Source organism: Trichechus manatus, unplaced genomic scaffold, assembly GCF_000243295.1.
Source record: "Trichechus manatus latirostris isolate Lorelei unplaced genomic scaffold, TriManLat1.0 scaffold00081, whole genome shotgun sequence".
In the NCBI taxonomy this organism is placed as follows: domain Eukaryota; kingdom Metazoa; phylum Chordata; class Mammalia; order Sirenia; family Trichechidae; genus Trichechus; species Trichechus manatus.
Genome location: NW_004444017.1, coordinates 1,826,497 through 1,970,675, shown reverse-complemented (window position 1 = coordinate 1,970,675; position 144,179 = coordinate 1,826,497). Strand labels below are relative to the sequence as shown.

Sequence of the window (144,179 nt, the reverse complement as noted above, 5' to 3'; positions counted from 1 at the left end):
AAAAAACATAAGTTTTATTTTTTCTTCAGTGACAGAAGACTACCTTAACAGAATGGAGGTACGAGAGATCATATTGAGAATAGAGGATGTCAAAATACAGTAATAGGCAATAGATAACCTAGACATGAACCAAAGCCTCAAGGTCCTTTCTAATACCCTAAATGGGCCATTATTATCATTCCATTTAGTTGAATATAATTTTGCATGTATATTTTATATTTTAATTATTAAGCATGTTATAGAAACAGCGGTAACTTGAATCATAAAACCAATGTAGAAAATTTAAGAAGTTTGAATCATGAGAAATTTAACCGTGGTCTTATTCAAAACAAAATATTGTGCTCACATTATTCATATATAGTGAATATATATGAATCAAACCAAAAATTCTGTCTTGGAACTAAAATCTTTTTTATTTTCTCCTAGATATAGTGGCAGGGTAGGGGGCGGTGGAAAAGAAGAAGGCTATTTTAACCCTGGTGGTGTAGTGGTTAAGAGCTGTGGTTGCCAACCAAAAGCGAGGCAGTTTGAATCCACCAGCTGCTCCTTGGAAACCCAATGGGGCAGTTCTACTCTGTGCTATAGGGTTGCTATCAGTCTGAATCAACTCAATGGTAATGGTTTTTATTATGTAAATATACTTTTTCAGCATATACACACACAGAGACACACACACAAAACAGTTTAATAACATCCTTTTAAGAAACTTTTGACTGTGTATCTGTACTCTAGATATTCCTAGAATGTATACATAACAGCTGAATGCTGTTTTTGATCAGGTATCTTTACAATTTCCCAAGAGAGGGAAAAATAGAGGCATAGAAACAAAAAATTAGAGGGAGCTGGCTTCAAATAAGTATGAAATGATCAACATAAGGCAATTATGTTCCTTCTGCAAGAAGAAAGTTTAGATGTAGAAAAACAGATTTTGGCTCATACCCTCAAAGGAGAGTGACAGTATAGCTGCTTAGACAATAGCTTGGGCCCTTGACAGTTTTATCCAGGCTGTATGAGAAAAAGCCACAATTTATTAATTCCTAAAGTAATGGAAACAAAGGAGGAGGGGTGTGTGTCTCCTACATGAAACAAAATGATCTCTCTTTTAGATAAGACCATCTATTAATGACGGTGTCTTCACTTTTTGCTACAGGGCTCCTCTCAAATGAACAATCTTGTTCATTACAAAAGTTCCTCCAAAGTGACACTTCCAAATGGCCTCTTATGAAATTGTGTCAGAGAAATAAGTGTATGAGTTACCACGATAGCAAGAAAATATGAAAGAAGCAGGTGTGTGGCCAGGAAGAATGCCGTTTTAGATATAGAAGGCCCATGAGAAATGCAACAGCCTGTAAGGAAATTTTGTGTCTCTGGAGCTTGGGCAAAGGCCAAAGGCCAATTGTCACCAATTAGGGGTCAGCCAAAAATCTTCTTGATTCCAGGCAGATGGAGCTAAAGAGAGCAGTTTCCAGGAACAACACAAAGATTGAGGAAGAAGCCCTTATATGGTTTTGAAATGGTGACCTGGGGTGGTTTGTCCCAAAGGACGTTGGTCTGAAGGTACCTTCTGAACTCCTTAGGCCTCATACCTATTCAAGGATGGACTTTTGGGCATATATCCATGCTCACCCTGTAGACTTTTCCACTTACAGACAAACAGCACTTAAGACATTAGACAAAGGAGCAGGCATTAGAAATCTAGAAAACAATTTCAGCAAGGGACAATACAAATTTGATCTGATAGCAAAGAAGTCCCAGAGGATCTCATCCCTAGGAAAACAAAATAAACTCAAAGCAGAAGGACCTAAAGGAAATATAGGAAATCAATTTAGCCTGAATTTACCTCCTAGCCATGGGCTAGGGCAGAGACACAAGTTTTCAGTTATGCACACCATAACTGGGTTGAGGGTCTCTTGGTTTAAGGAACTGAGGGCTTCAGCTGACTCTCAGTGAAGTTTCCATTCCTGCCAATGCTGTCCAGCTAAAGCTACCAAGAACCCATCTGTAGTTGAACAAAGTTGACTTTATTGACTCATTGCAACAAAGAAGAATGCACACCAGTAAAGAGGATGTTAGAAAGAACTCACTATAGAATTTGGGCTTGTGCTAGGTGATTTTGGGGAGGGTTTAGAAAGTGGGGGTGCTTCTTTGGGTTAGATATTATCAGTAAACAGGTGTAATACTATGATTGTTGTAGCTTTTCTTGTTAGGTGCCATCAAGTTGGTTCTAACTCATAGTGACCCTATGTACAACAGAACGAAACACTGCTTGGTCCTGTGCCATCCTCACAATCATTGCTATGTTTGAGCTCATGGTTGCAGTCACTGTGTCAATCCATCTCACTGAGGATCTTCCTCTCTTTCTCTGATCCTCTGCCAAGCATGATGTCCTTCTCTAGGGACTGGACCTTCTGGATGACACGTCCAAAGTAAGTGAGATGAAGTCTTGTCATTCTTGCTTCTAAGGAGCATTCTGGCTATACTTCTTCCAAGGCAGATTTGTTCCTTCTCCTGGCAGTCCATGGTATATTCCATATTCCTCGTTAACACCATAATTCAAAGGCATCAATTCTTCTTTGGTCTTCCTTATTCATTGTCCAGCTTTTGCACAGATTAAGAGCTGATTGAAAATACCAGCGCTTGGGTCAGGTGCATCTTAGTCCTCAAAGTGGCATCTTTGCTTTTGAACACTTTAAAGAGGTTTTTGCAACAGGTTTGCCCAATGCAATACATTGTTTGATTTCTTGACTGCTGCTTCCATGGGCATTGATTGTGGATCCGAGTAAAATGAAATCCTTGACAACGTCAATATTTTCTCTGTTTATCGTGATGTTGCTTATTCGTCCAGTTGTGAGGATTTTTGTTTTCTTTATGTTGAGGTGTAATCCATACAAATACTATGATTAGGCATCTTAATTCTTTTTTTTTTTTAAATTGTGCTTTAGGTGAAAGTTTTCAGAGCAAATTAGCTTCTTATTAAACAGTTAATACACAAGTTGTTTTGTGACATTGGTTGGCAACCCCTCAATGTGTCAATACCCTCCCCTTCTCCACCCCTAGATCCTTGTTTCCATTCATCCAGTTTCCCTGTCCCTTCCTGCCTTCTCATCTTTGCTTTGGGGTTAATGTGCCCATTAGTCTCATATACCTGATTGAACTATGAAGCAAGCTCTTAGAGGGTGTTATTGTTGGCCCTATAGGCCTGTCTAATCTTTGGCTGAAGGGTGAACCTTGGGAGTGACTTTAGTACTCAGTTAAAAGGGTGTCAGGGGGCCGTACTCTCAGGGTTTGTGCAGCTTCTGTCAGACTAGCAAGCCTGGTCTTTTTTTTGTAAATTTGAATTTTGTTCTACGTTTTTCTCCCACTTTGTCCAGAACCCTCTATTTTGTAGGCATCTTAATTCTTAACTAGAAGTTGAGAAGAATGGAGGAAGGCTAAACCTGTGATTGGTAAAGCAGCAACAGTCACTCACATTAGGCAGGATAGGAAAACGTTTGATTTTTTGTGATTTTCCATTGTGATCTTGTTGCCTGTGTTCAGATAAGATTATAAAGTAGTCTTGGGTTTTTTTTTTTTTTTTTTTTGCTTCACTTTGTGGTCACAGAGTGACCTTATCTGATATTGAGTTTCTGCAAGAATGTTTATACCCAACAGAACACCAGGGTCTGGTGCCCAAGTTAGCTCCTAACAACATTGAGGCCTAGCTTGTAGCATCACTTCCTGAATAATAGGGGCTGTTTTTCTTATATGTTCCAATTATTTCAGTACTCATGGGCGACTCCAAATAGAGAATAGTCATGAAAGAGTTTGGAACAATATGCAGTACAATGGAAAAGAAATGAATGATTCTTTTCTTATCTGGGAGTCACTTACCCAGAATCTTTGGCCACAGAGAAAATAGCCAAGAAACGGGAAGCAAGCAGGCAACATTCCTAAGCACCTGAAATAAAGTCTCCAAGTGCCCCACATTTTTGAACAAGAACTCGAGTATTACACAAAATCTGTCTACTCAGTTTTGTACACATTTCTAACAAGTTTTGTCATCATGCTCAAAGAAGATTAGAAATGCAAAGAAGATGGAGGGAGTGTTTAGAAGCAGGAGCAAAAGGAGAAGCAAGAAGTACTGACACATGCTACAACATGGATGAACTTTGGAAACATGCTAAGTGATAAAAGCCGGACACAAAGGGCCACGTATCAGATGATTCCATTTAGACAAATCCATAGAGATACAAAGTAGATTAATGGTTGCCGCGAAATAGAAGAGGAGAGTGGGGAGTTGCTGACAGTGGGTACGGGGTTTCTTTTTGGGGTGATGAAAATGTTCTGGAATTAGATAGTGATGTAGTTGTACAATTCTGTGAATACGCTCAAAATCACTTTAAAAGGGTGAATTTTATGATATGTCAATAAAGAGGTAAGAAAAAAAAAAAAAAAAGCAGCATGATCTGGTAACCTGGTAACCTTACAAGCAAGGGAGGAAACAGTTTCTAAGGGAAGTTTTCCTTACCAAGCAGAGCCATCTAGAGCAGCAAGTCCCCATTTTGCAACCTCTGTAGGCTTTCGTCAGTGCCATCCCACAAAGGTAGATAGCATCCCTGCTCTGCCACATGCTGGGCTAGGTGCTGAGTGTACAAAGATGACTAAGACATGACGTCTGCGCTCTGGGGGAATTATACTTCCACACAATAATGCGTGTTCATACTAATAACTTCAAGGAAGTCATCAAGAATAAGCTTTTTTCCAAATGCTTAGTTTAAGAAGGCAGAGGAGTGGGTCGTGGATATTAAATTTGTAAAAAAAAAAAAAAAATCTTTCAAAAATGGTTAACCTTTTTAAGGAAGTACTAAAGTCTGTGGTGTCAGATTTCAGTTATCTAGAAAGATAATGCTTGTGGAACGGCTCATTCCCTATGGAAGCCAGGGATGAGATGCTGCTGTATTTGTAGAAAGGTGACTATCCCTATATACCTTTAGTCCCAGAGAGTGGGTCCCAGAGTATTTGAAACCCTCCAGTCTCCCGGGCATCTGGGATCCCATGGAGACTGCACCAGTTGTACCTACTTTTGTTATTTTTCTGAACGACTTAATGTGCCTCTTACTTAGGGGGCTAAGAACAGTACTGAGCTAGGATGGAGGGCAAGGGGACTGGTGGGAGGGGCTGGGGCTGGGAACAGCTGAGAGGAGGCCTGTTTAAACCTGCCCTTTTTCACATGCACTCTACTGTTTCGTTTCCCCCCAAATGAGTAGGGGTGAAGGGTACATGTGTTTTCCCTATCACTATGGTATGGTTGTAGAATCTTTGCTGGCATGGATCTACTGGAGTTTTCTGGGCGGAGGAGATGGGGCAGGTGTGACGTGAGCAACCATTTTAGAATGATATCCCTCAGAATGTAGGGACTGTGACCATTACAAACCACTGCCTCCAGTGGACAGCTATGTCTCAGGGTTGCTTAAGAGGGAGCCTTGGGGATAGAGAAAGAGGAGCCACAAAACTCCTCTTTCATCTAAGCATGAACCTGGTGAATTTGGATAAGCTCCTTAGCTCTAAATCACCATTTCAATACTTATGCTATTTCAAGGGATCTTAGGTTCCCACTTGCGACAAGTTTTGGGACACAAGGCCCTGCTTTTAAAAAATAAACATCCAGGAGTTTTTAAAATCATAAATTCAGACCTGCTACCAGAATAGATACTTCTAAAGGGAAGACTTCCACTTTAATATAGTGGCTTTCCCTCTGAGCCAAGCTTGGTGGAACGCAGGGAGTGAAAATGAAGAGACAATGACCCATCATCTCTTGAGTTCTGGGAAACTGTAACCAAGCTGAATGAGAGCTGGGGGAGGAGAAGAAAGGCTGGTTTCTTCATGGAGAAGCAAGGTACCTGGGTCGTGTTTCTAGGACTGAACTTTAGAGATTGGATGGAGGATCAAGCCCGACCCAGTGCTCCCAGCTGGGCTGGAGCAGTCCGCTCTACTTTTGATAGGAACGAGAAGAGCAAGATGGAGTGGAAATGTGTTCCGAGTCTGAGTGGGAGGATGAGCCCCTCCCTTCAGTCCCCTCCAGGTTTAAAGAGCACTTGTATTAGTCAGGCTCTCTTAGAGGGACTGAGCCCTCTTGGGTTACCTTAGGTCATGGGGATTTATTGTAAGGATATTTGTGGAAATTGGGAGGCCACCGAGCCTCAGGGCTCCATAAACACTGAGGGCAGATTGGCTTCCCTGAGGCTGGAACAGGATTCTGGATCTAGTGCAGCTCCAGGGCTCTGGTTGTCTGACCAGCAAGGTGAAGCTCCTCCATTTTAAACCACCTCATTCTCAGCTCCTTTGTCTCTGCCTCTGCTGGTCCTACTGCTCTCTACCCTGTGTGGTTTCTGCTTATTCATGGCTTCTGCTTGCTTGTGGCCTCTCTCTTTGTGTCTTTTAGCTTCTAGTCACACTACCAGCTGCCTAGTCCCTCACATTCAAACTTCTTGAGAGAATTTAATTGGACTGATTGTCACCATGACCCATGTTAGCAGCCACTTCCATTCTCGGCCACCTCCCAGGCCTCTGAGTGGCCAGAAAAAGGCTGTGCCCATGAGTCAGGTGCCCATCCTTTGTTCCGTCAGCAATGGCTGGGGTGGCAGAATTGCAAATGACGGCCTCACTTCTATGTGGAAGGGACTGTTTATGGTGATAGTAGGGTATGTGTGTTAGGGGGGAAAAGGGGTGCTGAAGAGGGTTGAATGAAGCTATAGCTGGTCTCCCAGGACTTGGCCTGTCTGAAGTTTTGTCCCAGCAATAAAAATTATGAAGCACGAGGGAGTGCTTTGAAAAGGTTCCAAAGGCCTCTGCAGTGTGTGTTGGAGACATACCACTGCCCATAGTAGTGTTCGTCACATTTCCCCATTAAGCTGGAGAGTAGTAGGGTTGGAAGGTAGGCATCATTTCTAATCTCTCCTCTACTTTTTTTGGTTCTGTGGATAAGAATAAGAAAAGGTAACTGACAAAGCATGTGGAGCTATTTCTGGCTACAGAAGGTACTCCACAAATTGCCTCTCAAAATGAGTTGCACTCTGCTCCTGTTTGCCTGACACCTCATCTTTTTTTTTTAATGCTAAACTTAACATTTCTAAATTTCAGGGTAGGATTTGAAGCATGCCAGTTGCTGTCGAGCTGATTATGACCCTGCCCTGCATAGGGTATTCAATGGCTGATATTCCAGAAGTAGATTGCCAGGTTTTTTAGTGAGCTACCTCTGGGTGGACTTGAACTTCCAACCTTTTAGTTAGTGGCTGAACGCTTCACCCTTTACTTCACCCGGGAATTCAGAGCAGAGTAAATGCTTAAATATTTAATAAATGAGCGAATGCATGAACAAATGAAAATATGAATTTGCATCAGACCTTCGAGGAGGAAGAACAGTGATAGATTTGAGGTGCTTGATGTCGGTTAAGAAAGGCCTAGATTTGAATCCCAGCTCTGCCACTTGTAAGCTGTGTGACACTGGGACGAGTTACTTCTCTGAGCCTCCCTTTTTTCAACTGTAAGGGGAGGGTAATGCTGACTGCAAAGTTCTTTGGAAAGTCCAAGTGACTGTAAGTTTCCTAGCACAGGGCATGACCCAGAGTGCTTGAGTTTTGATGGCTATACTTATTATGCTAGCTCAAGGGGGCAGGAGGGTAGGAGCAACTCATTCCTCAAGTGTGGAAAGGTTGCACAGGCACATGGGAGCAGTAACTGCTTGACTGATTATGGAGGACGGGAAAGACCTAGCTAAGAGATAGAGTCTTCACCACCCAGAGAGTTAGAGAGGCTGCAGTGCCAAGACTGGAGTATCAATTCCAACCAGGGATGGGCTCAAAAGCCTGGCAAATGGGGGCTGTTTTGCAAAAGCTAGGTCCTGGGGAAGAGGTGGGAAAACCAGGATCCAATATGAGAGTAACACCACCAGTGGTGCCAAAATCTAGGTGGGGTAAATAAAGGATTAGAGTCAGAGTCCCAGCCTGTGGGTCAGTTTAGGGGCAAAAGCCAAAAGCCAAGAGCCAGCAGTAGCCAACAAGAAGCCCCATCCTACAGACTCTTCCTGGAAGCTTCTCCTCCCATAACAGTGGTAACTTACTTCTGAGTAAAGTTAATACTTCCCAGAGCTCTCTGGGTCCCATTCCCTTCTCCCCTTTTTGGGAACTTCTTCCATTTATGGTCTTTCATATCTTAATTTTTTCCTTTACTACCAGCTCTTTCCAATAAGCATTTAAACATTGTCTGGATTTGTTGTCTTTATGGCATCCCTTCCTGTTCACTTCTCAACTCTCACAGTCTGGCTTTCACAGTCCCCACCCCCAACCAGCATCCCCCCCACCAACATTCCTTGTAACCACTTCGGCCGAGATCACTGCTGACCTTTGGATCATAAAGCCCAATGGACACTACTTCTCAGCCTCATATACTTTGAAGACTCCTACTGGGATCCCATTAACTACTCCGCCCTGGAGATGCTCCTTTGCCTCTACTTCCCCAACAATGCAGTCTCCTGGTTTCCCTCTCTGGCTGGTCTTTTTCAGTCTTCTTCCTAAGATTCTCTTCCTCTATCCATCCTACTTAAATATTGGAGTTCTCTTATCCACTCTCTGCAATTCCCAATCCACATGTTCTCCTTGGGTGAGCTTATTCTCTTTAAAAATTCAATTACCCTCTCAATGTGGATTACTCCCAACTGGTGTCTATAGCCCAGGTCTCTTTCCGGAGGACAAGATCTGTATAGTCACTTGTCAATGGATCATCTCCTCTAGGCTGTCCCCAAAACTACATTCCTTCCCTTCCCCCCAAATTCACTTCTTCTCCTTTATTCCCTATTTTGGTAAATATTGTCTCCAACCGCCCAACTGACCAAACTAACTATCACATGAGCCCCAGCACTGACTCAATCCAACGGGGTGCTTTCTCTGCTCCTACTTATCATTGGTGGTTCATTCTCCTTTATGCCCATACCCAATCTGTCACCAAATCCATTTGATTCTACCTTCTTACTATCTGTAGAATTCATCCTTTTCCTCATTCCCACTGATACTCTTCTATTCCAGACTCCCATCATCTCTTGCCTGGATTTATGCAAGAGCATCCCGCCTGTTCTCTCTGCCTTGGTTTGTGGATTGTGCCAATCTATTCTGCACGTACTGCCGGAAAGAACTTCTAAAGCTGCAAACCCACTCATGCCATCCTCCTGCTTAAAATTCTCCAGGGCTTCCCCGATGCCTTCAGGGTAAAGTCCAAACTCCTTAGCAGGGTGTTCAAGGCCCTTACTATCACATGGCGAATATGAGCATGGAGAGTGGGACTCAGACAGACTTGTGTTCAAATCCTAGAAGCACTTTTTCTGTGTGAGTGACTTACTTAACCTCTGTGAGCCTCCATGTTCTTATGTATACAGTGAGGGTAATAATGCCTACTTCACGGGGTGCTGTGAGGATCAAACGAAATAATGTATGTGTATCTTTGTTTTTGTATTTGTCTTTTTTATCTCTCCCAAAGTGCTTCACTTGCGTTAGGCATGCAGAAAGTGGGACCCACTGTTTCCTCTTAAACCTACCCTCCTCCTCTGTGTCTTGCCTGCCTGCTTTTCCACCTGATGCTCTCTGCCCTGGCATCCTGAGTTGTTCCTTCCCCAGGGGAGGCCACACGCTCTTATCTCCACCCAGTTTACACTGTCTGCAGCCCCTGTGCTCACCCCAGCCCCTTCCTCCTCCGTGCTTGACTAACCCTCCATAAGTTTTTTTAGTGTTCACCTCAGGAAACACCTGGCTGGAAGTTTCTCTTGAGCACACCAAGACTAGTTGTTGCTCTTATATGTTTCCATAGCAGTCTTTTGAGTTCTGATCAAGGCACTCACTTCCTTTTCTTGTCATTGTCTTCTCTCTCAAGTGCTCTGTCCTGTGCCCATCAATCTCCTCAAGGGAAAGGACCATGTCTTATTTATCTTTATATCCCTAGTACCTAGCATAGTACCTCCGACATAGTAGGATGGCAACAATCATTTGTTAAATGAACAAACTAAAACCTAGGGTTCTATCCGGGAGACATTCAAACTCTCTTCTTATTATTGTTTCTTGTTTATTTTTCTGCTCCTCTGGGGAGTAGTGGCTGCCAGCCCCATCAGATTGTAAGCTTCCCAAGGGCAGGATCCCTGGCCGAGTGGTGCCCTGTGGAATTAGCACACAGGAGACTCTCATCACACATTACTGATGGCTGACCTCTGAGAGAAGAGAAAGCTAATGTGAAGAGACTTGCACAAATCAAACCTAATGGCCACGGAGGGTCTCAGGCTGACGCTGAGATACTGGGGCCGTAAGGGGTGGCATGTTGGAAGGAGGGCAGAAGGAAATTTGAGAGGGGAGGTTGAGAAGAAAGTCCTGGAGGGAATGCTGGGTTTCTTATTCTGGCCAGCTGGGAGAATTGTGGACATTTGCCCCAGGGACTGTCAGGTAAGAATTGGCTTTCACCACCAAACTGGTGTCAAACTTTGCTTTTAAATCAGTTTTCAGGCAGGTAAGAGCATCTCTGAATGTCTCTTCCCATCAATTCACATGTGAACCTGCTTGTTTTTAGTTAGAGGGATCCTTGGGGATTTCTTGTGCCTTGCAGTCTGGGCTGAGCTTGCTTGTGAGCCCTCTGGCCTGTCCTTACGTGTGCAGAACACCACCAGCTCCTGCATTGTTAGATAGTACTGGGGTATTAATTGCTTTTGTCTCGCTCCAGCAGAAGTGGAGATAAACTGCAAGCACTCTACCAATAGTGCCCCTCTCTTCCTTGCCCCACAAGAGTCCAAGCAGTGAACATTCCCTCTAGCCAGCCTGAAAAGGCAAGCCTCCCTCCCTCCCAGGTTCCAGCAGCTGAGGACTCAGGCTGTTGATTCTTGGGGAGCCAGGGGGCAGGCAGCTACTACTGCTCACCTCCCCAGAGAGCCCGGTGTCCCCAGTACACTCTTGTTTGTTATGCTCACTCTCTTCCACATCATCTAGATGTATGATGTTTGCAGAGGATATAGGGACTGAAGAGTGATGAATCCCATGCACCAACTTTTGCTTTTAGGCATCTCTTTCCATGTCAGAGTTTTTAAAGCTGACTTCTAATTTTCTAAAAAATGGGGATGGGCTGGGTCCTCCACAGAGCCTTTAGGAGTCATGTACTTTGTCTACGAAGAGTCCAGGCATTTTTGTAGAGGGAAACCCTCATTTGGATAACTGATCCTAAGACCTACTTTAGTAAAAATGACTTTCTTCTCCTTCCCAACTCAGTGAGTTTCCAGAGGGGAGATCCAAGCCTTTTCTAGCCCTGTTGGGAACCAAGCAATTTGAGGGGAGCTTCAGCTGCAAGTAGTGGTGATTTAGGCTAGACGCACATCAGTGCTTCTTGCTAGCAGTCGGGGTGTTTGGGAATGAGGGAGGTTGTAGGCGCTCCTCTGAGGTCTTTAAAAAGGAATGAGCTCTCACGTAGGTAGGATGACAGAAATATGGGCTTGGTGGGCCATGGGGAACTAAGTCAGCAGCTCTCAGGCAGACCATTTCTTTCAAGGAGTCCAATTCTCTGCCTGAATTAGATTTTGTTATTGGCAGATATACAAACAGTGAACCAAGGAAGGGCCTGTGAGTTGGTCTGTGAGTTGGTTTATATGGAAGGCCCCAGGTGCTCCAGGCTTTTAAACTAGAGCCTTGTCCCTTTCACATTAGTACACGTACGTTCTTTCTCTCCGTCACCCATCTCTCTCTCTTGAGACAGGAGTTTTACTAAATGCTGTGCAAGGAAGTCATGACACAAGGCAGATTGGATAAGTATGTGCAAAAAAAGCCTTCACAGGCAGAGTCCTTTATGGACTGGGTTAAATCAGAAGAGCCAGTTGAAGGATGCCTTCCCCTGGAGCACTGACAGCAACATCTTGCATTCTTTCCCCTTTCTGCCTGGCAAAGGGTCTGCAGCTATGTTTGTGGGTTTTGGATGTAAGCGTTCAAGCATGCAGCAGAGCTGTGAGCTAAATAGAGACTGGGCTTGGAGGCTGTCTGTTTGGTGTGTGGATGGTGGATGGAGGAGGGCCCCTTAAGAGCTGGGTGTTCAGGGCCCAGGTCTTGTAGACACAGGGCAGCATTTTCAAGATTCTGCCTTGTTTTCTGAGGTACTTGTATTTGTAGGGTCAGCCTGGAGTGTGATTGAATATAGGTGAGAACTAATTTTTCTTATAGTCATGGTAGAAGTGAGGAGAGGGCTAACAGATGAGTGGCAATGAGGATTTTGGGGCTGCAGACTGGCTGGTACTCTTAAAACTGTGGTTTATCTTACAAGTCTTCTTAATTGTTGAAAGAATATTTTTCAAAATCCATTTCCTAAACTTTCTCTAGAATAATTAAAAGTAGTGGGCCTAAAAATAAAAGTTAAGGGAAGTGGTCAGAACTGAGATGTGTTTTTCATCCGTTCTTTCATTCATTCATTCATTCATTTATTTAAATAGTATGTATAAGCACCTATGTGCTCAGCCCTGGGCAAGGCATTGAAACAGAAAAGAAATAGAAGGACTGGCTTTACCCTCTTGGAGCTTACAGTGGAGCCGATAATTTGAGGAGCATGCCCATGAAATGGCTAAGCACCTGGGGGGAGGGGGCGTGAGTCTTCTTTATTCATCTTGGTTTGGACATGGGCTGCCCCCAGGTACCTGGATTTTCCTGCAGTGGATACTCTTGCCTTTGGGTTCTGAAACATTTTATTTGAACACTTTTGATGGAGATCTTTAAAAGGATATACTCCTCTGCCTTAGAAAACAGAATATACAATTTCATCTCTTTTTTGTGGTTTGGCCCTAACTTGATCTTTCCTTGAATATTCCTCAACCTTTTCTAGTTGTTGGTGCTTCTTTCTTCTAAGCCACTGGCAGTCATTTCTCAATGCATCAAGTACTAGCTGCATCTATAACCATTAAGAATTGAAGACTGACATGGAGAAACAAGGGATTGGTTCTTGTTAAATAAGCAAGCTTAACTTCATATCCAAGTCAAGGTGAAGAAGTTTGGCTTGATGGTTGGGGTGTTGCACAGACAACATAACTATTCTCTTTACCTTTATGAGAGTCTTTCTTCCCTTCTCTTAAGTTGTGTTCTGTATAGTCGCAGTTGCTGGATCTATCCTTTGGCTAGATAAGGACAATGCTTTATAAGATAAGGTTTCAAAGCAAGTGGCAGGGTCTATAATGCTGTAAGAGTTTAAAGAAGAAAAAGATTCCTTATGGGTTGGGTGACCCTAAGAAAGGCTTTATGGAAATGAAACTTGATAGGAACTTGAGGACAGGACAGAGCTTGGGCGAGTTGAGAGGAAGCAGCCACATTAATGAGAAGGAGAAGACGGAACTTTCCAGTGGAATCAGTCTTCATGATGGTGATACCACGTCATCTACTCAGCCAGCCCACACAGGGATTTGTTCTATAGAACCTTGGCTTGGGCCCCTCAAAGTACTGCAGGAATCCATAGTGCATTTGCTGGCTCTGCCTTCTTCCTGGATTGTGAGGGTGAATTACACTTGGCTTTCACTTGTATGACATAAAATAAGACAGTGTCACTGATCTCTTACATGGTCTTCAAAAGCAGAGACAGAGAAGAAAAAAGATTGGTTTCATTTCCTTCTTGTGTTGGAAAGGCTCATTCTATTTCTAAGAATCTGAATTTCGCTAATACTTCAAAAGGGTCACAAAATTGAATTGAAATCAGGTGTCAGCAATGGGTATTGGCTCATGTGGACATCTATTATTAATGAAAAACATTTTTTCAGCTTACCAGTCTTTGAGAAATGAGGAACAGCATGGAGGAGACAAGGAAAATGGTCCAACTAGGACCTAAGATTATGCCATCTGATGCCAAGTTATGCATCCACTTGAGAAGTCATGATATCAGTCACTAAGTCAATGAATCAACAGTTATATTTCAAAAGTAGAAAATTTTAAAAGTTACAGGGAGGCCTTAGAATCCATTCATTCAGCAATTATTTGTTCAGAACTTATTATGTCTTTTAGTTCAAGATGGAGGACTAAGCAAAATTGGCAACTTCATCTTTCCATCCAAAAATCTCAGAAATGACAGAATATATACTTTAAAAAATATAAGCAGTACTAGAAAGTAAGAGTGTCCTCAGCATTGGACACTATGAGGAATCCCTGAAAGGTAGAAAGAAGCTGAGGTCAGATTAGTGAAGCCACAGCTTCAAATGCACCTGAAGAAGGACTGCTATAAAATGTTACAGATTTAGAAGTGGCAGATGCGGCCCAGAGTACGTGACAGGGCAATTAGTTGGGATTACCAAGGGGGATCAGGTAGTCAGGTGAATCCCTCCACATCTCTGCACTTGACCCCCTCAGGGAAGGCACTGGGGAATAGAGGTTGCTTGAATGCTTGGGTCAGAGAGGAAGAACAGTGTTCCAGGTGGCCAACAACACCCAGGAAAACTTTCGCCACTTCTACACTCCCTTCTGTCTCTCTCTACCAACAGCAGCTACCTTCCCTCACTTCCATTAGATAGGCTGCAGTGAAATGCCCTGTAGCACATTCCAGTCTTCTCTGTTGACCAGGTTAACAGGGACTTTCAGATGCAAGAATGAGCTCACAGCCAAGATTCACCAAAAACTGGTGGAAAACCAGTGCTGTGAAACAGAGGTACTGATTTCAGTACACAAAAATTCATACCCAAAGAAATGTTAATAGTGTAGGCAGGACAGAATTTTGCAATGAGTGGGGCTATTGCATCCATAAAGAATCAGCCAGGGACCTTGGAAATTAAAAACATTCATAACAAAATTTAAAAACCAACAGATGGGCTTGGCTAGTAGAGTGGGCATGACTGAAGAATAAATTAGTGAACTGGGAGATGAAACTGAGGAATTCTCTTAAATATGTGATCTAAAAGGATCACAGGATGGAAATAAGGAAACAAAATCTGAGATATGGAGAACATATCCAGATATTCCAGCATCCACCTACAAGGAGTTTCAGAAGGATAGAATGGATGAACTGAAAAGAAAAAAATACAAAAGAAACAATACAAGAAAATTTACAAAAAAACAGAAAAAAGACAATACAAGGCAAAATCCCAGATTAAACAGAATGACCAAGTGCCAAATAGTATGGATGAGAAAAGACCTATAACCAGACACATCACAATACTAAAGATAAAGGAAAACTACTAAAAGCTGAGGGAAGGAGGGAGGGAGGGAGAGAGAGGTTGTCTATAAGGAACAAGAATTAAAGTAACAACAGGCCACTCATAATATATGGTGCAAGAATGCAGTGGATCTGTATGCTCGAAACTCTGGGGGTGGGGAAATATTGAACCTGGAATTATGTATCTACTATAACTATCATTCAAGCATGTGGGTGAAAAAGTCATTTCAGACATCGTGGATTCAGAGAGTTTACCATCCACCAACTCCCTCTGAAAGAATCACTTGAGGTCATAAAAAAGCAGAATAAAACAAAAGCATAAGTGGGAGTCAAGAACCTACTTTCAGCTAACTGCAAACACTTCTGCCTTACAGAAAGCAAGGCAGTCTCTCTTGATTAGTTCACTCTCAGTTGAGGAAGCCTGAACTGATCTGCCATCTCCCCAAGACAAATCGCTAGACAGGAGCAGCTGCCCATACAGAAGACCTCTTAATCCTGAGCTGCCCCTGCCAGTGACTGTATTGATGTGTGAGATGGGCATAGTGTGTTGGTGATATTCTCTCAACCCTGATCCAAGCCCTTGCTTTTTTCTCTGGGGCCTAGAGAGATTCGGCTACCTGGCCAGGGTGGACAACATTCCACTAGATATTTGCTGTTCCTTAAGTTCTCAAATCCATTCCTTGAGTGATCAGGGTGGGGTGAGGCTGGGGGAGTTATCTCTCTTCCGGGCTAGTGGTCTGGATTGGAGTAAACACACCTATGTGTCTTTTTCTGATTGGAGGTAATACAATGGCAGATTTAGAGTCTTCAGAACATCAGGCATATGCCAGCGGAGGAGAGGGCAGCAGTGGCTGGGACCTCTGGGAACTCTGCCCAGTGGCCTGGCATCTTAGAACACTGCCAGCCCTGCTGGATGGAGGGGAAAGACAGGTCAGGAAGAGGCTCTGAACAGCCTTGGGGAGGAAGGAAAGAAAAAGTCTCATAGGAGGCTACAGGTACTGCAAGTCCAGAGGCAAATCTACCCAGTGTTGCTTTAGTTAGCCTGCTGGGCAGGTGTGACAAGAACCTCTGGGGTTGCCCCCAAGGTCACCAGACTCTGAGCCAGGGCCCAACAGGTCTGCTCTGAAGTTGCCTGAATCCCCTGGCCAGCCTTTCTGCAGAGGAAGGTTTGAAAGTGTTTTAAAAATTCATATGTGATTAAAGTAATTTCCCCCCCTCAAATTTCTATCCTCCCCATAAATGTTTGAGAAAACCAAGTGGGGCTAACGTTCCCACTAAGAGTTTGCGCTTCCCTGGTGGTTTCTCCAGTTCTTGGTCTGACCTGGTCCTCCATGGAACAAAGTCCTTCTCCATCTCCCTCCACCTGGATGGGCCTTTGTCCACTGGTGCTTGCTAGGTTCTCCAGATCAGAAGGAGGCTGAAAACCACACTTACTCAATTGTAGTTAGAAGAGCCCAATGAACTCAGCTAATATTTTTTTAGTCTTTTTATTATAACCATAGCTTGTGAAAGCTAGAAGGGGACCCTCAAAGCCATTATATCCTGCTGCTGGCTCTAGGTAGGCCTGAATCTAAACCCTTTTCTTCAGATAACTGTCCTCTCTGTTTGTTTGTTTTAAATACGCCAAAGAAGCAGCTACTGTAGCATCTCTTGGGAAGACTTTCCTGCATGTCACTTGATGTTGGCCAAGAAAGCTTAAGTCATTCCCGTGCAAGACCCACTATGGCTTGGGGAAAGAACCACCATGAGAATTACCCTCCCACTCCCAGAAGGGCATCAAATGCACATGGGCTCATGCTATCTTTGCTAGGAAAAAGAAGGCCTCTAGGTCTTTCAACCTACCCTGGGAAGTTTTTCTTTTCTTTTTTTAATGAGCTACTTAACTGTCATCTGTGGATGACTCTTTCTGGCAGATGGGCGAGACACTTGGTCAGTGATGTCAGTGGTGATGCCGACTGCCTGAAAGTACCTCTTTCTGCTCTCTTCTCCGCATGGAAGGTTCTGTAGGACCACGTTCCTCAGTGTTGCTTCGGCAAGACCACTTTGGATTGGCATGCCAGCTCTGTAGTTCTTCATTGTTGGTGTTGCCTCTGTTGCACGATAAAGAGTTTCTGACAGGAGCTTGGGGAAATCTGTTGGAGCGACTATCAGTGCTGTGAGATGCCTTAGGGCCTTAGCATAAGGAATCATTCACCTATCTTCTCTCTCAGCCACTCATATGCTCCCCAGAATCTTGGTATCTCATCAATGACCCTAGTTATAAGGATCAAGGTCAAGTCAAGTTCTCGTGGGAAAGTAACAATGACATTCAGGGCAGTCATCTGAAAATCACATGTGCAACCATGTGCACCTGGATCACCAGTTTTGCCACAGGGCAGATGAAGTTGGTGCTGGATATCAGGAAGGACTCTGTGGCATCACGGCTGGGCAGTAACAAAAGCCACATAAGCAGATGCTTCTCCGCTGGGATATGATGCATGGACTACAGCCATATAAATGGCGGCTTTGAATGCATTGAATCAGTCTTCTGCAGGTCAAGTGTGACTGTTGTCACGAGTCTCCTTGAGCAGGCCAGTCAAGGAATGTCAGTGCAGCATGGTACAGACCCAGTCGTGTCTGCAAATCATCAGGGATCTCAGGAATGCAGCATTGCTGTGTTGTATAGGCTCATGGCAATCAGGGAACGGGTTGCCCACTGGAATCCAAAAGATGTGTCCAGACTTCAATAAATAGCTCTCTGAAGACAGGACACATGCTGCACAGAACTGTCGTGCACACTGTAAGCATGATGTGTCTACTTCTGGCTATAGGGGAGTATAATACAGCCAGTGATGGGAGATGTCTCTGCAAACGGGTGGGGCAGCAGTCTCCTGGGTCTCATTTGGAAGCACCAAGGATGCCTGCAAAACAGATGATGAGGCCCTTGAACTCCCTGCCACCTGGGTAACAGTGTTCAGAGAGTAGGGGGGCTGTTCTTTGGGGAAGTTTTTGCACATTACATATTAGGGTTGAGTTTGGCCCTGAGGTTTTTTATTCACCCATTTAAAAGCATCTGAGCAGAACTGAAGGAAACTATGAAAGAGGAGGGGGTGGAGGGTGAGACGTGTGAAGGGGAGGATGGGAGAGGAACAGGCAATTGTTTATGGCTGCCTTACAAACAAATACCCAGAAGTACCAGCCCACAGATGCCTTTCACAGCATGCCCCTTCCTTGTGTACGGATAATGGAAGAACCCTAGTGGACATTATTTTCCCGTAAATTCCCAGTCAGAGAGATCTTCTTTGCATAACTGATTTGAATGTAACATTTTAAAACACATGGTTCCTACCAGGAGACCGTGCGCATTTATGCTCCTCAAGGAAACGAGGTGGTCTTTTTTCATTTTTTAACAACTTTGAAGATTGTTAGGGTTGGATGTTCTTGAGGCCCAAGAGCCTGAGCTCTTGGAGCACAAGCTTTCCCGATACTTTTCCTTATTCTTTCTTGTTTGGTTCAGAGAGCTAAGGACAGCATCTCTACTCTGAATGCCAGCCACAGGGTTAAAACTAAAAGGAGAGTCGAAAGTGACCCCAGAATTCAGCTTGTCCAAACTCCTTGCATTCTAGAGGTAGAAGTGAAAAGCAGGAATACAAAGGACTCTAAGGGCAGGAACTGATTTTAACTGCCTCCCTCCCCCATTTTTCTGACTTTCCACACTAGGCAATTTGTGGGAGAACTGGGACTAGAATTTGAACCTCATGATTCCAGTTCAGACTTTTTTCCCCCCTATAGTTCCATGCTATCTGTGCAGCCTGTGGGCCAGGACACAACCAGTGTAACATGATTTTAAAGGGTGTAGGGTAAACTTCCACCCTAAAATCATGTCCCCATCAGCCTGTAACTGATGCTTGACATTCCACCATTAGAGATTCATTCTTTTGTAACTTGGAGGTTAGGCAGGTGTCAGGAGTCTCCTTTTGAAATGCAAATACCTCTGGGAAGACCACCGAACAGATGGTAGCTAATGAAATGAAAGGTCTGTTTCTCCCAGAGACTTGATACCTAAGGGTAATGGCCGTATGGAGGGGGGTGCCAGAGCAGGGAGATTTTGGCACTCACAGAAACAGAAGGATAACTTTTGGACTGATGTGAGAATGGGCCCACTCCATTTTATACATCCTCTAAATGCTACTACCTGCCTGACTAAATATATAAGACAGAACATGCCTCAGATACATTGGTTGGAAATTCCTTTCACAAGGCATGAGCAAGTGTTTGGAAACCCAGAGGGAAGGACAGGGCTGCCCAGACCCAGATGCTATCAGAGGCCCAGTCCAAGACTTTCTGTGTCACAGACATAGAGACTCAGGTGGGGCTAGATCCCTTCCACCCCAAGGCTTTATTTGCATGAATTGATCTGCATGGGCACTCCTGCCTATGGCTAAAGAAGAGAAGAATTCATATTATTATTTTGTGAGTGAAAAATGGAGGAAGAAGTCTAGACAATAGAGGGGATAGTGTGTCATCTGTATTCTACTCTAAGACTGGATTTTATGCATTGCAAAGGAATGAAGCGTTAGGGCCAAAAACTGTGAAAGGGCTGTTTCTCCAGAGACTTAGATGGGACTCTGAACACAAGGAGCCCAGGGTTTGGAGGCTCATCTGATCTACCGCTACTTCTGCACAACATCCAACTTCGGCAGTGCTGGGAGACAACTCTTCTGACACAGCCATCAACATCCTCCTGAGGGACATTGTCAAAATGGGCAACAGCAAGTTTCCTGAAAGCAACTCCAAGGTTATAGGAGCTGAAGATAGAGAATAAGATGACTCAATGTGAGTACACGTGATGTGGTCCTACTGAGTCTCCTAGAAACACCTGGGAGGGTCTTTATGTGGAAGGGAGTCAGTGAAGGCTTCTCTGTGACAAGAGAGTTAATGAGAGGCACTTTGGGAAATTTCTGTTTAATGCGACACAGGCTGTGGTGGCCTGGTAGTACTAGAGTTCCTCTTATGTCATTAGAACCTCGTCTTGAGATGTTGATAGAGTAATATGGGCTCTGGTCCCAAGGCTAAGAATAAGAACACTTGACCTTGCTTGGAGAAAGTCCAGTGGTGCATTGGTGTAAACTCCCTCCTTTCTGCCCACGCAAACTTAGGTATGATTCTACAGGAATGGAAAATTTGCTTCAAATCCAGTCTGCGAAAGGGCGGCAATAAGAACAGTTTCAGGGACTCCATTTTTCAAGCAGGAGAAGGAAGAGAGAAGCCCAATCTTTGTCCTCTAGGGATAAAATGAGGCAGAAGGAAGAGGGCAAGTTTTGCTCAGAGCCAACCAGCCAGAAACCATGACTTGAACATTCCAGGACCTGGTTTAAGGGCCAGGAAGAAAAGATACAGCTATTCAGTTTGAATTTATCTCAGTGCAGCATGTACTATACTGCAAGGGATGACAATAGATCACTTAAAAAAAAGCCATCTTTGTAGACTGGAGAAGAGTCTGGGGTTATGTGCAAAGGTGTTCTGATATCATTCTATCCCCTTCTTCCTTTGCTATACCCCTGCCACAGTGCTAGGACTTTCCTTCCTTCCTGTGGTTAATCCCCACATTACTCAGATGCATTAACTAAGTTCCATGGTAGTTGTATGGGAGATCTGGCCACTGTATAAGCAGAGTTTTCCAGAAGTTAGAAAAAAATAAGTGTCTTCCCTACCTGCAAAGATGGGATGCAGCCCAGAGTGACACCACTTAACAGCAGTTACTAAGCAGATGTGACAGAAAGAGCTGCAGCAAGAATACAGGTTGATAGGTGCCATTTAGATGAAGTTGCCCTGTCTAGAGCCATTGCCAGGTTGACAGATTCTCTGGCCTCTGGGGGTGGGGTGTACTTTTTATACTTGTACTTGTGCCTGAGAGTCTAACAGCAGATGCAGCTTTGCTAAGTTGGTCACATTCTGCCATATGCCTCATGCCATCACTACCATTTCTTGAGTCTGCAGTGTGCCTGGTTCTGGGTTGGGTGCTTTACAGAAACCCCAGACAACAGGTTTTCCCAGCCTCATCTCATCTTACAGATGGGAAGATTGAGGCTCAGAGAAGTTAAGCGATGCGTCCGAGATCACATAGTTAAATATCAGAGTTTGGATATTTAAACCAGGTGTTTATAGCTCTAAGATCTATGTTTGTCCCATTGATGAAGTCAAGGAGATGTGGCTTTTAAGCCTGGTTCAATCTCTTGCTAGCTGTGTGACCTGGGCAAATTCTTTAACCTTTCTGAATTGTCCCTTCCTGATCTATAAATTGGGGATAAAAATGAAACAACTTCTGGGGTTGACTTAAGGATTCAGTGAGATAATGCTGGGGATGCACTTGGCACAGTGCCTGTCCCCGAGTGGGTACTTGGCATTTGGTTCGGTTGCTATTCTGATCACACCAGGCTCCCTTTCCCACCCATGAGGTCACAGGAGAGAAGAACCACACACACAGGAGACAGGTCTTAGCTCAGCCAGCAGTAATTCTATCCTAGGAGAAGGAAAGCCTTCCTTCTGGGAGCCACAGCTGCATTTGAAGTCCCAAGAAATAACCACTCTTTTCTTGCTATGCGATTTAAAAATGTCACCCAACCTTTATTTACTTTTTCTGATGGAGTAACTTGAACAAGCTTTGTCCCACTTTCTTTATACTTTGGCTTGAGAAGTGTGCTAGGATGATAATTGATGTTTGCTTCCCTGCAGGCGAATCAGCCATATGGCGGACTGCTCCTGGTAAGGTGAGGACTCCAGCCAGCTTCTCCAGCAACCCAGCTGGCTGCTTTGGAGACCCTTGACAGTGGCCATCATTGTGTACTGTGGGGCAACACAATACCTTTTGAAGCCAAGAATCATTTTACAGGTAAGAATTCTATTTGCATGTATATGGATACATGAAATGAGTCAAAGAGAGGTAGTTTTTTGGATAATCTGCTTATTTGTAGTATTCATGCATTGACATGGATCATTAGGAGCTGATGGGGTTATGTTGACTACAGTTCTGTAGCGAGTGTCATCAAGAAAGTCATTGGTTCTCCCATGGAGCTCTGCCTCCTAGCACCTGTTGGGGAAATCAAGTGATGATTGTTTATAATGGCTTCTTGGTCATAGTCTTTGAGGCTGCTAGAGTCAAACAGGCCTCTTCACAAAAAAAAAAAAGAAAGAAAAAAACAGAGAGAGGAATTTCTTTTGACCTCTGAAAAGCCCTAATTATAGCCCAGTGCAGGAGTGAACACTGTAATCAACTTTACATACAGGCCTCCTTTATAAATCTCTGACTTGACGGGAATATAACTTTCCATTCAATCATTCTTACAAGTGGGAGGGAGAGGGTGGTTTACTCTTCAGCCTTCGTTTTGGCCATCAGAGTTGAATTTTGGCTTGAGATGCATCTGACCAGCCTTTGCTGTGATTTGGGTGTTGTTAAGAGTCATAATTCACACCATGTATAAAATGACAAAGCAGAAAGGTTATGTAGGGCTTGTCTCATGCAAACCCCTTCCTGTACAGATGTGGTAATGAGCCCAGAGAGGTAGCATGACTTTTCCAAGACCACCCAGCTATTTAAAATGATGGAGCTGGGACTGCCGACTCCTGCGATGATGTTTTTTCTCCACATCTTGCTACATCTCTATCTCGTGTGGATAGATATGGTCTTCCATGAAGAGATGTTGGGAAGGAAACACACTTCTATTAGAACACTATGTCCCAAGACTCGTGCTAGATGCTTCATCTACATTAGCTCATTTTATCCTCACCACCCCTCTGACTGGCAGGGACCATCATTAAACCACTTTTATAAACATGGAGAGGTTAACTTACTGGTCTATAAGACTATAAAGCCCAAGCTCTTTCTCCCAGGCTGTGCCAAATGTCCCCTTCCTCTCACCTTCTTCCTCTTTGTGCCTCCCTCATACTTTGAAGTGCTCTTTGATAGACTCAGGTAGGAGGTTTTACATGGTAAGATTCTCAGGTTGAAGGGTAATGGCTGGGTTGAATCTTATGGGCAAGTCTAAATGCAGAAAATATTGCTTTAAAATAAGACTCTGCTGGGACTGAGGAGTGTAGTTTCCAAGGTGGTGGTTCTCCTCAGGCCGTGTGTACAAGAAGTGGTGGCATGCTGCTGTGAATGGAGGTGCTTCTTGGAGCACAGCCTTCCCTGAAGGAAAGGGAAATGAAGGTGGTCTCAGGCCTGAGTGCCCTTTGTGGCAGTGCCACCTCAGAAATAAGTAATCAATGCCAATGTTTCCTATTTTTCTTTTTCAGATCACAGAACCTCTTGGTAACATCAGGTTCATGCCCTGCTATCCAGCACTTGGAAGCTATCTGGTCTCCCTGTAAAGACAGACCTCCAGGGAAAAATATGCCATATTTCTCATGGATCTTTTCCAAGGCATTGTAATGTGTTTGGCATAGAGACATCTTCAAAACATGGGTTGTGACTTTGATTTCATGAATCTTCCTCCTTAAGTGCCTGACCCAGGGCTTTGAACGCAGTAGATGTTTTTCACTTGATGTTGGGGTAGGAAAGAAGAAGGAAGGTTGGATTTGTGCCTTCCAAGTAGTCAGGCTAAAGTCATAGAGATCGAAATTTGCGTAAGCATTTGTCAATATCTATTAAAATACTATCACTTTTGGGAGCTATCATCCAGAAATAAAAGCTCTTGTTCATAAAGATACATGTAAAAGAATGTTTATTGCAGTATTGTTTAGAGTGACAGGGAACTAGTAACAACCTAATCCTTCAATAGGGAGGTTGTTTAAAAAAAAGTGTGGTCTATCCCTGCAGCAAGACATTATAAAGTTATTAAAAATACTGTCATGACCTGTAATGTAGTGACCTGGAAAGACGTCTGTGATTTATTGTTTAATGAAGAGCAAGTTGCTGAGTAATGCATGTAACTCCACCTTTAAACAGCATAAACCAACAGCACACACTTAGAGGTGTGTTATGTATCTTTGGATGAACGAAACATAGAGAATACACAGCAAAATGTTAACACTACCCTAGAGGGGTGAAGTTTTAAATAAAAAAAAAAAAAAAAAAACTAACAAAGTTTAAATAAAAAAAAAACAAAAACAAAACAGCAAACCTGGGAATAGAAGAAAGAGATCAGGGTAGTTAAATGGTCCAGAAAGGAAACCGATGGAATCAAGCACAGCTTTGCTTTGTCCCCTCTGCTCATTGTTTGTTTTCAGGCAGGGCTACCCCCGAAACACCAGAAATCAGCCCTGCACTAGGGTAGATCACAGGGTATTATGACCCAAGTGACATCAGGACGCAGTGCATTTGGAGGGCCAAGGCTGCAAAACATCTCATCTACAAAAGTTTCAGAGGCAGACAAGAACTTTGTCATCTTGATTAAAAAAATGTGTCCCCAGTTTTACTGAATGGAGGCTACTATGCTTCTGGTGCGGGTCCTAAAACCTTTCCACATCAGCAGATACTTCTTGCAGGGCCTATCTCTCAATAAGCCATTGATTACACCTATATTTAACCTATAAGAACCAGCCCCTAAGATGCCTACTAGCACCTAGATCTATTATAGCACTTATAACACTGTATTAAACTTAGTCATTGAACCAACTCTTCCTGGAAGATGTGTCTTCGGGGCAGGAATATGTCTTTTCATCTTTTAGTGCAAAATGCTTAGCACAGTGCTTGGCCCGTTGTTGTTGTTAGGTGCCGTCGAGTCGGCTCTGACTCACAGTGACCCTGTAGGACAGAGCAGAACTGCCCCATAAGGTTTCCAAGGAGCAGCTGGTGGATTTGAACTGCTGACCTTTTGGTTAACAGCCACAGCTCACTGTAGCTGTTACGCCACCTGGGCTCCAGGTGTTATACAGCAGGCCCATAATAGGCACTATATAATAGCTGATAGAAAAAACTGTGTATTGAATTACTGCATTGCATATACTGAATTGATTTCAAGGTGGCTTTTGGGGATTCGAGAGAGATTCCTCCCCCACCTCTCCCCCCAAAAAGATGAGCTTTTATGAAACATTTGAAAAGGGGGAAAGGAGTGAGAATTTCTGTTGTGACAGCATTTTAAACAAAATATTTTAGGAGCTCATAGGCCATTGTGGAAATGTCTGGATGCCTTTTGGGTCTTTCTCACACTGAGTTAAATGTGGGTAACAACAGTATTCAACTTTTTTGGAACATAAAACACCAAGGATTAAGGTATTAATGCAGAACTACTAAGAGAATGCCTCCCAAATATTATTAGATGAAATAAATAAAACAAATCAAACAGTATTCAGCACAAAACCAAAATGAATTGATTACATCAATATCATCAGAGCAAGAAAGAAATAACATCCTGGTTTTAACAGGAGAAAAAAGAAAACCAAAGTACTTGCAGGCTGCTGGTGACACTCTTGCAAGTTGGTCTTTGGAACATAGTTTAAGAAATATTGGCTTTGGGGTTAGGAAGATACAGGACTGCAGAGGCTTCTCTGCAGAACTGCCCAGGTGTGGGGCCACCTGGAGGTTCAACCAGGTAGTTGGCTGCTGCAGCCTTGGCTTGGCTCCCATCTGGCCCAGAAAACAGTAAGAACACTGTCAGGCTAGCTGCTGCAGGGTGCTGATGGATAATGGCTGTGGCCTGATTCTTGAGGAAACATGAATTCACTGCAGTGTGCCTTGGCCATATGTGAGCCCTGGCCACGTGTGACGTTTCCCTGGGAGAGGAGGGTAGAAGCTACATGGCATGTCTTATAAAGTTCCTCTGATTGCAGCAACCACATTTGAACAAGCCAGAGCGTTGGCTTTCCCAGGCAATATGGTCTGCAGGTTAGAGAAACTGCATCTGGATTGCAGGGACACTGGATTTTGGGAGGCAGCAAAGGAAGCATTGGTTAGTCCCTGAAGTTGAGCTACTACACACAGTCTCCACCTTCTGGAAGACTCAGAGATGAAAGGAGACAGAATTATGAAGTCACAGCATGGGGCAGGTAAGAATCTTAGGGGCCTAGTTCATCTTCCTAGTGTTTGCAGCTCCTCTATAACAACTATGCCAAATAATCTAACTGAACCCTTCCAGTGAGAGGAACTCACTTCCTCTGTGGCATCTCATAAAGCTGGATAATTTTTCCAATTAAAATTCTCCCCAAGAGTCTCATTCCAACCTTTGCATGGTAGTTCAACTAGCAGCACCAGGTCACTCTACTCCATGGCTCTCAAGAATCTCTGGGTTAGGGACAGACCTTTCTATACGTGGGGGTTCTTGTAGTTCGGGGGGGGGGTCCTCTCTGTAACTTGGAGCCCTGGTGGCTCAGTAGTTAAGAGCTCAGCTGCTAACCAAAAGGTCAGCAGTTCAAATCCACCAGCAGCTCCTAGGAAACCCTGTGGGGCAGTTCTACTCTGTCCTATAGGGTTGCTATGAGTAGGCATCAACTCAATGGCAATGGGTTTTGTTTTTTTTTTCTGTAACTTAGGGATCTTCTTTCTCTGCAGACTTTTTTCTCTCCTCCAAATATCCTTATCCAATTGTTGTCAAACATGACTGCCCATTGGAATAACTCAGGGACTTAAAAAAAAATCGTGATGACCAGGCTTCATTAATCACACTCTCCAGGTGTGAAACCAAGGCATTGGTATTTTCAAAGCTCCCCAGATGATTCCACTGTGCAGCCAAAGTTGAGAACCACTGCCTAATTCTTTGGAGCTGGTTAACTTCTTGAGGATCGTGCTATGGAATTAGACATCTTACATTTGGATCCTGACTCTGCCGCTTGTACAATTCTGTTTTTCTTTTCTCATCTGTTATGTGAAGATAATAACAGTGCCTACCTGAAAGGGCTGCTTAAAAGATTAAATGAGAAAACATGTAAATCTACAAGAGTCTCTAGCATGTAATAAGCACTCTTATAAAGTTTAATCCAGAGCCTAGCACAGGGCTGAACAAATAGTCACACAAGATGTGTGCTCTTATAATGCACCAGGTTTTGTTCTGAGCACTTTACGTGTACTGTTTAATGTATTTTGTTGAGTTGAACATTTAGTCTAAGAAAAATGACATAAGAAAAGTGTATCTTCAGGACTTCTTTACCTGGTAGGACCTGCTGACCAAAACTACCCATTTAACTCACACCCTGGTGAACTCTTTGTACCCTTTGCCATTCCATATGTCTTCCTGACATCTATCAAACTCTCTTAAAAAGCACTTCTACAAAAGTTCTGTACATTTCAAAGTATCTAAGGTGACTAATTTAAGAACTTATCAACGGTCAATCTTTTGTTGCCCCTTGTCAAACCTAGTGCTTACTAATGAGCTAGGCATGTAAGAGACGCCCAGTAAATTCTTTGCACAATGACTGAACTAATCTGATAAGAGACTATGTTAATATACGTATGCAAAAGAGGTAGAGAAAAACTGAATTCCAGTGAATGGGGATGTTGAGATAATAGCACTACAAAATACCTACTATGTGCTAGGTACTTTTCACGAATCATGAATTTTCGCCACAACCCAATCAGGTGGGTATTCAGGTACATCTTTTTCTGTGTAACAAGTCACCACAAACCTTAGTCTCTTTAAGTTATTTTGCTTGTGAATCTGTAATTAGGTGGTGGCATAGCAAGGGCAGCTTCTTTCTTCTCTGAGATGGCTCAGTAGGGAACTGGGAGTACCCACTTACAAGACAGCTCGCTCAGGTCCATTATGGAACCACCCTGGTGGCCTAGGCTTCTCACTCCACTCTTGGATAGGTTGGAACAGAAAACTCTTGTCATGAGAATGCAGCTCTCCATCTCAGCCTCTCCACACTCCATTCCGAGGGGAGCTGTGTCTGTGCATGGGGAGAAGCCAAGCAAAGGAAAAGATTTCAACAGAGATCGGAGGAAACACACCCACTGAGGTTCTCATAGCAACATAATCACGCAGGCAGCAGCCTATTTTGGTGGGAGCTTCTTTCATCTCCCCTCCCCCCTGGTTAGTCACAGAATGGATGCACAAGCAGAAGCAGTGTGGGGCTGGGGGAGTATATTGGATGAAGAGCCGGGGAGCTGGTCTCAGATGCTTCATCAGCTTGCTTAGAGACCACAGACAAATGTCCTCTCTCTGACCTCAGGATCCTTACCTGGAAAATGTGAAGCTTGGGCTAAAGAACTTTGAGGGGCTAAGGAGCTGTGAACATCCTTTCTGCTCTGATTTTCTTTGATTGTACAAGAACTGAGATTTTTATTTGGGGATCAGATGTCTCCCAGAATCTTTTGTCTCCGAGAAAGACTCTTAGAGAAAATGGGGTTCAAGAGGGTGCAAGTCATTCTCTAGATTCACCTCATTTATCCTCCTCCCACTTTCCGCCTGTTGACAGGAGGTGAAGGGGAAAGACTAGATGTTGCCAAAGACTCTGCTCACTCCCCCCGCCCCCCATCCAGGTCTGTGATCTGAGGAAGGAAAAAGTTAAGGTTATTCTTTCACTTAAATTTACTCCTCCCTAACACACACACACACACACACACACACACACACTTTCATTAACTCAGTCACTCAAGACTCTTGTCCCATTCTATTTTCACTCGCCCCACCCCTCACTTCCCACCTCCACTCATTGCTAGGTGTCCTCTCTTTTCTCTAGGACCAGGTAATGGAGACATCTTTAGTAATGGGCATGATTCTGGTCCTTTTCTTCAATGGACTCTGGGGTTAGTTGAGGACAAGCAGGTTCACACTTCCTGGCTGTTAAAGGTGATGATCCAAACAAGTAAGACAGGTGGGACCCATTTCGCCAAATAAGTACAGGGATGAAGTGAGGAGAGCCAGGATACTCAAGGAGCATCTTTTAGGTCCTTGTCCTTGCCTTGTGGCCAGAAAGCTTGAAAGTGCAGCTGTCTGTTTTTGAAGGAGCCGGCCTCAGTGGCCACTTGTAATGGGAGAGGCAGAGCAGGGTCCTGCTCCCCCCCTTTGTTCTATCTCTCACCAGCCTGACAGATGGCCAGTAAGACAGAGAAAAAGAAACTCTCAAAGCGAAGACAGTAATGCATTGTATAAAAATTCACACCCCCTGCTGCCGCCCAAACTCCCTTAAAAAAGGATCAAGAGAATCCTAATGGGTACGTGACATCTTTCCTCTCTTCCCATAAAAGGAACTTCAAAATCTGGTGATAATGGGGGAGGGTGAGGAGGGAGAAGAAAACTGTGTGGGCAGGGGGCTGTCAGGACAGACTGGGGTCGGTCGGGGGAGCATCACTGAGGGTGTGGACTCAAGGTTGCTCCATTTACCTTTCTTCCACCTCAGCCTGAAAGGGGCTTGGAACCCCCTGTGCCTTGGACAGGGGAGAGTGGGAGAAAAGGAATGATAAAGCTCCCACACTTAGCCCTAGAGTTGAAGGAGTTAAGGACCCTCCCCCAGCCAGACACCCACCCCTTTGCACCCCAAACCGTAATTCGCCAAGGAAGGACACAGGAATTGGCAGAGAGGGAGAATTGGGGGTGGCGTGGGGTGGGGGCGAGGTAACCGTGGCCCGGCCTTGCCCAGAGCTCGCCCTCGGTGGGAGGACGCACGCCCGGGTGTAAGGACTTACAGTAAGAGCCCGGCCCGGTCCGGGCTCCTGCTTTCTTCCAGCCTCTCGAGTGGCCCTGCAGCGTCCGCGCAGTCCTGGCCCCCGCGCAAGTTTTCCATAGCGCCGCGGAGTGGAGGCGGCCAAGAGACCCCCGGAACCTGGGGGAGGGGGGCGGGCCTGGGGGCGCTGGGGCCCTCGGTCTGCGCCCAGCCACAGCCTGCTCTACCGAACCTCCTACCCCGCCCCCACTCACCCGGCTCAGCCCCTAGGAGAGACGCGCACGAAGCGTGTTGCTTCGCCCATCGGCTCGGCAGAAGTTGAGAGGAGTTGGTGGCTGCCTCCGGCCGGCCGGACTTCGAGAGCAGCCGAGAGAGGAGAAGCCGCCGCCGCCGCCGAACCTTCGGAGCCGCCTCACTCCTGCTTAGCCCGCAGCGAGGGAGGAGAGAGGGGCGGGGAGGGGGTCGGGGTGCGCGAGAAGAACTTGAAAGTGTGTGAAGGAATCCGAAGCAGATGAGAAGGGAGGAAAATAAAAGTGGAGACTGCGGAAAAGACTCAACCGCGGTTGATTGTACCGCCTGACGCTCCAGCAGAGGGGCTGGCTTGGGGTGTTTTTATTTTTTTTTTTCCCATTCTTTCTCTCTCTTTTTTAAAGCTACACCAGCTCTCTTTCTCTACTATCTCTGTATCACCAAACCCTTGCTGGCTCTTATGGGCATGAAACACTCCTCCCGCTGCCTGCTCCTAAGGAGGAAAATGGCGGAGAACGCTGCCGAGAACACGGAGGTAAGGAGGCGAGAGAGCCAGGGCTCTTGGCGACCCCGGCTGCCCACCCGGGACCACCATGCCGTCGTCGCTGTTGCTGCCGCCGCCGCCACCGCCGCCGCTGCTCAGCACCTAGTGCCAAACTTTCCACTAGCTCCATCCCGCTTGCCTCTGTTGGCCGTGTGTGTGAGTGTGTGTGTATGTGTGTGTGTGTTGAGGGGAGGCAGTGCATGTCTTAGGTCCCCTCCCTTTTGAAAATGCAAAAGAGTCACTCTCACCCCATCACCCTCTCCTGCCACCCGCTCCTCGCTTCTCCTTCCTCCAAGTCCCAAACCCTGGGCAGCTGCGCTCTCTGCCCTCTCCTCTGGGCTCCCTTAGGGCTCCCGGGTCCTGGCTGTGTGCAGAGCTGGGGTGAGTGATCCTGGGGCCAGGTCTGCTCCCAGCAGTACCGTGACCATATCCTGTCGCTGCCTCAGCTTTACCCTTCAAGCTCCAGTCAGTCCCCGAGGTTTCGGTCCCCGCAGCACCGCGGAGAGCTCCTGGTCGCGGGGGCCTAGCCGAGCCGGGGTAAGACTTGGGCACCACCAACAGATCCTTCCTGCCCAGATCTGGACCGGGGAGAAGTCTGCAATCCTTGGATGTTAGAGCCGCCTCGGGCGCACGGGCCGTTGCCACCTTCAGCACCAGGGACAGCACCCGTCCCCACCTCAGCAAAGCCCGCGCCTGGGGTGGGGGCTGCGCGCCGTCGGCTGCAGCAAGAAATGGGTCTGCAACCCCTCGTCCCGCAGCAGCTATTGAGCAGTTGGCTGCAGCTCCGCAGACTGCGCTCTTGCCCCTCGCCTTTGACAGCCCAATAGCTGCCCTTTCCCTGTTCTTGAGTTGGCCCCCAGCCGCAGAGCCCTGCTGGGCTTTGCGCCCCAAGAATCAGGGTCGTGTTCCTTCGCCTTGCGCTGACCCCGCTGTCATTACAACTGGACTAGTCCGTAGACTCTGGGCACCTGTAGTCATGAAGGGGATCAGCGTGGGCAGCCCCCTTACCTTCCTGGAGAAACGGTGCGCCGAGGTGGGGGCGGAGTGGGGCATGTGTGTGAAGATCATCCCTTACTCGGTGGCAGAAAAAAGACACAGAGAGCAAACTCCTTGGCTCTATTAATAGCCGGGTGTCTGGTGGGGCTGCCGTACATTTTACATATGGTTACCCACATGCAGCGTGGGGCGGGGATGGGGGTGTGGCGCGGGGATTGTCCTTCTGTCTTGCTGGAATGCAAAAAGGTGCACAGACCCTTCCCATCTTTCTTCTCTCGGGGTCTTAACCATGCAGCTAACCCCTACCGAACATCACAGGCAGCAAAGCTTAAAAAAACCCCATTCTCTGAGAGACTAGAAGCAGCATGCATCTGGCAACTGTCGATTTCGAAATAAACACGCTCTGGGGCTTGAAAGCAGTGGGGCACTCAGTAGCCAACGCCGTCTGCTTGAGTTAGAGCACAGCCGGCGTGCGTGCAGTTCCCTCGCCACATCCTCTTCCCCACCCCCACCTAAGAGCGGACAGAACGATGGTCAGTGCAAGGCGCCGACCTCACAACCGGGAGCCAACCTTAGCGATCCCCTAGCCTTCCCTCTGTAGCCCACCAGCTGAAGAGGTTTCTAAAAATAGCTCAGGGTCAAGGCCGCACTTCTGTAAAGTGTTGGGCAAGCGGGCACGTAGCAGTTCCTGCAGCCAGGTGGCTGGAGCCCTAGAAGCGAGAAAGAGATTTCGCCCTACCTCCCTCCCCACCCCACCCTGCGCTCTATTTCTAAAAAAAGGTTTTCGAGGGTCTCTAGTCTCGGCATCCACCGCATTTGCATGGGGTCTGTGTGCAGACCCCTGCCAGGTTCCGAAGTGTGCAGCGGCGGTCGCTTCGCTCGCCACCTGGGCGAGGGTTAAAGGCGTCGGGGGCAGGCAGAGCGGCTCGCGCCAGGATATTTTTACTTGCTTCCCCCGCCGCCCGGCGCTCCCCCTTTTCAGCTGTTGCACATGCCAGCACTAGCTCAAGGCATCAATGAAAACAGCAGTAGAGGCGACCGAGCTCCTGAGAGCAAAAAAACCACTCCGCAAACCTGGTACAAAGGCGGCGGAGGAAGGGACAGACCCAGCTTGGGCTCCTTGATGGGGACTGAGTCTGGGGCTTCAGTTCTTAGCAACTTCCCTTGAGAACCGTGCACAGCGGAAGCATCCAGGCAGCGTGACAATCACTTGGTTTCTCTCCAGGAACCGGCTGTTTTTGGAATAAAACAGGACTAGAGCAGTATTTCCAAATATGGGGGGTGTTGTGGGCTAGCCTGCATTTATGGTGTGAAAGAGAGCCAAGTGCGCCTGTGTGTGTGTGTGTGTGTTGGGGGGAGGGCTTTGGTGATGGCGACGGTGGTCCTTGTTCTTAATTCAACCCGCCTTTATTAAGCACCAACTCTGTACCAGGAACAATTAGGTACCAGGGATCCAAAGATGAGAACGACCCTGTCCCTGCCTTCAAGGAACTCACATAGTGTCGCATAATCCTGATAATCCACATTTTCCTGCCTTTTGGTGCTGTTATTTGCAAGCTCTTGATCACATTTCATCCTCAAAATAATCCTGTGAGATAAGCAAAGGTTAGTATTCACTTTTTTTTAATCCCCATTTTATAGGTGAGGACACTGAGGCTGAGAGGTCCAGCAATTTCTGAAAATCACCTGGTCTGTTAATGATTAAGTCAGGTTTGCAACACAGATGGCCCCACTTCAGATTTCTTGCTCTTTGCCCTACACTTGCTATTTCCAAAAAGATGCCATGTGTGAATGGGAGCAGGTGAGGAGTGGGAGTGGGGTTGGGGGTGGGGAGGTATACTTTGAAGGAGAGAGATGCAATGATACAGGTTTTGTAGGCAAGGAGGATGGGATGAGGGATTCTTTCACAAGGTAAACGTAGGGAAAGATATTGTTATGCAGGAAGAAGAAAGTGAGGAATAAAAATATATAATGACCAAAGCCTCCCTCGACAAAGAGAAGTAGGGAGCTACAGCAGTGAGGCATCAAGGGCCCAGGCTGTGCAGGCACTGTTGGCCCTGGGTGGCCCTTGGTGCATTATCTGACTGCTTTGACATCAATTCCCTTATCTGTTACCTTGAGCTGATTCTCCTTATGGTATGGAGTAGGTATAGGCTATAAGGAAATGCTGGGGCAGCCCCTGGCACGGGGTAAACACACAGCTATGTTTGTTCCATTTATGCTTTCCCTAACTCCCTCAGATGTGCTTCTCTGCCTCAAGTAAGGACATCGCCAACCCCCTGTCAGCCTCTTCTCTTTCTCTCTTGCTCCCCATGTCTCATCAAGGACCTTCTGATGTGGCCTTCTGAAATGTCTGCAAAGCTTTCAGTTCAAACCTCCGTTTCAGCTCCCCATCAGCATCTGAAGCAGTTCATCTCCTCTGTCCTAAGGCAGAAAGCCTCTGAACTGTCGATCTTTTCTAAGCCAGCTCATCGTCACTACTCAATTGTGTTTCGGAAGCATGAGCCTGCACATAACCAGATATCTCTTTAAAAATGTAGGATATGTCCCTATTGCCTACAAGATCAAGCCCAACTTCCTTAGTCTAGTGTACAAGACCCTTTAATACTTGCCCCGTGAAATTTTCTGGATAAGACCGCTGACTTCATCATGCCTGCATGTGTTGTGCATACTTTCCTCTGATGTGCCGCTCTCTTCCTCTTCTTCTCTCTGGAAAACATCTTCTTCGACCTGTGAGGCCCAACTCAAATGTCACTTTCTCTCAGAAGTCTTCCCAGATCTGCTTTTATTTCTCATTCCCAGGGAGAGTGATTGCTCCCTGTTATGTTCTTCTAGGAGCCCTGGTGGTGCAGTGGTTAAGAGCTCAGCCGCTCACCAAAAGGTCAGCAGTTTGAACTCACCAGCCGTTCCTTGGAAACCCTATGGGGCAGTTCTACTCACCCTACAGAGTTGCTATGAGTTGGAATTGACTCAACGGCAATGGGTTTGGTTGGTTTGATATGTGTTCCTAACACCTGTCTCTTACTTTTCCTTTCGCAAGGTAGTTGGTGATTTATATATCTGTTTCTCCAGTTAGATTACGAACTGTTTTTGATATACTCTGTGTTTAGCACTGTGCCTGACAGACAGTAAATGGTTAACAAATGTTGGCTGAATTGACTCATGTGATTATGACCAAGCTCATGAGCCTTCAGGCTTTAATCACTCATGGCTTTCTGAAAATTGGGGCTCTTATCTCCCACACTTGTGTTATTGTGGATCTTCAACACCCAAAATGAGCAGAGATTCTGAGAATCAAGATGCCGCAGCCACTCAAAGCATGGGTACCTTTTGGTTATTCATGTACCTATATTCAATATTCAGCAGTTACTGACTCTTACTATGAGGTGTGCGTCTGAATAGCAAATAAATGGATTAATCCCAATTCCCAGTTGTGAACCAAGGGGGATGATGGACTCTTCTGAGTTGCTCCTTGCTTTACTGATTCCTAGTGAAAGCCCAAGGCATTATTTATGGTGATGACTCCCTGACTGGGTTTTATCACCTCAAAGCAGAGCCCCCAAGAGTATGAAAGCAGTTTTAGCAAAGGATTCATTTTGGATACTTCTTTTTCTGTTGTTTTTTTTTTAGTGTTCTGTTGCCTTGTTGGCCCAGGGAGGGAGAATAATTTAGAAAAGATCCTACAGTGTGACAATGGAATTGAGGTACCAGTGATTTATAGGGAACTGAGCTGACTCTGGCATGGGGCACACTGGTGGGTTTGGTTTCTGGATCTCTCTTTTCCAGAAGTTAGTTTCAGCTCAAATGTGTGGTCCCATAGACAAAAGTCAGAGTTGAGGAAAAAGAGGGGTAAGAGGAGGCAGGACCCAGGCTCACTTCTCTGAGGATGGTCTGCATCCATGTTTCTTTCCAGAGTGTGAGGGCTAACCATGTAGGCTCTGGAGTCAGATGGCCTGGTTTTAAATCCAGCTCTGGACTTAGTAGCTGTGTTACTTCAAGCAAGTTGCTTAACCTCTCTGGTTCTCATAAGATTGTTGTGATGATTAAATTAATTGATTCATGCAAAGAACTTAGAACATTGCCTTGTACATGGTGAGCACGCAACAAGTGTTTATGGTTATTATCCTGCTGGCTTTTAGGAATCTTGCCAAAAAAAAAGTGCAAACTGGATGAACTCTTCCACTTCCTCATTTCTTCAGCTAAAATGATACATAAACCATAGTCCACATCAGTTTTTCCTCCCTCAGCAAGTACTGATTTAAAGTCCTTAAGGGAGCTTGGGAGGATTAAGGACATACTCACATTTTTTTTTTTCCTGGCAAATTTGGCTTTTCAGAGTCCTAAACTGGCTTTTGGCTGTCAAAGAGGGTGAAATGCAACACTCCAGTCTCCAATTCAGGAGAGGATTTCGTTTCCTCCTCTTTGCTCACTGCAATGTGAAGTGATTATCACATACCAGTGTGGAACGTGCAAAAATCTGTAAAAACAGTACTTACACCTTGGAGTTTACTATGCCAGCAGGGAAAACATGGGCAGCATGACAACATGTAAATTGCCAAGGTAACTGGAAGCAGCTATTGTGTTGTGTGAAAAGCAGGCGTGCTGTGCAGTTGTGAACTGGCTTGGTTAAAGGATAAAGAGAACACAGGTAAGAATGGATCTTCAAAAGGTCATTCTGTCCATGCCTCTGCCTCCGAGCACACATAACCCAGGATACATAAATGGCCACTTAGTCTCTTGTTTAAAAGCTTCACAGAAGGCAATTCCCCCAAATTGTGAATCTCAGTATTCAGGAAGTTCTTCTTTAAACCTGAGCTCAATCTCTTCCATTGTAATCTGAGACACCTTTCTTATGTTATTCTAAAGGAGATGGAATTGGCTATATTGGGGTTGTATTAGGCTGTCTTGCCCTCTTGACTACTTCTTTGTTCCAAGTGATTCTAATTCCTTTCTCTGATATTCTAGTATTAGCCTTTTAATAGGTATAGTTAAGAGAGGAGAATTTGAGATTTGCTTCCCCTCTATCATGTAGCCCATTGGATGTTTCACACATCAAACGGCTTTTCTACTTCACTAGTTACTAGAATTCCCTCAGGCATCACAGTTTCTCTCAGATTTGTGATGGGTGACCCATATGGAAAGATCTTTTTTTAATGCGTAATTTTATAAGAGCAAACAGCTTGATATGCACATTTTGATAAAGTCAAAGAATCTTAGAGTTGTATGGAAACTCAAAATCATTTAAACTAAGAGATGGGAAAACTTGCCCAACATCACAGAGCTCTTTAGTGTTGGTATTGAAAGCACATTGATTCTTAGGCCAATGCTATTTATACCTCCTTTAAACATACCATCTGATTTATAGTTTTTATTTTTTTGTGCTAGTTTTTTGCTACGTCTTCATCTGTAACATCTAAAACCAGTGTTTCCCTACATAAGGTATAGGAATTGTGCATAATGAAATCTTTTTCATGTAATACTTAAAATTCTTTGGCATACTTCATCTTACTTGATGTATGCCATCATATATAACACTATGAGTGACATATTATTATCCTCATTATATAGATTAAGAAAATGAATTTTAGTGTTAATTGTCCAAGATTACATAGCTAGGAGGTGATGGAGCTGGGGCTCTGGTTTTCTGGCCACTGAACCCCATGCTTCTTCCAATTCAGCAGACTGTGGAGGCACTAGAGAGACCAGAGTAGAAACTTAAAATATGGGGAGAAAGGATGGAGAAATTAACAAGCAGAAGTGTGGGATGGTGGGTTTGGAAGAAACTCAGGAGGGGACACTAGCCCCACCTTCCTTTTTCCAGGCCTTCTTTTTTTGCCACACTACCATCTTGCCATCCTCATTTTCACAGTCCTCAAACTACTGTGGATGACAATCATCACCCCACCCTCCCATATTCATCTAAGATATCCATATGCCTGAAGCCCTCACTGGTAGACCAGGAAAACAATTCCTGTCTAACAAAGCACACCTCTTCAGAAGCTAGACCAAAGCCATCCATGTTAAGGTTGGACTCTGATTCAGCTTCCTTCACGGGATGAAATAAATAGCAAAGATTTCAGGACAGGAACTTTGTTTTTCTTATTTGTCTTTGTAGTTTTATCACTCAACACAATGCCTAACTCATAGTAGATCTGAGTAGAAAATGACTGATGAATGACTGAGTGAACACATAGATGGGCCTCTGAGTAGCTGCAAAATCAATGAAGGCGGTCTCTCTCTTCTTTAAGTCTCTTTCCTGCTGCTAACTCACATGTTCACCTTGCCCACTGGCTTTCCAGGGCCTATATCACTCCTACTTTCCTTTAGCAGTAACAATAATTGTAACAAGAGCTACCATTTTAACACTCATATTATGTTGGGCACAGTGTTAAGTGCTTTGCAAGCATTGCCTCATTTAATTTACACAATACCTTTGCAAAGCAACTCATTATTTCCATTTTACACTTGAGAAAACAGAAACTTGCAGTGGTCAGTTATCTTGACCAAGATCATAGAGCCCGTAAGTAGCAGAGTTTGCAGCTACCACCCGTCTGTCGGTGGAGGCTTACATGTTGCTATGATGCTGAACAGGTTTCAGTTGAGCTTCCAGACTATGATGGATTAGGAAGAAAGGCCTGGCGATCTACTTCCAAAAACCAGCCATAGAAAACCCTATGGATCACAATGGTCCAATCTACAACGAATCATGTGAATGGCACAGGGTTTGACAGCATTTCATTCTGTTGTGTATGGGGACATCACAAGCTGTGGGAGATTAATGGCAGCTAACCATAACAACAAGAAGTAGCAGAGTTGAAATGATCCCAGGGCACTGTACTCTGCTGTTGACTTGGGTTTCTCTCCTCTCTTTTATCCCCATCCCCAGCCTTAAGTTTGTTCTCACCTTTGCCCATAGTAGCTCCCACTCACCCAGAGATTTGGGAAGGAGCTAATAAACTTCCATACTTTGGAAAGGGCCTGCAACCGATTGTGGCTCCAAGTGTTATTTCCCCTTGTCCTCCCAGGGGATTTTCTTTGTAGGGGCCAAAGGAATTATTTTAGTGGCAGAATTTTGAGCCTATTAACAGTTTACTTGAAAGCCTACTCTGAAGGGCAGGAGGGACAGTGGCTTTCTTGGCACCTTCCAAACAATTAAGCCATGTAGGCCACTGACTTCCAGGCCTGAGGCAGTTTTGTATGAAGGTTAAGTACGAAGGCTCTGGGGCAGGAATGTAGGGTTCATATCCCAGCTCTGCTGCTTACTAACTTGGATAAGTTACTTCATTTATCCGTGCCTTAGTTTCATCATCTATGAGACGGATAATAACACTTTATCCCACAAGGATTGAATGAGTTATTTCACGTAAATCTCACATCTGGCACATGGTAAATGCTCAGGAAAGATTAGCTATTACTAGTAATCTAGGCTTATCCAGTGGTGTCCCAAAGGGGGAGCGAAGGGCCTCCCTGGTGACATTGTGGAATCAGTGCTGGCACAGCAGTGGAGGAAGGGCCTCTGATTCAGGCAATTTATTCTCAGGTCAGCCAATGAGAGCCAAGGAGAGAGCTGGGGCAGGGCTCTTTAGGGGCTCACTCACAGTCCTCACGTGAAGTGCCCCAGTTACAGGAGTGGTTTTTGTAGGTTAGGCAGGGGTTCTCTGTGACCCACAAGCTGACCTATCCCACTTTGACTTTAAGCCCAGCTCTGGGATCTGGAACTAGTGGGTTTGACAAGCCTGTTGCTGTTGAGTTAATTCCAACTCATGGTGACCCCAAGTGTGCAGAGTAGAACAGCACTCCATAGGGTTTTCAAGGCTGTGACCTTTTGGATGTAGATCGCCAGGCCTTTCTTCTGGGAACTTCTGGGTGGGTTTGAACCACCAACCTTTTGGTTAGTGATCGAGTGCTTAACCATTTGTGCCACCCAGGGACTCTGGAGATTTGCCAGCATCTACAAAATAAAACTTAAATTTCATTAAGTCCCTACAAATGTGAGACAAATGGACAACAAGGGAGTATCGATCATGTTGGACTGTAGACTTGCGAAGAGAAGAGTCGATATCTCTGACTTCTCTGTGCCCCTCTCAAGCCTTGTTCCTAGAAAGAGCTCAGTTCTGACTTGTTGATTACTGGATTGATTGGTAGTTTTTTTCCCAAGTTACTGTTGAGAGAAACTGAGGCATGGAGGAAGGGTAGAGAGAGGAAAAAGAGATGCCCAGGCTTACATGGCAAATTGGATGTTTAATTACTAAGTTAAAGTCCCTGTCCTCTTGACCATAAATCCAGTAGAATATATTAACTGTGTATGTGGTCTGACGCGGAGATGGTCCAGCTACAGTTAAGACCAAGTTGGGCTAATGCCACCATAAAGGGAATGGCTATTAGCAAATTTCATCAATTAGGACTCCATTTGTAACTCTCTTGTAAAAGATGATCTCTTATTAGCTGAAGTAAATGGTGGCCTTTCAAGACTAGACCTGCCAGAAAATGAAAGACTGCAATTCCCACAGATGCGCTACATTCAAGGACTTATCTCTCCCTGACAAGCAGTTATGACAGCAATTTTCTAAGAAGGTTCAATCAGAGAATCCCACAGATTATAGCCCATCAGAAGTGCAGGTAGGATCCTAACTAAGGAACGTTCACTATTAACATGCATTAGCTCGACGTTTGCCTGCAGTTACCTAGGCTATTGATGAATATTGAATGAATAAAGGAAATAAACCTATATATCACATATACCACTCAACTTCCTTTTGCTAGAATCTCTTTCTACTCCTCTTTTCCCAAACTGAAAAATCTTGACATTGTGGACAGATGGCCTAGATACATTGTGCTGTCGTCCCAGTGTAACGTAGGGAGAGTTTTGTAGTCAGACCTGAGTTTGAATCTTGTTTCCATCACTGTGGGATTATAAAATTTGTTTTATAGGGTAGCCATGAGGATTCAATGTGCTAAGACATTAAGAAGCTTGACAAATGTTTTCTTCTGTGTAACTTTATTTGCCCAGCTTTTGCTTGTTTTTAGGGAAAATTTATAGTTGAAAGTGAGAACAATCACTTCTAACATTCAGCGAGAGTAGATATAAATGACCCAACCTAGACAGACTGCAGGGTGTGGGGTCTGGTTATGTGTATGGATGTTTACACACATCTGTGTCATAAGCACATGATGTAGAAAAACATGCTCAGACGTTTATATACTTGTAGGTTTACCATTCCTAACATATAGTACATAACGTGCAAGTTTAATTTCTGGCCTGGAGCTTCTGTGCTAGACATGGGGTACATGGGATGCATGTGAGGGAGAGGCCAGTGTGGGAGTAGTTGAGGGAGAGTCCTTAGAGATGAAACTGAGTTTCAGGTTATGCAGCCCTGGCTTTACAGCTAAAGGACATATTCATTATGTAGCTCTGGCTCCCTAGGTGGTACAAATGGTTAAGCACTTGGCTACCAACCGAAAGGCTGGAGGTTTGAATCCACCCAGAGATGCCTCAGAAGAATGGCCTGGTGATCTTCTGAAAAATCAGCCATTGAAAGCCCTATAGAGCACAGTTCTACTCTGACACACGTGGGTCGCCATGAATCAGAACTGACTCTATGGCAACTGGTGTGGTTTGTTGGTTTCTGGGTACTATGTTTTCCTTCAGAGCCCTGGTGGCACAGTGGTTAAGAGCTCAGCTGCTAACCAAAAGGTCAGGAGTTCGAATCTACCAGCCACTCCTTGGAAACCCTATGGGGCAGTTCTACTCTCTCCTATAGGGTTGCTATGAGTTGGAATCGACTTGGCCGTAAAGAGTTTGGTTTTGGGTTTTATTTTTATGATTTCCTTCAGTGCTGTGCTCTGTGCAACCTCCTCCTTTTATTCCACACACCCTCTTCAGCCATGTCATCCACTCTCTTGGCTTCATTCCTATTTCATATGCCGATATTCCTCAGACACAGAGCCGCAGTCCAGATCTCCCTTCAGAGTGTGAAAATGTACACTTGACTGCCTATAGGACAGCTCCACTCCAGTGTCTCACAGGCCCTGCAAACTCGGCAGGCCCCTCTGGACTCCCCATCTTCTCCTACCAATCTGCTCCTCCTCCTGGGATCCTTGTCTTGCTTAGTATTAAGTCACCAAAGTCACAAAGCTAGACCCTTCTCTCTCCTTTCTCCACAACAAAGCCTGATGATTCTACCTCTTAAAAATTTCCTTAGTTCCTCTTCTTCTTTCCGGTCCCACAGCTGCCATCCTGGTTCATGTGCCCCTCTTTCCTGGATCTCGGCAATAACCTTGTAACTGTTCTCCACGCCCCCTCTGTTTCCTTGCTTTGATCTGTTCTCATAGCAGCACAAAAGAGTGTTCCAAGATGGAAAGCTGATCGTGCTTCTCCCCAGCTTAAAGCCCTTCAGTGGCTTTTCCATTATTCTTAGGATAATGTCCCAACCCCTTACCATGGCTTATAAGGCTCTGAATGATCTGGCCTCTGAGCACTTTCCAACCCTCATTTCTTGGAAGTCTTCCTGTTCTGCTCCAGCCATACTCAACTGTTTCCCTTTCCTTATCACCTGGGTAACTCCTACTCTTCCTGCAGATCTCAGTTTAGATGTCACCTCTTCCAAGAAGCCTTCCCTGACATAGCCCCCTTGCCCAAGTCTGGCTTAGTTCTCCTTCCTACGTGATCCCATAACACCTGTGCATCCCCTGCCACAGCACATATCACACTGTACTTTATTTGCCCATTTACTTGTCTATGAGTCAACCATAAGCTTTGTGAGAGCAGAGACTCTGTCTGTGTTGTTCATCATTGAATCTTTAGCACCTACTACAGTGCCTGATACCTATTAGAGCCTTAAAATCATTTGTTCAATAAATGATCATTACTACATGTACCTTTTCTGCATGGAAAATGTCCTGTGGATGCTAGAGTTTAAATGAATATCTATTTATTGCTCCCATTCCCAATACACTGATGGAGGCCATGTCAGTCACATAGGATTCCACTATAGGAGGAAATCTTTGAAGTCATAGCAGTCATCCCCCTGAGCCAAAGCAAGGCTGTAGTTAAGCTTTCTTAGTGACAGACAAAGCCAGAACTGCAGAGAGAAGCTTTATAGTCAATGCAAACTGATAAGAGGAGATGATAAATAAGAGTGTGAGTTTAATATCTTCCTGAACTGGTAGGACATAAGTCACAGGAAGTGTTGGGGAATCAAGACTTTTCCTGAGGCAACTGAGGATTCCTTGCACTTTGGCAGTGGTAAGGAGCAGCAAAGAGACCATAAAGCCTCCCCTGAAAAACCTTGCGTAGTGCCAGGAGAATCTGAGGGGATAGGATCAGCCAATAGATTTCTTCCCACTTGATCCATCATCGCTGCATGATCTGATCAAGAGGCATGGTGGGAGACGTCCCCAGGCAAAAGATCAGGACTGCTCAGAGACTCTGACTCCTCACCACAGGCAATCAGGGGACCCCAGGCTCCTGCTCTGGGGTAGGACCTCTCTGGGGAGTGGATATGACTCCCTGCCCAGCTTTGCTCAAGCCTTCTTTACTGATGCTTCCTCTTGGTGCAGCACTGCCATTCACTCTTTTATTTATAAGGTTAAAAATAAGATGCTCCATATTCCATGATGTAACAGAAAATCAAATCAAAGGCTTGGCCTGCCAGGACAGCAGGGCCCTGGGGACTTTGTCAGCAAGGCCAGCTCTGTAGACTTTTCTTGGAGGCTTACTTAATTGAAGCTCTGCCAGGCCTGCTCCTACCTCCCTTTTCTCTTCCAGCTTTGCTTCAGCACCAGAGCTAAGAGTCTTGGAGCTTCTTAGGTCCACCTCTCCGTCTTTGGAGTATATTCCACATGATCGAGTCAAGACAGTGAGCATCTATCCCTTTCCTACAGACCCCCAGGGAGGAACTGCCTCAACTTACCTTGATTATTCACTCCAGTGATTCCAGGTAGCACAGAAAGAGTAGAGAACCAAGAGTCAGAATCCACAATCCTGACTGTTGCTGACTAGCTGAATGACCTCTGTAACTCTCAGTTCCCCATCTGAAAAATGGATGAAACGATTTTGATCTATCCCACTTTATGAGATTGCTCTTTAAATAAATGGAGACAATGGGCATAAGAACATTTTGAAACTGGAGGAAGTGCTGTGCCAGTCTTAAACTTTGTTGTTATTAACTTGCCATCTCCCATGCCTCCCAGTAGCAACTTTATGCCTATTTCCTCTTACTGAGTTGTCAGTGGAGTTGGAGACTAGCTTATAGCCATCTTCCATATGGCTTCCCTTTCCAGACAAGCCTATGTGGCTAAATTCATGCTGTTGAAAATGGTGAGATGCTTTCCTCCTAGCTGGCAAATGGCAGAGAAAGTGGAGGTTTGGTAAAAAGCAGGAAAGTGCTGTCGGTTTGGGCTTCCACCCAGTAGGAAGCTGAAATCTGGGGCCTTCAGTTGAACAAAGGACATAAGGGTAGACAGTCAGCAGGTATTTATTTGTCTAGAGAAGAACAAAGCTTTCTCCAGAACCCTCTGCCTTCACTTTTGGTCTCCACTTGCTGGCTCCACTTTCTCCTTTCTCTCTCACATTTGCAGACATGGGCATCTATGAGGCTCTCAAGTAACTGCAATAGCTCTTTCTTTTTCAGGCAGCAAGGGAGTGAAGGGCTCACTACCCAAGTGTCAGAGACAGGCAGCCACAGCTTCTTGGCACCGGGCTCTGTGGACCTGGATGTTGGGGGGAATCCAATCTCAGGCAGTTGCTCCTTTAGTTCTTGCTTGACAGGGCAATTGATGTATAACGTTACTCATGTGTCCAGGGTCTATCTAGCCTGTTCCAAATATGAGAAGGGGTAAAAGAAAAAACAAACAAACCTAGATTTGAGTTTCAAATCTGTTAAAACCATTCTGCTTTGCCTTTCTTGGTGTGCAGTGCTGGGCCATTATTTCCAAAGTGCTGGGACCTGACTTATCTCCCAGGATGCAGGCCTGAGCCAGGATGTTGTATTCCTTTGGGTACCATGGCTGGTGCCAGCAGCTGAGCTCCACATTGGGGCCCTGAGAGAATGGTGACGCTATGACCATCACTGCAACTACTCTCGTCTGACATGACTCTAGCCAACAGGCTTGGAGCCCTTTGTGACCCATTGCCTTGGGCTCCCCTCCGTCTCATCTCATCTGACCTCTCAGTGACACTACATACTATTGGTCACGACATTTTTCCTGGCACCCTCTCCTCTTTGGACTTTTCAGACCTGCTTTCTCCCACCCCTTCTACTTGTCTGTTATGTCTCAAGCCGTCATGTGGATTCTTCTTCCTTATCCAACTCTTAACGTTGCTTTGTCAGTTTTCTGTCCCTGGATCATCTCATCCTCTCATGTCTTGTAATATCCAGGCCTGCACTTCTAGTTGGATATTTCTTCCTCAGTGTTCTGTTGCTGTTGTTTCTGTGTGTTGTCCAACTCATAGCGACCCTATGGGACAGAGTAGAACTGCCTGATAGGGTTTCCAAGGAGAAGTTGGTGGATTCGAACTGCTGACCTTTTAGTTAGCGGCCTGAGCTCTTAACCACTTCACCACCAGAGCTCTGTAGACACTTCAAACTCAACATGACCCACACTGAGCTCCTTATCTTTCCTTGGAACTTGCTCATCTGCTCTTCCCATTGTATGCTGTCTCCATAAAGGGCACTGCCATTCTCCCTTTCTCCCTAATCAGAAACCAGGAATCCTACTAGAGGCTTCATTTACTCTCACTCCCGCATCCCAATCTCGGATAATTAACAACAAAATTCTCCCAGTTCTACATTCTTAACATTACTGATATCCATTTCCTTCTTTTAAACTCCATTGCCTTAGGTCAGACCCTCATTATCTCTTGCCTGGTTCCTTAGCTTCTGCTCTTGCTCCTGGCCAGTTTATTCTTCACACTGTAGCACAATGCTTGGACTACAGGAGGACTCAGTATATATTGGTTGAATGAATGAATGAGTGAGTTATGAGTAGAGAGGAGTAATGTGGGATGGTTGTTCTGCAGCTAGGTGGCATTGTGAGTTACTATCAAGGATCACCATTCTCCGTCTCATTTGGCCTTGTAAGTGGAGATGCTGGGATGATGCTTATAAGACTCAGGAGACCTGGTTACAGCCCAGGCACTGCAACTTGCTGACCATGTGACAGGTCTTTCCTGAGGCTGTCTTTGTCCCTGGGAATACACCAAAATCAAGAATCAATGAGTTTGAGGTTCTTGGTTGCTCTGTGTTTACCATGGAGCTTTCTCCTTGGGGAGGAAGAATGACAAATATGATAGAGAATGAATCTAGGGAAGTGGCTGGACCCATAGGAAAGTGTCTTGGTAGTTTCTTAAGTGAAACATTGTTCAACTCCCTCAGCATCACCCAATCCTCTTAGAGGGTTCTTACATGGGCTTCCATTGCCTTCTTTTCTTCTCTTTCCCTCATGACAGCATTAACCTGATCTTAGGGCTTCTGAAAGCCTCTTTGAAAAGAGTTAAAACTCCCAAACCAATTATAGTATTTGCCTGCTGAACAGATAATACACCTTCTCTTATATTTTAGGTTGAGTAGGGATTTTAACTGTAACTACATCATTAGCTGGCAGGGTAGTCCCCAATAAGTTCCTTGGACTCTTCGGGCCTGGTTAACAACATCTTATTTGAAGGCAGGGAACAGGACCACATGATTCACTGAGGTTCTTTTCAGATCTCCATGTGTTGATTCTACTCTTTCAATTTCAGTTTTTAGTGTTCTCTGTGATACTGTAGTCTTCTCTTTCCATGGTAAGCTTCCTGTCATATCTTCTGTCATATCATTCCCAGGATCTTTCTGGAAGCAGATGACTTGCTTCTTCCAAGTCGGTTTCCCCATCTGTGTCATGGAAGTGTATAACATCAGTCCCTTCAAGGATTCTGGAGATGGGAGCCAGTACATGAGTAAAGAGAGAATCCAAAGATACCAGTCTTGGAAATATGTTTAAATAGCAGCTATTTTAATTCAGTCCATTGCCTCAGCAGATCCATTCCCTGCAGTATATTATCTTGCAGTACTTTATCCTGTCCAATTTTAGATAATGAATAATAACAATTATATCAGGTATTGCTCCAGTGCTTTTCTCCAAGGAGCCTAATGTGACTTAGCACATCTTGAAACCCCTTTTCAGCCCCAAATCCTGATGGATGAGGAGGAAGAGGTAAAGGAAGGGGGGCAGGAATGATCATAACTTTCTTTTGGAGAGGGAAGCGCTGAGGGGAGGTGCTTTCTCAAGGTCAGAGAGTGGGTTTCAGGGTCAAAGCCAGGCCTGTGTATCAGGTTGCTGTGTTTATTTTCCAGTCTCTGTTGGATTCACCCTGCCTTCTCTACTTCCTGCAAAATGGTGTCTCGTCCCCTACCAAAAGCCAAAAAGTTCAGTTCCTCTGAGCTAGTGTCTGGTTGGCTCAGTGTCAGATCCCTGGCTGGGTCTGGCTTCAGGGCTCCTTGGCTCACCTTGCTGGAATTACTAGGGACCAGACTGGGATGTGGCTAGCATTTCAGACTGCAGGATGGGGTTTGGAGAGGGGTTGCTCACCGAAGCACTTGAAGCCTTTCTGAATCCATCAGCTGTTTCATTGGTGATCACCCTGCCTCAAGGTTAGGGTGTAGACCAGATGACCTCTAGAGGCCCTCTTGTAAGTGTGCTGATATCATACATTTGTTCTTCCAATGCACTCCCCATCCCTCTGCACCCTGCTCTGTGCCTTAGAAAGCTGAGCTATATGGACTTTATCAGCAGGCTCACTTTCCCCATCTCCTCCCAGGCTTCTTGGTGGTTGAGTTGGACCAGTGGCAAGCAGCAGCAGGAGATCAGAGGACGGAGGAATGAGGTCAGAGTATTTTTTCCTCTGTCTCCTTCCCTGTGAAGTTGCTACAGACTGGCTCTTTCCCTCAACTGAAGCTTTCACATGGCCCTTCCCACACAGCCCTCACTATCTCTGAGTTCCAGTAACCTATCTCCTCTTTCCCCCAACACCTAGGAGTAGTCATGGAGCTCTTGTGCTACCACTTTGGGATACTGCAACTCTATCTCCCTGAGCCCTGACTGGCACACTAAGCTACTTTTAGAAACAGGAATGATAGATGCCATTCACTGATCACTTACCATGTGCCCAGAACAGTTCAAAGCTCTTTACATGGATTATTTCATTTAATCCTCACAACAATCTTCTAAATAGGTACTAACGATGTCCTCAATTTATAGATGAGGAAACTGACTCAAAGAAAGGTTAAGTAAATTTCCCAAGGTCACAAAGCTAGTTAAGTAATGGAGCCTGGTTTTAAACATAACCTGTTGCCGTCAAGTCGATTCTGACTCATAATGATCCTATAGGACAGAGTAGAACCGCCCCGTATTTCCTAGGCTGTAAATCTTTATGGAAGCAGACTGTCACATTGCCACATCTCTCTCCCACAGAGTGGCTGGTGGATTCTAACCACTCAACTCCCAGTTAGCAGCCGAGTTCTTAACCACTGCACCACCAGGGCTCCTTGGTTTTAAATATAAGCAGTCATATTCCCAGGCCTTAACTTCCACTGGTTTCCAGTGTGGTCCCTGGACCAGCCACATCAGCATTACCTGGGAACTTGTTAGAAATGCAAATTCTCGGGCCCCATCCCAGACCTACTGAATCAGGATCTCTGGGGGTGGTCAGTCTTGGGAGCTCAGGAGTTCTCTTGTTTATGGTCTTACACAGTGCAGGACGACCAGAAGTTCAGGTTCTCTTCATGGTCAGTTTCTCAGGACTGTGTACTTATTTTCCCTGGCTTTGTCCTTTATTCCTCTTCTCTTTCTGGACCTCAGCTTGGCAGTTGTGAACACAATGGTGATAAATAATAGGAGGACATTGGCCAAACTTGCTCACAGATATGTTTTATTTGACTGCATAGTGGCCAACATTTAAACATAAAGAAATTTCTGATCAGAAGATAACAACTTGGGACACTGGCCACTTCTTAGAGGAGGTGCTCATTCTCCACGATGCCAGCATCCCCACTGCTTATGTCATCTATTTGGTCCTTTTAGACATGCTGCCATTTGACCCTTGGGCCTGAGAGTATCCAATCTAGTCCCTTATCTTTCTAAAGATGGGTATCCAAGACCAGAGTAGGTAAAGGTTGACTCAAGGACACACAGTGAGTTAGTGGCACAGCCAGGACTAGAAATAAGAGTCACTGGATGTGAGTGTGAGGCTTTTCTCATCATGTGGTACTCTCTTCAAGGCTGAGGGTCTCTGTGTGTCTGTCAGCCTTCCCAATCTGCCCAATTAGAAGCTCTCATCTTCAAGATCTCTTTACAAATCTAGATAACAGAAGACCATGGACCATCTCTAAAGTGGATTAGGCCCTCTCTGGAGGTTAGAAATGAGTTCCAGAGTGGGTCAATGATCAGGGCCAAATATCTGAGTCTACTTGGAAACATGATGAGGTACTTAAGGGAGATCCCAGAACTCTACACCCTGGGGCCTGAAAGGGATGACTTTGACCTGGAAAATGTGCTGGACAGGGGCTGTCATCGCTGGTCACTTAGACCTCTGGATGACTAATGTTAAGTCTCAATCTTAGAGTAGTGTTGCCTCCTCATGAGTCTGTGTTAACATATGAGAAGCTGTTTTCTCTAGGCTTAGCCCAGGTCACCCCAATTTCTAACTGTATGACCTTGAACAAGTTACTTATTTTCTATGCACCTCATTTTTCTTATCTGGAAAATGGGAACAATATGTTATTGCTTCAAAAGATTTGTATGAAGAGCAGATAAAACAATATTGAAAATGCACTTAGTGTAGGGCCTGGCTCCACAATTGGTGGCTGTTGTCCTGTTGGTCATAGTGACCGCTGAATAAAAAAACCGTCGCCGTTGGGTCGACTCTGACTCATGATGACCTCATGTGTGTCAGAGTAGAGCTGTGCTCCATAGGTTGTTTTTAAATATAATTTTATTTACTTTGTTGTTGTTGAGAATATACACAGCAAAACTTACATCAATTCAATTGTTTCTACATGTACCATTTAATGACATTGATTACATTCTTTGATTTGTACAACCATTCTCAGCCTCCTTTTCTGAGTTGTTCCCCCCTACCTTTGACATAAACTCACTGCCTCCTGAGGTTCCTATCTAATCTTTTGACTTACTGTTGTCGATTTGATCCTATATAGATAGTTCTTAAAAGAGCATAATGCTCAAGGCAGACCTTTTTTACTAGTTAAGATAAACTATTGCATGGTTTTCAGAGGACTTCAAGGGATATTTTAGTTTAAGGTTTAAAGATTATCTCGGGCAATAGTTTCAGAAGTTCATTCAACTTTCATGCCTCCAGGAAGTCTGGAGTCCATGAGAATTTGAAATTCTGTTCTGTATTTACCCCCTTTTGATCAAGATTCTTCTATAGAATCTTTGATCAAAATGTTCAATAATGGTAACCAGGCACCATCCAGTTCTTCTGGTCTCATAGCAGAAGAGGCAGTTGTTCATGGAGGCAATTAGCTACACATTCCATATCCTCCTCCTGTTCCTGACTCTCCTTCTTCCTCTGTTGTTCCAGGTGAATACATACCAATTGTTGTGTCTTGAATGGCCACTTGTAAGCTTTTAAGACCCCAGGCACTATGCATTGAACTAGAAGGTAGAACAGAAGCACTAAACATGTTATTAGGCCAATTGACTGGGATGTCCCATGAAACCATGACCCTAAACCTACAAACCAAAAAACCAAATCCTGTGAGGTTTTTGGTTGTACATAAGCAGGCTCAGCAGCTACTCTTTTTTAATTTTGTTGTTGTTGTTGTAAACGTATCTATCACACAACTTTTGCCAGTTCAGCCTTTTACAGGTGTACAACTTATTGACAGCAATTACAATAATCAGTTGTGCAACTCTACCGTTAATCAATGCAATATTTCCATTACTGTTAATTCCCCTTTTCCCCTACCTCCCACGCCTGGTAACCATTAATAAACTTTGTTCTCTGTATATTTACTTTTTCTTGTCTTTTTATATAACTGAGGCCATATAGTATTTGTCCTTTTGTGATTGACTTATTTCAGTCAGCATAACGTCTTCCAGCTCCATCCACACTGTAGTATGTATCAAGACCTCATTTCTCCTATTGGCTGAGTAGTATTCTATTGTATGTATGTACCACATTTTGTTTATCCGTTCATCTGCTGGTGGGCATCTATGTTGTTTCCACCTTTTGGCTATTGTGAACAGTGCTGCAATGAACGCTGGTGTACAAGCCTCTGTTTCAGTCTCTGCTTTCAAGTCTTTTGGGTATATACCTGGGTGGAATTGCTAGGTCATATGGTAGTTCTATTTTTAGTTTTTTTGAGGAACTACCACACTGTTTTCCACAATGGCTGTACCATTTTGCATTCCTACCAGCAATGGATAAGGGTTCCAATTTCCCCACGTCCTCGCCAACATTAGCTATTTTCTGCTTTTTTTTTTTTTTTTTTTTAAATCTTAACCATCCTAGTGGGAGTGAAATTGTATCTCATTATGGTTTTGATTTGCATCTCTCTGATGGCTAATGATGTTGAGCATCTTTTCATGTGTTTGATGGCCATTCGAATGTCCATTTTGGTGAAATGTCTATTCAAGTCCTTTGCCCATTTTATGATTGGGATATTTATCTTTTTGTTGTTAAGTTGTTGAAGTTTTGTATATATTTTGATTATTAGAGTCTTGTTGGATATATGGCTTCTGAAGATTTCTCCCAGTTTCTAGCTTGCTTTTTTTAACTTTTTTGGTAAAATCTTTTGATGAGCAAAGTTTTTAATTTTTAAATTTTTAAAAGGTCCTATTTGTTTATTTGTCTTTTGCTGTCTGTGTTTTTGTTATTTTATTAGATAATCAGTTGTTGAAAGCTAGGCCTGACAGTGTTGCCCCTGGTTTCTCTTCTAAGAAATCATAGGGTTTTTCATGTCTGATATTTCAGAAGAAGTTCACTGGGCCTTTCTTCCAAGGTGACTCTGGGTAGACTTGAACCTCTAACCTTTTGGTTAGCAACTGAGCACATTAACTGTTTGTACCATCCAGGGACTCCAACTGTAGATAAGATTGCTTAAATGTGCACATGTTTTGGATAAATTCAGAAAAACCAACTTGGTTTGTATGTTAAAGTTAGACCCAAAAAGAGCAACATATGGTCCCCAACTTCTGGGAAGTTGCCTGGGAAATGGAAGGGGAAATTGGACTCTGAAGAAACATTCTGAGTGCTCAGCAGTCCTGCTCAGGGCCAGCTCTGGCAGTATGGAAGTCATGAGTTCTGTCATTTTCTAACATCAGGGACCTGGGGAAAGCCATCAAACTCTCTGAGCCTTAGTCTGTTTGTCCATCCATCTATTAATCCATCCTTCAACAAATATTTGCTGAAAATGTGCTATGTGCCATCCGCATGCCATACTTTATGATAGGCCTTGGGGATACAACCAAGAGTACGAAACAGTCCTTCCCTTTGAGGAGCATATGCTTCATGGGGAAGTTGGACAAGGATACCAGCAGTTACAGAGAGATTGTCAAGATTGTGGGAGGGGTGACAAGGGAGGACCTATAGAAGGGAGCTGCTGGGAAAAAGACAAGACTTGAAATTTAAAATAAGACTTTACCATTTGCTAAGAACTGCATTGCAGGAATAAGGGAAGCAAAGGCATGCCCCCCTGAAGGCTACAATCTTCAATTCCCTCCATTCCTTATTTCTTAACACACCAAAACTACAGGCTTTCAGGCAGCTAACAGACACATGAAGAAATGATTGCAGTCTTTAGCCATTAGAAAAATGCAAAGCAAAACTACAGTGAAATACCGTCTCACCTGACAATATTGGTACTAATCTAAAAACAGAAAATAACAAATGTTGGAGAGGTTGTAGGGAGATTGGAACTCTTATGCACTGCTGGTGGAAATGTAAAATGGTACAACTACTGTGGAAAACGATATGGTGCCTCCTTAAAAAGCTAGAAATAGAAATACCATATTATCCAGCAACCCTACTCCTAGGAATATATCCTAGAGAAATAAGAGCTGTCACATGAATAGACATACGCACACCCATGTTCACTGCAGCGTTATTCAGAATAGCAAGAAGATGGAAACAACCTAAGTGCCCATCAACAGATGAATGAATTAACAAACTGGTACAAACACACAATGGAATACTATGCAATGATAAAGAACAATGATGGATCCTTGAAACATCTCACAACATGGATGAATCTGGAGGGCATTAGGCTGACAGAAATAAGTTAATCACAAAAGGACAAATATTGTATGAAACCACTACTATAAAAACCCAAAAAAAGTTTACACACAGGAAAAAATTTTGTTGGTTTTTTTCCAACAAAAAATCTTTGATGATTACAAAGGAGGGGAGGGCTGAGAAGGGGAAAACACTAGACGGTAGACAAGTGTTAACTTTGGTGAAGGGAAAGACAACACACAATATAGGAGAAGTCAGCACAAATAGACCAAAGAAAAGTCATAGAAGCTTCCTAGACACAGCCAAACACCTTGAGGGACTGAGTCACTGGGGCTGAAGCTGGGGACAAGGGCCTGGGATGAGGGCTGGGGACCACGGTCTCGGCGGACATCTAGGTCAATTGGCATAACATTTATAAAGAAAATGTTCTACAGCCCACTTTGGGAGTAGCATCTGGGGTCTTAAAAGCTTGCTAGTGGCCATCTAAGATACATCTATTGGTCCCATCATGTTTTGAGCAAAGGAGAATGAAGATAATCACAGACACAAGGAAGATAGTAGTCCAAAGGACTAATGGACCATGTGAACTGCAGCCTCCATCAGCCTGACCCCAGAAGAACTGGGTGGTGCCCAGCTATCACGACTGACCACTCTGACAGGGATCACAGTAGAGGCTCCTGGACAGAGAGGAGAAAAATGTAGAACAAAATTCCAATTCACAAAACAAGGCCAGACTTACTGGTCTGACAGAGACTGGAGGGACCCCTGAGACTCTGGCCCCCAGACACCTTGCTAACTCAGAACTGAAGCCACTCCCAAAGCCCACCTTTCAGCCAAAGATTAGACAGGACTATAAAACAAACAATAACACACATGAGGAATGTTCTTCTTAGTTCAATCAAGTATATGAGACGAAATGGGCAACACCTGCCCAAAAGCAAGATGGGAAGGCAGGAAGGGACAGGAAAACTGGACAAAGGGACATGGAGAACCCTGGATGGAAAGGGAAAGAAGGAGAGTGCTGACACATTGCAGGGATTGCAACCAATGTCATAAAACAATTTGTGTATAAATTTTTGAATGAAAAACTAATTTACACTGCGAACTTTCACCTAAAACACACACAAAATCTACAGGCTTTTTTTTAAATATACAGATAAAACTTAAGAATTCCTCTGAGAATTTCCTTCTAGTCAGCTGAGGAGATGAAATTTCATGATGCACAGGTGGAGAAGGGATCATGATGTGCATGGAAGGGGCAATCTCATGATACTCAGTACAGTAAGGGATCTTGGGACCTACTGGTTAGCAACTTCACAAAGCTGAACTTGAAAGAAGTCTGACAAAACACTGAGGATCTGTCATTATGTTGAGATTTAGCTTTTTCTATAGGGCAGATTATATGCTGATTGTTACAGGGACTGATTTCTTCATGAGGGCATTTAACTTGGTGAGGGGAAGGTGATCAAAGGAGACTTACTTTAGGAAATACATCTGAGCTCCCTGGAAGAATTATTGGAGTTGTCCATGTGTGAGTCTGGGCAGGTAGGTTGGCAATAGATGGAGAGGATCTGGCCATTCTAGGAAGAGGGAACAGCAGGTACAGAGTCCAGGAAGCCAAGAGCATAGCACATTCAGAGGACACAGAAAGGGCTGTAGGACTGGAACAGTATTTGAGGAGGGAAGAAGCCTGAGAAGGAGCCTGGGGTAGGCAGGGGTCAGATCGTGATGGAGGGTGGATTCTAAGCTTTGATAATGAATTTGGACTTAATCTGGAAGAAGAATTGGGAGCTATTGAAGATTCTTATGCAACACGAGCTGATAGTGTGTTTTCAGAAGAACATTCTGGCCCTAACATGGGGAATGGATTGGAGGAGGGCAAGACAAGAGGCAGGAGATCAGATAGGAGGCTGTTGCAGTAAAGCAGGAGAAAAAAACAGTTGCTGTTGAGTAGATTCTGACTCATGGCCACCCTACGTGTGTCTGAAAATAACTGTGCTCCATAAGAGTTTTCAATGGCTGATTCTTTGGAAGTAGATCACCAGGTCTTTCTACTGATGCTCCTCCGGGTGGACTCAAACTGCCAACCTTTTGGTTAGTAGCCAAGCCCATTAACTATTTGCACCACCTAGGGACTCTAAAGTAGGAGAAGACACCTTAATTGCAGTGGGAAAAGTGGAGAGAGAGCCTAGGCGAAGGGCTCAGGAGGATGAGGAACAAATACTACATATGACTGTGTGAACTGCCAAGCACTATGCAAATATTTTGCAATAAGTCATATTTTCAAGTATCCACTAAAAATGTGAGAAGTGAGTACCCTTCCCTGGGGACATAAAAGCTCTGATGGAAGCAAGGCTGATCTGAGTTCTCCACAAGGAAGATTTTCCTGCCTGTAGAAGTGGTTAGATGCCAAAACAGAAAGCGACATCTTAAGAACTAAATAGATCGTTTTTGCTCTTATCTAGGTGCAGTCTTACTCAGAGGCAGGGGAATGGCTTGAATGAAACCTAAAGCAGGCTTCTATCTTGAAGGTTCTCATTTTTTACTGCTTCCTTGAGAATTACTAGGGCGCTGTGCAGAATGGTATCTGCCAAATTGTTAAAGACTCTAGTAGGTCCAGCTTACACCGCTTACTAATTCAGCTTCCTTGGGCTTTGGAGGGCTCAGCTTCCTTCTGAGGTAGAGCAGGGCAGAGTGGGCGATTCATGTAGGGGGTTATCTTACAGCCAGGGCAGAGAGGGTCTAGAATCAAGCCTGGGAAGTTGAGGAAATACCCCTTTCCACCGTGTGCCCTAGGGCTCTCCGCTGCGTGGTATGGGACTGAGAGTGGGGCTCCAGTACTGATTCCCAGCTGCTCTGTCGCTGTAGTTTCCAGACCTTTTTTTTGCATAGTCTCTCTTGTAAATTTGTTAATGGATTAATTTATTCATTCATGCATTCAACAAATATTTATTGAATACCCACTCAGTGCCAGGCACAATTCTAGGAGCTGGGAATATAGTAGTGAAGACCCAGACACAGTGTCTGAATTTATGGAACTTTCATTTTATGGGGAACACAGACAATAGACAAATATGTGAAATATTATCAGGTAGTAACAAGAATTCTGAAAAATAACAAAGCAGGTAAGTGAATAGAATGTGATGGAGGTGGGGGTGTATTGTAGGTAGCATAGTCTGAAAATGTTACATTTGAATAAAAATATGAATTAAGTGAAAGAATGAAACATTTAAATATATGGAGGAACAGCTGGTGCAAAGTGTTGACTAGGGCAGCATATAGTTGTTTTATCTAATCTGATAATTTATGTTTTTTAATAGAGGTGTTTAAAACATTTACATTTAATGTGACTATTGATATTGCTGAGTTTAAACCTACCATCTGTAGGTTTATGATTTTCATTAAATCTGGATAATTTTCAGCCATCATTCTAACATTTCTTTAGATAATTTTTTCTGTCTCCTCTTCAATTACATGTATATTAGGTCACTTGAAGTTTTGTCACAGCTCACTGACGCTCTGTTCAATTTTTTTTGTCTTTTGTTCTTTCTGTGTTTTATTTTGGATAGTTTTTATTGCAATGTATTAAGCTTACTAGTTTTTCTTCTGCAATATCTTATCTGTTGTTAATCTCATCTAGTATATTTTCCACCCCAGACATTATAGTTTTTATCTCCAGAAGTTCAATTTTTAAGATAACTTCCATGTCTATTTAACATGCTCAATATTTCCCCTAGCTTCTTGATCATATGAAATACAATTATAATAATTATTTTAATTATTTTAAAGTCCTAATTCCATCATATGTCATTTCTGGGTTGATTTTATGTGATTGATTTTTTTCCCTCATTATTGCTAATTTTTTCCTGCTTCTTTGCAAGCCTGGTAATTTTTGACTGGATGACAGGCATTGTGAATTTTACTTTATTGGTGCTGGATACTTTTGGATATTTGGTATTCCTCAGCTTTATTCTGGGATGCAGGTAAATTACTTGAACAGTTTAATCCTTTCAGGTCTTGCTTTTAAGATTTGTTTGGTGTATCAGAGCAATCTTTAGGGATAATTTTCAACTATGGATGGGAAAAATATAAATTGCTCTTTTTGAGTACTCATGAATTATGAGATTTTCTACTCTAATGGGAGGTGGAGGAAAAAATTATTTCTGAGCCTATGTAAGCACCAGAGATTAGTCCCTCTATCCTTTCAGTAGTTCTTTTCTCAGTCTCAGCTAGTTTCTTCACATGCATGTTTTGATCAGTCTCAGCTGAAGACTTGAGGAGGACTCTCTATAAATTTCCAAAGCCCCCACTCTGTATAGTTTTCTTCTGTCTGGAACTCTGCCTTGCAAAATCTAGCTGTCTCCAGAGCCCCACCTTTATTTCTTCCACTAAGAGAGATTGCTGGTTTCTACCTGGGTTTCCCTCCTCACACTGTAGCCTCGGTATCTTTCCAGGTAATAAGCCAGGACAATCATAGGGTTTACCTTGTTTGTTGCCATCTCTCGTGGGTCATATTTTTTTATTGACTGATGTTCAATGGAGCCTTTGTGGTGCAGTGGTTAAAAGTGCAGCTACTAACAGAAAGGTAGGCAGTTTGAATCCACTAGCTGCTCCTTGGAAACCATATGGGGCAGTCCTACTCTGTCCCATGGGGTTGCCATGAGTTGGAGTAGACTTGACAGCAGTGGGTTTGGTTTTGGTTTGGTTGTTCAGTATCTTGAAAACTGTTATTTCATACAGCTTTTTAGTTGATCATTTGAATTGCCTGCAGGTGCTTAAGAAAATTCAGATTTCTGGAATCTATTATTGGCTAATTGAGGCCACCCTTGGAATACACCTAGATATTGCTAGATGGCTTACATTATTCCCTTGCTAGCTGAAATGCCAGTATTTTCAGTAAATGCTTGTATTAGGAGCTCTGATTGAAGGAGTCAGTCATTTCCACTAAGAGTCTGGATAGAAATTTATTTGGAGTAAATGGGTTTGTTGGAATTAGAAGAATAGTGTCTAGAGGAGTCCATGGAAATCAGATGAGAATCTAGACTAAGTTGGTGTGGCTATGGTCTTGACCACCAGTGACTCGTGATTCCTTTCTGATTTGAACATGACATTAGTCTTATTTCTCCAGCCACCAGCTTAGTGGACAAAAGATGGGGCCTGGGGCTCTGTGAGGGGTCATCTCTTGGCAGAATTAGTCATTTGGCCTCTCTGAATCACGGTGTTATTACCTGTAATGCTGCCCTTGCACTACTTGGGTGTCAAGAGATTGCTGGAAAAATGTTTAACACATTCACTTGAACCTGTACTTGAAGCCACTTCTATTCTATATGGATGGATTCGTGGGTGCTTAGTAAATGCATTCTATGTTTGCAAGATATTTTCTTCTCCTGGAAATCCAGGAGACAAGACATTCTCAGTAAAGACATTTGGAGGACTGTTGAACTCTGCGAAGGGTGTTGAGTATTATTAGGATCCTGATGATTACTCTTCTCAGTTTTGTCTTTCTTCCTGCCATCTCTCTGCTCTCTCAAGGGGAATGAAGGATCTCTGATTGTATGGTGGGAAGGAGTCTTCTTCATTCCACTTTCATAACGTATTTATGAAGGGCAGCATTGACACAGTAAAAGTATAAGGACACTGCAATCAACACGTCTTTATTGACTACCCAGCTCTGTGCCAAGTATTAAGGGGAAACAAAGACATATAAAATCTTATTACTAGCCTGAATGAATCTACATTTTGGTTATAGAAGTAACACCTACAAATGTTAACCAAACTAGATAGTGCTTTGGACCAGCATATGCCATAGGGGTTCGGAATAGGAGCAGGAGGGACCTAGGTGTCAGGGACTGGAGAAGATGACTGACTTTTAATGATGGCCACATTCCTGAAAACATCAATTCCACAATACTCAGACAGCTCAGAGTTAAGAGGTGGAAAAACTGAAGCCTAGAGAGCAGACAATGTGGAGGGTGAGGAGCTAGGGTCAAGCAGTCAGCAAAACAGAACTCTAAGCGCAGCCAAAGCCACTGTACCCAGTGCCAATGAAGGACACAGAGAGCATCCAAAAATAGCAGCATGGCATAGAGTCAGATTGTGAGAGCTGAAAGTCTCTTACTCCTGTAACACACTTTAGAATTTCCCCTGAATATTTACACACAAAGAACATTTCAATCATCACAATAGCCAGTAGGTAGGACAGATAATTATTGCCATTTGAAAGAAGAAGAAACCAAGGGTAGGAGAGGTTAAATGACTTGTGGTGGTATAAACGGTAAATATACTTGGCTGTGGTTCGAGTTCACCCAGAGGCACCTTGGAAGAAAGGCCTGGTGACCTACTGCTGAAAAATCAGCCATTGAAAACTCTGTGGAGCACAGCTCTACTATGACACTCACGGGTCGCCATGAGTTAGAATTGACTCAGCAGCAACTGGTTAAACTGGTTTATAGTGCCATGAACAAGGGAGGACAGAACCAAGACCAGAACTCACGGGTGCTCTACCTGTATGGCTATGAAGTGGAGATGGAAAGATTCCTCCACCTGACACTCTTTACCTCCACTGACAGACCCAAACTTGGGATAAAGAGAGCCATGAGCCCCTCTCAGATTACTTGATTCCAACCTTGGACCAAGACTTAGTCTAACTCAGGGCAAGGTGAGGGTGTGCGAAGAGATTGGCTGTGTCTTTCTGCACACTTGCTCATAAAGGAAAGTAGAGAGGAAAGCCAAGTGTTCAGTAACTTCCTTTAATCAAAGGAAAGAGGCTCCTGTTGCCTTGGGGTGGGGGAAGAGGGAGGAAGGGGAGGGGAACACGTGGGGAAGTCTGCTGTTTAAGCCCATTAAGGAGGAAGAGCCAGGAGCCAAGCATCCAATTAACCTGACATCTCTTGCAGCCAAAATATCTGAGGATATAAGAAGGGAATTTAATATGTGGAGGCTTGGGATAAAAGTGACTAATAGTTGGAAAACAGCCCCAGTTTATTTAAAAAATCGGTCAGACCCAACAAATCCAATAGATTCCTTCCCAGCAGTTAACTGATCCAGGAGACCGAGGGAATGCCGTATGGGTGCAATGCCATTTTGGTTTGAAGCCGGCATTACTGTTGTGCCACAAAGAGCCAGCCAGGGGCTGATAGAAAGTGCCAGGACACAGTGCACCTTGCTGAGGGCTGCCTTGGAGTTGAGCCACATGATGACCCTGATAGGAAAAGCAAGTTAGGGACTGGCCCAAGGTCACAGAGCCTGAAGTTGGCAGAGCCCATGCCCAATCCTGACTCTTCTGAGCTTTAGAGCTTAGGCTCTTTCTTTCCTTCTTTCTCTCTCTCTCTTTCTTTCCTTTCTTCTTTCCGTCCCTCCCTGTCTCTCTCCCTCCTTCCTTCCTTCCTTCTTTCTTTCTCTCTTTCATTGGGGTAAATATGTATGTATGTATGTATATGTGTGTGTGTGTATATATATATATATATATATGTAAAACATTTGCCATTTTCAACATTTCTACATATACAGGTCAGTGATATAAATCACATTTATCATGTTGTACAGCCATCACCACTATCCACTTCCAAATCTGTCCATCATCTTTAACAGAAACTCAATGTCCCCTAAGCAATAACTGCCCCTTTCCCCTCTCTCTCCCTCTTGGTAACCACTAATAAACTTTAGACTCTGCAGATCTGCCAGTTCTAGGTATTTCATATAAATGGGGTCATACAACATCTGTCCTTTTGTGTCTGAGTTATTTCACTCAGCATGATGTTTTCAAGCTTTATGTTGTAGCATGTATCAGGACTTCATTTTGCTTTATGGCTGAGTAGAGCTTAAGTGCTTTCTGTCACCTTTGGCTTCTTCTCTTCAAGCTGTCTTTGGTCCAGCTCTGACGTTATCTGGGAATCTCAGGAACACTGAGACAGAGCCAGGCTGGTATCCAAGGGCTTTGTCCAGAGCCTAGGGTGTCAGGGAAGAATGGAGAAAGCAGGTAGTCATCCTCAGCACTGTCTGGACCAGGGACTCATAGGCATCACCTGGGAAGCCTGTTAAACATGCAGATTGCCAAGTCTCACCCCCACACGCTCTGATTCCATTGGTCTGGAGTGGGGCCTGGGATCCTGCAGTTTTGAAACCACCCCAAGGTAGTTGACAGAGATTGTAATACAGAAACACTGTTCTAAATCAGAGTTTCCCAGATTTTTTTCCTCAGGACATTTATTTCCAGAAATGTTTATAGATCTCTCAGGAAAAAAGCGTGCCACAGTTATAAATTTGGTAGCATCAGCACCATGGTTTCCTCTTGGAGAGCCACAGTTCATTTTAGCAAATTAAAGGCTTAAAAATCTTGTAATTAAGAAATCTCTTTAATTTATTTGCCCATGCTTACCTGCCCTTGGAGCCCCTTTTCTAGGAGTACCTATTCTGTGGAATGTTGTTGTGTGCCGTCAAGTTGATTCCGACTCATAGTGACCCTATATGACAGAGTAGAGCTGCCACACAGGGTTTTCTAGGCTGTAATCTTTATGGGAGCAGATCGCCAGGTCTTTTCTCCCATGGAGCTGCTGGTGAGTTCAAACCACCGATCTTTGGGTTAGCAGCCAAGTACTTAACCATTATACTCTGTGGTAAATACAACTCTAGACCAGTGGTTTTCAAACTGTATGATGCATCAGAATCACCTGGAGGGCTTGTTAAAACACAGATTGCTGGGTCCCACCCCAGAGTTTCTGAGTCAGTGGCTTTGGGTGAATCTCAAGAATTTGCATTTCTAACAAGTTCCCAGAAGATGCTGATGCTGGTGGTCAAGGACCATGATTTGAGAACTACGGCCCCAGATCCTTCTGCAAGCCCTGGCTCAGCCAGTGATCCTGGGAGGCCTCTCTGGTGGCATCCTCTGTGCAGTGCACCAGGAAGAGCTGTTGTGGCGGGGGGAGCAGTGAGAGAAGGAGATCCAGGAAACAAGCCACGGAGGAGGCTTGAAACTCAGGTAATAAAACAGTATATGAGGATGGTCCTCCATGGACTTTTTCCGATGCTAGAGTTATAGTCACAGACCCTGTAAAACAGAAGGGTCCAAATAGGTGACAGCAGCTGATACTCAGTGGCATGCATCAGCGGCTGGCCTTGCCCTTACTCTTAGTGCTAGGAAAAGGGGATCTAGAGAGTATCTGAGACTGTGCCTTTAAGAAGCCAACTCTAGTGAGGGTCCTGAGGGTGACTATTAGGGAATGACTCAGAGCACACAGGGCAGTCCTGCAGGACCATGTGCAAGAATACAGCACCGTCTTGCAGGACCAGCAGGATTTACACCCTTTTCCCCGCTCCTGAGACTTCTGGGGTTTCTGACTCCTGGATAAGAAACAGTGGGCTAGGGCTGTCTGCACTAGCTCAGTACTTCCATTCTGAGGGAGGCTGACTTCAGGATTGCTTTGCTGGGACCCATCTTTCAGCCCAGATGATAGGAAACATGGATGCAGGAGAGTGATTATAAGGGTGGAACCAGGGCCCTCTTTGGCCAAAGGAAGAGTTATGGTGTGATCTTAGGAGACAGAAGAGGTCCCAGTACCCAACCAAGCTCTTCCTTGCTTTGCTGTTGCCCGACATTTCTTCAATAGAATGTTCTCCTTTTGTGTTAAGCCCTGGTACCCAACTAAAGGCAGACAGATGGGCCTGGAAGACCTCACTCTGTATGTGGTTGTCAGTCACATGGACCACAGTGTAAAGCACAATCTTATGAGTAAACAATGGGGATGAAGAAAGAGTTTAACGAGTGTCTGAGGGTGACATGGGGTGGGAGTAGGTGGGAAGATGGGAGTGGTGAAGGTAGCTGGGAAAAAAAGGTGTGAGGCCTGGGTTGGAAGTCCCCCTCTTCCCACCTCCTCCTCTCACCCCATCCTCTGCTTCCCTTGGTCCTGCCGCCTTCCCTGCAGGCCTCTTTGTCTCCCTCCATAGGACCTCCAGGCTGGGCAGGCTGCTGCTGAGGACAGACAACTCAGGTTAGGAAAAGCTCTTTGACATTTGGAGAGCAGAGCAGAATTTGGCTTCTTTACTAGAGCCTCTTGTTTTCAGGAGAATCATTTTTACAGCTTGGGCTGGTGCCAGGAAGAGCCATTTATAGCCCAGATGGGCTTGGGTTGGCTTCAGCTATTTGGTGCAGCAGCACCGACTTCTGTCTGCCCTAGGCCACCTATCTCCCCCCCCATTCCTACCCTGTTCCCTATATATCTCTATCACCTCCACTTTCCTTCCTTAAAGCCTCTTTCTCCTCTCCCTCACCACCCCTTCCCTATTTTCTTGGAGGTTCCAGTTCTAGTTCCATCTCTGACTTGCCCATGTAAACCTAGACAAATTCCTTTCCTTATATAGGCCTCAGTTTCTCCAACTGCAAACCAGAGCCTACTGTCTGCTCTCTTTTAAACTCACTCACCTTGGAGAAGTGCCAAGACAAGCCTACCTCCATTGAGGCACTTTCCTCTATTTAGTTGTTGCTGGTTGACCCTTTTTCTCCTCCAGGGCTGGTTTTCCTGCCTGGGCCAGCTTTGCCCTCCATTTCCAAGTGTAAGACCTGTACCTAGTTAAGCTTGTTTGGGCTGAACATTGTTGTTAAGAGCACAGGCTTTAAAGTCAAACAGGTATTGGTCTGCTTTCTGGCTCGGTCACTTCCTAGCTCTGGGCTCTGGAAAATGATAGCTTTTTTTTTTTTTTAATTGTGCTTTAAGTGAAAGTTTACAGTGCAAGTCAGTTTCTCATACAAAAATTTATACACACGTTGTTATGTGACCCTAGTTGCTTCTCCCTACAATGTGACAGCACACTCCTCCCTTCCACCCCAGATTTCCTGTGTCCATTCAACCAGCTCCTGTCCTTTTTTGCCTTCTCATCTCGCCTCTGGACAGAAGCCACAGATTTAGTCTCGTGTATCTACTTGAGATAAGGAGCACACTCTTACGAGTATCATTTTATGTCTTACAGTCCAGTCTAATCTTTGTCCGAAGAGTTGGCTTTGGGAGTGGTTTTAGTCTGGGGGCCATGTCTTCTGGGGTCCCTCCAGTCTCAGTCAGACTATTAAGTCTGGTCTTTTTACTAGAATTTGAGTTCTGCACCCCACTTTTCTCCTGCTCCCTCAGGGACTCTCTGTTGTGTTCCCTGTCAGGGCGGTCATTGGTGGTAGCTGGGCACCATCTAGTTCTTGTGGTCTCAGGCTGATGGAGTCTCTGGTTTGTGTGGCCCTTTCTGTCTCTTAGGCTAATATTTTCCTTGTGTCCTTGGTGTTCTTCATTCTCCAGGTGGATTGGGACCAATTGATGCATCTTAGATGGCCACTTACTAGCTTTTATGACCCCAGAAACCATTCACCAAAGTGAGATACAGAACACTTTCTTAATATACTTTGATATGCCAATTGACCTAGATGTCCCCTGAAAGCATGGTCCCCAGACCCCGCCTCTGCTACTCTGTCCCTCGAAGTGTTTGGTCATATTCAGGAAACTTCTTAGCTTTTGGTTTAGTCCAATTGTGCTGACTTCCCCTGTAGTGTGTGTTGTCCTTCCCTTCACCTAAGATAATTCTCGTCTACTATCTAGTTACTGAAAACCCCTCGCCCTCCCTCCCCACCCTCATAACCATCAAAGAATGTTTTCTTCCATTTAAACCTTTTCTTGAGTTCTTATAATAGTGGTCTCATACAATATTTGTCCTTTTGTGACTAATTTCACTCAGCATAAAGCTTTCCAGATTCATCCACGTTATGAGATGTTTTGCAGATTCATCATTGTTCTTTATAGTTGTGTAGTATTCCATTGTGAGAATATACCATAATTTGTTTATCCATTCGTCCATTGATGGGCACCTAGGTTGTTTCCATCTTTTTGCTATTCTGAGCAGTGCTGCAATGAACATGGGTGTGCATATATCTATTTGTGTGACGGCTCTTATTTCTCTTGGATATATTCCAAGGAGCGGGATTGCTGGATCGTGTGGTACTTCTATTTCTAGCTTTTTAAGGAAGTGCCAAATCGATTTCCAAAGTGGTTGTACCATTTTATATTCCCACTAGCAGTGTATAAGTGTTCCAGTCTCTCCACAACCTCTCTGACATATTTTGTGTTTTTTGGATAACTGCTAGCCTTGCTGGTGGGGTGAGATGGTATCTCTTCGTAGTTTTGATTTGCATTTCTCTAATGGCTAATGATTATGAGCATTTCCTCATGTATCTGTTAGCTGCCTGAATGTTTTCTTTGGTGAAGTGCCTGTTCATATCCTTTGCCCATTTTCTAATTGGGTTATTTGTCTTTCTGTTGTTGAGGTTTTGCAGTATCTTGTAGATTTTAGAGATTAGACGTTGATCGGATTTGTCATAGTCAAAAATTTTTTCCCAGTCTGTAGATTGTCTTTTCACTCTTTTGGTGTAGTCTTTTGATGAGTGTAAGTGTTTGATTTTTAGGAGCTCCCAGTTATCTAGTTTCTCTTCTGGTGTTTGTGCATTGTTACTTATGGTTTGTATTCTGTTTATGCCATGTATTAGGGCTCCTAGCATTGTCCCTATTTTTTTTTCCATGATCTTTATCGTTTTAGATTTTATATTTAGGTCTTTGATCCATTTTGAGTTAGTTTTTTTGCAAGGTGTGAGGTATGGGTCTTGTTTCAGTTTTTTGCAGATGGATATCCAGTTATGCCAGCACCATTTGTTAAAGAGACTGTCTTTTCCCCAGTTAATGGACTTTGGGCCTTTGTCAAATATCAGCTGCCCATAGGTGGATGAATTTATGTCTGGATTCTCAATTCTGTTCCATTGGTCTATGTATCTGTTGTTGTACCAGTACCAGGCTGTTTTGACTACCGTGGCGGTATAAAAGTTTCTAAAATCAGGTAGTGTGAGGCCTCCCACTTTGTTCTTCTTCTTGAGTCATGCTTTATTTTTCTGGGGCCTCTTCCCTTTCCATATGAAGTTGGTGATTTGTTTCTCCACCTCATTAAAAAATGCCGTTGGAATTTGGATTGGGATTACATTGTATCTGTAGATCGCTTTGGGTAGAACTGACATTTTCACAATGTTGAGTCTTCCTATCCATGAGTGAGGTATGTTTTTCCACTTATGTAGGTCTCTTTTAGTCTTCTTGCAGTAGTGTCTTGTAGTTTTCATTGTATAGGTCTTTTACACCTCAGGTTAGATTTATTCCTAAGTATTTTATCTTCTTAGGGGCTATTGTAAATGGTATTGATTTGATGATTTTCTCTTTGAAGTTCTCTTTGTTGGAGTAGAGGAATCCAACTGATTTTTGTATGTTTATCCTGTATTCTGACACTTTGCTGAAATCTTCTATTAGTTCCACTAATTTTCTTGTGGATTCTTTGGGGTTTTCTGTGTATAAGATCTTATCATCTGCAAATAGAGATACTTTGACTTCTTCCTTACCAATGTGGATGCCATTTATTTCTTTTTCTAGCCTAATTGCTCTGGCTAGGACCTCCAGCACAGTGTTGAATAAGAGCGGTGATAAAGGGCATCTTTGTCTGGTTCCCTTTCTCAAGGGGAATGCTTTCAAAGTCTCTCCATTTAGGATGATGTTGGCTGTTGGCTTTGTATAAATGCCCTTAATTATGTTGAGGAATTTCCCTTCTACCCCTATTTTGCTGAGAGTTGTTATCATGAATGGGTGTTGGACTTTGTCAAATGCCTTTTCTGTATCAATCGATAAGATCATGTGTTTCTTGTCTTTTGTTTTATTAACGTGATGGATTACATTGATTATTTTTTTAATGCTGAAGCATCCCTGCATACCTGGTATAAATCCCACTTGATCATGGTGAATTATTTTTTTGGTATGTTGTTGAATTCTATTGGCTAGAATTTTGTTGAGAATTTTTGCATCTATGTTCATGAGGGATATTCATCTGTAATTTTCTTTTTTTGTGGTATCTTTACCTGGTTTTGGTATCAGGGTTATGCTGGCTTCATAGAAAGAGTTTGGGATTATTCCATCCTTTTCTATGCTCTGAAATACCTTTAGTAGTAGTGGTGTTAACTCTTCTCTGAAAGTTTGGTAGAATTCTCCAGTGAAACCATTTGGGCCAGGGCTTTTTTTTTGTTGGGAGTTTTAAAATTACCTTTCCGATCTGTTCTTTTGTTATAGGTTTATTTAGTTGTTCTACCTCTGTTGTGTTAGTTTAAGTAGATAGTGAGTTTCTAGAAATTTGTCCATTTTCTCTAGGTTTTCAAATTTGTTAGAGTACAGTTTTTCATAGTATTCTGTTATGATTCTTTTAATTTCAGTTGGGTCTGTTGTGATATCATGCATTGCATTTCTTATACGGGTTAATTTGCTTCCTCTCCTGTTTTTCTTTTGTCAGTTTTGCCAATGGTTATCAATTTTGTTGATCTTTGCAAAGAACCAGATTTTGGTCTCGTTAACTCTTTCAATTGTTTTTCTATTTCATTTAATTCGCTGTAATTTTTATTATTTGCTTTCTTCTGCAGCCCGAGAGCTTCTTTTGCTGCTCTCTTTGTATTTGTTTGAGTTGAAGGGTTAATATTTTTATTTTGGCTCTTTCTTCTTTTTGAATATGTGCATTTATTGCTGTAAATTGACCTCTGAGCACTGCTTTTGCTGTTTCCCAAAGGTTCTGGTAGGATGTGTTTTCATTCTCATTTGATTCTATGAATTTCTTTATTCCATCGTCTATTGCTTCTATAACCCAGTAGTTTTCGGGAGAAGCATTGTTCAGTTTTCATGCATTTGATTTTTTTTCCTTGCTTTTTCTGTTATTGATTTCTACTTTTACGGCTTCAAGCTCAGAAAAGATGCTTTGTAATATTTCAATGCTTTGGATTCTGTTAAGACTTGCTTTATGGCCTAATATGTGGTCTATTCTGGAGAGTTTTCTATGTGCGTTGGAAAAGAAAGTATACTTGGCTGCTGTTGGGTGGTGTGTTCTGAATATGTCTGTGAGATCAAGTTGGTCGATTGTGGCATTTAGATCTTCTGTGTCTTTATTGAGCTTCTTTCTGTATGTTCTGTCCTTCACTGAAAGTAGTGTGTTAAAGTCACCTACTATTATTGTGGAGCTGTTTATCTCTGTTTTCAATGCTGTTAGAGTTTGTTTTATGTATTTTGGAGCCCTGTTGTTGCGTACGTAAATATTTATTATGATTATGTCCTCCTGGCATATTGACCCTTTAATCATTATATAGTGTCCTTCCTTATCCTTTGTGGTGGATTTTACTTTAAAGTCTATTTTGTCAGAGATTAATATTGCCACTCCTGCTCTTTTTTGAGTGTTGTTTACTTGATATATATTTTTCCATCCTTTGAGTTTTAGTTTGTTTGTGTCTTTAAGTGTAAGATGTATCTCTTGTAGGCAGCATATAGATGGATCATGTTTTTTTTTAATCCATTCTGCCACTCTCTGTTTCTTTATTGGTGCATTTAGTCCCTTTACATTCAGCCTAATTATTGACAGGTATGAGTTTAGTGTTGTCATTTTGATGTCTTTTTTTGTGTACTGTTGACAGTTTCCGTGTTCCATTTAATTTTCTGTGCTGAGTTGTTTCTCTTTATGTATTTTCTTTTGATCTTTTTCATTGTTGTTGATTTTGTATTTGCTGAGTCTCTATCTTTTTCTTGTTTTTTATTTTGATGTGTAAGATTGTTAGTTGCCTTTGTGGTTACCCTAATATTTACCCCTATTTTTTTAAGTTTAAACCAACCTCGTATTTCTTTATATCGCCTTGACTTCCTTTCCATATCAAAGATCGTTGACATTTTTTAGTCCCTCTTTTTTGTTTTGATGCTTTCATCTTTTATGTATTGATGTCTCTGTTTTCCTCTTTTCAGTATCTTAGCTTTGATTTATTTTTGTGACTTCCCTATCTGGGTTGAAATCTGGTTGCTCTGTCCTGTGTTCTACTCTTGAGTTGTTATCTGATGTTGTTGATTTTCTAACCGGAGGACTCCCTTTAGTATTTGTTGTAATTTTGATTTGTTTTTTGCAAATTCCCTAAACTTCTGTTTATCTGGAAATGCCCTAATTCACCATCATATTTGAGAGACAGTTTTGCTGAATGTATAATTCTTGGCTGGGAATTTTTTCCCCTCAAGGCTTTATATATGTCATCCCATTGCCTTCTTGCCTGCATGGTTTCTGCTGAGTAGTCCAAATTTAGTCTTATTGACTCTGCTTTGTATAATAATTTTTCATTTATCCCTAGCTGCTCTTAAAATTCTTTATCTTTGGTTTTGGCAAGTTTGATTATAATATGTCTTGGTGACTTTCTTTTGGGATCTACCTTGCATGAGGTTTGATGAGCATCTTGGATAGGTATCTTCTCATCTTTCACGGTATCAGGGAAATTTTCTGCCAACAAATCTTCAACAGTTCTCTCTGCATTTTCTATTATCCCCCTGTGTTCCGGTACTCCAACCTCTCATAGGTTATTCCTCTTGATATAGACCCACATAATTCATAGGGATTCTTCATTTTTTTAAATTCTTTTATCTGATTTTCCCTCAGATAGGTTGGTGTCAAGTGCTTTATCTTCAGTCTCACTATTTCTGACTTCCATTGCCTCAATTCTGCTCCTACGACTTTTTATTGCATTGTCTAATTCTGAAATTTTATCATTAATCTTCTGGATTTCTGTTTGCTGTCTGTCTATGGATTCTTGTAGCCTGTGAAATTTGTCACTATGCTCTTCTATAATCTTCTAAATTCCTCTATTGCTTTGTCTGTGTGTTCCTTGGCTTATTCTGTGTTGACAGCTTTTTTTGAGCTTCAGTGTCCTCATCAGTAAATTTTGGTGCCTCAGAGAGTTATTATGAGGATTTCATAGACGATGTTTGTAAAGTGCTTAGCACAGTGCCTGGCACACAGTGATCCCGCAATCGATATTGGGTATCATCATCATCATCATTTGGACTCATTGTCAAGGGGTAAATACTCTCTTCCTGAGTCTCCACCGCTGCCTGTGGAACTCCTACCTATCTGTCCTAGACTGCTCAAATGCCCGCTCCCGCAGGAAGCTGTCTTCCTCTCTGTCCATACCCTTTATCTTATCTTAACATTTAGTGGGGCCCAGGCCTGTTCGTCCCAATGGAATGGAGTAGGCTAGGAAGATTGCGGATTATTTATTAGGGAGACAAACTATACTGATGGTTCCCTGGAAACAGCCAGGCCTGGAGGCAGATTACAGTGTCTGAATGGTCTTTACCCACAGTTGGCATTAAGAGTAGAAGACATTCTTTAAACCTTAAACCAAAAATATCCCCTGAAGTCTTCTTAAAACCAAACAATAGTTTAGCGTAACTAGTAAAGAATGTCTGTCTTGAGCATCGTACTCCTTTAAGATCTACCTATATGGGATCAAATTGACAAGAGTAACTCAAAAGATTAGGTAGGAAACTTAGTGGGCAGTGAGTTTATGTTAAAGAGGGAGGAACAATTCAGAAAAGGGTGAGAATGGTTGCACAACTTGAAGAATGTAATCAATGTCACTGAATTGTACATGTAGAAATTACTGAATTGGTATATGTTCTGCTGCATATATTCTCAACAACAGCAAAATAAATAAAATTTAAAAAAAATAGAGAGAGAGAAGAAGACAGAGACACAAATCCTAATTGAAAGGTGATTCTCAGCAGACCAGGAAAGCAGACAACACTGGGAGACTTCAATGAATAGCAGCAGCCAGAGCTGGGGCCCTTGGGAGGAGGTGTGGCAAGAGCAGGGCAGGGCCCAATCAGTACAGTGAGGCACAAGGCCTCCTACCAGGACAAAGCTGGAGGCACTGGGGCAGAAATAGTTCTCAGAGCCAGGACCCCAGGACAGAGCAGGCAGGGCTGGAGCTCCCGGATGATTGGCCACAAGTCTCACACTGTAGGGCTAGAGGGACTGGTAATGGCCAGTGGGAAGGCACTTGGGCACAGGGAATAGTTGGAGCTGTGGTGGCCACAGCTGTGGGGAGACTATGGTGCTGAGATTGGGAATCCATCTGCTTCTCACCCCCAGTGTCATTCTGAATCCTTTTGCTGACTTCTCAGCCAAACTATGCAGATTTTTAATGTTTGAAGGCTGCCTTCACCCAGAGCCTCTGGGTGTCCAGTGAGGCCTGTGGAGGAGTAGGGGCTTCTGACTTTGTACATGAGACTACCACCATCCCCCATGTCCTGTCCCCCTATGTTCCTGAGTCTTTCTAGGGCCATAGGTACGGAGAGATGAGCCAGAGGCCAGGCTTTCAGAACGATTTTCAAGGTTATCAGCAATAGCTTCCAGATGCACATCTTTGTGCACAGCTTCTTCCTGGATAGATGAAGTCCTGAGGGCCCAGTCCAGGCTGGATGGGGATTAACTTTGCTTTGGAACCCTTGCTTGGACTGAGTGCAATGTTGGAGTTATTGCTGCTCAGAGGAGGGGCAGGCACAGAACTGAAGGAGTGAGGACATGTTCTTCCCACTTCATTGTCTCCCTGTCCCCAAGCCTCTCTCCCTGCGTTCCCTCATGCCTCCAAAGTGTGGTCCTCAGAGGAGGATGCCTTCAGCTTCTCTCCCTGGCCTACTCCTCACTCCCCTCTACATCCCTCCCCCTGGGGTCTCTCCACATGAACCCCTTTAGCCTCCCCTCCATGCAGATGGCTCCCAACTCTAGAAGTATGGGCTTATACTCCCTTTTCTTTTTCAGTATCATTATTTAAGTAGTACATGTTAATGGCATATGTTTTTAAAAATATAGATAAGCAAAAGAGAGAAAAGAATAATTGTTCACAACCCAACACCCTGTGACAATCACTGCCAATTCTAGTACCTTCCCTTGAGTCTCCCCTCTTCACATATGCAGGCAGGAATATGCTTCCATTTTTAAAAATGGGATTGCACTCTCTATTCTTCTCTTAATTGTCCTCCTCAACTAACAATTCAACATGATCATATTTCTGTGTTATAAACACTCTTACATAACATTAGTAATGGCTGCATAACATTCTTTTCTATGGATGGACTGTAGTTTATTTAGCCAATTTCGTTTTGTGGAGCACCTAGGTTGACTATGATTTTTTGCCATTATAAACAGCACTGTCATGCAACTCTACATATTTATGATTATCCATGATTCTTTCCTTATTGATAAATTCCAAAAAAATGGAAGTACAGGATTAAAGGATATTAACAGCTTCAGTGCATTTTTACCGAACTGCCTTCCAAAAGTTTCTACCTATTTACATTCCCACTAGAAGTGTATGAGGAGTCCCTAGGTGGTACAAACTGTTAAGCGTTTGGCTACTAACCAAAAGGTTAGAGGTTCGAATCTGTCCAGAGGTGCCTGGGAAGAAAGAAGGGCTGGCCCTCTACTTCTGAAAAATCAGACACTGAAAACCTTATGGAGCACAGTTCTGCTTTGAACACAGAGGACTCGTCATGAGTTGGAATTGACTTGACGGCAGCCTCTTTGGTTTTTGAGAAGTGTATGAAAGTACCTATTTTTCTGCAGCCCTTACTAATGCACAATTTTAGTAGTTTTTTGATGGGAGAATGGTTTACTTGATATTTATAAACAATAAGTTCTAGTTTTAATCTGAATTTATTTGATTTCTGGTGAGGTTAAATGTTCTTGCTGCATGCTAATTTGCCATTTATATTTATTCTCATGTGAATTGACTATAAGATCCTTTGCCCAGTGTTAAATTGGGGTGGTGTTCATCTTTTTCTTATTGGTTTGTAAGAGCTCTTTCTATATTAAGGACATTAACCTTTGTCTACCATATACATTAGAAATGTATTTCTCAGTTTATCTTTTGCCTTTCAATTTTGTTTGCCTTTGTTATTGATTGGGATTGCATATTGTCTGCTTGCCTGACATTTTTTCTTATATGACTCAATAACATTTAAAACCCAACACATCAAAATTGAAATTCATTATTTTCCTCCACCCCAACCTGTTCTTCCTGCTGACTTGCTTATTTTTGTTAATGCCACCACCATTTTCCTAGTCACCCAGACTTGAAACGTTGAAGTCATCTTTGATTCCAACTTCTCTATTTTCCCCTATGTTCCATTAGTTGCCAACTCCTATAGCTTCTATTTCATCCATTTCTCTGGCAGGCAGCCCCTCAAATACAGCAGTAGTTCAGGTTCTCATTATTTCTTGACTGGACTTTGAAAATAGCCTAAAAAATTCATAACATGTCTCCCCAGTGCCAGTCCCTCCATCCTTACTCCTCCTTGCCCCCTTCTGTCCACTGTTACCATATTAATCTTCCTAAAGTAGAGCTCAAACATAGAGCTCCCAGGTTAAAAGCCTGCAATAGCTCCCCATTATCTTTTGTATTTAATTACAACCTCTTGTTGTTAGGTGCACAACAGAACAAAACACTGCCTGGTCCTGCGCCATCCTCACAATCCTTGTTATGTTTGAGCCCATGGTTGCAGCCACTGTATCAATCCATCTCGTTGAGGGTCTTCCTCTTTTTCACTGACCCTCTACTTTACCAAGCATGACATCCTTCTCCAGGGACTGGTCCCTCCTGATAACATGTCTAAAGTACATGAGACAAAGTTTCACCATCCTCGCTTCTAAGGAGCATTCTGGTTGTACTTCTTCCAAGACAGATTTGTTCATTCTTCTGGCAGTCTATGATATATTCAACATTCTTTGCCAACACCATAATTCAAAGGCATCAGTTCCTCTTCAGTCCTCCTTACTCATAGTCCAGCTTTCGCATGCATATGATATGATTGAAAATACTGCGGTGTCATGGATTGAATTATGTCCCCACAAAAATGTGTGTATCAATTTGGCTGGGCCATGATTTCCAGTATTGTGTGGTTGTCCTCCATTTTGTGATTGTAATTTTATGTTAAAGAGGATCAGGGTGGGATTGTAACACCCTTACTAAGGTCACATCCTTGATCCAATGTAAAGGGAGTTTCCCTGGGGTGTGGCCTGCATCACCTTTTATCGTACAAGAGATAAAAGAAAGGGAAGCAAGCAGAGAACTGGGGACCTCTTACCACCAAGAAAGAAGCACTGGGAGCAGAGTGCGTCCTTTGGACTTCAGATTCCTGTGCAGAGAAACTCCTAGTCTGGAGGAACATTGATAAGAAGGCCAACAGAGAGAGAAAGACTTCCCCTGGAGCTGACACCCTGAATCTGGACTTCTGGCCTACTTTATGAGAGGAAATAAACTTCTCTTTGTTAAAGCCATCCACTTGTGGTATTTCTGTTATAGCAGCACTAGATACCTAAGACATGTGGCTTGGGTCAGGTGCACCTTAGTCCTCAAAGTGACATCTTTGCTTTTTAACACTTTCAAGGGGTCTTTTGCAGCAGATTTGCCAATGCAATATGTTGTTTGATTTCTTGACTATTGCTTCCATGGGCGTTGATTGTGAATCCAAGTAAAATGAAATCCTTGACAACTTCAAACTTTTCTCCATTTATCATAATGTTTCTTATTTGTCTAGTTGTGAGGATTTTTGCTTTCTTTATGTTGAGGTGTAATCCTTACTGAAGACTGTAGTCTATGATCGTCAGTGAAGATAGCCCTCATTCCACATCCTCTTCTGAATCTGACTTGAATTTCTGGCATTTTCCTGTTGATGTATTGCTGCAACTATTTTTGAATTATCTTCAGCAAAATTTTAATTGCATGTGATGTTAATGATATTGTTTGATGATTTCCACATTTTGTTGGATCATCTTTCTTTGGAATGGGCACAAATATGGATCTTTTCCACTCTGTTGCCAGGTAGCTGTCTTCCAAATGTCTTGGCATAGATGAATGAGCACCTCCAACTCTGCATCCATTTGTTGAAACATCTCAATTGGTATTCCTTCAATTCATGGGGTCTTGTTTTTTGCCTATGCCTTCAGTGCTGCTTGGATTTCTTCCTTCAATACCATTGGTTTTTGATCACATGCTTCTTCCTGAAATGGATGAACATTGACCAATTCTTTTTTGTACAGTGATTTTGTGTATTCCTTCCATCTTCTTTTGCATCATTCAATATTTTGCCCATAGAATCCATCAATAGTGCAACTTGAGGCTTGAATTTTTTCTTCAGTTCTTTCAGCTTGAGAAATGCTGAGCATGTTCTTCCTTTTTGGTTTTCTAACTCTAGGTCTTTGCATATTTCATTATAGTACTTTACTTTGTCTTCTCAAGCCACCCTTTGAAATAGTCTGTTCAGCTCTTTTACACCATCATTTCTTCCTTTTGCTTTAGCTGCTCTATGTTTAAGAGCAAATTTCAGAGTCTCTTCTGACATCCATTTTGGTCTTTTCTATCTTTCCTGTCTTTTTAATGACCTCTTGCTTTCTTCATGAATGATGTCCTTGATGTTATCCCATAACTCATCTGGTCTTCGGTCCTTAGTGTTCAATGCATCAAATCTATTCTTGAAATGGTTTCTAAATTCAGGTGGGATATACTGTAGGTTGTACTTTGGCTTTCGTGGACTTGTTCTAATTTTCTTCAGCTTCAACTTGAACTTGCTTATGAGCAATTGATGGTCTATTCTGCAGTTGGCCCATGGTCTTGTTCTGACTGATGGTATTGAGCTTGTCCATTGTCTCTTTCCATAGATGTAGTCAATTTGATTCCTCTGTATTCCATCTGGTGAGGTCTACATGTATAGTCACCATTTATGTTGTTGAAAAAAGGTATTTGCAATGAATAAGTCACTGGTCTTGCAAAATTCTATCATATGATCTCCAGTGTCATTTTTACCACCAAGGCCATATTTTCCAACTACTGATTCATCTTTGTTTCTAACTTTCGAATTCCAATCACCAGTAATTTTCAATGCAACTTGATTTCATGTTTGATCAATTTCAGACTGCAGAAGTTGGTCAAAATCTTCAATTTCTTTATCTTTGGCATTAGAGGTTGGTGCGTAAATTTGAATAATAGTTGTGTTAATTGGTCTTCCTTGTAGGTGTAGGGATATTATCCTATCACTGACAGCATGGTACTTCAGGATAGATCTTGAAATGTTCTTTTTGATGATGAATGTGATACCATTCCTCTTCATTTTGTCATTCCCGGCATAGTAGATCATGTGATTATCTGATTCACAATGGCCAACACAAGTCCATTTCAGCTCACTAATGCCTAGGATATTGATCTTCAAACATTCCATTTCATTTTTGGCAACTTCCATTTTTCCTAGATTCATAATTCATACATTCCACATTCCGATTATGAATGGATGTTTGCAGGTGTTTCTTCTCATTTTGAGTTGTGCCACATCAGCAAATGAAGGTACCAAAAGCTTTACTCTATCTACGTCATTAAGGTCGACTCTATTCAGAAAAGGCAGCTCTTCCACAGTTGTATTTTGACTGCTTCCAACCTGAGGGGCTCATCTTCCAGCACTATATCAGACAATGCTCTGCTGCTATTCATAAGATTTTCACTGGCTAATTTTTTTAGAAGTAGATTGCCAGGCCCTTCTTCCTAGTCTGTCTTAATCTGGAAGTTTTGCTGAAACCTGTCCACCATGGGTGACCCTGATGGTATTTGAAATACCTGTGGCATAGCTTCCAGCATCACAGCAATATGCAAGCCACCACAGTATGACAAACTGACAGTGGTGGTATAATCTCTTAGCCTGGCCATAATTTCCATTCAACTATATCTCCCACTATCTCAGCCAAGCTGTCCCCGAACAAGCTCACAGCTTTCCTGCTCCTTTAAGCTCCTTAAAACTGTCCCCTCCTACTGGAATTCCTTCTCAGCATCTCCACCTACCAAAGTCCATTCCAAAAAGCTCCCCACCTCACCCCAACTCCCAGCTATCCCAGGGTTTCCTGACTCCTAATTGAAGTGCATTCTCCTGTCCTTGAACTTCTCTTGCAGAGCAAGCCTCACTCCATTATATAGCAGACTGCTTAAGGGTCTTATTCTCCTACTAGGAGGCAGAGTTCTTGAGGGCAGGGTTCCTACACATCTTTGTTTCTTTTATAGGACACACACGGTGACTTGCTAGGGTAGTTGTGCAGTATTTGTGGAATTAAGAACAACATTCCAGGCAACTGAATGTCCAGGGATCATGGTCACTGCTGCTTCCTACCTTCTTCCAGCCTCCTGGGAGAGGGCACACTTGTAAGCCAATAAACCAAAACCAGGTACCATTGAGTCATTTCCGACTCATGGTGACCCCATGTGTGTCAGAGTAGAATTGTGCTCCATAGGGTTTTCAGTGGCTGATTTTTCAGAAGCAAATAGCTAGGCCTTTCTTCAGAGGTGGCTCTGGGTGGACTCGAACCTCCAACCTTTTGGATAGCAACTGAAGCTATTAACCGTTTGCACCACCAGTCCCCTCTGCAGGAGGCTTAGCTGGACGGAGAGCCCACTGGGACCAGGGATTGGGCCACAGTCATCTCTTTATTACCATTACCTGTGGTTATTGAAGCCAATGAGCCACCAAATCCATTCATCTGTTTATGCTCTTTGCCTCATGAATGCAGTGCCTGGCACATGGTAGACACTCTGTAAGATGGCTGTTGGGGAAAGACTCTCAGGGAGCCTCATGGAGAAGGGGGACTTGGAATCAGAGTTGAATGGCAACTAAGGGGTGCTGGTGGCTCCTGCCACCTTGACTGTGCGTGATGGCTAGACCAGCTTAATATATTTAAATAGAATCAATATTGGGGTCAGCTTCATCCACGGAGCATTCTTCAGGTTTAGAGGTGACTCTGCAGCCTGCACAGGAGTGTGCAATTGACACAGTCTATTTTTAGCCTCCTGGAGACCGTGACCAACATCCCAAGCCGAGGGTGGGCACACCCGCTGCATTCTAATGAGGCAGCCCTACTTGCCTCTGCCAGCCAGCCTGGGATCTAGCCGACCTGAAATCTGATGTTGCTAAACTGGGAAGTCTGTTTATTTCCCAGAGGCAGTAGCCTAGATATACCAGGGAAATGGGACCATCACACTCCCCCCAGCTCTCTCCCCTTCAGCCCCAGCCCCATGACAGCCTCGGGGGTGGGTGGGGTGGGGGGGCGTGCTCATAGGATGATGGAGGAGATGGAATCACTTGGTCTTCTTGATCTTGCTCTGTCCTAGGAGCCCCCTTGTTTTCCTTGCTGGAAAGGAGATAGTAAGTCTGAGCTGACCCAGCTCACAGATGAGAAAATTTAGGCATAGAACAGGAACACAATGTATGTAATCTAATAATAATAATAAGAAGAAAAATAGACAACTTACTATGTGTCACTCAGCGTTCTAAACTCTTTACATATACTAAGTCATCCAAGCCTCATGACAACTCTATCAGGTAGGTTTTATTATGATCTGTATCTTATAGAGGAGGGAAACGAGACACAATGATTTCCCAAGGTCACACAGCCAACAAGTGGCAGGGCTGGGTTTGAAGAATGGCCTCAGGGTTTGCACTCTTAATCACTTTGTCATCTGCCTCTCAATATATATTTTAATTTTACTAGAACCAAAATAGGGTCTAGGAGCCCTGATTCCCAGCCCCAGAGGACCTGCTCCTGGATTGCTGCTTCTCTCTTGCTCTTTTAAATTCTGCCCCATTTTGAGACTTTTCTGTGCCTTGTATGTCTGGATTTCCTACACTCCAGGGAGACGAGGCTCTGCTCCTGCAGAACTATGCTTCTGCAGCGGGATTTGAGCTTCTGGGCACAAGTTGCAGTTGTGCCCCTGATTTGCCTCATGATTTAGGGCAAGTGGCTTAACCTCTCTAAGCATCCCTCTCCTTCTCCCTTTCTCCCTTTAGCCTGTGGAGGAGGATGCCGGTTGGTGATGGGGAGTGACAGTGGGTTTTAGAGCTGGACTGGATGTCAGGACTGGGGAGCCCATAAACAGCAGTAATTGACAGTGCTCAGGCAGGAGGTCGGCCACCAGGCTGAGCATTCACAGTGCTAAAGTTCAGGGTAAAATGTGAATCAGAAACTGAGGGAGGTGGGAGGGCAAGAGAACAGATGTGGGACACCAGAACCAAAGAGACCCACACTAATTTAGCCAGATGCTGCCTGTTGGGCAGGAAGGAGCCCACAGGCCTGATCTTCGTAAGTATGCAGGTGTGACTTGTAATTTATTTTAGTTTAACAAACCCTTCCTATACACCAGTCTCTTTTCTAAGCATTTTACAAATACTAACTTGCCTAATCCTCAGGACAACTTCTAGGAGGTGAGGACTATTTTATTCCCATTTTAGAGGTGGGAAAACTGAGCCACCGAGAGGTGACTAACTTTGCCCAAGATCATGTAGCTAGTAAATGGCAGAGCTGGGATTCAAGCCTAGGCAGTTGGGCTCTGGAGTCTATACTCTTAGCCACTGTGTGTTATGCCATGCTTTGCTATGCATCTTTCCCTGTATAAAGTGTTCACCATTTGCCTCTGAAGAAAGGTATTATTATTCCCGTTTTATAGATCTAGAAACTGAGGTTTAGATCAGTTCAGTTCACACACCCAGTAGGAGATGAAAATGGGTTGAATGCAGGTCTGCGTGGGTCCTCAGTACCATGCTGCCTCTGCAAATCTCAGCCATCAGTCTGACTTGATGGGCTTGAAAGGGCTTCAGGAATAGCTGCTGTGGCTGATTGGAGCTGGGCTCAGGGAGGGGGAGGAAAGGGGAGTGAAATCTCAGAGGGCAGGATCTTGTTACCTCTGCTAACCTCGGCCCTCCTCTCTTCCCCTAGGTGAGCAGCCCCCCATCCCAGCCCCCACAGCCTGTTGTCCCACCCAAGCCTGTGCAATGTGTCCATCATGTGTCCACCCAACCCAGCTGCCCAGGACGGGGCAAGATGTCCAAGCTGCTGAACCCAGAAGAGATGACCTCAAGAGATTATTACTTCGACTCTTATGCCCACTTTGGGATCCACGAGGTAAAACTTCCTGAGCTGGCTGAATGGGGGCAAACTTGGCACTGCTATTACATCATGGTTTTCTGAGGCAGCATAATGTGGTCAACTCTTTATTACCATAAAGTGAGTTCTTCCAGCGACCTGAGGCCTCTGACCCTCTCTCCATCCCGTGGGCCCCTCTTGGAGGGGGTCAGGATGAGGCCTGGAGCAGGTGAGTAGGTGAAAGCATGTGTCTGTGCATTACACAGCCAGCGACCAAGGGGTGTTTAGGGTTTACTTGTTTTACATTCTAGCACCTGTGTCTCCTCCTGACCTTCCAGCACCTATGTCTCCTCCTGACCATAACCTCAGATAAACCAGTGTGGACTTGGTCATTGCTCTAGGAGTGCAAATGCTTTGCTGAGGCTGAAAGGACCTTCTGGAGGTCATGATGTCCACTGTCTATAGGCAAGGATGAACTCTTAGATGCATCTTAGACCAGTGAGTGCCTCCAGGGGAAGCAATGCAGCAAGCTTGCTTGGTAACCTGGCCCAGAGCTGACACCTTGATTGATTTTCAGGAAATTCTTATGTCTAAATGCTTGTCTTAGACCAAAGCAGGGAGGATTTATGTTAATGATGCAACAGAACAGAGCTTCCTAACAAGAGGCTTGCTGGCTATCCGGGGGCACAGGGGTACTTTCACCACCTTTATGGTCTCCAGCACTGTCTCAGGCTACCCCAGAGAAACAACTCAACATCTACTGAGTGCCTACTACATGCCAGACACTGTTCTAAGCACATTACACGTATCATTTCACTTAGTCCTCATAAGAACTCTATGAAGGAAACACTTCTAGTATAGATAACGCTTCACCTAGAATAATATGAGGAAAGTGTTTTTAAAAAAAGGAACAAAAGTTTGCTTGCTATGTAAATGCATTCTCAAGACAAGTCTCAAAGCTCCTCCTTCGTTAAACTCTTTCTGTATTGAAATGGTGATACTGCCATTACTGTTTCAAGCATTATATATATATAATTGTATTTTAAATGAATGTTTGTAGAGCAAATTAGTTTCTCATTAAACAATTAATGCACATATTGTTTTGTGACATTGGTTGCCACCCCCGTGACATTGCAACATTCTCCCCGTCTTGACCTTGGATTCCTTGTTACTGGCTTTCCTGTCCCCTCCTGCCTTCTCATCCTTGCCCCTGGGCTGGTGTGCCCATTTAGTCTTGTTTTGTTTTATGGGCCTGCCTAATCTTTGGATGAAGGATGAACCTCAGGAAAGACTTCAGTACTGAGTTAAAAGGGTGTCCGGAGAGCATTTGATATTCTTGACTCATTTATTCCTCAGGCCAACCCTATGAGGTTGGCATTATTACTGTTGCCATTTTACAGACGAGGATCTTTAACCTTAAGAATCAGATCCCTCATTTGTCCCTGCTGGTTCCTTCGAACAAGGTCACATAACTTATAAATGGCAGAGCTAGGAATTAACCTTCATATTTTGGTCCCGGCTTCACTCCTAACCACCATGCCATACGGCCTTTAAACACATCTTCCTTTCTTTCTTTCTGGAAACTTTATGAACCACATCGACTCACTTGTTTTTGCTGGTTCCTTTGCAGCCCCACATGGAGTTAGAGGGTGGAGGAAGGATCCCTCAGTTACTTCTAGACTCAGGGGCCCAGCCTCATTTACCCTAGGGAGGCCCAAGGTTTAGCTCCCTGAGAACTGCTCTCCACATAAAACCATTAGGCCTGGGGTCTGCAGGGAAGCATGTGGTACCTGTGTTCAGTCCTGAGGGTCCTGTCCCAGGAGGGTCTGGGCAGCTGAGTCTGCTACCCTTGGTGGATTGAATTCCATCTTGGGACTGGCAGGTGAGCTATTGTACCTTCCTTGATCTTGCTCCCCACTGGGGTAGGGGCTGGGGGAAGTGCACAGAGCCCTTTCCCTAGACTTCAGCCTAGGGCTCGTCATATTACCTGAGTGTACAGCTTTGCTGACAAGGCTGCTAATCTAGTCACTCAGGTGATCACTGGTCAACACCACGGCTGGGCACCCAGAGGGTATGATTTCCACTTGGGAGAGGACACCAAAGGTCACTGGGTAAATATTAGACCAGATTCCACAATTTGTGTATTTGATAGAAAAATCAAACTTGTATAGGCACACATATAAACAGTACAGACTGAGCAGAGGACTTAAAGGATTTACAGATCATAGAGACATTTCTTTCCTTAGTAACCTGTCCAAGAAGAGTCCTTTGCAACCCCTCTAAAGGGAAGTATCTCTGCATACCTAACTTAAATCCCTCCTGCTGCAGCTATAGGCCATTTCTAGACCCTGCCTTCTGGTGAAATGCATACACCCTTTAATATAGGAGTAGCTAGCTAGCCTTCCTCCACCCCTGAGATTTCCCTTCATCCTGTTTTCTTTCTCTGAGATCATCTGGCATGAAAGGAGGTGGCAGGGGACATGGATGGACTCTTATCATTGTTCTTTGCAGAGAGCAGGCCTGCTCATCTCTTATTATCAAGCCCAGGGATCTCCATTCCATGCCAGAATGTTCGTAATGTCTTTGCCTTCTCTGTCTGGGCAAGACCCGTATTTCACCACCCAGAGTGGAGCTGGCCATTTGGCAGTCTTCTCCCCATCATTAACAAGATGCCCACACCGGAGGGCAGTGCTGCCAGCTTGCTGATGAATAGTGATCAGTGAGTGTTTAGGAAACATGGTGCAGGATGGATTGAGTTTGGTTAGTCTGTAAATACAAACAGGAAGTGTGGTGCTGGGGGAGAGGCTGTTGCGGGCTGGAGAGCACAAAAGAAGGCAATGCTGGACACTTCTGCTCTTCCCATCCCACGGCTCCGTCCAGAAACGACTCCATACTCAACCCACAGAGGGCAAGGGCCTAAAGAGAGGAGGACCATGGCCTTCCATTGCAGAAGAATGGAATCTTGAGCAGGAGCAGAAGTGACAGAGGAGATGTGTGTTTACTGAGGCCTCAGAGCTGAGAAGAGAGATGGGCTCCGTGACCTCCCAGATCCCAGCTCTAAATTCTCAGCATCTCTGACAGTTGGCACTGGGCTTTGTGCCTCAGCTACGAGAAGAATCTTTGCCAATGTGGCTGCGCTCCCACCCTCCTAAGCCATGGGCTCTGGTCCCACTCCCGGCCAGCTCCCCTCTTTTGACAATCTTGCTGCAGGTTCTTTTGAAATAGATTCTTCAGGGCCTCATTTCCCAGCAATTAGTCAAAGTGCTGTCATGTGTTTAACAGGCAGGGAATCTGGGAGACAAAGTCATCCACAGCTGGGGGCTGGGAATTGTTTTCAACAAAGAGTGGCATGTTCTTGTCTGAATTTCTTTGGGCTATTCTCCCAGGGATGATTAAATGACGGATGGAGGAAGGGGAAAAAAGGTTGTTTTTTTTTTTTTTTTTGATAGGCTGTTTTGGGGAATAAGATGTCTGGAAGCCTTGCCAAGTCACAACTTCTGTTCTCTCAGAATTCGCACCATTAGCGCTAACTCCTGTGGTCTGAGATCTAAGGAAGGGAGGAAGGGGGTCACAGAAGTGATAAAAGGACAATGAACTAAAGGGGGGCATTTGGGGGGCTCCTTTTTAGTGCAAAAAAAAAAAAAAAGTCTCCAGAGGTGCCAGGCCAATCCATCTCGAAAGGCCCTAGAACTGCCCCTGTCTGCAAAAACTGTAAACCAAAAGCAATACTGTAACTATTGCCAGGATTGAGAAATTTCAGAAACTTTTGTCATTATTTTGTCTCTGTACCTTAACCCCCTCAACCCCCTCAACTAGTTCTTTGCATGGATGAAAAAGATCATAGTTATCACAAAATGCAAGAGCTAACACTTTTATAGCACTTACTATATTTATTTAATCACAACAATCACCCTTTGTAGCTCTTACTACCCCATTTTCTAGATAAGGAAACTGAGGCACAGAGATAAATGATGTTCTGGATTAGAAAGCTGAAAAGCAGTGGAACTATGATTTGAATGCAGGGGTGCTGGCTCCAGAATCTGTGCTATTAACCACTATACTGTACTGTCTTCCTATTGAAAACCAACTGTGCACCATGCCCTGTGCCTGGTGCTGGGTATACCTGTTTGCAGTCTTATGGTCTCATAATCTTGATGTCTTGCTGTTTTGCAGTCTAGCAGTCTTGTGGTGTTTGGTCCCAGGGATCTTCTGGAGGGCGAGGCTTGAGCTTGCCTTCAAAGTATTTGAATCTAGAAGTGAAATCAATGTAGCCAAACCCACATCTTAACTTCTAATAAGATCAAACACATCAGTTTCCGGCAGCACAGGAAATAGTAGCTGAACTGAACAGGAAATCCAAAATCTTTTCAGATTTGTAGTGCTTGTATTCCAATGCCCTGACAGAGGGATAAAGCTAAAACCCCTCTCCAAACCTGGTCAATTTCTGATTAGATTGAACTGACCAGTCCATTGCTCTAGCTGTTTAACAAGGGAAAGGGCATTCCCTCTTGGGGGAAAAAATCTACTTCAAACACTACCATTTCTTAGACACAGCGTGTTGCATAGAATAAAATATTACGAGACATGTGAAGAAACAGGAGAATGTGATCTATAGTCAAGAGAAAAATTAGTCAGTAGAAACAGATCCATAGACACCCAGATGTTGGAATTATCAAACAAAGACTTTAAAATAACTATGATAAATATTATTTTAAAAACTCTCCAGGAAAAAGATGTATATAGTAGGTGAAATTTTACAACTGAAAAATACAATATCTAAATCAAATATTCACTGGACAGGTTTAATAGCAGATGGTGTGCATAGAAGAAAAGATCTGTGAATTTAGGGAAAAGTCAATAGATATCCAAATTGAAATAGAGAAAAAAGATTGAAAATAATGAACAGAACTTCAATGACTTGTGGAACAGAATCAAGTGGTAAAAATATGAATAACTGTAGTTCTGAAAGGAGATGATAAAGAAAATGAAGCAAAACATTTTTTTGAAGAAATACAGGTTTAGGATTTTCTAAAATTTATAAGAAAAAGAAAAGCAACCCTCTGCGTTGATTTGCTCAAGCAATAAAACCACATCTGAAACAGCAGCTGCAATTGGAATCACCACCTCGTTAAGTTTACAATAATCCACTGTCGTTCTTCAAGATCCATCTGTCTTCTTTACAGGCCAAATAGGCAAGTTGGATGGGGATGTGGTAGAAATCATCACTCCTGCATCTTTCAAATCCTTAATGGGGGTCATAATCTTTCTAATTCTTTCAGAAATATAGTATTGCTTTTGGTTCACAATTTTTGCAGATAGAGACAGTTCTAGTGGCTTCTATTTTGTCTTTCCTAACCATAAAAGCCTTTACTCCATGACTCAGGGAACCAGTGTGGGAATTCTGCCTATTACTGAGTATGTCTATTCCAACTATACTTCCAAGAACTGGGGAAATAATGACACGGTGGGTTTGGGGACCCACAGGTCCCACTGTGAGACTGACTTGAGCTAAACTCCATTGATAACCTGACCTTCATAAGCCCCTACACAGACTAGCACACCACAGTGATGTTTTGATCTACAGGATAAATTAGTGTCAGTTCAGAGCCAGTGTCTATTAATCTTTGAAAAGTCTGATTATTCCCTTGACCCCCAGTGCAAAATCACTATGGTAAACGGCAGAAGGTCTTTTTGGGGGAGTTCGAGAGAAAGATTAACAGGGGCTCTAGGCCTGTAAACTGGCTCAAGTCTGAAAATTGATTGAGGTGCCATGACTGTTGTGGTAATTCAAGTCAGACTTCTGTTCACTTGACCTAGAACTCTTCTCCTTATACAGATCAAGTATGAATTTAGTAGACTGCCCATATATGTTTCTCCTAGAGACACCATGATCAACTAGCCAATGTCATAGGTCTTTTCTACAAGTCAGACTATTTTGGTTACTGTTTTGGCTCCACTGTCGATTATGATAACCATGTTCACCTTGTCTTTAGTGATTAAATGCTACCACTTGACCCCTGTCACCCTGGGATCCCATTATTCTCATTGCATTTAGGGATCCCAGCTTGATCATAGCAGTTCACATGGTAATTTCTGACCTGCAGAGAAGAGTGACCTCAGAGTTCTTCAAGGGTGTTGGGCTCGTCTCATAAATTTATTTCTCAGAGCTGTGGTAAAAGTTGTGTCCTCTGGACCCTCATAGGGTAGTGAGTAGCTCTTGCATGACAAATCCACTTGAACATTCCAATCTCCCTAAGTCTTTGGATGTCTTCCTCTCAGTATACCAAGAAAGTTCTGGTATTTCATTTCATATAGCATAGGTCACCTTTGGGTCTATGTTTTAGATAACCAACCAAGCAAACTGTTAGAGCCATTCCAAGCCCCTTGAGCTAAAACATTGAATCTGGAATCTCTGCTTCATGGGTCTATATCAATCAATTTGGCTTGATCCAAGTTTATATTTCATCCATCTTGACCTCACACCTTTAATATCCATCTCCACATAAATTTCTCAGGTTTCTGTCTACAAGAATTGGAAATATCATGCAGTTCTGTTGGTGCGTATTGCATCATCCCATGAGTCTCATGTTGTCCCTCATCCTTTGGGGGCTTTCTGAGATCTGAATCTAGTTACAGGGCTAGCAGCAAAGAGGGGGTAGTGATTCTAGGTACTAAGGAGAATTATCAGCACCTTGCAGGCAACTACCTCAAGGGATGCCAATATAGTTCTTCAGGCAAAGAAGGGCTGCTTCTACTGGCAAAGAAGACTTGGTGTAATTTAGAGGTTCAAAGTCCCCAGCTTCATCAGAATTTGTCCATATGTTCCCATGTCAATTTTCAGGCTCCCACTCCTTCCCAAGCAACACCCTAACTTTAACAAAAGAAACTCTGTGTAGATGGGAATTCAATTTGCGTTGTAATTTAGGTACTTGCAGGATTAAACTTTAGTTTTAGTTTTCAGAAATCTCAGCTGCAGCTACAAGAGATAAGGGTTTTTTACAGGGCAGCACAGAAACTTCCGGGTGCATTATGCAGACCATGAGCTGGGAATTTAAAGCCCTGAGACCATTATTTTTTTCCCCAAGTTTTCCAGCACAAGTAACCAATCAACCCCATTATACTCCTTATTTTGACTAAAGTGTTCTAAGGTAGCAAATACTGTCACCACTTTCTATAGGTACTCGATTACAGGTATCTAAAGGTGATAATTTGAGTAAGTTATTTATTTTTTTGCCATTTCATGTTATAGATTACCAGTACCTTCTTTATCACTAGAAAAACAGTCATTAGTGTCTTTAATTCTAAAAGTACCAATTCCAGAAAACCCAGAACCAATTCGGAGAACTGATCCTTATCTTCTCTTCCTCTGGAACCACTTTTGTTACCAAATTCTGTATTATTCAGGGAACAACCAGAGAAGCAGAACCAATAGTAGTTATATATATATGTGTGTGTGTGTGTGTATACATACACAAATATACATATATATACATATGGTCTCTATGAGTTGAAATCGACTCAATGACAATAGGTTTGTTTTTTTGTTGGTACACACACACACACACACACATATACATATCCAAACCCAAACCAAACCCATTGCCGTCAAGTTGATTCCGACTCATAGCAAGCCTATAGGACAGAGTAGAACTGCCCCATAAGGTTTCCAAGGCTGTAATCTCTATGGAAGCAGATTGCCACGTCTTTCTCCCGCAGAGGAGCAGCTGGTAGGTTAGAACTGCTGACCTTTCAGTTAGAGGCTGAACGCTTAACCACTGCACCATCAGGGCTCTTTATATACACATATACATATATGTAAAAGAATTTGTTACAGAGAATTGGCTTATGCAATTGCATAAGGCTGTTTTCTCTGTCTGGGGCTGGAGCTTGAAGTACACAGGGCTGGTAGTCACGAACGGAATATGGATACAAAATGGGAGATCAGGAGCAAGCTGGAACCAATACACCAATACAAGGAGAGACTAAAACCCTGTCCATTGTTATTGCCTTTGACCTTTGTGGTAAGGCTATCCTGCCGACCTGAGATGCCTCGCCATGGATTTAAACACGCAGACCTGGCCTAGGAGTCAGAGAAGCTGAAGGAGGATCCAGGGGCAGGTAGAGCAATTGCAGGCCCCGCTGCTGCTTCACACAAACAAGATGAATCAGCAGGTCAGCAACAATATGTGTGCTACAAAGTGGCTGCTGCCTCCCTATCACCTTCCAGATCTCTCAAGAATCTCCATTGTTATCCACCCTAACCGGAAACATGCAAAAAAAAGGGAATTCTGGAAAATGTAATTCAGCTTGGCCAAGTTGACACATTATGAAGTGATCACAACATGTGTGCAAAGAGCTTCAAAAAACATAAAGGAAAACCTACAGAAATAAAGGGAGAAATAGACAAACTCATGATCGTACTTAACAATTTTAATACTTTTCTCTTGATAATTGATAAACAAATACACAGAAAATCAGTAAAGATGTAGAAAATTTGAGCAACACCGTCAAACAACCTGACCTATTTGGCGTGTGTCTGAGTTATCCAGTGCTGTTGTTGTTGTTGTTAGGGACCATAGAGTCTGACTCACAGCGACCCACTGTACGACAGAACAAAGCACTGCCCAGTTCTGCACCATCCTCACAGTCGTTGTTATGCTTGAGCCCATTGTTGCAGCCACTGTGTCAGTCCATCTTGTTGAGGGTCTTCCTCTTTTTCGCTGACCCTCTAATTTACCAAGCATGATTTCCTTCTCCAGGGACTAGTCCCTCCTGATAACATGTCCAAAGTATGTGAGACATAGTCTCCCTATCCTTGCTTCTAAGGAGTATTCTGGTTGTACTTCTTCTAAGACATAGATTTGTTCATTCTTTTGGCAGTCTGTGGTATTTTCAATACTCTTTGCCAACACCACAATTCAAAGCGTCAGTTCTTCTTTGGCCTTCCTTATTCATTGTCCAGCTTTCGCATGCATATGAGATGACTGAAAACACCATGGCTTGGGTCAAGCACACCTTAGTCTTCAAGGTGACATCTTTGCTTTTTAACACTTTAAAGAGGTCTTTTGCAGCAGATTTGCCCAATGCAATGCATCGTTTGATTTCTTGACTGCTGTTACCATAGGTGTTGATTGTGGATCCAAGTAAAACGAAATCCTTGACAACTTCAATCTTTTCTCCATTTATCATGATGTTACTTATTGGTCCAATTGTGAAGTTTTTGTTCTATGTTGAGGTGAAATCCATACTGAAGGCTGTAGGCTTTGATCTTCATCATTAAGTGCTTCAAGTCCTCTTCACTTTCAGCAAGTAAGGTTGTGTCATCTGCATAATGCAGGTTGTTAATGAGTCTTCCTCCCATCCTGATGCCCTGTTCTTTTTCATACAGCCCAGCTTCTCGAAGTATTTGCTCAGCGTACAGATTGAGTAAGTATGGTGAAAAGATACAACCCTGACGCACACCTTTCCTGACTTTAAACCATGAAGTATCCCCTTGTTCTGTTTGAACGACTGCCTCTTGATCTATGTACAGTTTCCTTATGAGCACAATTAAGTGCTCTGGAATTCCCATTCTTCACAATGTTATCCATAATTTGTTATGATACACACAGTTGAATGCCTTTGCATAGTCAATAAAACACAGGTAAACATCTTTTTGGTATTCTCTGCCTTCAGCCAGGATCCATTTGACATCAGCAATGATATCCCTGGTTCCAAGTCCTCTTCTGAATCCGGCTTGAATTTCTGGCAGTTCCCTGTCCATACACTGCTGCAGCCACTTTCGAATAATCTTCAGCAAAATTTTACTTGTGTGTGATATTGATGATATTGTTTGATAATTTCTGCATTCGGTTAAATCACTTTTCCTGGGAATAGGCATATGTATGAATCTCTTCTAGTCAGTTAGCTAGGCAGCTGTAGTCCATATTTCTTGGCATAGTTGAGTGAATACTTCCAGCACTGCATCTGTTTGTTGAAACATCTCAATTGCTATTCCGTTGATTCCTGTAGCCTTGCTTTTTGCCAGTGCCTTCAGTGCAGCTTGGACTTCTTCCTTCAGCACCATCGGTTCCTGATCATATGCTACTTCCTGAAATGGTTGAATGTAGACCAATTCTTTTTGGTATAGTGACTCTGTGTATTCTTTCCATCTTCTTTTGATGCTTCCTGCATTGTTTAAGGTTTTCCCTGTAGAATCCTTCAATATTGCAACTCAAGGCTTGGATTTTTTCTTCAGTTCTTTCAGCTTGAGAAATGGCAAGCATGTTCTATAACAGAAATACCACAAGTGGGTGGCTTTAACAAACAAATTTATTTTCTCACGGTTTAGGAGGCTAGAAGTCTGAATTCGGGGTGCTGGCTCTAGGGAAGGCTATCTCTCTCTGTTGGCCCTGGGAGAAAGTCCTTGCCACTTTTCAGCTTCCATTCCTTGGCTCCTATTCCTTGGCTCCTTGGTGATCTTCATGTGGCATGGCATCTATCTTCCCCATCTCTACTTGCTTGATGAATCTACTCTTTTATACCTCAAAAGAGATTGATCTAAGACACACCCTACACTAGTCCTGCCACATCAACATAACAAAGAAAATCCATTCCCAAATGGGATTATAACCACAGGTACACAAAATAAAAACAAACAAAAAATGCATTGCCGATTCCAACTCACAGTGACCCTATAGGACAGAGTAGAACTGGCCCATATGATTTCCACAGCTGTAATCTTTATGGAAGCCGCCTGTCACATTTTTCTCCCATGGAGCGGCTGTTGGGTTCAAACCACCGACCTTTTGGTTAGCAGCCACTTTGCCACCAGAGCTCCTTAACCACAGGTAAAGGGGTTGGGATTTACAACACATATTTTGGGGGATACAATTCAATCAATAACAGCATATATAGAATGTTACATCCCCAAACTACAGAATACACATTCTTTTCAAGTGCACATGGAAATGTTCACTAAGACAGATCATATGTTGGGCCATAAAACAAGTATCAATGAATTTCAAAATATTGAAACCATACAGAGTATTTTTTTTATCCTAATGGAATTAAATTAGAAAATAATAGCAATAAATTATCTATAAGATCTCTACATATTTGGAAATGAAGCAGCACTCTTCTAAATAACCCCTGGATCAAATAGGAGCTCACAAGAAAAATTAGAAAATATTCTGAACTGAAATGGTAGTGAAAACAAAACACCTTAAAATTTGTGGGATATAGTTAAAGCAATCCTTAGAGAGAAGGCGGTAGCTTTAAGTGCTTATATTAGAAAAGAAGAAATGTATAAAATCAGTGACCAAAGTTTCCATCTTATGAAGCTAGAGTAAGAAGAGCAAATAAAACCCAAGTAAGCTAAAGAAAGGAGATATAAAGATGAGAGCAGAACTCAATGAAACAGAACTCAAACAACTGAGAAAACCAAAAAACCAAAAGTTCATAAAAAAATTTTTATTTGTTTTGTTGTTGTTGAGATTATACACAGCAAAATATACACCAATTCAACAGTTTCTACATGTACAATTTAGTGACATTGATTACATTCTTTGAGTTGTGCAACCATTCTCACCTTCTTTTTCTGAGTTATTCTTTCCCCATTGACATAAACTCACTGCCCCTTAATGTTCCTATCTAATCTTTTGAGTTGCTGTTGTCAATTTGATCCCATATAGATAGTTCTTAAAAGAGCATAATGCTCAAAGCAGACTCTTTTTTTTTTTCTTTTTAGTAGTTAAGCTACACTGTAGTTTGATTTTAAGAAGATTTCAGGGGATATTTTTGGTTTAAGGATTAAAGATTATCTCAGGGCAATAGTTTCAGGGGTTCATCTAACCTCTATGGCTCCAAGAAGTCTGGAGTCCATGAGAATCTGAATTCTGTTCTACATATTCCCCTTTTTCATCAGGATTCTTGTATAGAATCCAAAAGTTTTTTTAAAAGACTAAATAAATGTATAACACCTAGCTAGACTGCTGAAGTGTTAAAAAGAAAAAAAGAGAGCAAGAAAGAAAACAGAAATTATAATACCATACATAAAAGCAAGGACTCATTACAGATCATACACATATTCAAAAGATAAGAGACTACTATGACAATATTATGCCCATAAATTTGACATCTTAGGTGAAACAGATAAACTCCTTGAAAAAAAAAAACCTTGTCAAAACTGACACAAGAATGAATAGAAATCTAAAAGTGCCCTTTAGCTAGTAAACGAATGGAATTCATAATTAAAAACCTTCCTACTAAAAAGCAAACAAAATTCCAGGCCCATATGGTTTTGCTGTTGAATTATATCAAACATTTAAGGAAGAAACAATATCAACGTCACACATACACTTTCAGAAAATATGAGAAAAATGCACTTTATAACTTGTGTGATGAGGCCAGCATAAGCTTGATTACCTGACAAGGTAAGAAAAAATTACAGCTCAATATACCTTGTATATATAGATGCAAAAATCTGCAACAAAATATGAGTAAATGAAAGGATAATACATTATGATAAAGAGTTGGTTCAACATTTAAAAACCAATCAATGGAGTTCAATACATTAAAGGAGAAAACTCAGTACCATATCAATAGATGCAAAAAAGGCATGTGACAAAATTCAACACCAATTTATGCTAAAAACTCTCAGTAAATTAGGAATAGAAGGGAACTCCTTCAGTTTGATAAAAAGGCATCTACAGAAAACCTACAGTAAAATTATACTTAATGGTCATACATATGATTGGAACAAAGGAAGGATGTCTGTTCTCTCCACTTCTATTCAACATTGTACTGGAAGTCTTCACCAGTCAACAAGGCATGAGATAATGAGAAATAAAAGACATACAGATATGAAAGAAGTAAAACTGTGTTCATTTATACACACATGACAAGATTTTTTACACAGAAAATCAAAGGAATTTATAGATATCCCACTAGAATTAATAAGAGAATTTAGCAAAGCTGCAAGCTATAGGTCAATATATATACTAACACCAAAACAATTGGAAAATGAATTTTTTTTAAAAAATATCATATACAAAGCATAACATAACATATTTAAGAATAAATTTAATGATGGAAATCTAAGACTTCTGTACTGAAAACTGTAAAATACTGCAGAGAGATATTAAGGAAGACCTAACTAGATGGAGATCATGTTCTTGGATTATAAGACTCAATATTGATACGATGTCATTTCTCTCCAAATTAATCTATAGATTCAATGCAATTACAATCCAAATCTCAGCAGGATATTTTGTGTAAATAGACAGGCTGATTTCTAAAATTTATATGAAAAGGTAAGGCACCTAGAATAGCCAATGTCATCTTGTAAAAAAAGAAAAAAGTTGGAGGACTCACACTACTTTATTTCAAGATTAATGTAAAGCTACAGTAATGAAGTCAGTGTTGAACTGGTATATCAGTGAGACAGATTAGAGAGGCCAGAGATTGATTAATACATGTACAGTCAATTGATACGGGGCGAAGGTGGCAAGATAATTTAATAAGGAAATGATAGTTTTTTCAACAAATGGTGCTTCAACAGCTAGATGTTTGCATAAAAAAAAGTAAACTCACACCCCTAACTCACATCACATGCAAAAATTAATTTGACATGTATCACAGGCCTAAATGTAAAAGCCACAACTATAAAACTTCTGGAAGAAAACATAGGGGATTATCTTTGTGACCTTGGGGTAGACTAAGGTTAGGCAGGACACAAAAAAGGTGTGTACATTTGTCAAAACTCTTATACTAAACTATACCCTTAAAATCTGTGCTTTTTATTGTATGCAAATTACACCTCAATAAAGTTGATTTCTAAAAAAATCTTCATTCCAATACTATTGGCAATAAGTTAGTCTGAATTGTTTGCCAATACCTCGAATGGCTGAAGATCCCTTCCTCACCACCATACACAGAGAAGATTAATCACGTTCTCCTTGGGCCCGAGACAATTGCAACAGGTAATCTAGTTCCTCTGTCACTGCAGAGCACTTCAGTAATGCTGGGCAGAAGAACATCTTTTCTGTTCTTTAAAACAAACAAACAATAACAACAACAAAATAGAAACAAAAAACACATGTGAAAAAATTCTCCTTTAATAACCTGTTCAATGACAATTCTCTCATCATGGCAGAAAATTCTGCTTCAGGTCTTATTTCAATCTCTCATGCTGTGTTGTACTAATATTTCCTTTTGTTCTTCTTTTTATTTTATCATTGTGAAAAAAATATATATAACACAATATTTGCCAAGTCAACATTTTTTATATGTACAATTCAGTGACACCAATTACGTTAATCATGTTGTGCAACCATTGCCAGTATTGGTTGCCAAGTTTTTCATCTCCGTAAACAGATTCTGTTCATGTGGGGTCATCATGAGTCACAATCAACTCTACAGGAACTGGTTTGTTATTATTATTATTTTTCGTTCTTTGATAAATTGAAGTCTTCCAGTCTGAACATGAGTTTCTTTTCTGAGGCTATCTGAAGTTATCTTTCTTGGGCAGAGTTTTGAGGCTGAGGTGGTTTGGCAGGATGCAGTCCTGCTTATGGGTAGCCCTGCCCAGGTGCCCCATAGCACTCTTCTATGGCTCTGCCTGATGACATCATTTGAGATCCTTGAAGAATTCTGGTGGGGTGATCCTGGAGCCCATGATCCTAGGTGCTTTGAAGTATGTTGACATTGCCTTTTCTTTCCTTCCACCCCAGGAAATGCTGAAGGACGAGGTGCGAACGCTCACTTACCGGAACTCCATGTATCACAACAAGCATGTGTTCAAGGACAAAGTGGTGCTGGACGTTGGGAGTGGCACTGGGATTCTTTCCATGTTTGCTGCCAAAGCTGGGGCCAAGAAGGTGTTTGGGGTGAGCAAGTCACTCTCTGCCTCACTTTTGCCTCCATACAGCCATCCCCTTGCTCCTCTGCCTTCTCCAGCCCTGGCAATATACACCCTTCCAAGAAGCCCTGGTCCATTTCTCTTGCTGAGATCACCCTTTTGAGGAATAGTAGAGAAAATCACCAAACCAGTTGATGTCAAGTCAATTCCGACTCATACTGACCCCATGTGTGTCAGAGTAGAACTGTGCTTCACAGGGTCTTTGGTGACTGATTTTTTTGAAGTAGATCACCAGGCCTTTCTTCTGAGGTGTCTCTTGGTGGACTCAAACCACCAACCTTTTGGATAGTAGCCAAGTGGAATTGACTCAACAGTAACTGGGTGGTGGGTAGAGAAAATCAAGTTGTTGTTCTTGGGTACCGTTGAGTGACTCCCAGGAGGCAGGGCACGCTCCCATGATTCCCAGTCATCTGGACATTGCTCCTTACTCCATGTCTTGGTGGCTACTGACTTTGCATGAGAATTTTTGACTTCTCTGAGCCCACTCCAATGTTATCATTACCTCACAGTGCTTACTTCCGCTACCAGTGTGGTTACACGGATGAGCTCTGGTTTGAATCTCTGCTCCTTCACTCACTAGATGTGTGACCTTGGGCAATTCACTTCTCTGTACCTCAGTTTCCCCATTTGCAAAATGAGTCTGATAACAGCATTTTGCCCACAGGGTAATCATGAGGATTAAATAAGTTTAATATATATGTAAAGGGTTTACAGCAATGCCTGGCATATGGCAAATGCTCAGTGTTTATTATTAGAGTTGAGATGGGGCCCTAGAGAATAATAACAGAAAATCTTCCTTTTTTCTTTAAAGTGCAAGCTGGTAGTTTTAAATTCTGCTACTTTGGCTGCCACAGCCTCTCCAGGCTAGAGGTGGAGGGTCCCGGCCTTCTGCTGGGTCTTAGGAGGTAGCTGTACACAGCCTGATGACGGAGGGCTTCGGAGTGTCCAGAGCTGGGAAAGAAACTGTGAAAAAGAAGAGCTCTAAGCTGCTGGCTGACATTTGAAAAATGCAATGGGTCCAGAGTTGGAAAACAGGAATTCGTCTTGATCAAAATGAAAGGCAAACTATAATCAAACTCCCAGCATGTACACAGACAGCCCAGTTAGAGAGGCCCCACGGGGACTGAGTGGCAGTCAGTGGCTCTTCATGTCTTGTGCATTTGGCTGGGCCATCCTGCAGCCTGTCCCAAGGCTCCCCGGGCAGACTGTTGTTGAGTGCTGTTGAGTCGATGCCAACTCATAGCGACCCTGTGTGACAGAGTAGAACTTCCCCATAGCATTTTCTTGGCTGTAATCTTTACAGAAGCAGATTGTCAGGTCTTTCTCCTGCAGAGCCGCTGGGTAAATTCAAACCTCCAACCTTTCAATTAGCAGCTGAGTGCTTAACTGTTGCACCACAAGAGCTCTTTACAGGCAGACTAAACAAAAAACCAAAACCCATTGCAGTTAAGTTGATTCCGACTCATAGTGACCCTATAGGACAGAGTGGAACTGCCCCATAGGGTTTCCAAGGAGTGGCTGGTGGATTTGAACTGCTAACACTTTGGTTAGCAACCGAGCTCTTAACCACTGTGCCATCAGGGCTCCAGGCTGATTAGCACTGTCCAAATCCTCTTAGCCATCCCCTGTCCCCGGAGGCTTGCCTCTGTGTCAGGGGTGGATTAAACTGTAAGCACGGTATGCACCGGCTTACAGTAAGCAAGGTGTGCAAGGGCTTAACTGTGCTTACTCATCTGTAGTGCACAATTTCATATGGGTTTCATAATATCAAAGATGTGAAAAAAACAGGTGAAATTGTGCACTAGAGATTAGTAAGTAAGCACGATTAAGCCTATGTACCCCTTGCTTATTGGGTAATCCTTCCATGCCCTCTGTCACCCACAGGGATGGCTTTCTTCCTCCATGCTTGTCTTGGAAAACACATGGGTCATGGCTGTGGAGGGTCCTCTGGAAACTGGGGCTGTCCTCGAGGTGCTCTGGCATGACCTTGACTGGGAAAAGCTGTGATGTCCTCACCTGAGGTATATACTGTGGGTAGGGGGCCAATCCAGATGCCCAAGGTCAAGTCGAGTCATTATCACCCATTCTTGCCCTTCCCACCTTCTGGCCTTCCTTCACAAGGCCCTACTTACCAGGTGCAGACTCAACTCTCAAGGAGGTCATGGGGCATCAGAGCTGGACTTGAGTCCATGTGGCGCTCCCCACATGCTTTCTCTCTCAGTGCTGCCTCTAAGGTCCTGCCTCAGCTCTGTCCTCAGCTGGGGCATGGGTAGTGGAGGGCTGAGCAGGGAGCAGCAGGGCTGCCTGTCATTGGTTTCAAGTGGTCCAGGGGCTCTAGGCAAGAGCTGTCAGGAGGCTCCCACTCGGCACCTTCCAGCTGTGGTGACTTATCGCAATCTGTCTCCCTCCTGCTCTTTTTCTATAACAGCTCTTTTATAAGTAGCTCCACCACATTTAGCTGGGCTTCTTTCCGGGTGGCTCATTTCACAGTTTCTCCTGTTCCAGACTCCCTCTTCCACCCACTGCTCTTCTCCAGTGGGGGAGATGGAATGGCAGGAGAGAGAGAGAGAGAGAGAGAGAGAAAGGGAGAGAGACAGAGGGAGAAGAAGAGACAGAGAGAAGAGAAAGGGAGAAAAAAGAGACAGAGCAGGTGAGAGACAGAAGATAGGGAGGAAGAGAGAGAAAGAGCAAGTTCATTGACAGAGACACCAAGAAATAGGAACAGACATGAAGGGAGAAATGGAAAGAGACAGAAAGATAAAGACTCAGAAAAGCTAGAGTAATGGGAGAGAGATTAAAAAAAGGAGAAAAAGAACAAAGGAGCAAGAACAAAAGAAAAGAATGAGGAAAATGAAGAGAGGGTAAAGAAAGTAGAGGGAAGTAAAGAAAAGAGGCCAGGAGAAAGAAAAAGGAGGAAAGAGAATAATAATGATACCCCCCAGTCCTGGGTGCAGTCAGTCACTGTTCTAAATGTTTGACATGCATTAGCTCATTTAATCTTCACAACAACCATCTGAAACAGGTACTATGATTTTACTCATGAGGAAACAGGCACAGTTAAGAAGTGGCAGAGGCAGAATGTGAATCCAGGCTGCCTGGCTCCAGGTCCCATGTTCTTAATCGCTAAACGCAGTAGCCTCTTGGAGACGAGATAATGACCTGGCAAGGAAGGGAAAAGGAGAAGAGAGACATGGTACCTCAGACAGTGAGATCTGAAGACAACAGGTCCTGGTAGATCCGGAAAGAGCTGATTCTCCTGTGGGGATGAGCCCTGGCCAGGGTGGGCCTCCTTAGATGCAACTCTAACAGAGGGACCCTCCCCCACAGAGTAGGTGTCCTCACTTCCCCAAGGCATTGACAGTGGCTGCCAGCAACTCCCTCCTTGCCCCTATGCAACTTCTGGAGGACATGTTCCCTCCCAGAGGCCCTGTAGGTAGCCTGAGGTGGGGCCTCAAGTGTGATGGTGAGTGGAGTCCAGGGCCTCAACACAGACCAGCCTTTGGGGAGGGCAGCCAAGCAAGGAAGGATAACTCCTGGCAGCTGACCTTCTGTTGCCAGCACCCCTAGCCCTCCCTGGCAGGCCCTAGGCCTCCAGTCCCCAGCCTTGGAGCTCCATCTCCAACCATTCCTATAAGATCTTGCTCTCAATTGATGATCAACTAATATCTCAAATGGCCCTTTGCTTAGGAGCTTGTGGAAGCCTGGTATGTCTTCCAGATTAAACGTAATAAATCTTTTTAAAGGTGGAGACAGAGAAGGATAAGAGTTAACCTGAGTGTGCGTGTGTGGGAACAGGTCTTGAAACTGGCCCTATGGCCCTGACCGGGCATTTTCCAGATGGTCCAAAACCTGCAATATGCCCAGCATGCTCTGGGTGGACTGAGGGGAAGATAAAGTTGAGGGAGACTCACAGAAACTCTGGCCATGCTCTGCCTGGCCCATCCTCTCTGGAGAAGTGTCTATGCCATCATATCACATTCTCCTCCAGCAGGAGAGTGAGGCTGCCAGCTCCTTCTGAATCTCTCATCTCATAGACCAGACCCCCATCACGGGGCAGTGGCTGGGTTTCAGCCTCAGGGCAAAGGCAGCCTGATTTAGTGGAAGAGCCACTGGCCTGGGAGTCAGGAGGGTTGAGTTTTAATGTTTGATCCGCCACAAATTAACTGTTCAGCTATAAGAAGTCACTTTACCTCCTTGGTTCTCAGCTTCACCATCAGTTAATAGCCCTTGAATTGTTTTGGTGTTGGATGTGCTGTGATGTTTTTTGATGCCTTGCTCCTTTATTCTGTGCCCTTTCTAGATTGAATGCTCCAGTATTTCTGACTACTCAGAGAAGATCATTAAGGCCAACCACTTGGACAACAGTAAGACAACCCTTCAAGTATTTTGCTATGGATGAATGAGGGTATTTCACTTTCTTGCTTGGGTTGCATAGACTGACATATAAGGGAAGAGTGCAGAGTACTTGGACTTGGAGAGGTGGAGCGCCCAGCCAAGGAAAGTCCCTGTTAGCAGGACTGCAGCTGTGGGTTTCTGAGGTTCGCACACTCCACTATGCCAGCCAATGGTTACATCCGTCCCTTCTCAGCTTCCTTACCGGCCATACCCTCTGTTTTGTCCCAGCTTTAGTCAATCTGTTGAGTTCTGCAGAATGGCTATTCCTCCTTCCCTCTCCACAGCCCCCAGCCCTACTTCTCCCTATCCCCAACTCAGTGGCATCATGGCAGACCTCAAGCCCTGCCTGTGGAGGGACATGGTCCTCCATTGCCCACAGACCCTGTTGCTGATGGGGCTGTCTTGGCAATTTGGCTCCTCTTGGAAGGGGAACCTTCTGCAAGCTGGAGACTGATTGTAAAAAGAGGCATTCTCCTTGCTCTTCCCCTCCTCACTCCTTTCCTGTGGACTGAACATTCCCAGCCCCTCCCTTCTGTAGCCCATCTTGAACATGCTCAGACCTGCAAGTGTCCCTGATTAGAAGATTGCCTTATATCTTTCATCAATCAAGAGGATTGGATTTAGTGCCCAGGCCCTGTGCTCAGGACTGGGGAGAACTTCAAAGGAAGAGCAAGAAATAGTCCCTGCCCTTACAGTGGCCATTAGAGGGGGAGACAGGACTCAGAGCACTCTGAGCACATGGGCTAGATGCTGGAGCTACAGTGATGAGCAAGCTGCAGACCCTGCCCCAGAAGCTCACCATGTAGTCAAGGAGAATGACAGGTAGGCAAGCAGTTGCAGTACAGAGGACTAAGTTGGAGCAGACCACAGGGCTGGTGGGGAGGCAGTGTTACTGAAGTAGCCTATAGCTGTGGGCCTGGGAAGGGCTAATTCCAAAAGGAGCTCATAAGCAGATTTCCAAAGGGTGGAATGGATGAGGCTTGTAGGTAAGGACATTCCCCAGAAGGGTCAGGAAAGGGGACAAGTCAGGGGACAAGTTGGCAGACCTCGGTAGGGGGAAAGAGAAGAGCTAGAATAAGAGGTAAGGGCAAGGATCAAGGAATCTGTTTTCGGTGTCCCAGAATCTGAGGCTCTGAGGAGTCACACAGTCTCCCTCTGTGTGTTGTGACCTCAGCTCCATGGATAAAGGCCATGTGTGCTTCCTTCTGATCCCCTGGAACCTGTCACCAGGGTGCCTGCTCTCCAGATACTTCTTTGGGTCTGACCTAAGAAACCAGGTACAGGTGGTACATTTGCCCTTCTCTCCTAACAAAGCTATTCACACATGGCCTCGGCCGTGGCACGTGCCTTGCTTGCTGCTTGACCTACTTGCTGCACACTCTTTGGAAGGGCTGGAGCATTCATTCACTCATTCATTCAACAAATGTCTATGAGTGCCACCATGAGCCAGGCTCTGGGGATAAAGCAGTAAACAAGGCTGATAAAGTCCCTGACCTTATAGATTCTACGTTCCAGCCAGAAGATACAGATAGTTAATAAACATGTAAACACTCAAAGAAAACAGTCAGATGGTGATAAGTGGTCTGAAGACCATTGAAGTAGGGTGATAGGATAGATAGGTGGCTACTTTAGGTTGGATGCTTTCTGAAGGGATCATTTAAGCCGATCTTTGAATGGCATGAAGGAGCCAGGCTGACAAAGATCAGGGGAAGAGAATGCCAGATAGGGAACAGCCAGTACAAAAGCCTCCAAGCAGGATTGAGCTCAACATGCTCAAGGAACAAAAAGTAGGCCAGCCTGGCCTGAGCACTGAGGGCAAAGGGGAAAGTTGTAAAAAGATGCAATGGGGCAAGGAGGCTGGGGCCAGACGGTGTTGGGCTTTGTAAACCAGAAAAACAGGTTTAGTTTTTATTCTAAGTGTGATGGAGGCCTTTGGGGAATTTTTAGCAAGGGAGGAGCATAATCAGAATTTATATTTTTTAAAAGATCCCTCTGGCTGCTCTATGGAAAATGAGTTGGAATGAGTTGTAGGCAGCAAGAGTAAAGCAGAGACCCTTTAGAAGGCTGCTGTAGCACTCCGGGAGAGAAGTGCCCTGGTGTGGATGGGGATGGTGGCACTGGATGTGGAGAGAAGTAATCTTATGACCTTATGGATTAGACGTGGGCGTGAGAAAAGACAGAGTTAGGGATAACTTGTTTTGTTTGTTTGTTTGAACAACTGGATGGGTGGTGGAAAGCTGGAGGTTGAACGTTCATGGGGGTGGCAGGACGGAGCAAGAAATCAACAGTTCTCCTGTGCACATGTTAGGTTTGAGGTAACCGCTGGACATCCAGGTAGAGATGTTAAGTAAGAACTGGATATAAGAGTCTAGAGTTACAGAGAGAGTCAGAGCAGGGCATGTACATTTGGGAGTTGTCAGGACATAGATGTTATCTGTAGTCACAGGATTAGGGCACTTAGGGGTAATCCATAGTTAGAAGAAAAATATAGGTCAAAGATAGGGTCCTAAGGCATTTCAACGTTTGGAGGTCAAGCAGAGGAGGAGGAGCCAGCAAAGAGACATAGAAGGTATGTTCACTGGGGTTGAAGAAAATTTAGGAGAGGGAGTACCGCAAAGCCAAGGGAAGGAGGAACTGGTCAGCCATAGGGAAAGCTAAGAGCTCAAGTAAGATAAGAACAGGAAGTAACCACTGAATTTGGCTACGTGGAAGTTATTGGTGACCTTAACAAGAGCATACTCGTTGTGAGGGTGAAAACAGAAGTTCAGTTAAAATAGATTAAAAGAGGTACTGTGAAGTGAGGACCGTAAATAACTCTTCTTGCTGCTATAGGGAAACAAGAAATGGAAGAGTGGCTGCAGGGGGATGTGGGGCTAAGGGGAAGCGTTTATTTTCTAAAGACGTTGTTGTTAGGTGCTGTTGAGTCGGTTCCAACTTATAGTGACCCCACGTATGACAAAATGAAACTCCGCCTGGTCCTGTACCATCCTCACAACACACAAGCCATCACAATATGACAAACTGACAGAAAAGTGGCAGCTCCTAAAGATAGGTGATATGAAAGCATGTGTATATGTATGATTCGGTGGTCCAGTAAAGAGGCAGAGAGAAATTGCAGATATGGAAGAGAGAGTTGATAAATGCAGGAGCAAGGACCTTGAGAAGGTAAGAGTGGGTGGGATCTGAGCACAGGCGGAGGGGTGGGTCTTTTTGTTAGAGTAAGGACCTTTTAACCATAGTAACAGAGGGAAAGTGGGGAGTGTGGCTACTGATGGAGGTGGGCTGGTGGTGGGAAGTTCCTGGTTTGGTGCATCTATTTTCTCAATGAAGAATGAAGCAATCACTGGCAGAGAGGAAGGGAAGGGAAAGGGGTGTAATGATTTTGAAAAGAGATGAGAAAGAGTGGAAGAGTCTTTTGGAGAGAGGGAAAGGAGATGTGCTGGGGTAGTGGGGATTGCTGGGACGTGTCCAGCACCTGTTAGAGATGTGTGCACGTGGATCTGAAGTGAGTCCAGTTTGCACTATTGTGTGATTTATCTCTTACAAAGCTTAGCAGCTTGAATGTGAGTGGAATGGAGGGATGCTTGGGTTGGGGTTTTGCTGGGAGGACATGACAGAGTGCCAAAGGTGTAAGGAATTGATTACGAAAATCTACCATGGAAGCTAACCTGGGTGAGGAAGGAAGTGAAGAAGTGAAGGGTGGTGGTGGTGGATGAGGGATAGTGAAATAGGATTGTACAATGGACAGGCAATATGGCGGCGGTGGCCATGAGCAGTGCTGAGGTCCAGAATCATCTTTCAACCTGAGTAGGGGAAATATTGCTCAGACACCCTCGACATCTGGTTCGGTACCCAGTGCAGCCCTGTAGATCCTCTTGGTTCACACAGAGGAGCCAGATATCTTCTATACCTTCCCCAGAAAAGTGCTTGACCTGGGCAGAAATGACAGAGAGGTGACCTCTCCACTTGGCCTGCTAAAAGTAGAAAAAGAAAACCAGCCAATTCTTTCTCTCCAAGGTGATGCAGCCTGGCATCCATGTGCTTTCATTTGATCTCCCTCCCTCAACTCTGTGAAATAGTAGGGCAGACTGTTTTTCCCTTTTAACAGATGAGGAAACTGAAGCTAGGAGAGTCGGGTGACTGGGCTGGGGTCAGAACCTGTGGTCTTGGCTCTCGTTCCTGTGCTCTTCCCTAGACTGAGTTTATGTTGGTATGGAAGCACCTTGTGTGCCTGCTCAGCCTAAAGTAAAAACCTCTTAGGAAGGAGGGAGGGTGCAAACAGATATAGAATAAGATGTGCTCTCAGCATCTCTAAGTCCCACCCCTGGGCCTAAGGCACTTGCAAAGAACATTTAGAGCATTGCTCTGCCCCTATGGAGGTTTCGCTTACGCAGTACTTCCTGACCTCTGACGGTTGGCCTGACCCCCTCTTACTTTTTATCTATCACTTTTGCTGCCAACTCACCCCAAACAAATGTTTGGAGCTCTGGAACAGCGGCCTCCTTGCCTCACCCTCCTCCTCTGGCTTTTAGAGGGCTACTGCCCACAGACTTTTGTAGCAGACTGTGGGGTACTGGGCAAACCCCAGCTGAAGAACTACTGCCTGTCAGGAGGAGGTCTGTGTGGCTCTGGAAGTGTTCCGGGAAAGAATTGCACTGCATCCCTCCCATCTCCTCTGGCTCACACCTCCAAGCCCCCCACAGCGCCTCATGTTCTTCTGTTTTTCCTTTCCTTTCACTTCCCTTCCCTTCCCTTTTTTTTTTTTTTAACTTTCAAAACACTCAAATTTTCAGAAAAGGTGCAAATACAGCTGTTGTTGTTTTTTTCTGAAACATTTAAGAGTAAGTTTCTGACCTGACTCCCCATCCTCTCTGAATACTTTAACGTGCATTTCCAACAATCAAGGACACTTTTCCTACATTGCCGCAATACAACGGACAAAACAAGGAGGTTAACATTAACACAGGATCATTACCTAACACTCAGATCTTATTCACATTTCAACAATTGTTGCAATAATGTCCTTTCTAGCAAAAGGATCTCATTCTGAAACTCTTCGACTTTCACGGCCTTGACGCTTTGGAAGGTTACGGGCCAATGTTTTGTAGACTGTCCCTTGGTGTGGAATTGTTTGATGCTTCCTCGGGACTAGATTCAGGTTCTACATCTTTGGCAGGAATGTCACAGACGTGATACCATCTGCTCACTGCATCCTATTAGGTGGCATGCAATTCTGATTTGTCCCATTACTGATAACATTTACTTTGATCGCTTGATTAAGGCAGTGTCTACCAGGCTGCTCTGCTGTTAAGTTGCTCGTTTCCCCTTTGTAATTAATAACATTTTCTTGGGCAGATCCTTTGCAACTAAGTAAATAATCTCATTCTTCATCGAATTCCGTTTGTTTGTCTATGAATGTCTGTATGCATGTATTTATATCACCATGGACTTGTGGCTTCCTATTTATTCCATAGATAATATCTGTTATAATCCTTTCTTACTTTAATACTCAAATTATTCCCAGTTTGATCCCTGGAAGCCCTTTCAAGCTGGCTTCTATGCCCTTCAGCATGCCCCCTTCACTTTTAGAGAGCTACCTTGCTTTCTGGCACAGTCAGATATTCCAGGTTCGTTTTGTACTTTCCTTGCCCCAGCTCTGGAATCGGCCATTTTCCCAAGGACCCCTGATTCCTTTTGTGGAGAATGGCATTTGGAAACTAAGATCTGGGCTAGGCGTGCTCATTGCTTTTAGGATGTTGCTGCTCCTGGGCTGTTTCAGTGGACAGAGCTGGGGAGTGTGTGTGTGTTTGTGTGTGTGCGTGTGCGTGTGTGTGTGTGCACATGCACCCATTTACCTAACATTTATTTCTGTATGTATCTATGCATATTGTCATCTATGAGTTCACACTGATAACTCCACTTCTAATCCAATATCACAGGGTTCACTCTAGTTTTTTCCCTTTTCATATTTGTAACTCACTCTCCTGACAGTAAAAAACACAGCTCTCATTATTCTTAATACATTTACTTATTGGATCAATCCCCATATGCAATCAATCTCCCATTGTCACCACCTCTGTCCCACGCAGATGCTTCTGTCACCTCACACATACCCTGACACCCTGTGCTGAGCAGCCTCGGTATCCTGCTCAGGCTCTGACTCGCTGAGCCAGGCTCCCCCAGCCCCTCGGACTTCACTGTCCATGCCAGGCCACCCCTCCACAGAGAGGCCTTCCTCACCACCCTTCCTCGGGCTCTGAGCGGCTGGGCTGGGCTCTCCCCCATGTGGATGCTCTCTTCAACCTGCTCAAGCTTCAGCATCCCACTCTGGACCATCCGGCATCTCCCCAATCCTGACGCCCACCCTCCCACCCCCCATGGGCTCATCCCCACTTAATGGCTTTAGACTGGATTGTTCCATGCTTGGGATTTTGATGGCTCAGACTTGATTCTGTGCTCCTTAGGCAAAGGCCAAGAGGGACAAACCATTGTCTCCAAAAGGGTAGCTGCCTTGATGCCTCATACCTGTCCCTACCCCTCACACACGAAGTACCAATGAGGAGGGGACTCCAGGCCCGGGGGCCTTCATAAGGCAAAATTGTCTTCATTTCTTCCTCCCCAGGGATAGCAGCAGGGGAGTGGAGCCGGCCAGGCTTCCCAGGCCCCTGCCGGCCGCTCCAGCTCACTCTATCTTGGCATGTGTACTAGAAAGAGGACAGCCTGACTGCACGAATGCTTCCATGGAAATGCTTTTGAAACGCCGCAACAGCCAATTGTGTGGGTCTCGGGGGTGTAGGTGTAAAGACATAAATAACAACACGGGACATAAAATACCTGCTACTCAGAATCAATCGCTCTCTCTCCCTCTCCACCTCCATACAGCTCCTTGGAGCAGATGTATTCGCATGTAGACACACACCTACATGAAGTCACCTGCCAGAGACATGCAGCCTTCACATGGATCCTTACACACGCATGGCCCACACACGCGCCTCAGCAGCTCCTCTTTGACTCAAGCACTGACGACTATTATTTCCTCTTCTTCCTTGATGAGGATGCTAGTGGGCTGTCGAGATGCCTAAGAAGGAAGATTCATTTGTGAAAGCTGACATAAGAGCTCAGGGATTCATACAATTTTTATAGTTCTAGAAACAATAAATTAGAGCCCATTTAGTGCTCAGACAACTAAAGGAAAAAAAAGATGTATCCTTTGTTTTTCTTCTCCTTCCTAAACACATCCTAAAGCCTTAATGTTATGGATGAGCTGACCTCAGCAGAGTGTGACACATGGAGTGACAATGGACTGAGGGGCCTCTGCAATGTAAGGGCAGGGAAAACCGTCAAATCACATCACTTTTCTCAGCCTGTACTCACAGCCTTGTTAAGGGGATGTGTCAATGCACAGCTTGCAGAGTTACTGGGGGGTCAGAGATGATGTACATAATGTATCTACTACAGGACCTCCCATTTAACAGGTTCTGAGTCAGAATTGACTCCACTGCAGTGGGTTTGTTTTTTTTTTTTTTTTTTTGGTTTTCAACAGGTGTTAAGTGTATCCTTTTGGTTTTAATGTTCTACAATTTGACACTTCTTGGCCACCTACTCCAAACCTTATATAGATGATGCTTTAATTCTTTGTTCCTACAACATTCCTTCATGCTATGCAGTCATCCAATCCTGGGATGATTCTCCTGATGGGGAGCTCACTACCAGTGTCTGGGGGGTCGTGATTGTTAGAAAGCGCTTCCCGCCGCTGAGCTGAAGCCTGCCTCCCTTCGATTTTGTTGATGTTGTTGGCTGCCATTGAGTTGGCCCCTGACTCATGGCGACCCCATGCACAACGGAATAAAACGCTGCCTGGTCCTGTGCCATCCTCGTGATTGGTGGTGGATCAAACTGTTGTGATCCATTGGGTCTTCACTGCCTGATTTTTGAAAGTAGATTGCCAGGCTTTTCTTTCTAGTCCATCTTAGTCTGGAAGCTCTGCTGAAACCTGTTCATCATTATAGCAACACGCGAGTCTCTACTGACAGTTGGGTGGTGTCCGTGCATGAGGCACACTGGCTGGGACTCAAACCCGGTCTCTTGCATGGAAGGTGAAAACTCTGTCACTGCACCACCAGTGCTTCATCCCTGCAACTTTGCTAAGAAACAAACACAGCCTGCTGGCTGGAGGAGTTGGACGCTGTACTTCTAACAATGCGGCTCCAGTTTCCATCAGCGTTTGTGGGAGATGCATGTCACACTGTTACCAAGTGGGCTGTCGACTACAAGCCTCTCTCTATGCACACGTTGCTGCCAAGCTGCATCTCCTCACCTCCATCGGGTCAGCTGATGTTTTGAATCTAAATGGAAAGTCATACTTTCTATTCATAGTAAATTTCATGTTGTTAGATTTGGTCCTTTATTACAAATTACTAAGACTCTTTAGAACATCACTATCTTGATGTTATTGCTCCCTGCTTTGTGTTATACACATATCTGGTAGGTGGCCTATAGCGAGGTAGTGCAAGTGGTTAGCAACTGGCTGCTAACCTAAAGGTTGGTAGTTTGAACCCACTCAGTGGCTCCGTGGAAGAAAGGCCTGGCAAATTGCTTTAATGAAGATTACAACCAAGAAAACCCCATGGGGCAGTTTTACTCTGTCACACGGGGTCACTATGAGTTGGAATCAACTAGACGGCAACATTTTTTTTCCTGTAGTCGGTATGGAAGCTCCTGTAGGTTGGCCTACGTTCAGATCATTAATCAACTCCTTTGAGTGGTCATGTAGTCAGTTATAAATCCACACAATAATTCATCATCTTCTCCATTAGGGTGCTACGGACTTGAGGGCTTCTTCAAATTCCTTGTTGAAGGGTCCCCATGGTGAATTGCAGGGATGGTGGTTGAGAGTCCAGGCTTTGGAACCAGACTTCCTGGTTCAGACCCAGCTCTGCCACATTTAGCCTGTGATCTTGGATAACTTACATTTTCGTGCCTCCGTTTTCTCATCTTTGAAATGGGAATAATAGTGGTACATACCTCATAGGGTTATTGTGAGGATTAAATAGCAACTACGCAAAACCTTGGCGTGCTGGAGCAGGCTCCTACAGGCTCCTGACAGCCAATTGTTAAATCTTCGGTAAATTTGTGGAAAGGTTGATGTCACTTTGATAGCTTGAAATTGACCATGAAGGGGGTATTTATACCACCGAAATCAGCAAATGCTACGAATCAGGCCCTTTTTTCCCCTGGAGGCCCAGTTGTTAAGTATTTACCAGTACAGCACTGTGTAAAGCACAGCAGTAACTGGTGGGCAGTACGCACTCAATAAATGTTAGCTATTGTTATTATTATTATTTCATGTATTAACTTGACTAATAGCCCTGTTGAAAGGATAAAGGAGATTAATCAAACATAATTGTTTTTAATGAACCCGTACTAGTGGCTCCGGCAATTGCTGCTCCTTTAGCTAACTGCTCGTGAAGCAACCCATTCATCATCTTAGAAATGAGTTTCATTTATTCATTCCTTCAAGTTGTATTGTACCACATACTAGGCCTGTGCCATGTGCTGGGGAGTCATTGGTGACTAGGACAGACAACATCGTTCCTCTTACGGAGCTTACAGTCTCATGCGGAAGATAAACGAAAAAGCAAGTGAACAAACAAAATCCTAACATAAATATTAATTGTGAAAGTGCTTAACAAGAATCATTGTGTAACTGAGAAAACTAGGGGATCTGCTTTCAATAGAAGGCGCCCTGGTGGCACAACAGTTAAGTGCTCAGCTGCTAACCGAAAGGTTGGCGGTTTGAACCCACCCAGAATCTCTGTAGGAGAAAGACCTGGCAGTCGGCTTCCCTAAAGATTATAGTCAAAAAAACCCTATGTGGCATGGTATTGCTATGAGTCTGAATCGACTCACTGGCACATAACAACAAACAACACCACTTTCAATAGGGTGGTCTCAGGGGTGTGCTGGACTGGCTTGTCTGCCTTATGAGAGACCATTCTGCACATGTCTTCCCAGCCTATGCTGAGATGCATCACGTTGTCAGCTTAAAATGGCCATGGTGGAAGTATTTATACCACAAACTTCAGCACGTGCTACAAATCAGGGCTTCTTTTTTTTTTCCTCCTGAAGAGCCAGTTGCTAAACATAGCACTGCACTGATGGTGAGGAAACACTTTTCTGAGGAGAGGACATTGAAGCTGAGACCTGAGAGATGAAAAGAGGTTGGCCATGATAAGAACAGAGTCCCTGGGTGGTGCAAATGGTGAAGCACCCGTCTGCTAACCAAAAAGTTGGAGGTTCGAGCCCACCCAGAGGCACCTCGGAAGAAAGGCCTGGTGACCTACTTCTGAAAAATCAGCCATTGAAAACCCTATGGAGTACAGTTCTACTCTGATACACATGGGGTTGCCTTGAGTTAGAATCGACTCAATGGTAATTGTTTTATGATGGGGCAGGGGAAGAATGTTATCCACCGAAGGAACTGCCTGTGCAAACCCCCTGAGGTGGGAGAGATTTCTGTCAGTCTCCACATAAACTGGTGGAATTAATGAGTGGAAGTGGAACCTGGACTGGTTTTCTGAATACCTGGACCTAGGAAAAGCTTTGTCACTTTCCACATTCCCTCTGATTTCAACCACTCTATCCGGTGTCATTCCCTTCTTAATAAGGCCTGATTCCCTTGGCTGAACTCATACAAGCATCTGCCTGTGGCCACTGTGTTGGGTGTTTGCCCAGGATGGGAGATGCAGGGGGTTCTCAGTGGTGGGTGATAACTCGGGGCTGGGAAGAGTCTGGTACGGTTTTGCTTAACCGGGTATTATTCCACCCAGTGCCTAGGGAAGGAAACACAAAAAGCTAGATCTCTGGCCAGGGAAGGACCCTGGCCAGATTCAGGAAAAACTTCAGAGCTCTGGCCAAGCAAACAGGGCCCTCAGCTCTCAAGGGACCCAGAGGAGACTAGCACGTGAAGTCAGGCAGGTTAAGAACTGGGCACAAGGCAGAAGCTCAAGTCCTGTGTTCTTGGGTCAATAGGGAATTTGGGAAGGGATGGGGTACCATGTAGAAATACCCACCTATTAAAGCCACATAGCACTCAGGGCTCATTTATGCTACTTCAGTTATGGGGTCTGTTTGCTACAGGGTGGATTCCAAGCCCCACCAGATGTTGAGGATAAAGATGCTGATATTCTTCTGCCATCACCTGGCTCAAGAATGGGGCTGGGTCTGACCCTGTAGGAGAGGTTTATCCATGGATCTGGGTCCTGGAGAAGACAAGGGCAGGAGCTGAGGCTGTTAAGAGGGAGGTCAAAGGGTTCTGCCCCTTACTCTGGCTGTCCTCGTCCTACCAACAACCAACCAACCCAACAAGCCTTCAGAAAAGGATGGATTAGTCCTTTGACCTCTCTGATTTCTTTTCTCCCATAGTCCCAAGTAGTTGCTACTTTCTAAAATTAAGCTACCTTCATTACCTTGCTTGGTGTCCACAATAATTCCACGAGCAAGGTAAGTCAGATATAATTCTATCCATCTTCCAGATGAAGGAAAGAAATCTCGAGAAGGTTGAGTGACTTGCACAAGTGCCCTTGCATGAGTGATTAACCCAGTGCCCTTTTTATACAATTGTTTATTCATCCACCCATTCATTCAGTAACAATTTTTGAATGTTTGTGAGGATCCAAGTGCTCTGATAGATCCTAAAAATAGGAAGTTAAAATAAAAAATGAAAAGAAGGAGTTCATGGGCTGGAGGTGAGAGAGGCCCTCAGAAGGGCATGCAGGAGGGGGGTCCCTGGGAAAGGTGCATGAGCAAAGTGCTAAGGAGATAGAGGGAGGGAGCAAGTGGCTTTGCTGTGGAGGGATGGCACTGGGGCAGGCTCCACTAACTCATCACGTGCTCCCTGTCCCCACTCACATGACCCTCATTCCCATATTTCTGTGGGACAGGATCCACTCTCGGAAACAGTGAGGAGGTGAAAATGTGGTGCTCACTAACTTTAGATCCTCTGTGGTCAGCTGATGGATGCTCTGGAGGCCGAGATGAGATCAGGCTGGTCTGATTTGTTATCAAAAAAAAAAAAAAATCAAATAAATAACCATTAATCAGAATGACTAGATTTCTGGTGCTAACCACCCAAGACAGACAAACAAACAAACAAAAAAAACCCCACAGACTATTTTAAAAATTCTGCAAAAAAAAAAAAAAAAACAAAAAACAAAAAACTGTATGTCTAATTTGCAAACTTGAAACCACAGGGGGGAACCTCCCAATTTAGAGTGCATTGCTCCCTGTTGTGTGTTTAGTTATGATTAATCATTCTAAAATTTATGAGCCAGGGTCCTGTCACAGCTAGTTGAACAAACTTTCCATCTTCCTTATGGAATAAAAACACAACGCCAGACAGTGACCTCAATGCAACCTTGAGTTGATGGCGCTTTAGTGATGCGGGGTCAAGATTGGAGCGTGGGGCTCTGCAGCCTATAAGTGCTCTGGACCTTGAGATCAGTGACTAAGATGCCCTTGGACAGCCTCAACATGGAGCAGAAGGGAAGACTGCAGCTGCGTGTGCCCTCACAGCCAACCCAATGCCATACACTCACCCTAGCCCCTGATAAATTGGCATAAACCCCACCACGAAAGGGAGTATTTTGAAGACTGGGAAATTGAATCTGGGAGTTTAAGTGGTTGCTGGGGTGACTATAGACAGCAGGAAGAATGTTGCTGATGATCCAGATGGGCAATTATATTTGAATCCGTAGAAACTATATGAGCTCTTAAAAAAAAAAAAAAAAAAAATCAGATTCCAGGAGTTGGTGCAAATTAGAGTCAAACTGGACATCACAGGCATCTTTTCTTTATTGATGTCAGCTGTCCCCACCAGTGAACCTCGCCTTATATGTAGCAACCGCTCAATGTATATTTGAAGAATCGAAACATTTTGGTGCTGCAAAGTATCTTAGGGATTTTCAGATCCAACCATCTTCATTTTTTCCAATGAGGAAACAGAAGCCCCAAAGAAGAGAAGCTGTTTGATCAAGGTTAGCTGTCAGCTGGAACAGGAACGTTCGTTGTCTGACTCCAGGACCCAGTATAATGTTGTGCAGGTTGGGCACTGCCCAAAAGCACTGTACAGGGGATGAATAGGGTCTGAAGTTCAGTCTGCAACTGGACTGAAGGGAGGTGTGCCTTTTTCCTTTCACAAAGGGCCCATCTACTCACTCAGCCAAGTGTGGGGCCAGGTCTGCCCTGAGAAATGTTTACACTGGAATAGATGCAGAAGGGCAATGTTAAGTGAACAGAAATCCAGACTTTTGAACATGCTGTAGGGTTAATTGATTCCTTCTGCCTTTTTTTGGAAGTGGAAACTGTAATTATGGATGTTCTGCTGCCCATTGTATCTATCTATCTGTGTGTTGTGTCTATATTGATCAAGATACAGCAGGTAATGGAAAAAAGCATAGAGAATAGGGGCAGCATGTACTCATCCTGGGTGACACCCCAAGGAATATTGCACACATACCTGTCTGTCAGAGCAGACTATAAATTCTTGTCCATTTCTGTTTTCTCCAGCACCTGACAGAGTTCTGTTCACTGAATCGTCACAGGTGGATCATTGTACTAGGCACACATGCTGTGGGGCCCCAGAGGCAGGAGAAGACTCTCCCTGGGCATATTCTAATCCAGAAGGAGGAACCAACCTGTAGCCCCCACAGACACATGCAGACATTAGGGAAGAGCATTCAAGGAATGTGCCAAGAGAAAAGAAAGGAGAGGCCATTAAAACACTTTAAAAATGTTTACCAAAATAAGACAAACCAAGTTTTGCATGCAAATGATTAGGCAGGTGGATTGAGCACATATTTGTCAGTTCTTTCTCAGAATAAGAAAAACATTCGGCACTATATATGCATTTTCAAAAATCGTTTACTTTGTCCCCCTGTGAATTCTCTTGCTGTACCCTGGGCTCCACTCTTGGTTGAGTTCCTGCCCTTGCATCTCAGAGAACAACCAGAGCTTCAATGCACACAGACACAGACACACGCGCACACACTCTTCACACCTTTGGAGATCAGCCCCTCCTGCTCTTACTTCTATAGGAGTAGGGGCTCATGTCAGTAACCAGGAGAGCCACACAAATGTGGGTCTCTTTCTAGGGTGATAAAGGGCAATGTATGTGTACATAGTATCTGATTTCTTATAGAAGAAGCTCACCTGATTAAGCATTGAGTAAATACCAGATTCTTGAAAGCAAATCATCCTTAGAAGCCACTCATGGACAGTCCATCACCTGCATTATCCATTGTGAGGGCCCTGAATAAAGCCAGTAAACTGTGTGCCCTTTGCCACCTAGAAGCCTCCAGTCCAAATTAATTTTCATGAAACTTAGATTAGTGACAGATGTGGCTTTTTACTCCTGGATACAGGCCATTATTTGATTTTTCCAGCAAGGATCAAGCATTCTGTGACTTTTCAGAGGACACTGCAAAATGTGAGTTTCAGAGTGTGAATACGTGTAACCTTTCAGAGGAAATGTTCAGAAGGAACCAACCAGCCAATGCATCACCTTGTCAAGTTAACAGTGGTATCTAAGCTAGCTTTTGCTATATTATTACAACAAAAAATGCAAAAAGAGACTCCAAAATTATGTGTATGTCAATGACAAATGATCAAAAACCCAACTAAGAAGTTTTTCCTGCCCCAGTGAGACCTGAAGTTCTTGGTAATGACTCATAAGTGGAGGCCAGATAGCATACGGGCTGTGTCCCTGGTCCTATCCCTTCCGCCTCTCCATCAGCTGGTCCACAAAGAGGAATATGTCAGATAATGTCTACCTTCTGTCTAGTATCAATTATGAGCCTGACACTTCACATATATTATTTAACCATACAACCACCCTATAAGGAGGTATTAATTTCCCTGTTATTCTCTGGGGAAATGAAGTTCAGTTAGGTCAAGTAACCTGTGTAAAGTCATATAGATAATACTTAGAATATCCAGCACCCAAACCCAGTTTCTCTGACTGTAGAGTCCATGCTCTTGTAATAACACCAAGTTACCTCCTTCACAAAAACTAGATGGGCAACCACTGGGTGAAGATCCTTGGCTGTGAACAAATACAAGAGCAATAGGGAAAGAATCTCTGCCTTCCTTGGGTTTGTATCATTAAGACCACCTCCTATGGGGTAGGGCCATGATAAGAGTGTTGGAGTCCTATCAGACATGAACTCTATTCCTACCACCACTGCTTAACTTCTCTAGGCCTCAGTTTCTTTAGTTGTAAATAAGAATCATAATAACAATAGTGCTTACTTCTAGGGTTGTTGAGAGGATTCCGTGATATGGTGTATGTAGCGTGCTTTGCACAGTGCCAGGCACGTGGTAACGGCTCAGTACCTTTTAGGAGGAAAACGTGAAAGTAGTTTTCAATTCTCTGAGCATAAACTAGTTTGGTGAAGGGTGAGGTATGTCACACCCTAAAAGTAGACTCAGAACAGGGCTAAAATCTGGATATCTGGCCCTGATGTGGTGTGCTCATGGTTTCTGGTTGGGGTCCCTGCAAAATGTGGCCTTGGGATTCTTATTTTACAGTCATTACCATATTTAAGGGTAAAGTGGAGGAGGTGGAGCTGCCTGTGGAGAAGGTGGACATCATCATCAGCGAGTGGATGGGCTACTGTCTCTTCTATGAGTCAATGCTCAACACGGTGATCTTCGCCAGGGACAAGTGGCTGGTAAGTGCCCTGCATGCTGCCTCTTGTTGGTCTGCTGGCTGTCTTGCTGCTCTACCCATGGCCTACAGCCTAGGAAGAATATTAGGTCTTCAGAGAGGCCTTGGGCTAGAAGGACATTCTTCATATGCCCCCCTCCCCTTCTTTAAAGCAGATCTACTCTAGAAGACAGAATGATCATTCCCATGTCCAACATTCCTAACCATCAGAATGTTCTTCTATAGGTCTAACCTTGACCTCCTTTGCTGTAATAGACACCCATTCTCTCTTGTCAAAACAAAAGTCTATTCTGGTCAACAAGTACTTAGGACTTGCATGGCTGCCATGGAGCTGAAAGTGCTTTTGACCTTGGCTTCTACAAGCTAAAAGATCATAATATCTTCCACTGTTCCTCCCATGTCATTGGTTCAATTAAGTCCACCTAGGTCCCTCAAATTCTCCTTGCTCCAAAATAGAAATAAGGCATTGCCACAATAGCCATAACCCTGGCCAAGCTGACAGTCTGCTGAATGAGAATGCTGGCAAGGGGGTGCTTGTCTGATGACTCTATGTGCAGTTCAAAATGTGATGTCTTTGTCAGGTGAATAGATTACGAGACCCATTTCCCCACAATTCATCAACAGAAACCTGGAGGGCTTATGTTTCCAGACCGGGCAGCTTTGTACGTGGTAGCAATTGAAGACAGACAGTACAAGGACTTCAAAATCCACTGTAAGTCACCTTTTGATCCTCTGTTGAGATTTTATTGCACAATTGGTGTGGGAGACACTTCATCGGGCCTGAGGTGACCTGTCGGTATCATGAACGCAGCTGCTATGTTTGTGGAGTTCATCTGTGACCCTTTCTGGTTTCTTCTCTCTAAATGTTTCCTTCCAGTCCCAAGGATGAGAAGTCCACAGAGAGTAAATAAACAATATGACTGGTATAAGATCAGTGTCCTTGGCTGAGAGAATGAATGCAATGTGAGTGAAAGATGAATTGAAGCAGCAGAACCTGAGTTTTTGCAGAGGACAGCAGGCCAGGATGGCTGATGCTTGTTAAGACTCAGCTATCCCAAAAGTCTACCCCAGGAGAAAGAAATGGCAAGTTTCTAGACAGGCAAATCATTTTGAACCCAGCTTTCATACCACTCAAACTTATTTGAATAATATTGATTCTCCTTCACATTAGTTAAAATACGTATTCTTCCCTGAGGTTCTTTTGGGGAATGGCAGTAGTGGTGGTAATGGTGAGGACTTTGCTTTGGACAGTCAAACAAATTGAGTGTGTGTATGTGGCAGGGGACTCACATCCAGATCTATATTTATGATGCCTTCTCAGCCTAAAATCTGTGACTCTTCTAGCAAAAAATGAAGCCGAAAAAACTCTCCGCTGCTTTATCTGGTCTGAAAAAGGCTATTTTCTTTGATTTTATTTAAAGGGTAATATTTCTCAGTGCCACAAGCCCAGTCCTTGATGAGATTATACCAAATGCATTTTGGTGAGGTTACACATGGTCATGTGTCCTCAACCAGACCTAAACATGACAAAGAGGCAAAGACCCTCCGCAAACGAGCAAACATGCCAAAGATCAAGCCAAAACGTAAGAGGTAGAAACTCCAAACAAGGAGTTTGCTGAGTCCCACCAAACTCAGTAAATCTGGTGGTCAAGCCCTACTTGATTGTTGTGGGGGGCTGGCTCACAGACTGAAGAGATTAATTAAGGTCTTCTGCCCTAAGAGCCTGAGACTCTATAGTTCAACAAATTGCTGCTCAATTGATTCAAACAATTGCCATCTAATCGTTGTTAGTGCCACTGATGGTATCTCAACTGGACTGTGCTATGGAATGTGTGTGTGTGTGTGTGTGTTCACACTCTTCTGAAAATAGAAAATCAGAACATAAAGTTCAGAGCCTGGATTCAGGGAAAGACAGAAGTGGGGCAGTTGTTAGTGGCTCTGTGTCCCCGAAACCCACTCTGATCACTGTCTGCCTCCAGCCAATCTAGTGTGATTTCTATCTAACATTTGCCTTCCAGGGGAAAGGGAGATAGAAGTCCAAATGAGAGTGTTGAGAGGGAGGGTGGTCTAGCTCACATGATCTTGCTTTGAAGTCAGCCAGCCTGGGATTCAAATCCTGGCTCTACCTTTTTGTAACTAAATGACCTTCAGCAAATTACCCGATATCTTTGAGCCTCAGGTGAGACAATAGGTCAAGCACATAGAGTTGTCCTGAGGATTGAAGGAGATAGTGTAGATTAAAGGACATAACACAATTCTTGGTGCTATAAGGGACCAGGCTGGATCTAATCTCTGAAAGTATCATTAAGCCCCTTTCTGCTCATGGTTCTGTCAAGCAAACCTGACTACCAAACTTGTTGGCCTACAGCAGCTGAGAATCTAGGACAGACGTGCTCTCACGGAAGATTGCAGAAACAACTGAACAGTAAACATTGGTCAAATGCATGTATAAATAGGACATGTTTTGCCCTTGAGCTGCATTATAATGTTGCTTTTGGAGTTCTTGCCGGATGACTGTACTAAATAGTGTTTTGAGGAGAATCTTCAGGTGTATTCATCATTCTCATATTCACTTTTATATTCATTGAGCTCCAACTCTGGGCACAGCTCTTTAAGAAACTTCCACTTGATTTCTAAAACAAACAGACCTTAGCCCCCCTACATTTCACTGAGTTGTTCTAGGAGCCTCTGGAGTATGGACATTGTAATGAAGGAGCCCTGGTGGAGTAACGGTTAAGCACTCGGCTGCTTACCAAAAGGTTGGCAGTTCCAACTCACCAGTGGCTCCATGGAAGAAAGACTTAGGTAATCTGATCCCGTAAAGATTACAGCCTAGGAAACCTTATGGGGCAGTTCTACTCTGTCACATGGGGTCGCTGTGAGTTGGAATCAAGTCAATGGCACACAACAACAACAATAGTGTTCTGCTGAGGAGGAATGGTGAGGGTCCTAAGAGGAATTCAAGGGCCAGCCAGGGCTGGAGACCTTCTGATTTGTTCTTTCACTTGCAGTTTCTATTTTTATTGCTTTTGGGGAACTAAAAAAATGAAAAGTCAGCCTCATTTTTCCTTGGGGAGTGCTTGCTCTGAAGCCTCTGTCAAAAACAAAACAAAACGAAAATACACTTAAAATTTATTTAGAAGGCTGTTAAATTTTCTATGTAAATGCTTTTTGAGTGATTTGGTTTTGGTTTTGGTTTTGGTAAAGGAGGCAAGCTCATTTAGAAATGTGTGTTTCAAATAAATGGAGATTTTGGTTACTCTGAATTGGAAATCAAAAGTAAAGCATAAAGGTTGCTGGTTGCTAAAGGAACAATTGTAAGCAAGCTTCAGTGGGCTCAAGAACTGGTAAGAAAGAAAAATCTTAAAGTTGGGCAGGAGAATGAGACATGCCCAGCTCCTTCCAGAAAGTTAATTATTAGGCAAATACCCTCCTTTCCTTTCCTCTCCCACTCCCTCCTTGCGCTTTCCCTTCCCCTCTTTCCTTCAGTTTGCTCACCAATTAGTAGAGGACATGTACAAAGAGACAAACGGCTGGTATATATGGGGCTCACAGTACATATTTTGTTGAATGGATGAATGAGGGAAGAAATAAAAGTAGACCAGTGGAGGAATGTACAAGGTGTAATGAAACAGTAGTGATCATTTTTCTCAAAATTTCTATTATGGAGGAGATTTATAGAATCTCAAAATTGGAAGGAAACTTGGAAATTTCTTACCCAGTACATGAACCGAACCCCCTCTCCACCTTCCTGAGAGGCAGAGGGATGGGCTCCAGGCCTCCCTGGCTGACGAGCAGGCCGAAAGCAGGCCTCATGCCCAGACCGCAGTGCTCTCAGTAAGAGTGTGCAAGGCATACCCTCTGGGAGAGCTCCGTTGCTGTCTCTGGTCTCTCCTCCACCTTCTCCTCTGCCAGGTTATTGCGTGGGCTTTGAGTCCATCTAGTTGGTAGTAGGTCTGGGCTTTGTTGCTGCGTTAGTTGCATTCAGCGCACCATAGTGGAATCCTTTCCAGGGGATTGTTTTAATCCATAAACCAAAGATTCATAGGTCCCTCTGCTATTATTTTTTGTATCCCCAGATAATTAAGAATAATATTTCCTGGTCGCCAATGGTTTCAACCATCTCTCCACCCTGCATTCACTCATTCGATACACAAAACAGAATTACAGTAAGAAGTTAATGTGCTTGATTTGTATCTTCGCCCATCCCTGCTCCATTTCTGCTAAAGGAGCTAGTGGGAAATGAATGGTTAACAGAAAAAAGGGGGATGGGAATCTAACGCTCTAGATGACCTGTCCCCTGAATAACTGAAGGAGGGGCAATCTAGTTGGGGACCCAAGACATGAATTAACCCCTAAAAGGTAACTGATAACACCAAGCATGGCAAAGTGGTACAGGCATTAAGTGTTGGAAAAGAATTTCAGTGACTGAGGGTCTCTTTTGTGCCAGGTGCAGTGTTATAGGTACTGAGGACAGAAGGACAGGGCCTATGGTCAGGGTGCTTGGAGGTTTCACAAAGGCTCTGAGACTCAGCTCACCACATGAGGACTGGGAGGGACTGTAAAGATCATCTAGCCCAAGGGTTTTCAAACTCTGGTTGGAATAGCCTGGATAGACTTATAAAAATCCAGTGTCCTGGGTCCTAAGTCTGGATATTCTGAGTCAGTAGATCTGGGTTGGGTCCAGGGATCTGTATTTTTAAAAACATCCCAGATGATTGTGAAACACAGAATCACTGACCCAAACTCCTCATTTTACAGACAAGTGCAGAGACAGAGATTTACCTGAGCATGGCTACACAGTTTGGATGGTGGCAAAGCCAGTGCTTGAACCACAAAACAATAATAACTACTGTGTATGGAGTCCACAGGTGGTTCAAATGGTTAATGCACTCAGTTGCTAACTGAAAGGTTGGAGGTTGGAGCCCAATCAGAGGTAACTCTGAAGAAAGTCCTGGCAAACTACTTCCAAAAAATCTGCCATCAAAAACCCTATGGAAGAAAACAAGATACAAGGAAAACATTAGTCCAAAGGACTAATGGACCACAGCTACCAAGGCCTCCACCAGACTGAGTCCAGTATAGCTAGATGGTGCCCGGTTACCACCACTGACTGCTCTGACTGGGATCACAACAGAGGGTCCATGACAGAGCTGGAGAAGGATGTAGAACAAAATTCTAACACACAGAAAAAGACCAGATTTACTGGCCTGACAGAGACTGGAGAAACCCCGAGAGTATGGCCCACGGACACCCTTTTAGTTCAGTGGTGAGGTCACTCCTGAGGTTCACTGTTCGGCTGGGGATTGGACAGCCCCATAAAACAAAATGGGACTAATGAGGCACAACAGTCGAGGGACAAGGACTAGAAGGCAGGAGGAGACAGGAAAGCTGGTGATAAGGAACCCAAGGTTGAGAAAGGACAGTGTTGACATGTCGTGGGGTTGTTAACCATTGTCATAGGGCAATATGGGTACTAACTGTTTAATGAGAAACTATTTGTTCTGTAAACCTTCATCTAAAGTGAGAATAGCAGCACAACTGGAAGAATGTAATCAATGTCACTGAATTGTACATGTAAAAGTTTTTGAAATGGTGTGTCTTTGGCTATGTATATTTTCACCAAAAAAAAAAAAGATCCTCCAACGTCGAGAAGGGAGAGTGTTGACATGTCACGAGGTTATTAACCAATGTCATAAAACCATATGTGTACTGACTGTTTAATGAGAAACTATTTGTTCTGTAAACCTTCATCTAAAGTACAATTAAAAAAAAGAATCTGAAAACCCTATGGAGCAAGTTCTACTCCGACACACACGGGGTCACCATGAGTTAGAATCAACTCGAAGGCAACTGGTTATGGAGTGCTTTCTATGAGTAAGGTGCTGTCTTATGCACTTTACATGTAATATCACACTCGGTCCTCACAACAACCCTGTGAGGTAGTCCTCATTATCATCATCTCCATTTCAAAGAAGAAGAAACTGAGGCTTGGAGAGCTTAAATTCTTGCCTCTCTAAGGTTACACAGCAAATAAATGGTAGAGTCCAGATCTGAACTCCAAACCCTTACCATTTACACACATGGCCACTCAGGTACCTGCCCAGCCTGTGAATTGAGCCTTAATGTAAGGCAGCATCCAGGAAGGTAGAAAGCAGGAGCATGGCTTCAGGTCTCCTAAGGAAGGGCTTTGAGTGAAGGCAATGAGGTTTTTATGTACGTAAGTTCTCCTCATTCAGGGGTTCTGTATTTGCAAATTCGCCTACTTGCTAAAATTTATTCTTAATCCCCAAACCAATATTCAAGGTGCTTTCTTGATTCTTCACTGACTTGCACAGAGCAAGGAAAATTTGAGTCACCTGACAAGCACGCTTTCAGGTGAGGTCAAACTAGGTGACACCCTGCCCTTTTGTTTCAACTCTCAGACTGTAAAAGAGTATCCTTTTTGCAGTCTAGTTAGTGTCACACTTTTTGCATTTTTGTGCTTTTTGTTCGTGATTTCACTGTTTAAAACGACCCCCAAGCATAGTGCTGAAGTGCTGTTTTATGTTTTTAAGCGCAAGAAGGCTGTGATGTGCCTTAGGGAGAAAATACGTACATTAGATAAGCTTTGTTCAGGCATGAGTTATTATGGTGCTGTTGGCCATGAGTTCAATGTTAATGAATCAACAATATATACTAAATAAGGTGTCTTTACACAGAAACACACACAAAACAAGGTTGTGTATTGATCAGTTGACAAAAATGTTGTGACCAGAGGCTCGCAGGAACCTAACCTTGAAATTTCCATAGAAGCGATGGTTTAGTATTTGCTAATTCAATGTCCACAGTGACATTATAGAACATAACTGGTGCTAATAATGAGAATCGATTGTATGTTTTATCTAGGGAGAGGGGGAGAGCTATTTCCAGATTCTAGAAAGGGGCTTTCTCTGGAGCCTGTCCTATTGCCAACAGAGCAGCTTCCTTCCTCAATGTAAGGTTTCTGTTGGGAGCTGGGCACCAGTCTTGGGTGATTTGATGGACTATCACTGGTATCTTATCCTTCAGCCAGAACTTCACAAATGTTCCCCCTCTGGGAGGTCATTATTTACTCTGCCTTCCTCTCCCTGAAGAAGGTCTCTGTGAGCCTCAGAAAGGAATCTGAGTCAAAAGAACAAAGATTTTCACTGACCATCCACCCTCCCTCCTCACGCAGCCCCTCTCTAACCACATACAGGGGCATAAGTTCCCTAAGGTACCATTTGTTTGATGGATGTTTGAAAGAAGATTTAATCCCATCAGATTAGAGAAAAGCATCGCTACTTTAATACATTTCTAAACCCATCTGAATAAACAGCTGCCCAGGAATGAAAACCTCTGCTAAGAGAATCCTCTCTGCACCGCAGGGAGAGGAAACTACACTCCTGGGTTCCTGTCACGGCTGGGTCCCTGCAGCTAAAGAATCAGGGGACAGCCTGGGTTTGGTCCCTGGCTCCACCATTTCCCTGATGTGTGAGATTGGGTGAGACATTGGGTGTGAGCCAGATGCCAACTTCTCCCAGGCACAGCGTACTCACCTGCAGTGTAGAGGTATCCTCGTGGGGGTGCTGGGCAGATGAAATGAGGAATCTGCCCTGTGGTAGGTGATCAGTCAGTGATTACAATGATTAATCAATGATAACAATAACAAAGAATATCATTTAAGGGCTTCTTGAGCCATCGAACTTGCATTCATTTACTCACCAACATCCTCCCCCAAATCTCCTCTCCTCTTCTCTCTTTCCCTCCCCTTCTCTCTCTTCCCCTTCCCTTCCTTCCCCTCTCCTCTCCTCCCCTCTCCTCTCTCTCCCTCCATTTCTCCCTCATCTCTCTCCTCTCCCTTCCTCCTTCTTTCTCTTCCCTCTCTCTTTTCTCTCCTTCCTCTCCCCTTTCCTCCCTTCCCCTTTCCTCTGCTCCCCCTCCCTCATCTTCCGCTCCCCCACGCATGTTATGAGCAGCCCAAAGAGGCCAAGGAGCATAGCTGAGATAGTTTGTGACCCTTTGGGGGTTATTTCTTATGGGATAGGTCCTTAGTGAGTGCATCGTGGCATGTGAGAAAGACAAAGAATCTCATGGATCCACCCAACCCCCCATTTGCAGTCCAGAAAACTGAGAGTCTGAGAGGTTAGGTGATTTGCACAAGGTCCTGACCAGTCAGTGGTGGTGGTGTTGGGATTCAAACTGTAGCCTGTTTCACTGCAAAGCCCATTAGGTTTCTCTCTGCTGCATTGAAGGCTCAGCGGTCGAGGATGGGAGAAGGAAGAGAGATGGGCCTTCCCGGTGTGGAGAATGGCTTGGGCAAAGGCACAGAGACAGGAATGTGGGTGGCAGATAAGGGAGTTCCTAGAAGACTGTCCCGGCTTGGAGAGGCGGACAGGTAACTTGGGTTCTAGTCTTGGCCCTACTGCATTCTGGCTGTGTGACCTTGGAGAAGTGTCTCAGTGTTCCTGAGCTCTAGCTTTGCTGGCTATAAAGTGGGACCTGGCTTTTCCAGAGGTACACATGAGATAATGGGAAAGAGCACTTGCTACATTGCAAAGCTCCCCACCCAGGTGATGATTTCTACCCTGTTGTAATGTGGGGGGAAACAGGCTGCCCCTCATCCTTTCAGGCACTCTGTGCTGTGGGACTTAGGAGGGTCAAGGCAAGCTTCTGGGGGTTCTGGCTGCCTGCCCTGATATCTTTCTTTGTCTCCATAGGGTGGGAGAACGTCTATGGCTTTGACATGACCTGTATCCGGGATGTTGCCATGAAGGAGCCTCTGGTGGACATCGTGGACCCAAAGCAAGTGGTGACCAATGCCTGTTTAATAAAGGTCTGGAGACTCCTCCTGGTTGGACCTGGGCATGCTGGGAACCCAGCTGTGCCACCCTGGGAAGCCAGAGCTGGGGAGGGCCTGGAATAGAGGCAGCCCCGACATGGCCCCAGCCTGGGGAGGCAAGCAGCCTTGGCCAGAGCCTCGGGCACTCCATGGTGAAGCACAGAAGGCTGGTGCTTTCCCGAGAGCATGACTCCACGGTGGCACAGCCGAGGGGAGGGAGCCCACGGCGTGATCCCCTGGTGGTGTGAGGTGGGGCAGGGTAGGGTTGAGGGGCATCAGAGGAGAGAACACCTGGAGGGCAGGAGGGGATGCTCAGGTTTGGGAAAGCTCTTCCCTTCAGAGGCAATGTCCCTCTTAGAGAGGAAAGCAATCTGTTACCTTCACAGGTTGTGTGATCGCCCCTACACTCCCACCTCCAAGCACCCATCTGACCTGGGCCAGACAGAGCTTCCAGCCTCCCTCTTGAATGTTTTTGCTTGTACATGTTCTAAACATCTCTTCTTCCAAAGCTTTCTTCAGTGCAGATGAAGAACAGCCAGTCAGCATCCTGGGCACACCAATCCTTAATGCATTCTTATGGTTAGAGATAGAGTAAAAACTCAAAGTTCCCTTTTGCCACCCTTCCCTTCCAATCCCGCGTTCCTCCTAGAGGTAACCACGGTTTATAGATTGAACTGAGCCTTCTAGTCCTTTCTATGTATGCATTTCCATGGGTACATATATTATGTTGAACCATATAAAACTGCTGATAGCTGACTGTTTTTTATCTAGAAAAACACCAAGTCCATATGGTTCAAGCTAATACATATATAGTTGTAGGTTTTTTTAAAATGTAAAAATATGAGCTCATTATGTAAAACTTCACGAGCACCACTCCCCTTCACCCTCTTCTTGCTAAAACACACTTGTCTGCTCCGGTCCTCTACATGACTTCTCTTCTGGCAGGTGTGTGTGCGACGGGGTGGGGGCTGGAGCACTTACAGTAGGATAAAGGAGGAAGAGCCCGCAGGTCACTGAGGATGAGAGGACACTTCTGAAGGACTGATGAAAACTGCTGCTCAGCCCAGATGAGGACTGTCCTTTGTCCCTGGACACTACCTTATTAAGAAGAACTATAACCTTTGGTCCAAGCATTACTGCAGCATTTAGAAGGGACCTCAGAGGGCAAATAAAAGCAGATGAACTCTTAACAGTCTGATCAGAGGCTCCCTCTCTTCTATAACATCCTGCCTAAGTGGTTTGTCTTAGAGTCTAAGCCTAAGATTCTTCATCAACAGGGTTCTCACTACCTGTTAACTCAGTTTATTTGCAGTCCGAAAACCCCCAAAACTAAACCCATTGCCATTAAGTCAATTCTGACTCATGGAAACCCTCCCCCCACCACATTATAGAGTAGAACTGCTCTTTATAGACTTTTTTTGGCTGTAAGTTTTACGGAAGCAAGTTGCCAGGTCTTGGTCACTGATGGGTGCATTCGAACCAGCAACCTTTTGGTTAGAGGTTGAGCGCAAACCATTTCGCCACCTAGGGACCCTTACTCTAATTCCAGGCAGCAGTCATCGTGAGCAATTGTGCCCTTTTATTTCTTCCTGCCATCCCTCCATCCCTGAAGCCTCTCCCTCAAGAACAAGGAAAGCACACCTCCAAACAGGAAGTTTATTCATAGTGCAAATCATTCCTGCAACTATTGTAGAATATGTACAAATTGACCGTGTAGTTGAATTTGCAAAAATGGCACACGTCAGCCATAGCTAAACATCAGGTCCCTGAACATAATGGCTTCAGCTTGGGGACAAATTAAAATTCCTTTTCAATGCTCTTGGACCCCAAGTCCATTTCTGCCCCTGACCTCAGCCCCCACTCACTGGTTGCCTCCCCAGGCCACATTGCTCTCCTTCTTTCCTCTCCCCTATCCCAGGAGCCCTGGTGGCATAGTGGTTAAGCACTTGTCTGCCAACCAAAAGGTTGTCAGTTCGAGTCCACCAGCTGCTCCCTGGAAACCCTAGGGGGCAGTTCTACTTTGTCCTATAGGGTTGCCATGAGTCGGAATTGACTCAACAGCAAAGGATTTGGTTTTGGTTTATCCCAGATAGGAACCAGCAAGGGTCTTTCCCTTGGTTACACCTGAGTGCATCCAGGTCAAAGCAGCCGAACTTAACCAAGGAAGACAGGGCAGGAGGGGGTGGATTACAGAAATTCTGGGACACTCCTATCAAACTCCTAAGGGCTCTGACTATGTCCCAGAAATGGCATTCTGTGATTACGTCCTGCCTGCTCCCTGCTGTCTGTTAATTTTCTTCCTCCCTGTGTCTTCTGGAGAAGGATGAGGATCGTCTGTGTTTGCTTCTGCAACCAGGAGAGCCCCTCCCATCAGCTCTTGCTAATGTGCTAAGCTATGTCTTGGGGATCCTGTTGGGAAAACACTTGCCCTTCTTCAGACACTTAATTGGTATTTTCATCGCTATTAACATTGCAGAGTGTGACACTTTATTATAATTAAGACTCTGTTTTGACTAGACTTCTGCTCCGAGACATCCATTTGTAACATTATTTAGTGGTGGGGATGGCAGCGGCCAGAGGCTCTTCTGAGTCATTTATACCCTAGGAGCTCTCCCTGCCTGGGGATCACCTGAGGCTAAGTTAGTGGGTCTCCCTGAGGTCTCAGAGATGCTGCTGAGGCTGAAGAAAATCTTCCAGCTAGGGTCTGAACTCTGGACACTAACATAACTGAGTCTGAGTCTGCAGACTTAGAGTCTGGGAAACGTGTGGGCCTGAGCCCAGACGGCCTTTGTGTCTTATAGAACAGCCATAGCTGATCTCACCCTCACAGATGGCCCCACACTCTCCCCGCCACCAAAAAAAAGACCATCTGCCTCAATTGTCACCATTTTAGCATATAGCTTTATTACTTTCAGTCTTGAAGACCTTTGTTCTTTCAGAGGCCCCTATTAAAATGCAAATGTCTCCAGGACCTGTTCTACACTGTGGGCTAATCCCTGAGTTGATAGCTGACATTTAGTTGATGGATATCTGAGAGCAAGACCCTATAGAAATGGAATCCCTGATAGATGGTGTGAGTGTGTGTGTGTGTGTGTGTCTGTGTGTCTGTGTGTATGTGTGTGTGAAGCGAGGGGGTAACCAGGTCTGGATGCTTCACAAAGTCTACTTCCAGTTCTCCCTGTCTGTGCCTAGGCCAAGAAGTTTGGATATTTTAGGTCAGCCGTGGCACATCATTAAAGGTCTTAGATCCAGTGAGTGACCCAGTCTGAATAGACCTTAGGAGTTGAGTCTGGTGATGGTGCGGAGGAGGGGCCTGGGGAAGGAAAGTCTTCAGGTTTGAAGATTGATTAGTCAAACACACATTGCTGTGTATCAGGTGCTATGTTACACAAGAAGGGTACACTGACCAATAATGCGCAGTCTCTGCCCCAATGGGCTCCAGTTTGGTGGTTGGGACAAGGGTAGAGGTGAGGAGTTTGCTGAGATGACCAGGAGCAGATGGGAAGGCCAGGCTAGGCTGATGGCAGAGGAACCAAAAGAGAAAGACATCAGGGACCTTGGAAAGGGCCTGAGACCTGACTGGCTGTCCCTGACTGAGGAGATGGAAAAGTCTTGAGTGTAGACACTGTGAGCTCGGCAGACCATGCTATGCCATTAATAAAAATACAGTTAACCACGGCTTGCTCTTAGGATTCTCCAGCTGGTGGGAAATTTTGGACAGCATGTGGCTGGGAGGGGTAATGAACATTATAAAGGGTGACAGATACTGGGTCTAAAATGATCTCCCAGGCTGGAGCAACGGGCCAAACTAATAGGATGACACGTAATGAATGGGCCCTACCCTGGTGTCTCAGTTTCCTAGAACTGCCGTAACAAAGTACCACAAACCATATGGCTTATGAGAACAGAAATTTATTGTCTCACAGTTTTGGAGGTAGGAGTCTGAGTTCAGGGTGTCAATTGTGTTGATTCCTTCTGAGGCTTTGAGGGAGAAACTATTCCGTGCCTCTCTCCTAGCTTCTGGTGGTGGCCAGTGATCTTTGGCGTTCCTAGGCTTGTAGATGCGGCACTCCAATCTCTGCCTCTGTCTTCGCATGATGTCTTCCTTCTGTGCCTGTCTCCCTGTGTCTCCTCTTCTTATAAGGACATCTCTCAGATGGGATTAGAACCCCACCCCCACCCTGTACTCCAGTATGACCTAATGTTAACTTCACCGATAACATCTTTTTTTTTTAGATGACAATATAAGGGTTTGTTTTCTTTTTCTTTTTTTAAAATTGTGCTTTAGATGAAGGTTTACAAGGCAGATCAGTTTCTCATGAAACAATTAACCCACATATTGTGTTGTGACATTGGTTGCCAACTCCCTGACATGTCAACACTCCCCCCCTTCTCAACCGTGGGTTCCCCGTGCTAGCTTTCTGTCCCCTCCTGCCTTCTCGTCCTTGCTCCTGGGCTGGTGTGCCCATTTAGTCTTCTTTTGTTTTATGGGCCTGTCTAATCTTTGGCTGAGGGGTGAACCTCAGGAGTGACTTCAGAACTGAGTTAAAAGGGAGTCCAGGGGCCGTACTCTCAGGTTTTCTTCAGTCTAAGTCAGACCAGTAAGTCTGGCCTTTTTTTGTGAGTTAGAATTTTGTTCTACATTTTTGTCTGGCTCTGCCCGGGACCCTCTATTATGATCCCTGTCAGAGCAGTCAGTGGTGGTAGCTGGGCACCATCTAGTTGTGCTGGATCCCATCTGGTGGAGGCTGTGGTAGTTGTGGTCCAATCTTTCCCTTGTCTTTGGTTTTCTTCATTCTCCTTTGGTCCAGACGGGGTGGGACCAGCAGAGTAGCTTAGATGGCCGCTCACAAGCTTTCAAGACCCCTTAACTGATAACATATTTCCAAACAAACTCACTTGCAAAAGTGCTGGGGGTGGGACTTCAACATATCTTTTTGGGGACACAATTCGATCCATAACAACTGGAGTTCGGATCGGAGGCTGCTAGAAATATGTCCCAAACAAGGGGGTTGAAGGTCTGCTTTGGTCAGTATTGCTCTCAGTTTTGAAAGTGGTAGAACCCACCCAGAGAAGAAAGGCCAGGATGATGAGGGGTAAGAAATCATGACTTACAAGAAATGAATGAAAAACCAGAGGTGGTGCAGAAGAAAAGATTTAGGGAACCCATGTGAGTTGGAACAGACATTCATTCGGCATTTTCTGTGGGTGGAGTTACAGAGAGACAGTTAAGAGTGGGCTTCGTGTCTTGAAGAAGGACATAATGATTGGAGATGTCAGGAGATGGAATGAGCTACGTGCTAGGTAGTGAATTCACCATCTCCGAAGGTGTCCAAGCGAGAACTAGATGGCTGCTTACTGGGAATGTTGCAGAGAGGATTATCCATTGCATTGATTAAAGGATTAGCTCCAGGGCTGGCATTATAGTTCCATCTGATTCTGCATGCCCAACTCAGGGTTTACCAACACAGTTTATTCTTGCTTCCCCGTCTTTGTGCTCTAGGAACACAGTGTAACTTGCATTTGGAGTGACACCAAGGGGGTGGAGGCCCTCACATTCTCCTAACCCTGGAATCCCACCCTCTCCCCAGCCAGAGGGTTAGGGAGCCTCAGTTTCCCTCACAGGACAGCATGAACCACCTGATCTGATTGGCCTCCTTACACCTCCTGCCACCCACCCCTACAGAGGCAGCACTTCTCTTCAAAGTCCTCAGGATACTTTGCATCCATTTTTCCTTTATTTATCTTAGAAATATATGGAAATAAAAGCCATATTCTGTCATGTCACTTTGTCTATTCCCATTTCTTGTTCCGCACCCTCAGATTCCTCTTTCCTAATTATTCCCAACATGTTCCATCGTCTGGGTCCCGGGAGGACCACTTGGAACCATTCCAGGTATACAGGTGTCTGTCTGACTCTTACTGAGTTTTCAGGACAGAGGTCCTTGCTACACAACCCTGACAAGTGGTAGGTTCTTCCTTGAGTCTAACACCATATCACTTGGCCTCTTGCCAGGTTTGCCCTGTGCCGCTGGAGCCAGCAAAAGGCAAGTCAGCATCCTTCACATTGAAAAGAACAGCACGTTGCAAACCATCTTTCAATTACACTTGCTCCCCACACAAGATTGATTTTCAGCCGCTTGTCAGCTGAAATTGTTAAAATTATTTGTTCTTCTTGTTCTCCAGTCCCCAGCCAGAACTGAAAATTCTCACCTCGTTTCTCCCCTTTCTATTTTATTTTATTTTTTAACAGTCCAGGCTTGTTATAAATGGTCTGCACAGCTTTTAAGCACAGTCTGTAACTTTCTGTGGGTTTAGATTCTTACTCCTGAATACTCGGTGCCTCCTATTACTGGAAATTTGAATATCAAAAAATTGGGAAATAGGTAGTCTGGTTCATCAGAATCATGAGGAGGACTTGATAAAACACAGATGGCTGGGCTTCACTCCAGAGTTTCTGATTCAATACGTCTGGGATCCCCTCCTACCCCTGACCCCCAAATTTGCTCCCAGGTGATGCTGATGCTGCTCATCTGGGGACCATACCTTGAGAACCACTAGATGAAGACAAGGAGCCCTAGTGGCAAAGTGGTTAATTGCTCAGGCTGTTAACCAAAAGGTGGGCAATTCTAATCCACCAGCAGCAACTTGCAAACCCTACAGGGCAGTTCTGCTCTGTCCTATAGGAGGATTATGAGTCGGAATCGACTCAATGGCACGCAACAACAACCGATGAAGATGGCAATGCTGAAGTGGACCAGCCTGAGGCTATTCTGACTTGGTCTAGGGATGCACTGTCTAATTAATCCTTCTCTTCTCTCCTCTCCCTTCCCCACCCCTGCCAACTCCCACACCCAGCACATATACCTTCCTGATTCTGTCCTCCTCAGGTTTTGATTTAAATCCATTTGCACCATTGCCTGGGCATACCCCACCCTAGAAAGAATGGAGGAGGTAATTGGGAGGGTGTTGGGTGGGCCTGGGAAGTCACCCTGAGAATAATGAAATTCCCAGAGAGTCTGAAGACAGTGGTCTTACAGTGGAATGAATCTGTTGGCAGAGAGGGCTTTCTCTCGAGACCAGGACCCAGACCTGGTGAAATTGATGTTTCCGGCATTCTCTCTCCCCTGGGCTGCAGGAGGTGGACATTTACACAGTGAAGACAGAAGAGCTATCATTCACATCTGCGTTCTGCCTGCAGATACAGCGCAATGACTACGTCCATGCCCTGGTCACCTATTTTAATATTGAATTTACCAAGTGCCACAAGAAAATGGGGTTTTCCACAGGTGAGCTGTTTGTTGGTTTTGCAGTCCTTGCCCCTGCCCCCCTGTGTTCTAGATGCTTTGTAGGAAGGGGCTGTGGTTGGTCTCTGTTGGGGGCAAGGTGCTGCGGCATTAGTCAGGGGCCCTTACTTGGCATCTTGTAAACCTTCTGGAGCTGGGAGAAAGTATGTGTCCCCCACACTCTCGGCTGCCCAAGGAGGAGGTAAAGAAAAGCATGGTTGCATGGCCAGAACCGAGAGAGTGCATTAGGTGAGGGAGAGACAGGAGGAGGGGCCATGGATGGACCCTCCCAAGACTTTTCAAATGCACATTTGTTTAATTAATGTTTACAGAGCATATTCTATGTTCCAGACCCTGTATGAGGAGGTTGAGGATACAGAGTTGAAGAAGACTTCTATCTCCACTGCCATGCCTTAGTTCAGGACTCAATGTATCTTTTAGTGGACTGCAAACTGGTCTCTATGTCTCCTTCCTTCCTTCCCTACTTACATCCTAATCCATCCTTCATTAAGTCCCCGACTGCTTTCCCCAGTCACCACCCCTACTGCCCAGCTTCCCCTCAGAGTCCCTGGTTACCTGCAGTAGATAAACCCAAATTTCTTAGCCTGGCAATGGGAACTTCTTTGACCAGGCACTAGTCACTTCTCCAAACTCATTTCTCACCCCTCTCCTTACCAAGCCTTCTCAACCCCTGTCCCATAGCTGCCACACCACTCAAATCCTAGCCATACTTAATTCTTTGTGGTTTCCTGAACTCAGTGAGGCTTCTTAAGTCTCTGGGCTGTTGCCTATGTACACAAACTCCTTGTCCATCTGGGGTGTTCTAAGGTTGGGGGTGTAGTGGCCGTTCTCTGTCAGAAAGGTTTTGTCATCTCTCTTCCTCCCCTGCCTCTACCTCTTCAGCTGGCCAACTTCAGCACAGGCTAAGTCTTTCAGCTCTGTGGTTATTTTATCTCCCCCCTCCCTCTTGGGTCAGGGTTAAGTGTGCTTCTCAGGGCTCCTTAACACCTGTGCATATGTCTATCATGACAATGTTTAAAGTGATACACAAGCACAACAACAAAATGAAACAGTACAGAAGGGTATAAAAGTCAAAGAAAAATTTCTCTCCCTTATCCATTCTAGTCCTGCTCCTTAGAGACATATTACAATGATTTCATGTGCATCCTTCTAAAAATTGTAATGGGAGCACAAGCACATATATATCCGTGCACATTTTTTTTTAACTTTTTATTTTGGAATAATTGTAGACTCATAGAAAGTTGCCAAAATAGTACATAGAGTTTTGCAAACCCTTCTCCCAGCTTCCCCCATTGGTGGCATCTTATAGAACTGTAGTATAATATCAAAACTACACCTTTAAAGAACATAAATTGGATCATAGTATACACAATGCCCTCTGTTACTTTTTCTTTATTTAACAATGTATCTTGGAGAAACTTCCATAACATTTCAGAGGTATCTAATTTCTTAAACAACTAACAAGATTCCACTGTAGGATGGACCACCATTTATTTAACATTTCTATCCTTTTTACAACCATCAGTCTTTTCCATGAGTAGGTGGATAGGGTCACATTTCTTTGATCTCTGCATTCTTGGCTCTTAAAACAGTTCGTAGTAGGTGTGAAGCAAATCTCTATTAAATGAATATATGACCATTTGTATATTGTCTATTCATGTGAAGTCTTCCTGGGAATTGGGAGCAAGTTGCCTGAGGGTGAGTGTGTGTGGGTGTGTGTGGGTGGGTGTGTGTGTGTGTGTGTGTGTGTGGGTGGGTGGAGGGGGGAAGGGGTGAGATGAGTTTTAGCTGAATTTGAGAATATGATTATTCAGTTTCTGAAGTCATTGTGATAGTGATCCTTTTTCACCTGTGGACAGAAGGGGCAATCAGTGTCTTCTGGCCACCAAGACCAGAGTCTTCTGGTCTCCATGTTGCCCAATTTGAGTCTGTGCCCTGGAGCAGTTGAGCCAATGAAACGTACTCCAAGTCAGAAAGAGAGAGAAAGTTTATTAGGAGGTGACACCAATGGAGAGTCTTACAGCAACGCAGGCTGTCTTTTTGGAGTCCTGCAAGGCAATTTTACATTAGAGCTTATATATGATTTTTTTTATAAGAGTTAGAAGTGTCTTTTGGCACGTCACCCACAGATGACTGGATGAGTTACACATTACAAGATAACTACAAAAGACTCTTTATCAGACTAAAGAGATACATGCCAGACATCTCCTTATCAGGCTAAAGATTTACAGACTGGACATCTGGGCTCCAATCTCTGTGTGGGGTGTCTTAACCCACAGGTGGCCAGACAGAGCAAAACAAATTCATTAACAAAGCTATGAAGAAAGGAGAAGGCAGGCAGAAAAAAAACTTATAGGTTCATCATGGTGTTAATTGTATCAAGCTCTCAATCGCCCATTTTGAAAATGAGAAAACATGCTGTGGAGTATTAGGGTCACGTCCATCATTAGGCCAGTGTTGGTGTATCACTGATTGGAGAAAACACGGACCCCTGACCCTGGTCATTATCAGCTGATAACTTCAGTAGTAGGGCAGCAGGCAAGCTGATCTTCCTTGTGGGCCAGAACAGCCAGGAGGAGGGAAGGAGATTTTTATCTTGACCAAGGCGGGGTAACCTTCAGCCCACAATGGTGAGGGAGTGAGGGCAGTGAGGGAGCTGAGGAGGAGCCTGCTTGAGGACCATGGTTGTGATTGAACACTAAGGATAGAGCCATGGTGGCTCCAGGATGATGTTAAGTCAGGCCTTCTGCTGCTGCTGGTGATGATAAAGTCAGTGGGCAACAGCATTCTGGAAAGATTTCTGGTTTCTAAAGCCTAGGACTATAGTCCCTTAATACAGCCCCCTCAGCTGGGACCCTCCTTTCTCTCAGACAATCTATTTCCTGTTGCTCAGGTCAAACAGATAGTCTACTAGACCCCCTGTCTAGAGATGATCCTGGCTTTGGTGGCAGGGATGACATTCCTGATGCCCTCACATGGAGGAGGGTGCTTGGTTAAGCTCAAGTCCAGAATCAAAGAAGTCTTCTCTCGGCTGCCTGGGAGGTGGTGAGGATTTGTCCTCAGTGTTGAGGTCTCCAACCCATTGGCTCATTTCCTTTCTATTCCTTTGTCTCACTCCAGCCAAATCCACACAAGTCCCCATGAAGAGGAATGATGAGGAATATGTTTTATAATTTCGAAGACCATGGTTCTAAATTGTTGTGTGAGCCTGCTCCTCTGTCCCTTTGCATTCAACAACAAAAAACCAAACTCGTTGCCGTCGAGTCGATTCTGACTCATAGTGACCCTATAGGACAGAATAGAACTGCCCCATAGGGTTTCCAAGGAGCATCTGGTGGACTCGAACTGTCAACCTTTTGGTCAGCAGAAGTAGCTCTTAACCACTCTACCACCAGGGTTTCCAGTTATAGCATTAGGCCCTCCGTTTTGCACAGAATCCCAGAAACTTAGGTTCTGAAAGGATTTTCTCAGGTCTTGTATTCCTTTGCTTCCTATGATTTAGTTCAGCAGTTCTCAAAGTATGGTGCCAGATAAGTAGCATTAGCATCACCTGGGAATTTGTTATAAATTTGTTAGAAAATTCTGGGAGTGGGGCCCAGCAATCTGTATTTTAATGAGCCCTCCAGGTGATTCTGATGGAAGCTCTCTAGTCTGAGAACCACTTCCTTAATTCAAGACTGCCCGGAGCAAGATGGTTGGGAATTTGACCAATTTTAACTCCTTTCGGGAAGGCAATTCCATCTCCTCACTAAGGTATAGCCTCTTGTCTGTCTAAGACTTCAGGCCTTTGGCTGACATAGCTCCCTTGCTGCACAGTTCCCAAATTGGTAGAGATCATGGGAAAGAAAAGAAATTCGTTTAGCTGCCTTCCCAGATACCTTGGGGTGTCAGTGTGGGGTTTTGCTGTGGACATGTAGCAGATTTCTTTTCTGGTTAGTGTGGGTTTGACAGTGGATGATCTATGACGACCCCCTGCACTCTGACCACAAATAGAGTATTTCCTTTTTGTCTTTAAGAACCTCAGATGCACAGAATTATATTAATCATAATCCTTGGTTCATGATATGCTGTCATCATTGGGCCATGCATGGCTTACTTTTTTATTTATTAAATCAATCGATTTTATTTATTAAATGATTTAATAGATTAGTAAATTCTTTATCAATATAAATATTTATCATTTTACTTATTAATATCAAACCAAACCCACCGCCACTGAGTTGATTCCGACTCATAGCAATCCTATTGGACAGAGTAGAACTGCCCCATAGGGTCTCCAAGGAGCCGCTGGTGGATTCGAACCGCCAACCTTATGGTTAGCAGCCATAGATCTTAACCACTGCGCCACCAGGGCTCCTTACTTATTAACATGATTTATTTATTGATTGATATAATGATTTATTTATTTGTTAATGTAATGAACACCTGTGAACTCACCACCTAACTCAATAACTAGAATGTAGACAAAGTAATTTTTATTAGACTGTAAATAGTACCTAGAAATAAATTTATTATATTTATTAGACTGTAAGTACATTTATTGATATCAAGAAGTAAACTATTATTAATTAGAATAGAAATGTTAATGAGAAATATATTAATAACTAGGATGTAAATATATTATTAATATATAATATAAATATTTTATAATTATAATGTAATTATTGTAATATAAATATTAATAACTAGAATGTAAATGAATTAATCCATATTGACATAATAAGCCACTGTGAGCTAAACGGCTAAAGCATTACCCATACTTTTGCATTTACCTGAATGCTCCACTCTATTCCACCCTCATATTTCTCCTCCAGAAGAACATTCTCCTGGATTTTGTGTTCCTTATTCCCTTGCCATTTTTTTAAAGTTTTATCACGTGTGTGTATGCCTAAACAATCTATTGTTCAGGCTCACCTGTTTTTGAACTTCATACAAAGTGTCTCGTGCTACGTGACCTCTCCCCATCAGTCCCCAACCGAGTTTTCCAGCTCAGCTCAGCCCAGCTGCAGCTGGCTCTGGGGCGCGCTCAAAGGTACATCATGTATTGTGCAGCTTGAAAATGATCCCTGTTAATGGCTCTGGTGTCTGCAGCTCCAGGCGGAAACCATCTCAAATGGGCACAGGCAGCCAGGGTTCCAGGCTGTGACAGTCAGCGGGCACAGCTGGCCACCCCCACACCCCGCCAACGTCCTAAGCAGGGGCAGGGTGGGAGGGAGGGATGGTAGGTATAGAAATGGGAGCCAGGAACCCTGGGGCTGCTGTGCTGTTTCATCCCGGAGAGCTGTGTGGTGGGTGGAAGGGCAGTAACCTGAGCAGCAGCAGGCCTGGGTTTGAGTCTTAGTTCTGCCAGTAATCAGCAAGATGACCTTGAACAAGGTACTTTCTGGACCTTGGGCTCATTATGTGTGACATGACTGGGTTGTGCCTGGATTGTCTGATAGGCTCTTTCCAGCTTTGACATCCGGAGACATTGAGTCATTTTCTAAGGTCAAAGAAGCTTTTTGTATATAATCAATTCCCCACAGAACTTGTGACTGCCTGAAGCATATAATTCCAAATTTATAGCTAGAAAATTTATTAAACCCCAGAAATAACTACCAGCCATTTAGCCATTCAGAAGTGAAACAAGATTCTATGCTCATTCCAAAAGCACCAGGAAAAACCTTCTTGTGAATGACTCTCATTTGTTCTCATAGCTCCCTCTGCTCCCTGTCCCCATCCTTGATCACAGCTCCCACTATACTATCTTGATATTTACCTGAGTGTCTTCTTACATAGGGTGCAGGGTCTGCATGGGGCAAGTCCCAGTACATTTTGACTACTGGTTCCCAAATTTAGAACCGTATCTGCTTAAATAAATGAATAATGAATGAATACATGCATTCGCACTTGGAATGCTGTTGGCAGTACTGACCATGCTCACTTCAAAATAGAGAACAAAAACTGGCTATAATCTAGAACCCAGAAACTATGATGGGGAGGGGCTCAAGGGAGGGAGAAATGGGGAAGCTGGCATGTGGGGTCAGAGTAATAAGAGTAGGAAGGCATCTTCAGACTAGGGAAAGCTGAAGGCCAGTTATACAGTCTTGATGGTTATAGATGGGGCTGGGGAAGGGAGGGAAAGATGTGTTCACTGGTGAAGAGAATTCTAGATGTCGTCCACAGCCATTTGTTGAGTGCTCATCACTGTGCAAAGCACCAGCCTGTATACTTCTCCAGACATTTTTCCAGACATTTTAGACCACTAGAGTGAGGCAGCACGCCTTTACAGACTAAAGCCATAGTTTACAGACAAAGTCATATATCACGTTACATGATGATTAAATAACTACCTAGTGCAATGGCTTAGCCCTCGTGGTGCAGTGGTTAAAGACCTATGGCTGCTAACCAAAAGGTTGGCCGTTCAAATCCACCAGCCACTCCTTGGAAACCCTCTAGGGCAGTTCTAAGTTCTACTCTGTCCTATAGGGTCGCTATGAATCGGAATCGACTCGACAGCACAGGTTTGGTTTTTTGGCTTGGTTTAGTGCAATGGCTCAGAAATACCCTAACGGGTCCATAATATGTTATAAATGGGGTAGGCATATAATTTATCTTTCAATGAAAGATGCTTTGGAGAGTGAAAGGGAGAGTTATTAATAATTATGCAAGGACAACAGGTGTAAACTGGAACTGTCTTGGGCAGAACAAAAGGTTTGGGCATCCTGAGCATAGTACACTTTCCTCTTTATCATTTTATCTCATCCCCACAACACCTCAAGGGGTAAGTATCACCATCCACACTCTACAAATGTAGAAAAAGAGCCCCAGGTTCAGAGCTCAAGTATGTGGCCAAGTGGAGACTGGACCCTGGACCTGTTGTTTCTAATTAAATATTCTTTCCACTGTATCTACAAAGAGATATTGTTAGATGTGTAAAGATGGGCTTTATGCATAGATTTCAACCCTGACTGTGTATCTGCATCACCTAGGGGAAGATATAAAAGTCTTGACAAGCCTATCCCCTCTCAACCTCCCGTAATCACGGAATTTGGATCTCTTGGTTTAGGGTTGAAACATCTGAATTTTAATATGTTTCTCCGGGACACCCTAATGGATATCTAGGATTAAGAAAACTGTTTTAGACAATTAGTCCAAGGAGCCCTGGTGGTGCAGTCATTAAAACAATCAACTGCTAACTGAAAGGGAACGGTGGTTCGAAACCACCAGAGGCTTCACGGGAGAAAGATGTGGCGGTCTGCTTCTGTAGAGATTTACAGCCTTAGAAACCTATGGGGTCGCTATGAGTAGGAATTGACTCGATGGCAGTGGGTTTGGTTTGGTTTAATGGATCCACGATTGAAATGAGGTTTTTAGGGGGAGTTTTTAGCCTTTTGATGTTGGTGTCAAGGAAAAAACACCACTTTCTTCCAACCCAAGGCTGGTAAGTCTTTTGGGGCCACCATCAGAGGCAGACTCCTGGGCTTGGTGGCTGGTGAATCTGAGCCTGTGGAGTCTCTGGGATTCTCATGAGGCATCTGATTAGGTGACAGAAGGAGGCTGCTTGAGTCCCCTTGCCTGACAGTCTTTAAAAACAGGAGAGACACCTGTCTGTGCTGGTGTAGGTGGCAGTGGGGGTGAGAGTGCCGTCAGTCATGAACTGACATTCTCTGCATATATCTGGAGTCTCTCCTTTGACAATTTATTTAGATGTAGTTGGCAGGAAGGGTGCTGGGAGCAGGTGGACTTTGTCTGTAGACAGCAGTGTGTCTTAGAGGCCAGGAAGGCTGGGTGGATTTGGGGATTCAGGGTTGGAGGCCCAGATTGCGAGTTCATGATCCTCCTCTCTTTCCAAATGCACGGGCTGTTCTTTCTCCCCCTGACCCTGAGTTTGCATTGATTTCCCAAATGCTCACATCGAAGGCTACTCGAGTCTCTATCCAAACCACTGACATTTGATCAAGCCAATCCATTGAGAAGGGCAAAGAAAGGCAGACTGTTCAACTGTTTACCTCTATTAAAAAATGAGGTTTAAAAGAATCTTGGAGATCACTGGGTCCAACATAAAAAAACAGAAAACCAAACCTGTTGCCATCAAGTTGATTCTGGCCCATAGAGACCCTACAGGACAAAGTAGAACTGCCCCCATAGGGTTTCCAAGGAGCGGCTGGTGGATTCGAACTGCCAACTTTTTGGTTAGCAGCCGTATCACTTCACCAGTGTGCCACCAGGGCTCATCTGATCAGTAGTTATTGTGTGAACACTCTGGGAGTGTTCATGTGATTGTGGGACAGCTCTAGGTTTTCCTGGTGAATTTAAAATCTGCTTTCTAGTAATTCGCAGTGATTGGCCTTAGTTCTGCCACCAAAGCCACAAGTAAGGCCACATATAACTTTTTCCATGCGATAGTTTTTCAAGTGTCTGAAAGACATTTACTATGTTCTCCCCAAGTATTCGTATCTTTAGCACCGGTCCCAAGCAGCAGCATTAGTGTATCCTGTATCCTGGTGGAGGAAGGTAAGAGCATGAAGGGCCAAGAGGAACTTACTATAAAATGGGTTCTTCTACCATCCACAGGTTCCAAAGGCCCCAGTATAGTAGAACATCTATGGTACATTGAAGTGTCTGTCACAAAATCTCTGCTCTTTGTATTCTTACCTTCACTCATTTATTCAACATGTACAGCTCTCCCGAGAACAATGGTAGGCACTGAGGATAGAACAGTAAACAAGGATGGCATGGCGCCCATGCTTATGGAGATTGTAGTCTTATGGAAGACGAAAGCAAGTGGAGAGAAAAAAAAGCATTTATACTACAATGTGAAAAACACCATGATAACATAAGTCCAGGGTGCTGCAGGAGCACCTAACCCAGGCTGGGTGGTCAGGCAAGGCTTCCCATAGGAAGTGACTTTGAAGGATGAGAAAGAGAGTCTGGGGAATAGGAAGGGGAAAAGTGTTCCAAAGACAGATGCTGCTGGAGAAGATGACCCACATAAGACAGACCCCTAACATTTAGCTGTAGAATGTGTCATGTGCTAAGAGGAGAGGGATAGCATTACTGGCAAATACAGAGGGGTGCAAGCATCAGTGTGGCTTTGGCTTATGCAGGGTGAGTGAGCTGTGGACCAGCGTTGGGGCTGTGGAGTGAGAATCATGCTCCGTATCTTTTTTATCCGGTTAGGAAGTCAGAGGGCACAGCTGAAGCCTTGTGGCAGGCTGGGCCAAGGGTGCTAGGTTCAGTTCCAGAGCACAGAGAAATGAGCAGGGAAAGATATTTGTAGGATTGAAGAGGAAGTACATGGGATGTCAGTGGAACTGGAGAAACTGGTTTAGCTGTGGAGTTTAGTACATGTATCAACGATGTCATTCAACGGGAGGTAGGATGGCCTACAAATCTTTGTCCCACTCTGTCAAATTAATTAAAGACAGTAGCATTTTGAAATTCACTTGTGTTGATGAGTGTATTTGGTGAGAGTGTTTTCATCATCCACTCTTTGGTATGAACTTGTTATATCAGATGTTTTTCTTCTGACCCCTAGCTGAGCTCAGCAATACTGAGGGACTGTGAATTTGATGGGAAGGTGAAGTCATTGGGGGTGAGTGGGGGCTCAGGTGGGTACTTGAAGGCAGGCTGCAAGGACTGGGCACCTGACCCAACAGGAGTGTTAGAGGATTCAGTGAGTCCCAGGGGAAACCCAGAAACCTCTACCCTAGGTTCTGGCCTCCACCTTTCTGGAGACAGTTTCTCTCTGATTCTTCCTTCTCATCTCTCCTGTCCTCGGCCCTTTTATAATAGCCCCTGATGCCCCCTACACCCACTGGAAACAGACTGTCTTCTACTTGGAAGATTACCTCACTGTCCGGAGGGGGGAAGAAATCTACGGGACCATATCCATGAAGCCAAATGCCAAAAACGTGGTGAGTGTTGAGGCAGCCTCTGTGTGGGCTAGGGTCAGAGAGGAGAAGGGACCCACGGAGCTGAGTCCCACGGAGCTCCTTTGAATGAACCCCTTGCCAAGATTCTTAGTACCTTGAGCACAATCAGGAGAGTTACTGAGGGAGGCAATAGGAAGGTGGGTTTGGGTGTGCCTGGGCATAATTGAAGGACCCCAACCTTGGCCCCTCAAAACTCAGGAACTAGAGATGTTCTCTAGGTCTCCTTGCGGACTATTTCTCTGCCTTGAGGACAGCATCCAGCTCTTTACGTGAGGGGCTTTGAGAACAGAGGATGTTGCCCTGGGTTTTACCTCCTTTAGCAGGAACTGGGCCAAGAAAGAACAGTTTCTGCTGCCCTGAAAGATGTTGGTTCACATTTCTTCAGCTAGCCGGGTGGGTTGGAGCCCATGTGCTCTTCTTTGAGCAACCCTGGGTGTGGGCATGTGCATTAAAAGACTTAGAATGCTTTCAGGGTTATGCCACAGAAGACTCAACCACCTACTTTGTTTTCTCCAAGATGAAATCAGAGGGAACATTTTTCTATTATAAAAGGAAGGATTTTAGTTAGAAATCAAAGAACTTCCTCTGCGGATAATGAAACACTAGAAAAACTCCTGAGAGCTGTTGGGAGGATCTCCTTAGCTAGAAAACATTAAGAACACAATAGCCACTCATGCCTCTGGCTGCTGGGCGGAGACCTGCCTGGAGGGAGGAGGTGCCGTGTCTTAAGTTGGACCCAAAGGGGTCTGGGGTATCTTGGATGGTCTGTTAACAGCTCAAGGAAGTGAGACTCATGCAGGAAGGCCAGAAAACAGGTAGAATTTAGTACTCACAGATCCTGGAAAGGAAATGACAGCACGCCTACATGAAAGGCCACACAGGTGGTTGCACCTGGAGATAAGGTAACAACAAGCTGGATCTATATATAGGAGAGGGCTTTAGTGTGACAATCAGGGTGATGTCTCTGGGTTAGTTCATGCTGAAGTCTTATTGGTCAGTGTAAAGTTTCCCTGGGTGGTGCAAACAATTTGCCCTTGGCTACTAACCCAAAAGTTGGTGGTTCAAATCCACCCATCAGTGCCTGTCTACTTCCATAAAATTAAAACACAAAACAAAACAAAATGCAAACCCATTGCCATTGAGTTGATCTGACTCATGGGAACTGCATGTGTTCCAGAGTAGAACTACTCCATAGAGTTCTCTTGTCTGTAATCTTTACAGAAGCAGATCATCAGGTCTTTCTTCTGCGGTACAAACTGTTTGTGCCACCCAGGGACCTTAAGATTACAGCCACTGAAAACCCTATGGAGTACAGTGCTACTCTGACATGCATGGGGTTGCCATGAGTTGGAATCGTCTCGACAGCAACGGGTTACAGGTAGAGCATTAATGAGGGAATAGGGAGAAATTTTTGTCACAGGAAACCATATAGGTGGGTGGGGTGAGGGATAGCATTAGAGCCCAAGACTGTTGAGAGGTTGTGTGATAAAATAGGACCAGGACTGGCCATGTCAGAAAGTGGAAAAATTAATGGATGCTGAGGCAGTGAATTATGTAGGCCGAACAAATTGGCCTATGACACACTATGACTTCCTACCCAGACCAATGCTGTGACCCTTTGCTCTTTCTTTGTAGCGGGACCTTGATTTCACAGTAGACTTGGATTTTAAGGGACAGCTGTGTGAAACATCTGTATCTAATGACTACAAAATGCGTTAGCACACGTGGGAAGCTGCAGAGAGCAAGCAAGAAAAGCAACTCTCACCTCGGTTGGTTGCACTTGTACCAAGGAAAACTGTTTGCAGGACTACATGCTTGAAACCTGGAGTTGTAGACTCTGCGTGGAAGACTGGTGAACTCATCAAGGCCCCCGTGGGCCCTGCCTCTGGACAGAGAACCTCCGGCTCCTGGGCTCTGCTCGGGGAGCCCTTCACAAAGGCTTTGTTGTCACCAACAAAGAAAAACCTTGAGTGCTGTGGCTGGTTCCCCAAGGATGGAAAAGTACACATGTATACCCATTGTCCTTCTTAACTGTGAATCTCTGGATCTTCCAAGTTTTGCATGCTGCAGGCATCTAGGACAGACTGCTTCCACTAGAACCTGGAGACGTAGTGTCTTTGATAGCATAAGCGAGATTATCTGTCTGTGTGGTGGCGTGTGCGTGCGTGTGCGTGCCTACAGCATATATATTAGTTTATTTACCCACGGCAGCTGTATATGCATGCATATACAACCAAGTGGGTATACTTATGTGTTCATTCTGAGGGGTGTGGACGCGTGTGCGCGTGTGTGTAGAATATATATTACTCTCGGAGGAGATTCTGTTGCTTTCGAATAGGAATTTGTTTTGTGATTAGTTCCTCCCCCTTCCCCATACCTTAACAAATGTTAAGCAGCTGTGAAATGTTCTCTGTATTAGCTCTGGTCTCCTTTTGATTAGACCGTGGCTCTGAACCCTGAGATAGACCACGCACCCTGTGGGCGCTCAATAAATATACATGAGAGTGAAGCAAGGGGATGTCTGTGCTCCTGATGCTCTGCAGGGGGCAGGTTGGGGATGGAAGTCAAAGGCCACAATGGAACAGAAAATCCAAGGGAGCAGCACCTACTTGTGTTCATACTTGCTCCCTGAAGGTAAGGTCCACAGTAGAAGGAGCTGTGGAGTTGGGACTGGCCTAAGAGCTTCTCATCTGCAGACTCACAGAGGGCTGGGAAGAGGGTCCTAGAGTGCAGATGGGGGCACAAGAGCTAACTGAGAATGCTCCAGAACAGGAGGCAGTGTTTAGCCCAGAGGGAAGCCAAGGTCGAGAACAGGAGGATCTGGGATGGAGATGGGCATGGGAGGTGCCCCTGTTGGAAGGATGCTACATGCAAACCTCCACTGCCAGATGGGTGGTGGTGGAAGCTAAATAATAACCTCAAACCAAACCAGACCAAACCCCAACACTCCACCAGGCCTGGCAAAGTACATTTTCTTCCCATCCTACAGATATTCTGTTACCACACTCTGGCTGAGGCTAGACGTTTTCCTGATAGGTTTCTAATGGAAATCAACAGAATGGTTGGCTCAGAATTGAAATAGCTTTACACCAGCTAAAGGGAAACAGGCAGTGCCTCCAAGAGGCCCAGCACAGCTCTTGTCAGGATGGAAAGAAAATGTGTCATCTCTCTGGAGACATTCCAAGTGTTGTGAAGGGAGAGGAGCCATTTAGAGAGAGTGTCTTAGTTTCCTAGTGCTGCTATAACAGAAATACCACAAGTGGGTGGCTTTAAAGAGCAGAAATTTATTTTCTCACAGTTCTGGGGGCTAAAAGTCGAAATCAGGGTCTCAGCCGTGTTGATTTCTTCCATGTCGGTAGTACTGGATGTTCCTAGGTTCCTTAACTTGTAGATGATCCAGATGTGGTGTCTTTCTTCCCCCTTTTAGTGCTTGCCCTTCCCAGTGTCTATGCTACTCTTTATATAAATCAGAAGCGGTTAGGTTTAGGGCACACCCTACACTAGTATAACCTCAACTGATTGATTGACTGCATTATGTTAGATTATATTATGGAAAGGGATTACATTGCATTAGATTAGATTATATCCACAAGTATACC

General features: G+C 44.1%; 1 protein-coding gene across 1 annotated transcript; it reads left to right on the top strand.

Moving 5' to 3' along the window:
• The first annotated feature begins 29,970 nt into the window (after nt 1-29,970).
• Nucleotides 29,971-143,084, top strand: PRMT8 (protein arginine methyltransferase 8). The gene is made up of 10 exons (XM_004381177.1): nt 29,971-30,466; nt 79,350-79,535; nt 94,208-94,363; nt 98,696-98,759; nt 114,376-114,518; nt 115,139-115,226; nt 123,235-123,350; nt 130,495-130,645; nt 140,441-140,562; nt 142,216-143,084. The coding sequence occupies exons 1-10, from the start codon at nt 30,392-30,394 to the stop codon at nt 142,297-142,299; spliced, it is 1,185 nt and encodes a 394-aa protein (XP_004381234.1). The 5' UTR covers nt 29,971-30,391; the 3' UTR covers nt 142,300-143,084.
• Nucleotides 143,085-144,179: the final 1,095 nt, after the last annotated feature.

Excerpts from the sequence above, each read along its gene's own strand:
- PRMT8 (XM_004381177.1), top strand. The coding sequence starts at position 30,392 with ATGGGCATGAAACACTCCTCCCGCTGCCTGCTCCTAAGGAGGAAAATG. Across the intron at positions 79,536-94,207 it reads CCCACTTTGGGATCCACGAG|GAAATGCTGAAGGACGAGGT; the intron begins GTAAAACTTCCT and ends CTTCCACCCCAG. Across the intron at positions 98,760-114,375 it reads GGCCAACCACTTGGACAACA|TCATTACCATATTTAAGGGT; the intron begins GTAAGACAACCC and ends CTTATTTTACAG.